This window comes from Podarcis melisellensis (genome assembly GCF_964234715.1).
Source record: "Podarcis melisellensis genome assembly, chromosome: 2".
NCBI lineage: Eukaryota > Metazoa > Chordata > Lepidosauria > Squamata > Lacertidae > Podarcis > Podarcis melisellensis.
In genome coordinates this window covers 59,851,529-59,995,707 of record NC_138529.1, presented here as the reverse complement: position 1 = coordinate 59,995,707, position 144,179 = coordinate 59,851,529, and the positions used below count along the sequence as shown (strand labels likewise).

Genomic DNA, 144,179 nt, shown 5'->3' with positions numbered 1-144,179 from the left:
CTTAAACAGTTTGACTGCATTCCCCTTGGTCCAGTAGTTTTCTGTATTTGTGTGCACATGAAGGTGCCAACCATCATACCAATGGTGAAGGAAGGTCCCCACCCACAAAGGACTGCCCAGTGAATAGGATTAATGAGTAGTCAAGAAGGCTATTTCCATACTCCAACTGACAGAGGGAGGAGCCGCTAGCACCTAACATAGTAGGAAGGAGCCAAATCGTGCCACTGTGAACCATTGTGCCATACCGCCCTTCATCCAAAAATCACAGGGCGGATTACAAGTTTTATAAAATTATATGTTTATTAAATTTATTGCTGGCACTAAAAAGGTCCTAGAGCAATTTACGACCAAAGTGAAAAAGAAGCAATAATAAACACCATTAACACAGATTTAACAATACAGTGGTACCTCGGGTTACATACGCTTCAGGTTACAGACTCCGCTAACCCAGAAATAGTGCTTCAGGTTAAGAACTTTGCTTCAGGATGAGAACAGAAATTGTGCACGGCAGCAGCTTTGAGGAGTGGCACTAATGGGGAAAATACTACAGTGGTAGCTCTGGTTACATGCGCTTCAGGTTACAGACTCCGCTAACCCAGAAATAGTACCTCGGGTTAAGAACTTTGCTTCAGGATGAGAACAGAAATTGTGCACGGCAGCAGCTTGAGGCCCCATTAGCTAAAGTGGTGCTTCAGGTTAAGAACAGTTTCAGGTTAAGTACGGACCTCCGGAACGAATTAAGTACTTAACCCGAGGTACCACTGTATAATATGTTGTGCCGGAGCACAAGAAAACAAAAACGACTTTGGTGCTGAAACAATGACAAGGCTGGTGTCAGGCAAGTCTCTGTGGAGAAAGCATTCCTTCTGCTGCCACCCTTTGGACTTCTCTTGAAGGTGACATGTAGAGAAGAGCCGTAGGTGATCTCAGGGTTCAGGCAAGTTAGTGTGGGAAAGGCTGTCTTAAGTACAGTAGTCTTGTTAATGGACCGCATGGAGGGTGGCACCAGGAGGACTCCATCTCAACCTGCCTTGTCCATCCTTACCCCTCCTTGGTGCTCCTCTGCTTTCCTCACCTGGGCCCAGTGCTAGGCAGGGACTTGTCAAGCTGGTTCCTGTCCCTTCTATCCCCTCACATCTGAGGCTGTTTTCCAATGTGGTTCTGTTGCAGTCAAAACAGCAGAGAGTGTTGTAGAACCCTAAGGGCGAACATATTTATTACAAAATATAAAGTTATGCGGACAGCATTCCACTATTTGTTTATGTCTGCCATGAAGACACCAGAAGAGCCCGGCTGGCTCAGGCCAAAGACCCATCTTGTCTGTCACCCTGGCCAATCAGATGCCTCCGAGAAGCCCACGAGGATGATCTCTCCCACCCTTGTTCCCACTGACAGATATTGTCTCTGATCCCGGACTTGAAGGCAGTGAATATTTAATAACCAGCATGATTAGGAGCCACAGAAAGCCTCACCCTCTAGGAATTTGTTTAATCCCATATTAAACCCATCTAGGTTGTGGTCCTAACTTATCTGCTTTCCTTCCCCAGCCATTACTGAGTGCATGAATTGAATGTTGCTATTGATACCAAACACAGATCTCCAAATCCCATATTATCCAGGTGTGTGGCGGGGTGGGGGGGGAAGGCACAGGGCAACACCATAACTCATACAATTGCAGCCTGGAATGGCACAGTCCAAGAAAAGCTTTTAAACAGAACAAACTTTTTTTTTAGGCATAGAGAGGACTGAAGTTAATCATAAATGGGCATGAAATTAATAAACTCAATTAATAAACCCGAGTTCGCAGCTCAACCTACTGAATGCAGGGTGATACAGTAACACTAAATAAAGAGTCAAAGACTTTGTCTCCACTTTGTTTGCCTGCAAAGGTATTCCTTCCACTTTCAAAAGAAGCCTTTTTACACCTAGCCCTCTGAAAAAGTTAAGGCATTGAATGACCCCATGATAATTCTGTAGACATTTGGAACCCATATGGGGCGTATAGACTGAAGACCTGTTGGCATGTGGACTCTGATTATCAGGGATCGCCTTGCCCAGGAAATATACCATACCCATAGCTGATGGCCAAAGTCTTTATTTGCCCAATACGCATACTCCTAGGCCAAGGTAGATGCTTGCCAGTGTGTACCTGGCTTCAGTTAAGCAAATAGCTTGCCTGGTGTAGAGATGGGGGGAGCACTAAGCTTAGTTGGGACCATAGCATGGGAGGAATGGGTTTTTAACCCTTTGCTGCCCACATGGTCCCAGTCGGAATCCTGCCCCCCACCATGCCATGCCTCTTATTCACAAAGGGAGAGAAGTTCCCGTTCATGCCATGTTTTTTCTAGACCAGTGTGTACTCCTTTTCCAGCTAATAAGATTACCCTTCTGTTACAGCAACACATATAAATTATGACCACACACACACTTAAATCCCCTCCCCCCTTTACCCCAAGCCATCTGTACAGTGTTAGGGGAGGTGGGAAGAGAGAGGGAACGAAAAAAATGGAAATAATACTGAATAGACTCTTTCAGAAGTCTTGAAATCCAGAAAAATGCTTCTGGCAGAGAGGTGCCGAAGAGATGCAAGAGAAATTTACGAGGCTGATGATGATTCTTTTTGAACACAAACTAGACATGTCCTTGTACAAACACAAACTAATAGAGAGTTTGTCTCATTTTCTCAGGCACATAATGATTTTTTTACAGGCTGCCAACTACTTAACATTGGCGTGTCCTGCCACCCAGTTGATTTTTCTTATCATGTCATGAATGTATTAAAATGTTTTTCCAGCCTCAGTGGAAGGGATGGCTTGGAGGCGCTTAGCCAAGATCCACTTTCCTTGACTGACCAAACACAGACAAACCACTTGGTGTTATAAAAATATTTGTGTCCTTTACTGCAGTCTATATGAAACCCTGTTAAAAAGGGGAATAACTTCGCATCTGTAGATAATGAGTTGGCACCCAAGTGCTAAAGGATTGTATCAGCTAGAATATTTGTGTGTGAGAGTGAGAGGGTAGTACCACATCTCTGCAAGGTCAGCAGCTCTGCTTTATGTTTTAGGTGCGCCATATATAATTATACTAGTTGCTGTTGTATAATTTAATATTACTGATGGGTTATAGTAACCTGATATGAGTTGTCCCGTGAGTTCTGCCATTTAACGTGTCAAACTTGAATAAAAGAGAAAGGAAAAAGGCTCAAAGCAAAATCTTAGGAGCATACAAAGAGCCTGTTGGATCAGGCCAATGGCCCATCTAATCTATCATCCTTTTCTCACAGTGGCCAACCAGGTGCCTGTGGGAAACCCGCAAGCAAGACCTGAGCACAGCACCTTCTCCTTTCCTGTGGTTCCCAAGTACTAGTATTCAGAAGCATTTCTGCCTCCAACTGGGGTGGCAGAGCATAGCTTCATGTCTACTAGTCATCAATAGCCCTTGCCTTCGCAAATGTGTCTAATCTGCTTTTAAAGCCATCACTGCCTCCTGTGGAAGCGAGTTCTATAGTTTACGCTCTACATAAAGAAATACTTTCTTTTATCCATCCCAAATCTTCTAACATTCAGCTTCATTGGATGTCCACAAGTTATCTTATCATGCTGAGCTATCGGCTCTTTTTTATTTTATGAGATTCCCCATAAACTGACATGGTTTTCAAGGCTTTAATCCTATGCATCCTTGGATTAAATGCTGCTCACGAGACAGAAATTGGTCTGTGCTTTGTATCCAGGGAAACATTTGACTCACACACTCAAAAGTTCAGGAGTGGAAGGAAGCAGAAGGGGCAGGGCAACCATGTTCCCCCTCTTGCCCTGCCAGCCCTCTTCTGTGTCACTTCGTTTGTGCTTATGCCAACTTTTTCCAAAAGGTCAGGTGGGCCCTTGGGCATCATTGAAGAAAAGGAACTGCATTGCTCAAAGCAGGGCAAAGGGGAGCTCATATCTGCATGCAACAAGTCCATATGGGGAGATGCACATTTATAAATAATTACTATAATTTAGATAGAAATACAGTACATCACACCACCTTGGGGAAGACAGGCCAGGTGAGCTGTGTACCTGCTTAGTCTGCTGCTGATGGGCTCAAAGCCCTGCTTTCCCCCTTTTATTGGTTCTTTATCAGATATCCAGCCTCCCTAATAGATGACTGTCCTCTGAGAAGTGAGTCACATGGTCACCCTATGAGAGCCTAGGAAAGGGGAGAGAAATGGGTGGCAAAATAGGAAACAAAATCGTCAGGGTGGTACCCCTCTCTCCCCCCACCCCTGTCCCTATTTCTGCTTTCATCTAGTTCACTCAAGGCTTGCGTTACTGTTGTTTTCCTTTGGAGACTATGGATAGAGAGAGATACCGGTAAACCCTGGATAAGTGGATGAGAAGGCCCAAATGCCACACTTGGAATTGTACTGCTTAGTATTAAGGGGAGAATATTACAACAGTTCTGATAGTGTCTCTAGTCCTATTACAGAAGGGTCCTTTTTGTAGTGGCACCCCAGTTATGAAACAGGCTTCCTAGAAAGGTTCATCTGGCATGATCTTTATGGCCTGTTCACTGATCATTCTATTCACCCAGGTCTTTTAAATAACTTTTAGGTTTTTATACTCTGGGCATTCATTTTTAGCTGTGTTTCAATTTTGTAGTTTTTTACAGCTTTTTTTGTACTGTATGTTAATTTTGTGTGTGTGTGTTTGCTTTGTGAGACACCCAAAAAACTCTTGTTAGTGGCTGCATAAATTTTGAAAATAAATGTATAAAACAACCTATTCCAACGTTCTCTTATTGTCTTGAATTTGCAATGAAAATGGAATATAATATCGTAACTCTCTTGGTTTTAAAAATTGTAAAATATGTTTTTGCTTGTTTTAAAAAATGGAACTTAGTGAGACTTACTTCTGAGTAACCATTCATAGCTTTGGCCTATGAGTGTGTTCGTTATTAATACATTGGTTTTAATATCATGTATCTCCATAGTAGCCTGGCCTTTGACACTATTCGATTGTTTTTAACTGATTTCCATATTCTGTGTTGTAAATGACCCTGGGACTTTATGGTGTTTGAAAAATGAAAATAAGAACAACTATTATTACAGTATATCCCTACCATGCCACTTGAAACTATTGCCGCTGCAGAGCTGGAATTCGGTGCTAAGGTTTCTTATGTTATTGATTAAGGTTTATGAAAAATGTAATTATCTTGTCTAAACAACAATTCTAAGTCGAAAGGCAAATAGAGAGCTAAAGGCAAATATTTCACTATTTGTGGATTCCATATTGTTCTATTTTAAAAGAATGCAAAGGGACATTTTGTGCTCAGTTGGGAAAGGAATTGTGTGCAAAGAGGCCAAGAGATATTCGATGCCAAAAAGGGGCTGAATTTTACATTTTGATTTGAATTAAATATACTGTACAGTTCTTGGGCTGCAGGTCTCTAATTTGTTCTTTGGGGCACATCAGCCTCATGCGCTAGGTTTTCCCTGTCTCAATTTCGCCCTGGAACAAGGAGAACCCCAGTTGGAGTGGGGGTGACCTCAAGTGGAGCAAACCTCAGAACGTGGGCAGCACTTCAGATGTTGTAGACTACAATCCCCATCAACCTCAGCCAGCAGGGCTACTGGTCAGGGGTGGTGGGAGTTGTAGTCCATGACCCCTGGAAGGCATCACCTTGGCAACCCCTGCCTTAGATGAAGAAGAAACTTCCCAGCCACAAAGGTAGCAGCAGAGAAGGAGAGCACAATACTGCTAGTGCTACAGCTCCAAAATATTCATTCAGCCAGGAGCTGAAGCAACAGCCGACTTGTGAGTAAGAGTGCAGTTGTGGCTATGAATGGGAGAATAGGAAACAGTGTGGCTTGACCTATAAGAAGCAGAAGAGGCCATGGGATTTCTGGGATTTCTCTTGGCCACAGGTAGCCTGGAGAGCAGAAGGAGAATGTGTGAGAAGCAACCACCTTCTTCTGCTGATGGCTGCTGGTTGGGGAAATCACCAAGGAGGGACCTACCTCGGTATTTCAGTGGTATGAGTTTTGTGAAATGAGTATAAAGAGGAACTCTAAAAGAACATGCTGAGATGACAGGATTCCAAACAGAATTAATATGGGATGTAGTTAATTGTGGAAGGAAAATTGGATTCTGAGTATATAGCGACAGTGGAAACGCAATTTTGATTTCAAAATGTATTCTAAGATCCATTGCCAAGCATGTGTCCTTAGTCACATTACGAGAAGCAATGGGTGTTTCTTCTTTCAAAAAGGAACAAATTCCCTCATTATAAATTGCTGGCTGTCAGAAAGACGCATCTGGCTCATATTACCGAGTTTGCGTTCACTGTTGACTTCGCAGAGGTACCTCTTGCAGCATGAACCATTCACTGCCTGGTCTAAATAACACAAAGCATCAAGGGCCAGGGCCCACATTGACCCAACAAATGCCGTTTTTATAAGCTATAGAATTTTGAGGGTTATGATGACAGAACCTTATTTTTGCTGCTCACCTTAAATATAGGAGCACTCTTGTTATATATTGCAAGTTTGTGCCCCCCCTTCCTTTAAGGTTCTCAAATTCTCCCTTCACCCCATTTTCCCTCTTAAAATCCTTGTGAGGGAGCTTAAGCCAACAGATATTGATTGGCCCAAGGCCACCCAGTGAACACAGTGGCTGAGTGAGGCTTTGAACCTAAGCCTGTCCTCTCTTGGTCCGACAACTTACTCAATATGCCACACTACATGTAAATCACTTTGAGAAACACCGGCTTTCCGAAGTAAACTGTAAAATAAATAGGGAGCACAATCCACAGCTAGTGCATTGTTCACCGAGAGCGATCCATGGCAATTGCAAAATAAGTGGCTAAAAGATTGTGGGATTTCCAGGGCAGTTAGTGATTTTAAAGAAATCTTTGCTGGCTTTTATCCCCAGAGCCTCACAAACAAGAACATAACATTAGAAAGTAAGAAAAGCCTGCTGGATCAGGCCAATGGCCCATCTACGCCAGCATCCTGGCCAAACAGATGCCTGTGATTAACTCACAAGCAGGATCCGAGCACAAGAGCCCTCTCCCTTCCTGAGGTTTACAGCAACCGGTCGGTATTCAGATATATAAATACCTCCAAATGTGGAGGCAGAGCCTAACCACCAAAGCTAGTAGTCATTGAGAGCCTTATCCCCTGCGAATTTGTCCTCTTTCATAGCCATGCACTGCCTCCTGTGGAAGTGAGTTCCATAGTTTAACTATGCACTGTGTAAAGAAGTACAGTAGTACTTTCTTTTATCCATCCTGAATCTTCCAACATTCAGCTCCAGTGGATGTTCCTGTGTTATAAGAGAGGGAGGAAAACTTTTCTCAGGCAACTTCCTTCACATCATGCATAGTTTTATAAACTTATATCATGCCGCCTCTTCCTCACATTTCCCCAAGTGCTGCAATCCCCAAGTGCTGCAACCTTTCCTCATAGGGGAGCTCTTCCATCCCCTTGACCATTTAGATTGCCCTTTTCTGAATCTGTTCCAACTCTACAATATCCAAGATGCTGAATTTTTGTAGAGCTATACAACCCTGAAACAAGGTCCTCCTCATAACACAAAATAACCTACACAGGCATCTGCTGACAGATAACATTCAGAGGAACAGAATCAGAAAAAAACTCTACTGAAAAAACCCCTTGCCTAAATATTTTTCCATGGCAGTTTTCCTGATATTTCAGCTGCTTGCGAGAGGAGTGCTGCTGCTTAAAACACATCGTAGTTCCATGGGGTCTCTATCCTCATGCTGACCATTCATGGAAAGGGGTGGGGTGGCCTTGGCAGAGTGGGGGGGGGGGGAGGCATTTCAAAAAATAAAAAATGAGATCCTCACAGTTCAGTAATTATTTATATGTCCTTAAAGTTGTTAGCTGTACCAGACACCAGAGTAGCAGGCCAAACAGATGAGTATGATTTCTCCTCCCCTCAAACTGGATTGGTTAAAAAACCATTTCATTCACAGATGGAATTTATCTGTGGAGACCGAGATGGCGACTTTGCCTGCGTAAATTGTGTGCTCTTTTGGGACTTAAGTCTGCAGGCCACTGGAGTTCATTCGAATCTGCCGTGTTTAAGCCTAGTGGGCCATAGATCAAACTCTAAATGGAGGAGTTTCTGTCATGACGTGAAGTAAGTTTCAGTGTCCTTGGCACAGACCCTCCTGCCTTGTATGTTTCTTGGCTTAGTTTAAGCAGACAAGTGTGTATGAAACATGAGTAAGAGCTACTGACAGCTCTCGCTAGAGAATTATCCTTCCTTGCCTTCACCCCACCCAATGTCTCCTTTCAGCACATCCATGTAACTCAGTTCCTTTTCTGTGGAGTCTTTCGCAACTCTGTAATAAAAGCAGAACCTGGTTCTTTTTTGTCATCCTTCTCATATAAAAATATTATTTACACATAAAGCAGAAAGGAAAGGGTAAAAATCATTTATTAGATTTATATGCCACGCTTCTTCCCTCATGGAACTTAATATATAGGATTCTCAAGTGAAAATGGCTTCTTAACGTTTGCTCCAGTGATCTAGTGGTAGTCATCTGAAAGTGACCAGCGGTCCTGGGGAGATTTATTTAAATCAAAGCACAGAAATGAGGAAGTTATACAAACCCAGCAGTAACTGAAATATAAGATTAAAAAGGATGTACGAATCAATTTCTAAATGAAAACAATATTGCACTGGTAGATAAAAATAACTGAATAGCTACCAATTAACCATGTATGTTACTAAGCTCCAGATTGAATCTTCTGAAAACTTCCACCAGTTCAAACTAGTTAAATAGGTTCAGGTAAAAGTAGAGAGGAATGGAAATTAAAATAGGAATCATGAATCCTAAGCCTCACAAGGGAAATAAAAAAAATGTAGACATAATACTGTTTTAGGGTAAAGAAACCCCTGTAAAAACTGTGTCTGTTCAAAACTGTGCACGAGCCAAACATCCAGACCACAAAAGGCTCCGTGCAAATGGAGAAGAGTGAAAACTGAAGGAAGGACATGTTCAAAGCAAGAAATCCCTTCTCTGAAGAAGGCGGCAATAATGCTCCAAAGACCTTAGAACAAACAAAACTCAAAATCCTATTATGAGTGCAGTTGTTGGTTTGGTTTTGACTTTGGTTTTATTATGTTCTCATTTTATATTTTTATGGTCTTCAGAGGAAGGTCAGTATGCAATTTTAATAATAATAATAATAATAATAATAATAATAATAATAATAATAATTTTTACGTTCTTTTTTTTTATTCTTCTGCGCATCTGCTCTAGCCAGTGCTTGGCTTTTATCATCTATTTTGTCCATCAATTCCAGGGACAGGGAACTGCCAGGATTTGTGCCAGAACCAGCCTTTGGCCTGTGGTCTGAGTTCCCACCTTCTCTTCCCAGCTCCACCCCCTCACCAACCTTAAAAACCTCTCCATTCTGGTGCTTGTGCTGCTGACTGGAGCTCCCCCTGCCCCTTCCTGCCTTGATTATCGGGTGCCTATTCCAACACTTATGCTTGGTTTTAGCACTGTGCTCCACCCCGAATAATCTCTGTTTCACTGATGTCTCCACAGTTTCTATGTATACATTGGAACCTGAGATTCTCTGGATTCCTGAGTTCCACACTGCACCTGACCTCCCTTTGGTGCCAGCAGCCATACACAGATTCTAGCCCGGAGACAATAACTTTCTGCAAAAGTTAGAATGGAACAAAATTTAGCACTCGGTAGTCCTGGATTTGAAAGCAGGTCCTGCAACACTTCCCATAAAATCTTTTTTTGCATAAAACAAGTGTTCTCTGCCATGCACTATGAGCCACAATTGTTCGTGCTTGTGGTTGATTCTTCCTTTCAAGCAATGCCTCAAGAATGCAGACTGAAGAGGGGAAGAAGGGTGTATGCGTTAACGTCTTTCCCATGTGGTTTTGTTTCTGTGCTTCACACCTACTGAGCTTTGTTTGGTTCCTCGCTCATAGACCCTTTAAAATGGAACATGCAGCCAACATGGCAGAGATGCATTTAAACAGTATAAGCTACAAACCATGACTACTAAGGCGGGATGGAATGTGTGTGATGTGAGGCCTCCTGGTTTCCAAAACAAGTGCTTTGCTGCCAGCCATTCATAACACGCCAGCTAAGCTGCTAAGAGTGCTTACCTAAAGTGGCGGTGGAGTTACGAGCACACTTGATGACACAGCCTTTAGTCAACCATTTGAACCAGCCATGCCTATTTACTCATGTAGCATAATGTCTTGGTCTAGTCTTTTATATCACCACATCCAAAATCAAACATACAACGCAATATTTTCAGTTGCACAGCCACCTGTTTATGTCCTGTTATCGGCTCCTTGCTGCAGATGTATTAGATGCACAACAGCTTTTTAAAAGAAACTTTGAATCCCAGATGACTTAAGCCAACTACTAATACCAGGAAGAACACTGGAGCCAGAAGTTGACATAAGACAAGACCTGCTTCGCCTGAACCAATATGGTGAGAACCAGTGTGGTGTAGTGGTTAAGAGCGGTAGACTCGTAATCTGGGGAACCGGGTTCGCGTCTCCGCTCCTCCACATGCAGCTGCTGAGTGACCTTGGGCTAGTCACACTTCTTTGAAGTCTCTCAGCCCCACTCACCTCACAGAGTGTTTGTTGTGGGGGAGGAAGGGAAAGGAGAATGTTAGCCGCTTTGAGACTCCTTGGGGTAGTGATAAAGCGGGATATCAAATCCAAACTCTTCTTCTTCATGGCAAAATTAAATATTTAAATGAAATGGCAAACAGGTCTATTATGGCAAACTATTATTTTTAGTTAACCGTTTTGGTATCTGTATGGACCTTCCAGTAACTTCCATGCACCCCAACGCACTCTGATAGCCCTGGCTTTACACTCTGTAATGTGTTGGGTTTTGTGGCCATCTTTGATAGTTTTTGATTATTTCCTTTGAGCTATTTAAATGGGGCAGCGGACCCCCTAGGCTTACATCTTGATCTTCTTCATAGATCCAGTGAAGTAAAATGGGTTTAGTAATGTCCTTGTTCAAACATAGTCTGCGACTGTTTGTAATGGTCTGTGATTATGGTCAGACATTTCTTTCTGAGCAATTTCAAAGTGTGTGAGACAGAGTGAAAGAGAGAGAAGGGGAGGGCTCCAGGAAGTTCAGCATCTGGAAGCAATTGGCCTCTCATTATGCAGTCATTCTATACTGATCTGGAATCTGAAGACAAAAGGGGGTGGGAATCGGAGTGAGCTACCAGAATTTTGTTTATTATTATTCCTCTTTCGAAGCTTCTCTGAAAAAAGAACCTTACAGCCACAAGTCACATCCTTCAGCATAAAATGTCAATTGACCACAGTGATGCAAGCACTGGCTTTGTGGGCCTTTGAAAATAGATTTGAGAAAATGTAAATGAAGTTGTTCTAGGGCACGTAGACCAACCTCCTGCTCAATACAGGATCCGCAAGGCAGGGTGAGGATACAGCATCTCTATCTGGACACCTCCAGAAAAGAAGAGCCCACCACTTTTCAAGACAGGCTGCTCCACTGTTCGACAGCTCTTACCAATCAGAAAGCTCTTTTAATATGTAGCTGAAATCTGCTTTACTGCAATCCCCCTTATTGGTTCTAATTCTGCCTTTGGAGCTAAGTCTACTATTGCATCTTATGCATGATAGTTCTTCTGAGGAGGGCAAGAGGAGAGAAAGATGGTGCTTCACCTTTCCCTGACACTAATATTCCTTCTTACAAGGGCCCGCTCAAGGTCAAAAAGATATGAGCACAAGCCATTAATGATATTGTTTGTTTGTTGACCTCATTTGGTGTAAGCACCCAGAGAAAGGCTTCCAAAGATGATCTTAAAGTAGGAAAAGGCATTCCTTTAAATAAAGTCCTCCAGACAAAACAGACAAAAAATGAACGGGGGCGATTGCAGTGTGTTTCAACTGCACTCTTTGGTTCACAATTTTTAGCCACCCGAAGTTTAATTTGGGGCATTATGTGGATCTTGCAAAAACCTGGACTGCTTGCACTCCTGATGCAGTATGTAAGGTGGAGAGGCTGCCCTTTATATGATACGCTGGATTCCTGTATATCAGCACACTGAGCTCTGCAAACCCTGCTTCAGATGTTGCAATATATTGGCTCCTGGACTGTTCCTTGTTTGTTTTTCTTTCTAAGCATCATACATTTATGTGTGCCCAAGATAATGATCATGAACAAGAATTTGCATAGTCTCAAATGCTAAGATGGCGTGGAATCAAAATAAGAGCCCCCAGTGAACTAGAGTCCTTTCCCACTTGCTGCTGTTTTCAGTTAACCCCTTCACTCTGAGAGCGAGTGTGGTTAAGAGCGGAAGACTCATATTCTGGGGAACCGGGTTCGCATCTCTGCTCCTCCACATGCAGCTGCTGGGTGACCTTGGGCTAGTCACACTTCTTTGAAGTCTCTCAGCCTCACTCCCCTCACAGAGTGTTTGTTGTGGGGGAGGAAGGGAAAGGAGAATGTTAGCCACTTTGAGACTCCTTCGAGTAGTGATAAAGCGGGATAGCAAATCCAAACTCCTCCTCCTCTTCTTCTTCTTCTTCTTCTTCTTCTTCTTCTTCTTCTTCACCACAGTGTACACAAATAAAAACACTGAAGTGAGTTATGGATTTGTTGTTTCAGGATGATGGATTCCGTAAACAAGCCCTGCCTGGTGAATGGGTTTTAAAATACTGTATGAATGAAGAAACACCTTAGAGGTGGAAACTTTTTTTAAAGTGTCACTTATCCCAGGGCCTTTTCACCCATCAAATGAGAAATGTCTTCACTATATGTTTTCCTGGAAGAAGAAAATTATCCATTAACAGCAGGCAAGGAGGGTTTGTGGCACTTACCTGGCCTCCTGTAACAGTTGTCACCGTGACTCACCACACGTGAGAGGTGGAAGGAGATAAGTCCTGCTGCCTCTCCCTTTCAGAAGTTTTTGTGATTATCTGGAACAGTGGTTCCAAATTGGTGGTCCACGGACCAAAAGGGTTATGTGCAACCCACCCAGGGGGTCCATGGCACATACCCATCAATGTCCGGGAGATCCCATCTTAGGGGGCTGTGCTCTTGAATGAAAGCATGGTACACAAAAGCATGTTATATTGATGCGTTTCTTATGTGAGACAGCAACACCCAAAAACATGTGTTTGGGGGCACTGTGCTTTTGCATGAATCACATGCCTCGTGGAGGAGTGCAGCCTGGAAGACTCCTGTCCCAGTTCTGTTTTGAGACATGTTGCCACCATTCCCATCACAAAAACTACCGCGGATATATCAACATTTTCAAAAGTAGAGCTTGGCTTTTGAAAAACAGGGGGTTCCGCAGTACTTAGCTAACTGGGAACCACTGATCTAGAGAGTTGTTACTCTAGCTTCAGACCTGTTACCAGACAGGAAAGGCCTTGGTAGATGGCTTCTGTCGGGAGGTGGAATAAGAAGATCAAGAAGATCAAACGCATCCATTCTGAAGGAAATCAGCCCTGAGTGCTCACTGGAAGGACAGATCGAGAAGCTGAGGCTCTAGTACTTTGGCCACCTCATGAGAAGAGAAGACTCCCTGGAAAAGACCCTGATGCTGGGAAAGATTGAGGGCACAAGAAGAAGGGGACGACAGAGGACGAGATGGTTGGACGGTGTTCTCGAAGCTACAAACATGAGTCTGACCAAACTGCGGGAGGCAGTGGAAGACAGGACTGCCTGGCATGCTCTGGTCCATGGGGTCACGAAGAGTCGGACACGAATAAATGACTAAACAACAACACCCTACTGGGTCTCCTTGGTCTCCCAGTGGTTTTCTGGGCTGCCTTGCTGGACACGCTCTGGGAGTGAGGCGCTTTAGCTCCAAGCATTCCTGAAGCACAGGTCCCAGAAAGTTTTACTAGGAGCCTGTGGACCTGCCCCTTGGCTTTTTGGCACGGGTTGTTCCACAGTTTCATCTTGTATCCTATGCCATTTGCAGCTACACAACACTTTTGGGTGAGGTTGTCCAGAGATTTGGGTGGAGATATCATCAGAAATGCTGATGATTTCATGATAGCCATGTCTTTCCATCTGATGCCAAGGAGCAGGCAATGGAAGTTCTGAACCAGTGTCTGAGGCCAGTGATGGACTGGATGTAAGTGAACAAGCTGAAGCTTGATCCAGACATGACAGAGGTACTGTTGGCTGGGGGGTTCCTTTGATTTGGGACTGGGAGTGAAACCCCATCTGACTTATAGCATAGGGATGCTTCCAGACCCGTAACTGTAAAAGTAGCAGTAATGACACAATCTCATCAAGTAAGTTAAGAAGAAATGACCAGTTGGACTCCTATAGCAACATACGTTAAAAGCAAGCTGGGTATTGCTAATATAGGATCACACTGCATGCTTCTATGTAATGTTAATATTCTGAAATGTAAAATAGAGATTATGTATTTGAAATTTAAACATTTTTTTCTTGACATATGTATTGTCTATTACTATCGTGTCTCATATCTGATCTTGATATATAATTAATGTTTGACTGTACACTGAAGATTGTGATCATTGTGATAATGGAAGCTTATAAATAAAAATTAAATTAAAAAAAATGTAAATGCAAATAACAGTAACCAAAATTAAAATCAGACGAGAAAATATGATGCACTCGCTCCAGCTGTTTTTACTCTGCTCCATCTACTTTCATCCTTTACCACACCTCTCACTTTTAGAGTCCTTTTCCATCCCCCATTCAGTCTTCTTCCCAATCTTTGATATTCCAAGCTGAACATACTATATTTTAAAATGTAAACTGGGGAGGGAAGGTGTTTCAGAAATTTACATTTTTAATAAAGCCATCAACTAGTTGTGATATGCTATATCTACAACAACTAGATTTGATATATCCAAGGGTTAATGTGGTGTGACTAAAAGCAATTTAAATGGAATCAATTTGTTTCCATGAGCTGACATAGTTTTCAGCTGAAAATGGGTGTATCTCAGTATAAGATTTTCACCCTTGATACACGAACATGTCTGCTAGTTTTAGGCACAGGGATAAATTGGAATAATCCAGGTCTCACGAAAGATGAGAGCAATGTGTGACTTCTAAATCATACAAACAGGGATGGGGGTTAAAGGTAAAGGTACCCCTGCCCGTACGGGCCAGTCTTGACAGACTCTGGGGTTGTGCGCCCATCTCACTTAAGAGGCCAGGGGCAGCGCTGTCCGGAGACACTTCCGGGTCACGTGGCCAGCGTGACATCGCTGCTCTGGCGAGCCAGAGCCGCACACGGAAACGCCGTTTACCTTCCCGCTGGTAAGCGGTCCCTATTTATCTACTTGCACCTGGAGGTGCTTTCGAACTGCTAGGTTGGCAGGCGCTGGGACCGAGCAGCGGAAGCGCACCCCGCCGCAGGGATTCGAACCGCCGACCTTTCGATCGGCAAGTCCTAGGCGCTGAGGCTTTAACCCACAGCGCCACCTGCGTCCCTCGGGATGGGGGTTAGGGTTATGCTAATTTTAAAAAATAGTAATAATTAAGAATGATACAGCTCTAAAAAAAGAGATGATTAACTAAAGGTTACCACTGTCCTTCACACATCACATTATTTCATGCTGTCTTATCAGCCTATGGGGAAAGTGTCTTGGGGAAAACTACTTCCCTTTCTATGGAATCTTGTTTTTATGATGTATGTTGGATATGTGATTGAAAAACTTTAAAAACCAGATAAATAAATCTACAAAAAGGTGCCCATCCAATCTTTGCTTAGAAACTCCTAATGAAGCACAACCCACCACCTTCTGAGACAGTAGTAATAATTAATAATAATAATTTTATTATTTATACCCCGCCCATCTGGCTGGGTTTCCCCAGCCACTCTGGGTGGCTTACAGCTTATGTTGAAATATAATAAAACATCAAACATCAAAAACTTCATGATACAGGGCTGCCTTTAGATGTATTCAAGTTCTCTCTTGTGTCAAACACCTTGTACCAAAGTTCTGTATGTGCTTGGGTCATGGACCTGAGATCTTCTGCAGCATATTTTAAGTCCTCTCCTTACCCTAACATCCAACTGGCGGCAAATAAATTGGAACAGACTGGAGGGATTTTTACCAGGTAGCTAGCTGCTTTTGCAGCAGCAGATTATTTTAGGCCCATTGTTCAGCAATGCATTTTAGTTTAACTGTTGGAATTTGGTTGTTGTTTTTTTAATTGTTAAACCATATGGTTGAAACCAAACAAAAAGGGTAACTTACTTAAAGTGACACACTATTGGAGGTTCTTAATCAGATTTTAGCATTTGTCTAGTTCCCTTTGTTGAAATGCTGGAGAATATTGAGCAATGTCAAACCACATGGAAACTTGCCACATCATCCTAGGATGAGCAAGTGTGGCTTTTGTGTGTGCGTGTGGCTGTGACTCTGTTCCGGTCTATCAAATCTGCTGAGTCTTAATTTGCAACTTCTGCAGCTCCAGTGCAAAGATGTTTGGGCAGCCATAGTCAAGTATTTTTCCATTCCAGCAGAACACATGGTAGGGGATAGAGAGGAAATCCTGTCTGTAACCCTGGAGAGCTACTGCCAGTCAGCATTGAGAGCCAGTGTGGTGTAGTGGTTAAGAGCAGTAGTCTCGTAATCTGGTGAACCGGGTTCGCGTCCCCACTCCTCCACATGCAGCTGCTGGGTGACCTTGGGCCAGTCACACTTATTTGAAGTCTCTCAGCCCCACTCACCTCACAGTGTTTGTTGTGGGGGAGAAAGGGAAAAGAGAATGTTAGCCGCTTTGAGACTCCTTAAAGGGAATGAAAGGCGGGATATCAAATCCAAACTCTTCTTCTTCTCTTCAAAGATCTAGAGAGAGCCATGGCCTAAGGCAGCTTCCTATGTTCCTTTGGCCACTAATTTAAATAAATGAAGCTAGTCATTCATGTAAAATTATACTGAATAAGCCAGGCATGGCTAAACTTGGCCCTCCAGATGTTTTGGGACTACAGTTTCCATCATCCTTGACCACTAGTCCTGTTAGTTAGGGATGATGGGAGTTGTAGTTCCAAAACATCTGGAGGGACAAGTTTGGCCATGCCTGGAATAAGTAAACTTCTGCTCAAGGACCCTGTTATGTCACACGTCTGCTTTGCAGACACTAGCTAAGCCAATATTCACTCTCCTTCCAGTATATTTTTCACCCCTGAAAGCAGCTGTGCATACATTAGTACTAATCTAAAAGCATTCTCATTTCCCAACCAATCTGAATCATTTAATTTCTTAACCCAAAGAGTTCCTCACTCGGCCTGTCCCTCGTCTGCATACTGAAGAACATCTTACTAGTGAACATTGAGACCTTCTACAACTCTTGCCTGTAATTAAAACCACACTGGAGCAGAGTCCTTGAGGCTGTCAGGAGTTCAGCCTACACTCGAGTAGGACCCAACTGGCATGTTCCCTCCCTCCTGGTCAATCGTTGGGAGCTTCAAAAGCTTTCTTCTGCCCGAACATCACAGTGACCAATGCCAACCGACACCGGGACACTTAGGGATCCGCAGAGTATGCGCAACTTGCGTGACAGACCTCAGCAACTCAGCATTTTGGCTAATCTACTTTATTTACATATAAACACACATGGAGCACTGCAACATGGCTCCCTCTCTCTCTAGCATCAGACAGCAAAGAGAAAAAGAACAAAGGACAATAGTCCCACTTCATGGAACACAGTAACACAAACATCCTGTCTTCGTCACTTCCCACCCTGTGGAGTCAAAACATACACCGTCATGTGATAGACAACAATCCAATGACTGCAACCATGGAGCAGGAATTCTAACAGAGGCTGGGGAAGGGGTATACATTGGCACAAGAAACCAGGATGACCTCAGCAAGTCATGTTAAGGGTGAAATCGCAAAGCTGTCTTTCTTGAACGAAGGCCAAAGGCTCAGAAACCCCGTTCGGCCAAAAAAGAATAAGAAAGGGTTCTCTTCTTGCTTCTTTGCCTAGGAGAAACAGACAGGGAACAAGCAGAACAAAAATAAAACCCCCTCATTATCCTCAGGTTGTAAGGGTGTGTGTTTTGTGTTGTGCTTTTGCGGTAGGAAGGGAATATTATGAGGATGTGTGGCAATGTGGCTGAAAACCCAGCTTCGCTAAGTCCTGAGCATACTAACTACCAGCATCTCTGTGGGACTTGCTTTCAAATTAAACATGCCTTTGGATTGGCCCGCAAGGCTTGGAGCCTGCAACCTGACAGGAAACTCATCCGAGTGCTTGCGTCAGACTTTGGGACTTGTAACAACAGCGTTGCTGAAAGGAATAGAATTAGGTTTGTAGGGAGAAGGGGGGAAATAGAAGGGGGGAGGGTCAGCAGTAATTATGGGTCTGCAAACGTTCAATTTGCCCTTGACGTGGGAAGAACAGCTCTTTTTGCTGCCATGTACAAGAACTATGAAAAATGTTAACCAAGACAAAGCTGAACAACTAAAGATGAAGTGAGAGCCATATTGTGTGGGAGTAAAAATTGCTGGAAGGACTTTAAAATGAATTAGCCGTTCCGATAACTTTTTCTTTGTTAGTGGTTCACTAGGCAGTTAGAATGCAGGCAGGACGTTTCTGGTTGGCTGATGCCAAATTATGCTATTTTTATTCATTTCACAAAATTTATGTACTTCAAAGCACTTTAATAAAAGAATAAAACAATACAATTATGGGGGGGGACGAGTTAAAAGCAACTATTTGTTTTTACGCTAGTGGTGGAAAGAAACAGGGACTCCTCTTCAACTAGATTTTGCCAAGGGCAAGTTTACATGCTCGTTTTGACACAGAAGTATCACAATTTTTCCTTCTGGCTACTCATGGCTGCACACAGTTCCTATTAAATACAGCACCACATGGCGAAATCAAATCAAGGTCCAACCACATCAAAGGCAAACTTTTGACCTTTCCATTTCACACAACTGAATGATTACCCTTGCGCTTTATGATCCAGTGGCTCAGTCCCAAAGTAGACCTTCAAGCGTACAGGGCTCTCCGTCCTGTGGCACCAAGCAAGTGGATGTTATGTGAAATGCATTCAGCATGTAGCTGCCATTCCCTCTAATAGCACACTTGGTTGGTGAAGTGCCTAGCTGCTTAGAATGATGATGATGATAGCACCTGTCTGTCTTGAGAGACAATGGAGTGTGCCTCCAGGGGTGAAGCCAAACCATTGTGTTAGCAGCACTGAAGGTGACCTCCCTGGGCACAAGCCTGGGCAGTGTGCCTGGAGGTCCTGGGCTACCCAGACAAGACCCCTCTCTCTGCCTCGCTGATGTTGTGCAAAGGAAAGCAGGAGTTGCCGGAAGGAGGCATATAAGGCGCCATCCAACCATCTTAGAGACTCTACTCTGGATTTGTGGAGGGCTTATCCCTTAGCTTTTTCTTCTCCTGAAAATATCCTACAAGGCAGTAGAGGTTCCACAGCCTATGGTCAGCATGCGGCCCCTGACAGATTACTCTGAGGGAATGTGGCACTTGAAACTCACCCCCCCCAAAAAAAAGGTTCTTTCTGAATTTTGACCTCCAGCAAGAACCGGAACCACAGTCCCCCAAATCCCCATTCCAGCAAGACAACCAAGAAGACAAGCAAGAAGACTACTATGGTCAATACTATCAAAAGCTGCTGTGAGGGCCAGCAGAATTGACCAGGGCCCCCTCCCCTGCCTGCTTCCCAGATCAAGACCATCAGTTAAGTTTAGAGCAACCAAGGCCATTTCTGTCTAAAAATTGTGGCAGAACTCAGCCACTGCTGCAGTTGCCATACAGCAGGCATGGGGAACCCATGGCCTTCCAGATGATGCTAGACTAGACTCCAGTTCTCCTAATCCCTGAATATTGGCTGTGCCGTCTGAGGTTGATGGAGTCCATATGGAGGACCACAGCTTAGGCTCCACTGCTAAGTTATTGGGTGCAACTCAGAAACTCCTGAGGGTGGGAGGACAGATTGTGGCCTTGCCGCAGCAGCATCAACTCCTTCCCATTCTGTATACAAATTGGTTTGGTCCACTATTGAAAGCTGCCTCTGGTTTATTGCTAAGCTCCGGTTTATTGCTAAAGCCTCCATCCCTTCCCAATTCCAGACCTCAGCATTTCTGACTCATTTGCAGAAGGAAAGCTTCACTTCAAGAGACGCTGGTTTATGTTTGTGGGATTTTGCTTTAAAGGAGAGCTCTGGCATGGTTGCTTTTCCTATTGTGAAATCTGACTCATCTTTCTGAATCCATGGATATTTTTTTATTGCCCCTGATTGCACATAACATGAGATTGTACATTCCCTAGAAATAGTAAACAACTGAGGTAACCACACAGCTACTAGCAATTAAGAGACACTGCAAAGTGGTCAATCAATGCTTTAAAAAAATACTGAAGGATTTCCTAACCAAAATGCATTATGGCTAGCTACATTATTCAACGGTAAGCTCCCGTTGTTCGGTCCCAGCTCCTGCCAACCTAGCAGTTCGAAAGCACGTCAAAGTGCAAGTAGATAAATAGGTACCGCGCCAGTGGAAAGGTAAATGGCGTTTCCGTGCGTTGCTCTAGTTCGGCAGAAGCGGCTTAGTCATGCTGGCCACATGACCTGGAAGCTGTCTACAGACAAACGCCAGCTTCCTCGGCCTATAGAGCGAAATGAGCGCTGCAACTCCAGAGTCGTCCGCAACTGGACCTAATGGTCAGGGGTACCTTTACCTTTACATTATTCAGAACATACCAATGTCTCTCACAATATAGATTGTGTCTTCTTGGCTTCTTTGGGAATAAAATATTATTTTAATCATCATCCTTAAATCAATTACCTGTGAGTAAGTCCCTTTGAACTCAGTGAGACTTACTTCTTAGCAGACATGTCAAGGATTGTCCTGCTAATGGCTGAACTGCACAGCACTAACCATGTTACCAGGGGCTTCATCTGTTACTAATGCATCATAGAAATGAACTGCCATGCCACAGCAGTAACGCAGGAAATAGGTTTATTTATTCAGCTATTTGTCAATTCATAATCTGCCCTTTCATGAAGTATAACAAGGCAGTTTACAACATATAAAATATTATAAGATCTGTCTATAAAGCATAATTCAAAACATCGATAGAAAGTATGAATTGGTTTAAAGAAAAATGCATATTGTGAAGGCCTGTCTGAAGAGCACAGTTTTCAGAAGTCGTCTGAAGGCGAGGATGATTCCTGCCAAACTTCTACAGGTAGGAAGTTCCACAGGGCAGGGCCTGCCACACTAAAGACTCAGTCCCTAGTGAAGGGCAACAGGACTTCAGGAGAGTGAGGAACCACCAGAAGTGCCCCATCAGATGATCTCAGTGACTGAGGAAAAGTATAAAGGATTGGGTGGTCCTTAAGGGCCCAACTTGCCAGTTAATACAAGAACCTTGAACCTGGTGTAGTAGCAAATCAGCAAACAGTGCAACTCTCTCAGCAGGGGAGTAACCTGTTGTGAGTAATCTGTTCCTGTGACCAGTTTGAATGCTGTAATCTGCTGTAGATGCAGCTTCTGGACCAGATACAAGGGCAGCCCCACATAAAGCGTGCTGAAGTAATCAAGTTTTGAGGTTACCAAAGCATGGACCACTGTGGTCAGGCTGTCACAATTTAGCAACCATCATAGTTGGCATACCAGACCCAGCTGGTAAAAACACTTCTGTCCACAGATGTCACTTGGGCAGAGATGGCAGAGAGAGATCAAGGAGTGCCCCCAACAGCAATGTGTCAGCAGCTTAAATTTAAGACAAGGAAGAGAACATATTTTATTTATGTGAAATTCCCACCCACTATTTAGGGAGACTTGCAGCACTTTAAAATCGCAATACAGTGAACTACAATAAAAAAACAAACAACAGTAAAAATGCACTTAAAACTAAAGCAGATAAAAATGACCATCAGATATAAAATGTAGCAGCCAAAAGCTTGCTGGAATAAAAACTAGCACTGAGCCAAATCCATAAAGGCACATGCCAAGATCCTTATCACGATAATCTGTGGTTGTATTGAAACTTGTCAGGTTCCAGCATATCTCCCTCTACTTCCTCCTGCTGTAAAATTCTCACTTGAATGGCAAAATGTATTGCATTCCATAGCAGGTGGTAGCACTGCACTTCTCCAACATTTTCACACAGGTTTTTGTGCTGAAATGAACAGAATTATAACTGAAGAATGACAGGAAAAATGCAAATTAGAAAATACCTGTATTGTGGAACTTAGTTTGGAATTTCATCACACTAAAGATTCTACTATATATCTGATCAGGATGACATAAAGATCTCTGGAAAGCACTTCACCAATGCTCTAGCCTGGCATCAGGACTTGGCATGGTGAGAAGGGTTGCTGTACGTCCACAATTTCCCAGACATATCTGGAATACTGCTGTCTCTAGCAGTGTCCAGGTGGAAATCGGTAAAATCCATAAACAGCATTGCCAAATAAAACCTCAACAGCTTTTCTGTTCGGATTTTTACTGTTTGAAATATGGCAACCCTAATGGTGAGGCAAATGATGGGGACCATAGGCATGCTTTGTTTGATAAAATATGGTTTAATAAATGATGGTTTAACTTTAGCTTAGCACAGTGTGCAAAACAGGCCAAGGGTAGGTGGGGCAGCAGGGAATGGAGTAGTGAAAAAAAAGATGGATAAAGGCAAAGCCTACTACAGTATTTCCAAAACCAGTGCTTGACGGGGATAGAAAGCTTTTTATTCCAGTCCAGTAGCAAAGATGCATGGTGAACCCCCCCTTTTTTTTGCTACGTCTGCCTTCATCTTCACTTGAAAATTGTACCCAGCATTTGTTATCATTGTATTAATCAAAGAGCAAAGTGGAGGGGTGCTATCAATAGGCAGGGAATTACTAGAATAATCATTTCTGGGGGGTGGTTGTTTGGTAAAAAATAAATGCTGATGTACATCATGTTGGAGCATGGCATTTCCACAGTGGGGCTAAAAGCAGCTGAACAGCTGCACGAAGCATAAAGACCAGAGAGAAGAGAGGGGTGGACAAGATGTGTCTACTTACATCTTTAATTCAGAGCAGCACCAAGGAGCTTAATGATCACAAGAGTTCCTTCTCCCGCCTTCTGATGTTTATGCTTGGATGGCAATTTTCGCTTCAGCTTGAAAGAAGACGTCTTTCTGCCCCAAATGAGCTGTCAGTAGAAAACACAGCAGCAGTAATGAGTAATTTGAGTTGCAGCTCTTGTTATTGGAAGTTAAGGAGTCAATAACATCAGGGCTTTTTTTCAGCCAGAACTCAATTCTGGCACCTCTCAGGTGGGCGCCATTGCCATTCTAAGAGAATGGGGGGTGTTGTTGGCGAGTTCCGGTACCTATTTTTCTAGAAAAATAGCACGGGGTATATAACATATTAAAATACAATATAATGCAACCAAAATGATCAGTGACTAGTAAAAACAGCAGCAGTAAAAACACATCCTGAGAACTAAAATAGCATACGTAGAAGACAGGAGTGGCTGGCGTGCTCTGGTCCATGGGGTCACAAAGAGTCAGACACGACTAAACAACAACAACAATGATAAATAGCAGTGAATTCAAACAAGATGAGATGAAACATCAAGATGGAGAAATGCGTCTACTTTAAAAAGAGAGATAGAGAGAATTTCAGTGTGGAATTTTAAATTAAAATCATATTCATATTGTAGGAATACAAATGGTGGCTTATAAGTCCAAGACATGTAAGAGCACACGATGTGAGTTCTTCAAAATTTGTGGAGCTGCATGAGTTTCAGTATTCATGGAAATATTTCTAGGGTTGCATATCTAGCATACAGTCACAGTTCTGCTCCTTGAGTATGTTTTCATTTATTAAAACATTCCATTTTTGCTGCCAAGAAATGCTTGTCCTACATGCAGAAAGACACGCAAAGAGAAAACATAAAAGCATTGTTCCATTTGCAGCATGAGGAAGTGTAGATCCATCACTGCAAGGCTCATAGTGAGATTGCCACGCATTGTGAGACTGGCGATGGGAGGAGCCTCTATTCATTCATGGGCTAGTTCCCTCCTTTTAGCATATTATATCAATAAATGTTCATTTTTGTTGGCGCTCATTCTAAGGAGCAAACTTCTTAATTAGCACTAACACAAAGCATCAACTAAATTTAGTCAGTTAAATTAGTAATGCCAGGTTTATTTAACTTGTTTAAATGGCACACCTTCTAGGGAAAGTTCACTGCCATAGTTTTGCCAGTTCAATATAGAAGAAAAATGATCTCATACACATTCCGGTTCATTTGCTTCACTATTACGACGCTGGTTGGGTTTTATATATATACTCTAGTCTGTGCGTTATAAATTGTGTAAACATAATCACAATTCTGTCCATATTTTGCTGCCCTTTCTGCAGCTGGGCTCCGCTTGCAGCCTAACCTTCAGAGAATGCAGCTGGATGTACAGTTCAGAAATCTGGAATTCATCAGTGCGAATTTGCAGATCTCTCCCCCCTCCTTAGGCTTAGTTACAAGAAGTCAAAGCAAACAGGACTGGAATCTCCAAGTGTGGAGGAGTTGCAGAGTTTTCATTTACTGAAAATGAACACGCAGAAAAATAAAGGTCGTTTTTACTCTCTGATAAGCCTTTCCCCTATAAATTATTTCCAAATGCTAGAGGTTTAGGCTGTGTACACCATCCTGTTTACTCTGCATCCAGTTCGCTCTTACTACTGGTTTAGGAAGTGGTAGACTTAAGATGTTTGTCACAAGAATCCATATCTACCCTGTTGTTTCTTGTGAAATACTTCATTTTGATGCATTTCCTCCCAAACCAGTTTCTATCTGAATTGAGAAAAGGGATGTCCTAGCTGCATATTAAGCCAGTGATGTGTGCAGAGCAAGAGAAAAGCTCCTGCTACAGTCCATTTTGAGCTAGGTGTGGACTAGACATTAGCATTAATGCGGAGAATTTCTGCAAGAGGAAAAGTCATTCAGATGTCATGACATTTGTGTTTTCCAGTGGGATTGCAATAGGAACACAACTTTCTGGACAAGCTTTTTTAGGTGTGTAGCTTGACATTTAGTTTTCATAACAAATGCCCAATAGATGCTGAGCTGATTAATCATTCTGAATTAGATTATGTCACTTGGCTACCATAGTTGGATAGCATTCATTTTTTAATACTAACTGCGAAAATAGAGGGGGAAAAATTAAAAAATTAATTTGTGATTTATTTTTTTATTTATTTGCTTTAAAAGACCTGCAAGAGTAACAGTAGAATATATGTGGGAGATTCCACTCCCAGCTTTCTTTCTATCAAAATCTTCCTCACATGAGAAGCTTGTACCTTAAGGATCATGCATTTAACCTGACACAAATGTGTCCCATACACAGAGAGATTTTGACAATGGGTTGGTTGGCCACGTGGATTCTGGGTAAACCAGACCAAAGGAGTGTGAGTACTACAGCTGGCCTGCAATTTGCATGCATTCAGCTTTACATGTAGAGCAAAACATTATATATATATATATATATATATATATATATATATATATATATATATATATGGAAATATATATGGAAATATGGATCCATATATATATATATATATATGGAAAGGAAGTTGAGTTTTGAGAAAAATAAATAAATCTGGCTGGTCCAGCGCTACTTTACAAAGTGTGGTTGCATGGCCAGTTTAGCCATTAAAAGGTAAAGGTAAAGGTCTCCTGACAGTCGCGAACGACTCTGGGGTTGCGGTGCTCATCTCGCTTTACTGGCCGAGGGAGCCAACACAGTTTTTCCATGTCATGTGGCCAGCATGACTAAGCCACTTCTGGTGAAGCAGAGCAGTGCACAGAAACGCCGTTTACCTTCTTGCCAGAGTGGTATCTATTTATCTACTTGCACTTTGACGTGCTTTCGAACTGCTATGTGGGTAGGAGCTGGGACCGAGCAACGGGAGCTCACCTCGTCGCAGGGATTCAAATTGCGACCTTTTGATCGGCAAGCCCAAGGCTCAGTGGTTTAGACCACAGGGCCACTCACATCCCCTTGTTAAGCCATTAGACGGGACAAATGATAGAATTTTTTTCTAAGGATAGGAAGAGCCGACTGTTTTTCTGAGACTGAAGGCAGTTATGATAGAGCTCTTGTCAAAAGTCCACATGCTCGTTTTGAAAACATCCCACTATTGTAGGTTATGCAGGTATCAGAATCACTGCAACAACCTGCAATGTTTCTCTGACCAAATGCCACAGTGGGAGAGAGAAAAATGAATGCCAGGCGTTGGAAGTTTAGCTTTCTGTCTAGTTGTAAACATAATTATTGCTTATCACCTTCACGTTTCTCAAAAACTCAAGAGCTCCATCCCCATGATGAGGGAATTGGACACAACAGAGAACAGGGGAAGAATGTGTGATTAATGCAATTAGCTATACTTAGGCTTCGACATGGGAAATGAGAGTTTGTGCCAAAGGCTTCAAGGTAAGTTTTCTGGATGGATTTGAAGAGAGAGGCAACATTGTGCAAGTGATCTGGGTGGCAGTTCCAAGCAGACAGGAAAGCAAGGAGAAAGGACAGGGTCTTTGGAAAGAACAGAAGACCTTTGGCGTGCTGAAGGTTTTGATTCATTTTGGCAAAGAGTTCTTAAAATACGCTAGACCTCAACGTCAAGGATGCTGGAATAATTGATACAACATTCAAATGCTTGCTGGCTGTTATGGTTGAGTGCTGCCTCTGAGGGGAAAATGCATTTGCCATAAACTAGTATTAAAAAAAAACCAACCATATCAAACCAGCAGCAAGGTCCTATTTCTCATGAAGTTGGTCTGAAATAGCTGTTTACATTTGTTCTTTAACAGCACATTATTTGTTCATTGTATATAAATTGTGACACGTCCAAATTTACCAGTCTAAAGAATCTAATTAAGGTGCAGTGTGGGAGAAGCAATTTCTGGTGTGCGTCTTCTCTTGGTATCCCTAGGCTGGATTTGGATTCTGCTGAAGCAAAATCTGGATTGAAAAATGGCTCCCTGGAGTGTCCCTAGAGTTGCACAAAACCAAATCCGTTACCAAGGGACATGGTGTGTGGGTGTGTGGAATTAATGCAGAACGGTGCCATGATCAGGATGGCCACGCAAGGAAAACCATATAAGGTCCTTAATAGTTAATATTTTCATCTGATGCTGAGATAAACTAGTGCTTTTGTGAGTCAGCATGCTCCATCTGGTTTATGGCTACTTTATTCACATCCGGCTTGGAAGTTGCTTTGGGAGGAATTACAGTTTTTTTAAAAAAATAGTCAAAAAGCTATTCATACCATATTACCGTAGTTTCAGACTTCATCTTCACAGTAGCAGATGCAGTAAAAAGAGTCTTTCAGAGAGAGGAAGAGAGACATGTGCATACATTGTCTTTAAATAGTGAATAGGCAGGATTAAACAATCAGTTGTCATGTCTGTCTACCAAAGTTAGCTTTAAATTAAGGTCATGTTTATATAAACAGGCACAACTTTCAATATTAGATATATCCTTCTCTTCCTATGTGAATGAAGGTAAAACGAACAATTACTTCAATACCAGAACCATTTGCCAAGATCAAAAACCACAAAGAAGCAATTTCAATAAGATTATGGGTAGGGAGACTAGATTTGTGAGGTGCTGTAGATTTTCAGAAATCCAAAGGACATTCTCTAACTGCTAAATGTTGACTGGGGAATGAAGTCCTTCTGATTCCCTTATTCCTGCACCTCTGCATGAAGGCCCATCTCTAATCAGATTAAAAGAAGTCAAACCAAGAGCTGGCAACACACATTTCTTTAGAGCAGCCAGGTTGCAGTCTACTGCCTAATCACAATCTCTCTTGTTCCGGTCACCTAGACCCCTTAGTTTTGTTTCTCTGCTCCCTTGGAATAGCACTGGGGTGGAATGTTCACAGGAGGGAAAGTGGCTTCTGATGTATTGTTTGATGATTCAATTGGATGCAGCCTATTTTGCTTATTAACCCAAGCCAGGCACAAGCCAGGCAAATGTCTAAGCCACCCCTTCCCTCCTCTCTTCTCAGCATGCCACAGCTGAAGACCTCCAGGGTTCATTAACAATAGTTTCCTGTTCTGTCAGGAAACCTTGGTACAGAACAAACCAGAATCTGAAACCAACTTTAAACCATCGTTTCTGATCCCGGTTTGTTCTGAGATAACATTACAGTGGTACCTCGGGTTAAGAACTTAATTCGTTCTGGAGGTCCGTTCTTAACCTGAAGGTGTTCTAAACCTGAAGCACCTCTTTAGCTAATGGGGCCACTGCTGCACAATTTCTGTTCTCATCCTGAAGCAAAGTTCTTAACCCCAGGTAATATTTCTGGGTTAGCAGAGTCTGTAACCTGAAGCGTCTATAACCCGAGGTACTACTGTACATGTAAACTAGACCACAGTCTCTGGTTCAGGGCTGGCCCGTCCATGAGGCAGACTGAGGCAGCTGCTTCAGGCGGTGGAATCCAAAGGGTGTCATCATGGGCTCCACTGCCAGAACTGCCACACTAGTGAGGAAAAGCAGCAGGGGATTCCAAGATCTGGTGAGACCTTGCCAGAGCCCTGTGAAATATCATGAGAGCCCGTGAGATCTCATGTAACTCACAAGTTTTTGCAGATTTGCAAGATCTCGCCAGAACCTGGAAGACCACCACATTGCAACCCTGGTATGCATAGCTTCCTTGGCACAGGGAGGCACTTTCACATTTCCCCTCAGGTGGTGAAATGGGAGGGTCTGTTCCTGCTCTGTTTACTATTTTATTATAAATGATATGGGTGTTGTGTAATTTTATTGAGTTGTTGATTTTTCAATTGTACTTAATTAAGCCACTGTGAGAGCAACAGGAATGGTGGGAAAGTGGTGTGTAAATGCATTAATATTAACAACAATAATATTGTGTTTTGATCGCTGAGATTTTCAGCAGTATAAAGCCTGGATTCAAGATTCTAGGTCTGGGTTTCCAAAACTGATAAACCTCTGAACTCTGTAGTATCTGGTGACAGTGGCAGTTCTTCAACAGCTGCTGAGGTATTAAATTCAGTGATAATCTCTAGTTTTCCTTTAAAGCCTCGCATAGCAATTCAGTGAAGTTTAAACTTATTAAGTATATACAGAGCTGCAGCTGAAATATAGACCTGTCTGTATAAAGCATTCAGTGAAAAGGTCCTGGTCATAAAAAGGGTTCATATCAACATTGGTGACTGCTATGTAAGGATTATACAGATAGTTTTGGGATTGTAAATGTTTATCAAACCAGTCAGTAGATTCAGTGGAGGCTGGTCCATTAAGGGAAAGGAGGCACTGCCCCAGCAACCTCAGGAAATCCTCAGTCTGAGGCCAATTACCTGCCTTCTTAACTTACAGGCAGATCAAAGGGTGACACTTGACTGTCAGCTCCCTCCGTCTTAGCATTCCTAGCTCCCTTGGCCTTCTAAAACTCAGCAAGGATGGGGAGGGGGACAAAACTAGAATTTGTTGGTTCTGCCTGTCATTGGCTCTGCCCAATGTTAGGAGCCCTGCCTTCTGCCCTACTAGTCCCAGTGGGCACCGGCCACCATTGAGTGGGCCAGTGAATCGACTGTTTGATCATTAAAAGATTGTCATTGATGCACAGCAAAGCATGATGTGTATTTAAGTACAGAAAGTCTGTTTCCAACCATTGGCACAATCGAGTCAAAGCTAATCGCTTTTGCAGCCCATTAGTTCAATGGGAGAAACAGGCATGCGTTAAATGTACTCCACTGAAATTGAGGCCGTTTTAAATGTGCTCCGCTCTGGCTGAATTATTCCCATTGTTTTGGAGCTGCTTCTTACAGTACATTTTGTACTCCAGTTCTGATACTCCAACACAAAACTCATGTGTCCTTTGTCTCGGTCTTCGAAGTGTACACACACACGCACCAATAATAGCTTCTCCAATCTGAATACCTGCGAGCGGTGGCTGGAGGACTGGGTTCCTGCTTCTGCAGTTTGGGAAACAGAAGTATGGTTTATATATACGGGCATCATATAAATTATGTGAGGTAGGTATGTGTGTATGCTTATGCTAGGTCAGGCTTCCTCAGCCTCGGCCCTCCAGATGTTTTTGGCCTACAACTCCCATGATCTCCCATGCCTTCTAACCAACCACTTTGACAGTCCTTCCTCCCTGACACCTGACCAATCCCCCTCCTTTTACCTCACCCGCCCTCTCGCCTATCCCTTGACCCCTCACCCCACCCCTCTCCTCACAGTTCACCCCTGTCCACCCCACACAACCCACCAAGTCTCCACTCACAGCTCACTCCAACTCCCAACCCCTTTTGAAGGAAAGGCACTTCACAGAGCAGCTTGCTAAACTGCTGTATGAAGTGCCTCCCCCACTGTTAAGCCCCGCTGCAACCACATTTAACAGTGGGGAGTGTACTTCACAGAGTGGCTAGCTAACTGCTAAGTCAAGAACCTCTACCCCCCCCCCCATTAAACAGTTCCCTTGGGCTGCTTGCCACCAGTACTGCTTCCTGTCTCACCTGCCTGCTGTTTGTCACCCTGCAGTGGACATGGTCGTCTATTGGTTGCCACATGACAGTAGCTTTATATTTTAATCTTCAAACGGTGCAAGATTCCAGGGGTTCCAGGCATGCTTCTCCCAGGATTCCTGTTTCCTTTTGGGAACGTGGCCCAGTGGAGACTGTGGTGTCTTTATGACCTACAGTTTATTTACACATATATACAACCTGAGCCTGCACCCCATAAGCATCTTGCTTCTCCCATAGCAGTAACCTTGGATTCAGACAGATACCAACTACTCCTCTCAGATGCTGCTCTTGAATCTCCTACTCACTGTTTGCTTTCTTCGTCATATTACTCATACTCCCTATTCTAAGCTTCTAGCTCACAGTGCTTCTAACTCTCTAAGCTCTGGCTTTATCTGTTGAGGGAGGGGTCCTACTCATTTGCCATGTCACACCAGGTCCCTTTGATCCTCTGTTCTCTTAATGGTCCATCACCCCAGGCAATTACCTCATCAGGAAACTAGCCTGGCTTTATTGGCTTTTAACACTTATTGATCTGAGGATTAGAGAGGTCTATCACACAGTTTAGCACCCCAAACCTTTTTTTTTTTAAAATATTTTTATTAGTTTTTACACATATTAATGACAATACAAGACAAACACAAACATCAAAAACAAACAACAAAAATTGACTTCCCCATGCCTTCCCTTCGCCACATCCTTGTTTTACCATTTTTCGAGCAACTCATCTAGCACCCCAAACCTTAATTAGATTTTAACAATTTTGCTGGCTCTGGGGATTATAGCGGTCTGGCTATTTCCCATAATTAGAAGCCTTTGATTAAATTCTAACACTTACTGGTTCCAGGAGTATAAAAGTGTCTAGCACCCACAAGCTCATAACAGTACATGGCAATACATACACCCACACACATACAGGAATAGGGACACAAGGAAAATTCCCCATAAGAAGTAGCCTATGATGCGGAGATGATCACAAAATTTCTTTAACAACAATTTTTGAAAAATGCATGTATAAAAAAAAGTTTCATTGATTTCAGAAAGAAGAATGGATAGTTAATAGGGACAGGTTTAAAAATGCCTAAAACAAAGAAAGCACAGGATAAACAAACACATGTTTGACATTTTGGAAGGGCAAAATTTGGAGCAGATATTTCCTCATTTCCCCCACCATCTCCACCCTCTTCTCTCATCTGCCTTTCCCATTCCCTTGTGTATATTGACCAATATCAGTGGCAGAAATCCCACAAAAACACCAAGGAATATCTATGCAACATCTGTAACTTCTGAAGCAGACTGATGTTTGGCTGCATTGTTAGTAAAGGAAGGGAAACATTTAATTATCTATCTTGACTATGTAAGAAAGAAAAGCTTCATGCAGACTGAATATTTAGGAATATGAGGTCAACAGTAATTCCATCAGTATTTTACTCAATTGTTGTTAGCTAGCTAATTAGCAACATGGTTTGAGCTGGAAAAGGCTTGTTCTTGATCCACCCCATGTCTCATAAAATAAACAACTATATAATCCATGATAGAAGGGTGTCAAGCATAGTCTTGAATAGTGTTAATGATAAAAAGTCACTGTTGGCAGTTTGTGCCATTACCTAACTTTTTCTAGGAATTTTCCTGATATTTAGCGTAAATTGAGGCTTCAAGAGTTGACGCCCATTCCTGTTTGTTTTGTCCTTTTTGCTCATATCCTGGCTAGTATGTACAAAAGTGCTATCATGTGCAAAAAAGAAGAAGTGTGAATTCACATGTGTACTTTTGGAGGGTGGGGATGAGGCCTGCTTTCATCAACAATATGCTCCTACTCTTTTCTGCATTGAATATAAGTTTTGCCCATGGTCTTTAACCTAAACACTTCAACACATAGCCACAGTCTACTGCTCCCACATCAGATCCCTGGGTGGCAGCAAGCAACCTAAGATGCTTGGCTCTCTTTCCCCCTGGAGGTCCAAGAGAAATGCTTTACCATATGAAAACACAGTGAAGGATGTACTCTTGGCTATTACATTTACATAACCCCTTGTGTATTCTGTAGGGAAATACAGGTAAATGATCAAAAGTGTCAAGTGAGAAGAAGGATGAACAGTTGGCCACTGGTGTCCTCAAGCTCTCTTCCAAATAGCTTCCTTTCATCTGGTGCCTTCTTACTACATTACTGGTACAACTATAAATTGGCATGATAAAATAATGGTTTACTAATGAGAAGTAGTTGTTGCATTTCTTTCCCAAGTAAAGGAATTTGAGCTTTCTATCAACATTCATTGGTAAACAAACCTTCATTCCCATCCTCATTCTATTTAGAAGGCTTTCAGAGATAAGGGATCAAAGTTTCTTTAAAGAGTAGATAACATTGGGTTCTGTCAGTGACGAGCCACAGGTCTCTTACTTCATTATACAAGTAGTGCTAATTATCTAAAGAACAACAACTATTTGCCTGTCACAGAAATATACGTAGTTTAAAACATGGAACAGATGGCTCTTGGATTTATGGATCTATGAATCCATGGATGACTCATTCCAGATGCTAAATAATTTCATGAAATGAAAGTATGTATTAGGCAAAGAGAGTGTGTATTCAGTAAAGCATAGAATTGGTTTATTATGCTTGTTTTCAAAAAGCTATTTACATGTACAACATGAGTGTAATGGACAGTAGTAATGGAAGAATTACAAAACTGAACAATTATTATAAGGGTGTTTATACATGAGCATATGATTCTCTGTAACATTTGGTGCAATCTTCAGCAGAGGGACTGGCTAAAAAGATCAGATTATCAGGTCTGTGGTTAATGGAGGAGACATTCACAGGATATTTTCTGACAGCAGGATAGAGCGTTTTAAGTGCTAGTTGAATGGTGTTTGAAGTGGTGGCGATTTAGCTGCAAGCAATCTCAAAGGGAACTGATTATACGGGCTCATTTCAATCTAGGTTCAGGCCTGGTTTTGGGACAGATTTGGCCTTGATAATCCTAATGGATGAAAGATGAGGAATGTAACTTTGTTAAACTTGCTGAATCTCTCCCAGCAACTTTTGATCCAGTTGAGCACAGTATTCTCCTAGATAGTCTCTCTGGCATGAAATGTGTACTACCAACTTTGGTTGGTATGGCAGCTCTGGTAATTCATGGGCAGGGATAGTCTGTCCACACTGGTTACTATGATCCAATGTATGTAGGGCTGCCCTGGTGCTCGGTTTGGAAGTCACGCCTAGTGCAGAATGATGTGGATAGTGCATTGAGTGATACATCTAGCCATGCATATATTACAACAGTGCTTAAGGATTTGCGCCTGTTGCCTAGCTGCTACCGAACCAAGTTCAAGATTTTATGATTGATATATAAAGCCCTAAACAGGGCTTTATTCAGGACCAGCAGACCTAGAAGACTGCTTCCCCTACTATAGGCCAATGAAACCTTTATGATCAACCGAGAACATGTGGACCACAGAGCAGCCAGCAGATTGCCACCTGGAAGCCTCTCAGAAATGGATCTTTTCAGTTGTAGCACTGACCCTCTAAATATTCTTTCAGAAGAGATTTAGGAAGTGCCATTTGTTGGATGCTTCAAATGTTTCCTAAAAGCTAAGATGTTTACTCTGGGCTATTTGGATGGCTGAGAGTGTTATCCTGTTCAGTTGCTGACTGTTTAAAATTATGAATTTCTTACAATATGTTTATCACATTCTGATTGTTACTTCTATTTTATAATACATTATTTGCTGTAGTTTAGGTATGTATATTTTGTAAACTACTTAGGAATTTTTGTCAAAAATGCTAGGCGGTTACATAAATCTCTAAATAAATAAATGAAAACCAGAGTTGAAGCATATCTGTCTCCTGGCTTTGCTTCTTCTCCCTGTGCTTTTGGAAGCCCCTGGTGGCTGAACTCTCCGGTTTTGTCCCTTTCTCCATGCTGTGTGATATACTAGGTTAAAATCCTACCTCCATGTAATTAGCACTAATTTGATACATTTTGCATAAAGCTTGTGCGGCACCTCCCGGAGCTTTTGTATTTGATGAAGTTTCTGTAAGGAGTTGTTTTCTTTTCTTTTACATATTTATGAAATTACAAAATTATGCTGAATTTATTGATCTAAATAAAAGCAAAACACCAAGTGAGGGAATATCTGAGCGAAAGCTCTGGTGCTCCTGTTTCCTCATACAGTGGCTAGTTGGGATAGTTTTGCACGAGTATTTCTGGAAGAGTCATTCCATGCATGCTTACTCATTTCTGAGGAAACAGCTCCACTGTGTCAAGTGGCACTTACTCCCAATAAGTGGCTGGGAAAACCCAACCAGATGGGTGGGGTATAAATTTATTTTAATTTTATTTATTTATTTTAGTATCCAGAGGACTGAAGCCTCAATAAGGCAATCTGCATACTGGTGAAGTCAGTGGCAAAGTTACTATTGACTGTAAACATTTTGTTTTCTCCAGCTTTTCTGGCATAGTACAAACAATTTTCTAAAGATTTCTCTATACAAGTCAAAAGCACAAATAAGTTTAGTGGCAACAGGTACTGTAAGTACAAGTTAAGATATGGACTTGAGGCAAGTCAAATACGATGGCAAGCAAAGAAGAGGGATTCCAGAACTCATTGGCCAGAACTGAATCTTTTAATCTATTCCATTGAGGGCCTGCCCACACAGGAGTTTACTGTGTGTTTGAGCAATCCAGATTATCTTGCCTTCAAACAAGACCAGTCTCAATGCTTTGCTCTGTAAATTTGGATTTACCTGATGAGGGGATAATCTGATAAAATGGGTGAAAATAGGTTCCACTCAGGGTCTCAGGCAATTTATTTCAGTGCTTTAGGGTGGGTAGATAAAATGTCACTTTCTGCAATGGACCTTCCCACATCTACTTCTACCTCAATACACGGGCATCAGGAGTTTAGTCCTTTATATTTTTTTGATCCCTCAGATCTACACAAAACTAGAAAATCACACAAGCAAATTTACAATTGCCCAGCTCTATGTTTTTGCACACTTTTGGTGTGTGTGAGAGAGTTAAAAGAAAAACCCAAGGTTTCTCTGTGCACATACCCTGTTGGTACTTAAATGGCATAATGGAATCAAGAGATTAGAAGGCAAGGACAAACACAAAAGAGAACAAAAAAGAATTAATGGGAAAGACAAAAGTTGCTCCTCAAATACAGTGGTACCTCAGGTTAAGTACTTAATTCGTTCCGGAGGTCCGTTCTTAACCTAAAGCACCACTTTAGCTAATGGGGCCTCCCGCTGCTGCCGCGCCACCAGAGCCTGATTTCTGTTCTTATCCTGAAGCAAAGTTCTTAACCTGAAGCACTATTTATGGGTTAGCGGAGTCTGTAACCTGAAGCGTATGTAACCTGAAGCGTATGTAACCCGAGGCACCACTGTACATATTCAAATATGTGCGGGTGTGCACTATTCCGGTCTAATTCAAATGGGGGAAATGTGGATTAACAGCTAAGTAATGCTCAAACATGGACAAGCTCTGAGATAGTGAAAAGGAATTAGATACTGTGTATTCAGATAGACAGTGAAGTGAAAAAGATATGAACTACAAGGAACACAAAAATATGAAAATAAAGCAGATATATTCAGGAAGCAATAGCTTTTATTACATCAAAAAAGGTTAAACAAGAATATGGCTTCCAGCATCAGTTGGTTAACACATTATGCCTCATTTGATCTATTTTTATTCTATCAGACCAATATAGCTACCAAAGACTTTAATTAAGCCTTTAACTACATGCAATTAATGTTTTGTAGGGAAAGCTCTTAAAATAATTTGCATGGTTTTGTATTTTAAGCCATTATGATTCCTTCAAAGTAGGAGGCAGGCAGCTGGAGGGGTGAGATGAGGAAGGCCCATGTTTCTTAAGAAATCAAGGATGTGCAATCCCATATTTGGGTAATTAATTAATAAGTGCCATACTGATGTCTATTCAGGCCAGGAGTGGGAATGTCAGGTTATACATTGTGACATGGAGATTACTCTGTAATCCTTCAGTGCCAGGTGCATGAGAGTTTGTTAAGATGAAGCACAGTCAGTTTCTTTATTATTACCTCATAGATTAAGGCTGAAGCCTTTTATGAAAAACACTGGCACTGATGATTGCCTGATTAGCTCCAACGCAATAAATGATAAGAGCAACTGAGAGAGAACTAGATAAGAACATAACCTGAGTCCAATTAGCTTCATCTAGTCCAGCACTTAATCCAGGGGTCAGCAACCTTTTCCAGCTGTGGGCTGGTCCACCGTCCCTCAGACCATGTGGGGGGGGGGCCGGACTACATTTTGGGGTGGGAAATGAACGGATTCCTGTGCCCCACAAATAACCCAGAGATGCATTTTAAATAAAAGCACACATTCTGCTCATGTAAAAACACCAGGCAGGCCCCCAAAATAACCCAGAGATGCATTTTAAATAAAAGGACACATTCTACTCATGTAAAAACAAGCTGATTCCTGGACCATTTGCGGGCCAGATTGAGAAGGCAATCTGGCCCCCAGGCCTTAGGTTGCCTAGCCCTGACTTAATATTAACAGTGGTCCAGGCAGGGAGCCACATACCTCAGGGAATGATCTAATAGCCACTGCTTGTTGTTTACCCCAAGAATCCAGAAATCGTAAGTACACTGCCTCACTTCATGGATGCTCTATTTGGCTTGGCTTGGCTCACAGCAATCAGTGAACCTGATTTATTTATTTGTGTCTAACCTTATTTAAAAGCAATCAAGGGTAGCAGCCACCACTGTTATAGAATCATAGAATCATAGAGTTGGAAGAGACCACAAGGGCCATCGAGTCCAACCCCCTGCCAAGCAGGAAACACCATCAGAGCACTCCTGATGGTTGTCAAGCCTCTGCTTAAAAACCTCCAAAGAAGGAGACTCCACCACACTCCTTGGCAGCAAATTCCACTGTCAAACAGCTCTTACTGTCAGGAAGTTCTTCCTAATGTTTAGGTGGAATCTTCTTTCTTGTAGTTTGGATCCATTGCTCCGTGTCCGCTTCTCTGGAGCAGCAGAAGACAACCTTTCTCCCTCCTCTATGTGACACCCTTTTATATGTTGCAGTACTGAATTCCTTGTTGGTTATATAATTATTTGCACATTATATAATTATCTGTAAGTTATATAATTACCCATGAGCAAATAAATCTATACTCAGACCAATGGCTAGTGTGATGAAGTCGGTGGTACTTACAGTCTTCGTGGTTTTATGCCCTGAATCCCACCTGATGGGAATGTATACTATGCAGTTTAAAATGTGGCAAGCTGCATTTTGGGCTCCCCTACTCATTTGGCTGAGTGGGGCCCTGGGCTTTTGCCCCATAGTCCTGCCCTGACTTGTACCTGCTGGATGAAGCCCACAGAATGACCCTGGACAAATCAGGGAAAAGACAAGATAATTTGAATGGAACTGGTCTGAATACACATTTAGTGCCCTGAACAACAAATGAATCTGAATGCAATGGATATACTTCTGCCTCAATTTTGAATGCCTGTAGTTTTTTCTTCAGACCAAATGGGTATGGGGGGGGATCAGGACAAACGGGCTGAGCATTCACACCCCACCAACCTAAGAATACTGCCTGCAATCTAAACAGACTCTGTGTACAAACATGCAAATGGTCTGTTGTGACAGCAGACCAAACATGGCTAAGTCAGAAGAGAGGCCTGACACTGTGATTCTGGCTTTTTCTTCTCCTTTGGCATTGGCAATCACTTTTTTTAAGATTTGCCTTGAGAGAGTCTTTAAATCTCTTTTGTTGACCATTTTTGCTCTCCATTTTAAAGTTCTGGCTATGTCCACCCTCACCACCAGATTTAACACATGGAAAGTTTCATCTGCCTTCTATATTACTCTCTACAAATGGCGGACCATAGCTTAATCTTTGCATGCAGGGAGCCTCAATCTCAGTTCTTGGCTTCTCCAGACAGAAGTGGGAAATCCAGTTCTGTCACTCAATCTGTCACTGAAATCCAGATCCATGGATAGTCAGGACAGACCAGAGGGGAGGCAGAATGTTGATCAGGATGCAAAATGTAGGTCTCTGGGTGATTTGCTGCAGAACAGCACAGGCTTTTGACACCCAAGTGTTGAACAGCAGCAGCAACCAAACAACTTTTTCATGCCTAAATTAGGCAGCTGAAATGAAGAAATCACATCAGGTGTGGCCTGTTGTGTGAAAGGACTGTGTCCCCTGTTCATTCTGGCACTGGAAACAAAACCCCTAGGCAGAAAATGTGCTCAAAAGATCAACCCTGCTCCTTAATCCTTTGTCTTTTGCACTCGGCATTGCTTCGTAAATCTTGGGGTTCTACTCAGAGAACAAAATGGGCCCAAGAAGACTGACTGTGTTAAAGAGCACGGATGAGGCCTCAGCTCAGCTTCCTATGCATAGCTGTCAACGATTGCCTTTCTTTAAAGGGAAATTCCCTTATTCCGAATAGGATTCCTCGCAAGAAATGGGGGAAGTTGACAGCTATGCTCCTATGCTTCTTTCTCAGCCTCACGTATTTTACGGGGTTGTTGTTGTGAGACGAAGACACCCCGGAAGAGACCTGCGTTGTCTATGAAACCCACTAGCAGCGAGTAAGAGGCACGCCCGCCTCCCTCCATCGCTACCGGGCGCCTTCGGCTCACTGCAGAGTCGCCACGCCGGTTGAAGGTGCCCTGAGGCTGCTGCAAGCCGGGAGGGAAGCGCCGAGGCCGCGAAGGGTCCGCGCCTGCGCCTCTCGCCCCGTCTGCGCTCGGCCCCACAGGAGAGGGCGACGGCCAGAAGCGGGGACCCCCCGCCTCCCGCCCCCCACACGGCGCTGAACTCCCTTCTTGCGCGTTCAGCCAATGAACCCGCCGAGGGGGCTGGTCCAAGGCACGTTATAAAAGGGGCCGGCGGAGGAGCGAGGCGTTGCTGCGCTCGGCGTGCTTTGCTGGTACCCGACGGGAGACGGCGAGAGGAAAGGAGGGTTTCTTGCGCGAGCGCGGGCGGACGAGCGAGCACCGGCCATGTGCGGTGAGTGAGGGAGCGAGCCCCGGAGGCTGCTTTGTTGCGCCTCTAGATGCGGAGCGCGAGGGAGCCCAGGCATCATGGAAAAGGGCTGCGGGCAGATCCACTCGGAGAGATGGGGGGGACACTTTGCAAAGGGAGACTTGGCATGCCTTGCTGCTGTTCCAACCATACAGAGGGGCCCTTCCATTTTTGCGGGGAGGGGGACCTGTGTAGATTTTGTGGAAGCAGAACCGTATTATTTTCTAGGGAGTCGGAAAGGGGAATGAACTGAAAACCTGACCCCGCCTCCCCCCAGAAAGAGATGCTTAGCGCTTCCTTTCCCAGTCAAGTCCCCCCACCCCCGCCATCCGGATGCTTTTATTGCTGTGCCCTCTGCTTCCTCCGGGTAGCCATTGAGCTGCAAGGCGACCGTAGTAGCAGTATGCTCTGCCCTGGCTTCCCTCCTCCGGAGGTTTTGTTTGTTTGCTTATGGAGGAGTTTAACGCTCCCATGCTCTTTATGAGAGCAAAGCCGAGCTGTTAAACTTAGCTCTCTCAGCAAAGGGGGACAAGAGGAACTTTCTCTCTCCCTCCCTCCCTCTCCCCCAATCTTGGTCCTTTAAATGCTCCAGGTACAGTAACTGAAATTCCAGATAGACTTACAAAATGTATTTTTAATTGACATTAATGTCCTTTCGTGCAAATGTTTCTGAACAATAGTTTCCCTTGCATTGGTAAGTTAGTGTCTCCTTCCTACTTGGAAGAAAATCTGAACAAGTCATAAAAAGAGGTTTTCTGGTCGAAGATGCTGAGCTCTCCTACATGGTTAAAATGTATTTTGAGGGCTTTCTTTCAATGGGACACTGGCAGACGGCAACATTTGAAATGTTCAGTTCATGCCCCCCTGTAACAAGCAAGTAAAGACGTGGGGAGATCTTGGCGCCACAAAGCAAAGACCAAAGGATTGCCATTTAAAGGCTCATGAAATCACATGGCCAGGAACTTTCCCTTCCTGGATTGCCCTGTGTTCATGGTAAATGGGTCATCTGACTCTGTACAGCTTGGGCACAAGTCACTTTTGTGCATCACGGTTTAACCAGTGCTAGGAAACATGGAATTGCACCTTTCAGACAATAGCCTTCCTTAGTCAAATGTTTTTAAAAAGAATGTTCATTGTTTGTGCATGGGTGGTAGCACACGGCCCCTGTTTACAAGAACAGAGACCTCTGCACATATGGTCTCTTGTATTCATTTAGCCTGGGAGGGAGGAGGAGCAGCCTGCTACCATTATGCTCCCCCCCCCCATCATGCGCATTCATCGAATACACTTTTGAACATCTGAAAATGGCTAAACTGTTGGTGTGATAGCAGCATAATCCTGATAAAAGGGCCTAGCCATATGCAGAATGGCTATATATGAGCAGATCTCTAAAACTGTGCCTGCAATTCCTTATGATATAATTGCTGTTTCAGAACATCTGAGCAAATGAGAATTGCTTTGGGGTAATTACCCTTAAAAGAAACAAAATCTAAGGATGCTGAAGCAGTGGCGTAGCGTGGGTTGTCAGCACCCGGGGCAAGGCAAGTAATTTGCGCCCCCTAACCCTAACCGCCAGATGTTGCGCCAGGTGCGGCTGGGCCCCCCTGTACCCCCCACGCTACGCCACTGTGCTGAAGATATGTTAAGTAAAAAGGAATGGAATACATCAATAGGTATGGAATAAAAACCCAAGCCTATGTCTGAGAATTGGATTGGACATTATTAATTCCAAAGCTGAAAGGAGATGGCCTGTTTGAGATTTGTACATTCAGAACAGGAAATCACCCACCGTTGCAGTCAAAGCAATGTGTTATCTTTGAAAGGTGGACAAGAAGTGCCTTATTTTATCAGTATAAGAAGATTCTGTTGCACCTGAATTTCATTTAGCGACCCTTCTGCGCTAAAGAAGGTCTTATCAGGAATGACCAATATTACCCGTGGTTAACAATTCAAGATTTTGTAACCAGAAATTGAAATAATACTAAATACTAAAAGCAACACATCTGTGGTTGTAGAGCAGGAAACGGGGATATTACACTGTTCAACTAAGTTTTAACTAAGGAGTGGTATAGCTGACTCAGTGTGAAGTAACAACAAGTATGTGATTTCAGTGCACTCAGCCTTTCTAACACCCTTCACTGCTGCCATAGCAACCAGGCAATTTTGGTGATGCAAAATGAATATGTAAATAAGAACACTGTTCCAAAAATGTCACTGGAAGTGGGGAGTGAAAGATTCCTGCTTGTAGCTGAAACTCCTTTAAAATACTCTTGGCGAAACAAGCATGGTTATATAAGAAGTTTTAAAAGCATAATTATTTTTCAAAAGAAAAATTCAAAACATATAATACATTAAAATGCCATATATTTTTAAAACTTTTAGCAGAGGTTGACAACCTTGTTCAGTCCTGAGAACACAGCTGTAGCTTGTTTGCTTTTGGCGATGTTGCTTCTTCCATTGTATATTATTTATTATTTATTATTATATATACTGCCCTAAACCCACAGGTCTCAGGGCGGTTCATGGGATAAAATCACAATATAAAAAACACAAATTATATAATCAAAATAAAAACAAGAACAACCCAATACCGCCCCTCCCCCCAAAAAAATAATAATCAGAGAGGTAAAATAGAATTTTAAACAGAGAAAATAAGCACCCATCAGGTATCATCTAGGAGTAGATTAAAATATCAGTTTAACTGTCTTTCAAATAAAAACATTTTAGTCATTGCAACCATTCATAGAAGCTCTTTTAGTACCAAGCCAGATTGGACATGGCGGATTTTTGTGACAATCTCTTGTGGAAGACTTAAACATGAGCTCCATGAAATAAAGGGGAAATGAGAAAAAAATCTGACTGTGGATCCCCTTTTTAAAAGTCTTACCTGCAGATTTCCTAAACCAGTGTTTTTACAGGTGGTTCTTTCAAGGCTGACCTTTGCCAAGCTTTTGCCATGCTGGCTGGGGCTGATAGGGATAGTAGTCCAAAACATGTGGAGGGCACCAGGTTGGTGAAACCTGATCTTGGAAGATGTTTCTGTGAAGTTTTCAAATGGGGGTTGAAGGCAGCAGCCTACCCCTTTGGCTTGCCCTCCAGCATCTGAAATCCAAGCAGATATGAGAAACCTATGAATGTCCAGGTGTGGGACTCCCAACTTTTGCCAGCAGGACCAGTAATTAGGGAACATGGGAGTGGGCTTCAGTGTCATCTGGAGGGCTATGGGTTTCACATCTCTGTTCTGAAGGTACTGCCTCTGAACATGAGGGTTCTCTGTAGCAGTAATACTAATGACTGTCGAGAGAATGTGAGTAATGACTTTTTAAAAGCTATTTAACTGGATTAAAGCTTAGGGTTCAGTAACATGCCTGGAAATGGTGCACAGCTGCAACTGAAGTATTGGGGACTAATCAGTTTGTCAAATTAACTCCATGATAATACAAAACTGGAAGGGATGCGGGTGGCGCTGTGGGTTAAACCACAGAGCCTAGGACTTGCCAGTCAGAAGGTCAGCGGTTCAAATCCCCGCGACGGGGTGAGCTCCCGTTGCTCGGACCCTGCTCCTGCCAACCTAGCAGTTTGAAAGCACGTCAAAGTGCAAGAAGATAAATAGGTACCGCTCCGGCGGGAAGGTAACCGGCGTTTCTGTGCGCTACTGTGGTTCGCCAGAAGCAGCTTAGTCATGTTGGCCACATGACCTGGAAGCTGTAGGCCGGCTCCCTCGGCCTATAGAGCGAGATGAGCACCGCAACCCCAGACTGGACCTAATGGTCAGGGGTCCCTTTACCTTTACTAATACAAAACTGCAGTTCTGAGATTATAGAATGGCAGGAATACATCAGTACACTTGAAGATGGACTATTTTCTAGGAACCACAGAGATACAAAGTAGCTAGAGTGGGAGCGTAATCAAATAGAATTACTGCTGCAGAATACCATTTCCAGTGAAGAAGATAAATGGTAGGTCTATAATGCTCTAAGGCAGTACATAGTTAAAAGCTGAAGGAGTGGAGTGTTGACTCATTTGTCTTCAACTATGAGACACCCCTATCTTGATCCTGGTAAACTTACAAGTACTGACGTTTCTTGAGGAATTTCCCCACTGGAAAACTCTCAATGACCCTTTCTTTACCCACCAGTTGCATTCCTCAAAGAGGAAGCAAGAATTTCAAAGCCTTGATGAGAGATAAAGGGAGCCGTTTTAAACAAAGATGAGCTTGTGCAACTTCTAGCTGACTCTGCTTGAAGAAGTGTGCATGCACATAAAAGCTCATAACAGTAACTAACTTAGTTGGTCTCTAAGGTGCTACTGGAAGGAATTTTTATTTTATTTTATTTTATTTTATTTTTTGCTTGAACTTCAGTTTTTTAAGTGCCAGCACAAAGCATGAAGTCTCTTTCCCTCAACCACCATTGTAACTTGAGTCTTTTCCTGTACAGAATTCCTTCTGTGCGACCCTTTAAAAGCAACCCGATTCTTTTCAGTTTTTCTTCAATCAAACCAAATGATTAAGTCAGCTGTAAGTAGGAGTACTTAATGTCATCTGTTATCTCCTGCGTGATAAAGACAACAGCATGCTGAAGGCTGTAACTTGAAGCTGTGCTTTTGGGAGCTTTGGCTGGGAAGTAGGGTCTAAGAAGAAAATAAGTGAGGATAATGAGGTCAAAAGGGAAATGGTCTAGTTAACAATAACAGGTTTATTGTACAACTCAGTAAAACTCAAAACATTGTTCATTCTGTGGCTGTTTTCTATAGCTCTGTCCACATAAGCTTGTGCCACGTTTTGTTTGTCTCCAAGTTTTTGCTATCACCGACGTATACTTGAAAAAAATAATCATTCAGTTTCAAGCTCCCCCCCCCCCCCCGCTAATGCTGCCACTCATAAAAGGTAATGGCATTAGCAATAAATGAAACTTAAAACTGTATTTGCAATTTGTGCTAGAAGCGAAGGCAAAAACGAACTTACATTTTGTTTTATTTTAAAAATAATTATGATGGAGCAACAACAGATTCTTCAGTTTCAGGAAAGGAAGAGGTCTGGTTCAGATTTTGTAACGTTTGTGACACATTGTAGCAATACTTGTTTTTAAAAAGGCAAATACAGTGGTACCTCGGGTTAAGTACTTAATTCGTTCCGGTACCTCGGGTTAAGTACTTAATTCGTTCCGAAGTAATTCGTACTTAACCTGAAACTGTTCTTAACCTGAAGCACCACTTTAGCCAATGGGGTCTCCTGCTGCTGCCACGCCGCTGCTGCACGATTTCTGTTCTTATCCTGAAGCAAAGTTCTTAACCCGAGGTATTATTTCTGGGTTAGCGGAGTCTGTAACCTGAAGCATCTGTAACCTGAAGCGTATGTAATCCGAGGTACCTCAGTACTTATTTTTGCTTCTCTAAAAACTCTGTATCAGCTACTGAAGTTCAGGTTCCTGCCTGATCACTACCAAATTCATACTGACTTGCTCTAAAATATAGGCTATTTCTAAACAGCTCCTAATGCCCTCACAGTGTCCAGCTGAGCAGCACAAAAACCCAATTAGAAGAGAGAGGACAATCTGTTTGTGGAAGGAAGTATGTGAGAAGGGGAATGAGTTTAACAAGCAGTAGAGGGTTTGGCCACAGTCTAGCATGGAGTTAAGAATATGCAAGCCCATTGACATTTAATGGTATTAACTCTGTGCTGGGAATTTTTGGCCTCCTTGTGTGTGAAAGTGAGCAGTTAATAAGTTAATAGAAGGCACAATAGAATGTGTGTGCTTGAAAGGAAAATCTTTCCCATGACCCAAAGAATCTGTAATATATTCCTTGGCAGCCCAGGCTCTGTATCATTTTCAGTGAAGTCTCTAGGGGCTTCGGAGTCTCCTGGTATGCATGAATAGTAGCAGTGCTAGAGTTCAGTATAAACAAGGAACCTTTACCAAACACAGGACACTGGCTGCATTGTGGACAGATCTCTCAAAAGAGGCCTTCCCTGAAGTGATAATACACATAAGGACATGATGCCTTAATGCAGGAAATCTGACAGGTCTTGAAATATACATGTTGTAAAGCACTGGTTCAGAAAGCAGCAAAAGGGTCATTTCTTTTTTTAAAAATGAGGATATGCAGAAATGTTTAAAACACTTCTCTGGAAAAGTAGCAGAGAATTTGAGTTGAGCACATGGAAAAAATGTTAATAGCCATAAATTTAACAGACTTTCTTGCTGCCTCGGGGCAACTTTTTAATGTTACTATTTGCAGGCAAGAGTTATAACTGAGATGTTTTAACAGAAAACCAGACAAAAACACAAGTCTTCAATACATTGGGCTGGGGGTTGTTATGTAACAGGCTTTGTGAAATCCCAGTTATATTCTAAAACGTTTTCCTTTTCAGGTCTGTTGTAAAAATATCTGCTTTGCACATCTTCTTTTGAGAAGTGGGAAATTGCTGACTAACTTTTGCTCCAAAAGTATAAATCCTTCTTGGTGTCAGATAATACATGTTTGACATGAAGTGTGTAGTTTCAGATGTGGATACTAAATAATACACAGTTTCTCATTTATACTCATTTGTTTATTTATAATTTCATTTTATGTACAGTACCAAAGGGGGGGGGGAATAAACCATAAAAACTAATTACAAACAAGGGAGTATACAGACGTTTTCAGGTACATAATCAATTATATGCTTGCCCAGATCTGTTGTAGCCAATCTGTAAGATATCTCCAAAGGAGTACCAACATTGGAAAGATTGCATACCAGGGATGAAGAATAAAAATGGAAAAGAAAAGTGGGAAAAGATCAGTATAACTAACATTCTGAAGGGATGTTTGAATAAATTAGGGCTGGGAATTCAGACCAGTTGAAATTATTTTGTCAACTGACTGGTCAGATATTGTCAAATAATTGCCAACTGTTTGTAAAGCATTAATTTTATTTGGCCAAGAAAAAAGGTACAAAGCTGTCGCTTAAGGGAATTCTGTAGGGAAGGGAAATTGGCTTTTAGTTACAGCACCTACCAATCTGAAGTAGCAAAGAGCAGCAAAAAAGGATCCAGCTTTGACCCCCACCTGTCCCCAAAATGCTGCTGGCTATTGGCTATTACCTGTTTACCAACAAAGGTCCGTATAGTTAAAGCCATGGTTTTCCCAGTAGTGATGTATGGAAGCGAGAGCTGGACCATAAAGAAGGCTGATCGCCGAAGAATTGATGCTTTTGAATTATGGTGCTGGAGGAGACTCTTGAGAGTCCCATGGACTGCAAGAAGATCAAACGTATCCATTCTTAAGGAAATCAGCCCTGAGTGCTCACTGGAAGGACAGATTGTGAAGCTGAGGCTCCAATACTTTGGCCACCTCATTGGAAGAGAAGACTCCCTGGAAAAGACCCTGATGTTGGGAAAGATTGAGAGCACAAGGAGAAGGGGACGACAGAGGATGAGATGGTTGGACAGTGTTCTCGAAGCTACAAACATGAGTCTGACCAAACTGCGGGAGGCAGTGGAAGACAGGAGTGCCTGGCGTGCTCTGGTCCATGGGGTCACGAAGAGTCGGACACGACTAAACGACTAAACAACATTGGCAGTAGGGTGCTGTTGGTGGTTTCTTCTACCTACCCACTGTTTGAGTAGGTGGGCACCTCATCCAAACCCTCTCCGGCATGGCTTATTTGAGGATTGGGATTGTCTGTTAAGCATCAACCTGTTTAATATGATGCTAATTACAAAACAAATTAGTTTAACTGTTAAGCATGAAACTGTTCCCTGGCCATGGTAACAAATGACAATACACTATAATATGCAGTAAGTGTTCTTGACTTCATGAAATATTTGACCATGATCAAATAGTGGTTGGTCAATTTATTGATCAGTCAGTTGACTAGTGTGCCAATCATAAAGCAACCCGTTAATTGGTGTCCTAACCTGGGAATGTCACTCAGATAAATTAAATCCTTGATATTGACTAAAATTGTGCAACACTTGATGAATTATTGGATTGGGTTGCCCCATTGTAAAGGTTGTTGCTTAACTACATAACAAACTTCATCTGAGTAACAAAACAAAGCCCCAAACCTCTATAGCGACAGGATTAAGCCTTGTAGGATTTGTTGTAAAATGTAGCACTTCGTGTTTATAAGACTTTATATTTGCTTCTGACTATGTTGTGTAAACATATTAAAGTACCCGCTTATCATTCTTCTTTTCAATACCCAATAGGAATCTTCGCATATCTGAACTACAGGGTGCCTCGAACCAGGAAGGAGATATTTGAAACTCTGATAAAAGGGCTACAGAGACTAGAATACAGGGGATATGACTCTGCAGGTATGTGAACAATCCTGTTGTGCAAAATTTCCACAGCAGTGGTCAAGTTGTTTTCATACTGTAAGAAGAACAAAAGAATCTTGTGGCACTTTAAATGCTAATAAATTTATTATGGCATAAGCTTTTGTGGACTCTGGTTCAGTTCATCAGATGCATAAAATGACATCTTAGCTGGAGAAGATTTTAAGGTGGGAGTTGAATGGCAATGAGATGCAGATATAGCCATTGGATTGGCAGAACAATCCAAACATCCTTACATTGGGCTGCTTATTTTATTTTAGCAGCTACAGGTATTCCGCCACCCAGTGCCCTCATGAAATTTTGCTGCTTTTAAATCATTTGGGGCTTGTCTAAAGTACGATGAGCAATACAAATGCTTTACCTCAACACCAGTTGCCTAAACATTCATCTGGCTTTGTAAGCAATTGTATGTGTTAACTAAGACTGTACAATAAGTTGTGTTCTGTATTTCAGGTGTTGCAATTGATGGGAATGATAATGAAGATAAGGAAAGGTACATTAAATTGGTCAAGAAAAGAGGGAAAGTGAAGGCTCTCGATGAGGAGCTGCAAAGTGAGTAGAAAGGGAGGGATTCAACTAACAAACCCACTAACAACCAGCACAAGGGTGAGGTTCCCCACCTCTAAGCTAGCATATCAATTGTTCTTCTTTGTGGACTGTGGTGGTTTGTGTATCAGGCATGTCTAAAGTCCATTTCGGGGAACTAACCCGGCCCACCAGTTGATTTAATCCGGCCCCCGTGGCAGTACAGTGGTATCAAGGGTTACGAACTTAATTTGTTCTCGAGGTCCGTTTTTTAACTGCTCTTAACCTGAGGTACCACTTTAGCTAATAGTGCTAATAGAAATTTCTGTTCTCATCTTGAGGTGAAGTTCTTAACCTGAGGTGTCTGTAACCCGAGGTACCTTCATATGTCCTGGGGTAAAATCCTAAGAAAAGCTCAGCAACTTTAATCAATCCTAAAAAAAGCTCAACAACTTTGGTCGGTCGGCCCTCATGCATCAAATCTGGCCCTCTTTGAAAAAAGTTGGGGCACCCATGTATATGATGTCATCAGAACTCTCCTATTGGGAAAGATTCATCATCAGCTACAGTGGAGGAATGGATTTAGCTGAGATGGTGAAATCGACATTTTTAATCCGGGGAATATCATTGCCAGCATTTACTAAAGATTGGAAACTTCTTACAGGCTTTATGCATGAAAAAGAAAAAGAACTTAATGATATCAGGGTTTGAGGATTGAAGATAATAATGTTGGTTTATAGAAGGTGGATTTTCTAGGTGTTATCTTGGAGTGGATATGTTGAATAATTCTCCCAAATAGCTGACATATTAAGAATTGGAAGTTGTCTTTTTTATTGTTTTATTTTTCTTTCCCTCTTTTTCCTCCCTTCATCTCTCCCCCCCCCCCAATTCTTCTCTCTAGTTCTGTTGGGTATTTTTATTTAGATTAGCTTTTTAGGCTTGATGAAAAGGTAGCCAATATTAATCTTTGTATTTTTGTGTGCAAATTTCAAGAAAATTAATTCATTTAAAAAAAGAACACTCTCTCTCCTGTTGGTACTGATTAAATAAATGCAGCCAATATAATATGGACAGCCCAGTTTCAAGTGGTTTATTGAAGGTATAGAAGCAAATACTTTCCACACAGTTTAGAATTTACAAATTGTCTCTCTTCTATAATTAAATAGAAAGTTAAGACTCTGTTAGTTACATAATTTTGTGACTATAATTTGAGTTAAAAGTTGTTGGGATTGATTTGTGTGTGTATGGGTTTGATTTTGTATACAGAACAAGATGGTCTAGACTTAAAGGCTGACTTCGAGACACATTTTGGTATTGCTCACACTCGCTGGGCAACCCATGGAGCACCAAATGCAGTGAACAGTCACCCACAACGATCAGATAAAAGTAACGGTAGGTATCCTCTAAAAAAATCTGGAGTTGCACCAGAGTAGAAATTCCCAGAAACAACTTTTGAAACCAGTAGACTGAAATGAATTGTTTGTACATATTAGATAAGGTTGGTGATTACATCAGATATTTTTTCTTCTTACACAAAGGAATGTTGTGGTTTTGCAAAGGTGCAACTCCAAGGAGTCATGAAATTAGGGAATCTGAAGCAGTTGAGGCTAGAATGCCAGGATTTCATTCACAAATCAGATTGGAATTCCTACAAAACCCCTTAACACACTGTGTTTTCATTACCAAAAATCTAGTGGGAGCAGCCCGACACAGTCACTGAAAGAGGAAAATAACGTAAAGCACTTTGCTGATTTAAAATGCTATTGAGAAAAGATTCCAACTTTAAATCTTTGATTGAATTATGGATTAGCTCATCTCTTTTTTGTGTGTTTTCCTATTTCTTTCAGAATTTGTCGTTATCCATAATGGGATCATTACAAATTACAAAGACCTAAGGAAGTTTTTGGTAAGCTGAAAACAACTGGATGTCTCAAAATGTGTGTGTGCCATTTCAGCTCTGTGGCCTGGTTAGCTTTTGCTCTATGGCCTGGTTCTCACGATGCACTAAGCCAAACCTTGGCTTAATGAAACCATTTGTACCTAATTTAGTGGGGCTTATGATCAGGCAAGTATTTATAGGATTGCAGTCTAAATGAAGTTTCTCTGTGTGATTTTTGATAGGTGGTAGGAATGATGATAATTAGGGTTGAAACCGTAGATGACACTTGATTATGTTGTATGCAGTCTTAAAATCCTGATGGTAACTCACAGATCTAAACATTTTCTTTAAAAAACAACACCCTATTCCAGGAGACCAAAGGTTACGAGTTTGAATCTGAAACAGATACTGAAACCATTCCAAAGCTGATCAAATATGTGTATGACAACCGGGAGTCTGAAGACATAAGTTTTTCTGTCTTGGTTGAGAGAGTCATTCATCAGCTGGTGAGTGGGAAATTTTCTCTATTTCCTATAATAAATAATGTTTAAGACAATATGAAACTACTTTTCACATATGAAGTTAAAATGTGGAAATAACTACTCAGTTTTGTTCCGTTGGGAAAACTTTAAAGAATTCTTTCAATTCCATGTTTTATTTTGCTTTTGTTTTTAATAAAAATACCATCTTGTTACATACCTGCCCTGTGCCTGCTGGTTAAGAGTGAGGTGCAAACCCAGAGGAAATAGAGGAAACTGTAGTATTTCTGAGCACAATGATTTTCTTTTCCTTCAGAAATATCAAACTGCAATAACCAGAGCACAATCTTGCCATTTACCATCTCTTGTCTTCCTCCTCTATAGTTCTCAGATGAAAAGTTGCATTGCACCAGTTAAAAGATTTCTAAACTTCCTTGTTAGTTTAATAGCCCTGGGACCATAGATCCCAAAGCTGAATGTGTAGAGTGAAGGTACATTTTCTTCCATAATTGTCTGGGACAGTTCATTCCTTCCTCTCTGTTTACTCAATATTTACTCTAACCTTACTAAATTTAATGGGGATTAGCCCCACACGTGTGTTTAGCATTGCTGACTTGTGCATTTTTGACCTCCTCATTTTGTGATAATCTTTTGTGTGATAATCTTTTGTTTTTGACAGCAGAATGACCAAAGATTCATTTTTTCTCAAAGGGTCATTAGAGATAATAAGACAAGATCTTACTCTGTGTGTAACTATCATCCATGTCATCCTTTCCCCTCCCACACCTACTAATGTTTAATTTCCCCCCTCCCAGGAAGGAGCTTTTGCACTGGTTTTCAAAAGTATCCACTACCCAGGGGAAGCTATTGCTACCAGGTTAGTAAAAGTATTTAGTGTCCATTACTGTGTAATAGAAGCCGAGGATATATGTAAAGCTCTGTGGTTTATTATACTTGATAGTTTTTAGAGGTTTTTTGCATTTGGTGGGGTCCATATTAATAGACAAGCACACAGGAAAGGTTTCTAGTAGATATTTTTTTGTTTGAAACATTCAGTTTATCCTTATTAAGTGTAATATAACTAATTTACCTGTTGTTTCATTATTTGACAGGAGGGGGAGTCCACTACTTATTGGAGTTCGAAGTGAATCTAAGCTTTCCACTGAACAAATCCCTGTCCTATACAGAACCTGTAAGTTATTAAAGCATTATAACCATACAGATCTTGCTTTTGTTACAGAATTGTTGAGGAAATGAGTTCATTAAACACACACAGAAATGCTCATGTTACTAGAAACCCCACAGGTAGACATTTAGGGCAGTGAAATATTTGGATTAGCATCCCCAAATCTATTCTGAAGCATTGAGTAGAAACCCAGGCCATATTTAGGGGGCAGATTGTGGGGAAGAGGGAGGAAGAACCTTGCTAAACCTGTTTTAAAATCATGTAACCATGTATTTCAACTTGATCTCGATAATGAATCAATCTTCACAGTTGTGTGTGTGTTTTTTAATTGGCAGGCAACATTGAAAATGTAAAGAATCGATGCAAAACACGAATGAAAAGACTAGATAGTTCTACCTGCCTTCATGCTGTTGGAGATAAAGCGGTTGAGTTTTTCTTTGCTTCAGATGCAAGGTAACTGAAAAATATGTGTGATCTATGTTAGCAGGATCAGTTTAGTTATTTACCCTACCTTTGTAATTCAATGGAGAAATGTAAATCGGTGGGACAGGCTGCTGCTGGCTGCAGTTTCTAATCCAGGCATGGCTAACCTGTAACCCTTCAGACATTGCTTCTTGAATACACTTCCCACCATCTCTGGCATTGGCCATGCTGGCCGGAGCTGACATTGTGAATGTGAGAGCCTTTCTAGAATTTGGCTACCAAATACTCATTTGGTGTTGCAACTTTCCCATCTTTGTGTTGTGACCAAGACGTGGGGAGTGCATAATCCAAGCTCCTTTTTACTTGCACATGCAAGTAGAACAAATTTAAATTACATTGGAGATTCTGTAACTTAGCTGATTTTGCATTCTTGTTTGTAGCGCTATAATTGAACACACCAACAGAGTAATCTTTCTAGAAGACGATGACATTGCAGCAGTGGCTGAAGGGAAGCTTTCTATTCATCGGCTAGAACGTTGTGCTAGCGATGACCCATCTCGGATCATACAGACTTTGCAGATGGAACTGCAGCAAATCATGAAAGGTAAGGGCGGCTGAACAATCTTGCTGGTCCAAGGGCATATGAAGAAAACATTTATCCATTAGAAACCAGGTGCCTTTCTGGTCAAACCTTAGCCACAGGAACAGTGCTGGAGATGGGCAGGGAGGAAAAAAGAAAGACATTTTAAAAATAATGACAATAATGATACTTCAGTATCATTTCTAGAAGCTGGTGTTTCCCCAGAACAGTAAACTGGTCCTGCTGATATTTGAGGCATCAAGTGTACTTCTATAAACAAAATTTCTCAGTTTAACGGTTAAGCATCTGAGCAATGAACAGTAAATAAACATAGGCAGAAAAGTCAGTAGCTGGCAGATGTGAGTGTGAACAAGGTGGCTTTTTAATAGGCAGCAAGTTGCACTTGCACCTAGCAGATGTGCCTAAGGAAACACATTCCACAACCTGGGTGATTAGAATGACATGACAGAGATGTGCTACGTCACCAAAGAAGTTAAAGCTTCTGTTAATATTTCCATTTGTGCTTGCGACATCTCCTTCACAAGGGCTAGAAATCTGGAGACGCAGAGCTCTGCCCCCACCCCCAGTCTGCTGGCAGGAGCACAGTTTAGGAGGAGAGGAAGTAGAAAAGCCAGTGGAGTCTTAGCACAGTGCATAGAGGCATTTCCACTGGTGTCTTGTTCGTGGAGGCAGTTGATCCATAGCCCTCTGCCTCACCCTAATGTCCTTCAGCCACCAAACCAGAAGAACTTCACCTTTAATTAAGCTTAGTTATTGTTTAAGAGAATTTAATATTTATAATGAAGTGAATTCCCATAACCCAATCTGCATTCTTTGCCCAATCTTTCGCTAGCAACAGTTTTGACTTTTGTTGAAATTGCTGTTCTGCGCTTGGTTACTCTTGCTGCAAATTCAAGTCTCATTTGAACAGTAATAAGAAAGGCAGTCTGAAACTTAACTAGTCATGTTTTATAAAAACAGGGAACTTCAGTGCTTTCATGCAAAAGGAAATATTTGAACAACCGGAGTCTGTTTTCAATACCATGAGAGGAAGGGTGAACTTTGAGAGCAACACAGGTAACATGGGGGAAATTTTAATTCCACTCAACATTGTCACTACTCTCCCCCCCCCCCCCGCAACCTACTCTGAACTAAAGATATCTCCTTGTTTCTGTTTCATGGAAACTACAGTTCTTTTAGGTGGCTTGAAGGACCATTCGAAAGAAATCAGAAGATGCAGACGATTAATAATCATTGGTTGTGGAACCAGTTTTCATGCTGCAGTGGCTGTAAGTTCAGTATACTCTTGAACATGTAAGAAAGATAATGAAAACGTATGGCTACAGGGATTTTGCTTTTCTATTCTTATTTTGCTTTTATTTATAAAAGGTTTATTCATCAATTTTCACAAAGTGGTGCTCAATAAAAATACATTGGACCTGCATAAATATACCATAATAAACCCAGTTGTGTTTGGTGAGGTTGGGTGCAGAGCTCACCTGACCTCGTGTTCTCTGTATTGCTGCTGCATACCAGGGCAGAAGCTGTGAAAGACACTTAGGGGTGGCCTTGCTGTACCCTGTGTTTCCTGCCTGGTTAGATATCTCTAACAGAATACAGCCTCCAGTCAACAAGACTTGCTGGTAGAGGATGGCTGGGTAAAGAGTCTGTGGGCAGACAACACAGATCGCTTCCCCTCCCTGCCAAGTGACTTGATAAGGCATATCAGAAACAGCTGGGATGAGGGACAGCCTTGAGGCCTCAGAACTCCTTATTACTCAGGAAGAAGACATAGCGGATAGAGTGGTGGGTGGGGTCCTAGCTAAGACAAGCAGGGAGAAAATGCTTGGTGGTGGGCAGTGTGAGAGAGGTGTAGGGCTGCAGGCTAAGCTTAACTGATGTCCTGGCTGAGAAGCTGACTGAAAAGAGGCTGAAAGGACCCCGGGAGCTTCAAACAGTGCCTGAAGTGCACTGACATGGACCTCATAGATTAGCAGGGATGGGCTTTGATAATATGGCACCCTGAGCGAGGACAAAATTTGGCCTCTCTCCCATCCCCCCAAATTATTTCTTATTTTCACAATAATTCCTTTTGGTACAGTTGCTTTTTTAATGGATCTTCTTGGTAGGTACCTGGATAAATATAGTTGTTGTTGTTGTTTGTTGTTTTTTTGCTCTCCCTCGCCTCATGGGAAACTGCCCACACAACCTTAAATCCAGCACTGGAGTACACCCTCCTGCGTCAGCCCACAGGGAGGTGGGATGGTTCTGGAAGAGCAATAAGTTATTCCCCCCCCCCCCATTCTGCTGCTCTACCCCACTGCCTGCTTGCTACTTTAAAAAATAATAGACAGGTTAACATGGCAGAAAAAGAGAGAGTGTTCAGTAGATGCCTTGGTAAGAAAGAATGCCTTTAATTGCTGACAGAAGCATGCCACCAAAGATGCTCACCATATCTTTAAATAAATATAAATACATACATAAATAAAATAATAACCATCCATTATCTAACATACCCTACAAAAATAAGAAGAGTTTGCTATAAGAAGAGTTTGCTTACAGTGGTCAGCATTTACCACAAGTGGGATGTAAATGCAACAGCACTCTCCTCACTTGTGATCTCGGCAAATATAGTTTATTTCTGCACAAGAAATGCATTGTGCATATGCTGTATAACCTTACAGAATAGCTATTCATTTTAGAAATATGAGAAATAATCCATTGATCTAAAGCTACTTTAAGGATAATTTTAAGTGTGCTTTATTTTGTTAAGACTGAAGTTTGCTCTACTATCTTTATGTTGGTTACAGACCCGTCAAGTTTTGGAGGAACTAACTGAGTTACCTGTGATGGTGGAACTTGCCAGTGATTTTCTGGATCGGAATACCCCTGTCTTTAGAGACGATGTGTGCTTTTTCATCAGTCAGTCCGGTGAGCTTTAATCTATGCTGTATGTTAATCTTGGCAAAGTTTTTTATTTGGTTTTCAGATCTATCATGAGCTGGTGACAGCTTCATAGCCAGTCTGGAGTAGGTTTTTTACACTCTCAAGTGAGATCAGGCATACTTGATTTCATCCTGAGTCTATGGCCCAGCCGCTTTCTCCATACCTAGGTGATAGATTCTTGGCTACATTTTTGAATGCTTGAGCTTTGTATGTCAATTGCTACAAGCATATCACAGTAGAAATATAAAATAACATTTTATGACTATTCTAATTCGCTTTATGTGTTAAAAGGGAAATAGCATTCCTATGTCAAGGCTGTAAGATTTCTCTGTTGATCATGTACTGCAAAGGAAAAAGTAGGCTTTTCAGAGTTTGTAAAGGATGTAATAAGCAAAGTGTATCTGGTGAGGCAATTAGATAACAGTGTAGATAAGTTAGGCCAGAACTCTCCTTTATTAACTGAAGAACCACTTGGCAGCAGAGTGACACTATACCCTTAACAGTGAGAGGTAAAAGAACTGGTGCCAAATAGAGAGAGAAACCTTAAATGCTTCTTTTGGAGAGCATAGAGCAGAGGTGGGGAATGTGTAGCCCTCCCATTGTTGCTGGGCTTCATTACCCTAATAACAGTAATAATAAGAATAAGAATTAAAAAAATATTTGTACCCTGCCCCTCTGATTGGGTTGCCTCTTTGGCCATACCGGCTGGGGCTGGCGGGAATAGTAGTCCCACAACATCTGGAGGGTCACAGGTTTTCCACCAGAGAGGAATGCTGCTTCTGAAGAAGAAAAACACTAGGCTTTCTCAGTCCAGTGAGTTTTCCATTTGGCACAAACTTCAGGTTTGCCTCTTTTTGCCCCTGTGCTATTTTTGCTATGGTGTTTTTCTTTTTGTTGCTGCTAACAATGGACAATGGGGCTTACACAATGATAATATTCCAGGAAATAGAAGATACAGTATAAGCAAACGTTAGTCACTCCCAATTACTCCATTATTTTTATTTCAGTTTACATTTTAAGTATCTCATCAACCTAATTAGAACAAAGTTGTCCTAAAGGATGCACATTTTCTGTCAGGCAACACTCAGGTTGAGGTCAAAGGGAGAACGTGTAAATTGGTACCAGTGTTTTCAGGATAGAGGAACAAAGGCTGATGTGTAGACTTCAAGGCTCTTCTGTCAAGATGGGCACAACATAAGTATGAAATAGCTAAATTAGACCTAATAATGAAGCTTCGTTTTAATATAGTAAATCTGGGCATGAATAAGGATAATGGTTTTCGGTTCGCTACAGGTGCCAGTTAGCAATTGCTTGGATCACCAATTACTGTTGCTGTGAATAATAATGGTGATAATTTAAGATTGAATTGAATTTTCACAGTCTGTGTGTCTTCATTTCCTTGCTGCTTGACTCCCCTTTTTACAATTTCCTGCCATTATCTTCCTGCCAATTTAAGATAATTATGCATCTGATAAAGTGGACTCTGGTCCACAAGGGCTTATGCGAAATGAAAATGTGTTCATTTCCTTTAAGGTACTACAAGTCTCTTTGTTGCAATCTAAGCATGTCATCTGCAAAATTTTGTAGATGAAACCTAAAGGGTACCATGAACCAGTCTGAAAGGGTCAAGGAGGACTAAAGTACATTCTCATTCTATCGTCTGATCTGGTGCATTTGATTTGGACAATTAATCCAAATGGCTATTGATACATTTTTTTAAAACCCTCTTTTCTTCCAAGTAGCTCAGCTTGGTATACACTGTTCTACCCCCAGCCCAAATTTATCCTCAAAAGATGATGTAGGATGTGTTAGCAGACTGACAGTGACTGTTCCAAAGTCACTCAGGGTGGGGATTTGAATTTCAGTCTTCCTAGTATGACATTCCAGCTTACTACACTACTATCTTTCCTATGGCTCCAGAGCTTAGATTCCTGGTGTCGGAGGGATTTTCCTCTGGCTTTCAACAGTGCACCAACAGCTGGGTGGATGGGCGGGAGAAGTTCTTAAAAAGCAAGCTGGAGGAGAGCCTGAGGATCATAGTGCTCAGCTTGTATTTAAAACATTGCTTCATATTCTGAACCAAGAAACTACAAATTGTGTCAATATCACCAACTCAGAAGGGGTGAAACAGTGTGGAAATGCCAGTCCACCAGGATCTTCTATGAATGGGTTACACATTTCTAGCCATACAACCTTTTCATGTCAATCTCTTCTGACTTTATATGATAGGCTAATAATTCTGCTGCAATTCTGAATGTCAATATGTTCTTTTATTGAAGGGGAAACTGCTGATACATTGATGGCTTTGCGGTACTGTAAGGATCGCCGAGCTTTGACAGTTGGAATTACGAATACTGTTGGAAGCTCAATATCCAGGGACACAGACTGTGGTGTGCATATCAATGCCGGGCCTGAGATTGGGGTGGCAAGCACAAAGGTAACTGATATGTACTGTCATTGGTGGGTTTTGTTCTTTGACCAAATCATAGGCCTAGACATTTTTGCATAGATTGCCAGAATAATAGCCTTGCAAGGTGCTAGAGCACCAGGTTTTATGACACTGTGGGATGCTGCCATGTCAGACCACTGATGGGTTCATCTATCTCAGTATTGTCAGCACTGATTGGAAGTGGTTCTCCAGGGTTTCAGGCAGAGTATTTTGCAGCTCTACTTAGAGATGTCAGGAATTGAACCTGGCATCTTCTCAGTGTAAAACATGTGATCTGCCACTGACCTGTAGCCCTTCCCACTCCTCGTAATGTAAGAAATTATTTTGCTGTGGCAGGTAGTTTAGGGAGCAAACATGAAGTAAGCCAAATTAATGTCTTTTTAAAAATCTTCAGGCATATACCAGCCAGTTCATCTCTCTTGTAATGTTTGGTCTGATGATGTCAGAAGACAGAATTTCCTTGCAAAACAGAAGACAAGAAATCATAAGCGGTCTGAAGTCATTACCTGGTATGCATGTTTTTACTGTTCAAAATATATATAGATATCTATAGATATATGGGAATGCTAAAATTCAAGAATATGTGGGCCATTTCAAAGGGGATATGTAGAACATATTTCAGATTATTATGTGAGTAAGGAATATCCATGGCTTTTATTTTTTTTTAAATTAAGTTAACCATTTTTAATCCAACTTTATATTTTGATGTGTTCATATTTTACTGTCATAGCTCCAGTTTGTACTGTATTGAGTTCAGAACCTTCAGGGAAAAAATAACAATTGAGAAAACAGTTTAGAGGTAAAATGGAATAGCCTCTTGTTTAATGTCTCAAATCAAACCCCAAATTGATTTTTAAATCATCCTCTGTATTCGCAGATGTGTTTAAAAGCTATTGAGTGTTCAGCATAGGGACTGACTGAAAATAATTTTCCATATCTTTATTCAAAATGGCCCTGTGTATCTTTTTTTTTTCTTTTAAAGGAGCAAAACACTGTGCATTGCTAGTAAATAAAATTAAAGTTGATCAATCTGAATTCATGCAATCCTGGCCACATCTTCTGTTTTACTACTTTTGAAATGGTGGGCTTTGTAATACCGTAAATAATTATTGGTTTTAACCTGTTGGCAGAGATGATCAAGGAAGTACTAACTTTGGATGAGAAGATACATGATCTGGCACTTGAACTATATAAACAGCGATCACTTTTGGTTATGGGTCGTGGCTACAACTATGCCACTTGCTTGGAAGGTGCATTGGTATGAATTCTTAATCTCAGTTTTATTTGTGATATTTTTCCTGTTCTTTGTTTGGCATAATTGGATGTTGTTTGTTTTTATTGTTTTACCTGGAATACTTGCCGGTATTTTACCCCAACCCAAGATCAGCAGATGGGCAATTTAGGAATATGTTAAATAAGTACATAATTAAATATGGTTACATCTGTAAGTAAAACATTTTTGCATACATTAGGTTTTTGCATATATAAAGCCTTCCATGGACAGAAAGAGTCCTTCCTCCCATGGAAGGCAAAGTCTGGATCCAACCGATTAAAATGTCTTCTTTTCAGGGGGCGGGGGATTGCGTATCTGATGGGTTTTGTTTCAAAAAACTCTTAAGAGCTGTGTTACTGGACAAAGAGGTGTAGATGTTTCACTTTTTTCTCATTTTGAGCTCAGTACATCAGCTATTGCTGCCTTGCAGCTTCCTTTAATTAAATCAAGACTTGTGTGCAGAAACCTCAAACAACATACTTTGAACTGAATGATGGTGGCGTTTATGATCTTATATTTAAGGCATCTCTGATCTTCCTGTTTTGCATATGGGCATGGGAGCCATACGTGTACATAGGTCAGGATCCAAAGAACCACATAACTTGTGAAACGTTGCCTGTGGGACTTTGGGCATAATGAAAGTGTCTTTTGGATTCCAACATCTGTCAGTTTTGCCTACTTGCACTTAATTATTTTTGAACGTAATAAATGCTTTTTTATTATCCCAGTGCTTTGGTTGTGATCTTGTTCCATTTGCTTTGCAGAAAATCAAGGAGATTACATATATGCACTCTGAAGGCATTCTGGCTGGGGAATTGAAGCATGGGCCCTTGGCTCTTATAGATAAGCAGATGCCAGTTATCATGATCATTATGAAAGATCCCTGTTTCACAAAGTGCCAGAATGCTCTACAGCAGGTCACTGCTCGCCAGGTAAATTGCCTAGTAAGCATGTCACTTTTAGGACTAGATCGCTTGTGCATTTCCTGCAAGAATATCATTATGAAGGGTAGTCATAGGCAAGAGAAAGTAGAACTGTGAGGTCAGAAAGGGCAACCAAAATAGCCATAGGGATGGAGCCTTCCCATTCACAATAAACTTAATCTGTCATGGATGCTTTAGCTGAGATTCATGCATTGCAGGAGACTGGACAATATGACCCTTGGGGTCCCTTCCAACTATATGATTCTATATGTATGGTTTGGAGGACATGGAAAGAGATTTCCTTTCCCCCCTTATCTCAGTAACTCTAGAACTTGGAATCATTTAATGAAATAGATTGGGTACAGAGATTAAGGAAAGACAAAAGCAACCAGTCTTCACACTATTCACAAATTATGGAATTGCTGTCAAATGATACAGCGATAACCACTACATAAAAAGGTAAAGGATCCCTGACAGTTAAGTCCAGTCGCAGGCGGCTCTGGGGTTGCGGCGCTCATCTCGCTTTACAGGCCGAGGGAGGCAGCGTTTGTCCGCAGGCAGCTTTCCGGGTCATGTGGCCAGCATGACTAAGCCGCTTCTGGCGAAACCAGAGCAGCGCATGGAAACGCCGTTTACCTTCCCACCGAAGCGGTACCTATTTACCTACTTGCACTTTGACGTGCTTTCAAACTGCTGGGTTGGCAGGAACTGGGACCGAACAATGGGAGCTCACCCCGTTGCGGGGATTCAAGCTGCCGACCTTCTGATTGGCAAGCCCAAGAGGTTCAGTGGTTTAGACCACAGTGCCACCCACATCCCATAACCACTACATTAGGTATCTTTAATTGGCCATTAGAACTATAGTGAAGAAAGTTTTGGATATAAGATGAGGTGGAAACTGTCTCTCAGCAGCTGTTGCTCCTCTGGACATTTTCAGCCTAGGGAAGCATGTGCTCAGAAGACACTGCTGCAAGCATATTATGCTGGAACTAGGAAAATACATTTCATGTTCTTAGATTGTACATAACATTTGGTTTGGTTTGATTAACATTTGGTTTGGTTTGCACACATTTCAATTTTCCCAAGGCCTTTTATTTATTTATTTAGTATTTTTCTGGAAAGAAAGGGAGAAAGTAGGGATTTTTTTTAATGGCCCATCCCATGGGTTTGGAAATGTTGCATCATCAGTAAACCTATGGAATGTTTTTTTTCCCAGTAGAGGTTTGGCACTTGTATTCCATACTAACTTGTCTGCATAAGCTTCAAGGCATAACAATTAAAATACACGGAGTGGGTAATAGTTAGCAGGTGTTCTGCGATGTTAGTTCTTACATGGTTTTTATTGTGTATATATAATTATTGTGAAAGACTTCAGTATTTTTTATGAAATTTGTTTATTTAATTTATAAAAATATTTATATACCGTTGTATTATAAAATATATACCACCGTGGTTTACAGAGATATGCAAAATGGCTTTCAACTTAAAATTTAGCTCAGTTGACATTAATTGCTGCATGTTGGCAAAATGTCTGGAATGCGCAGCAAAATATAGATGAAATGAAAATGTAACCTTGAATCAACTTTGATTTCTTGCTTTGCAGGGCCGCCCTATTATATTGTGTTCTAGAGAAGACACAGAGAGCTCAAAATTTGCTTACAAAACTATTGAGCTTCCACAGACCGTTGATTGCCTGCAAGGAGTTTTGAGTGTTATCCCTCTACAGCTGCTTTCATTCCACCTGGCTGTTCTCAGAGGATATGATGTAAGTTACTTCTATATTTAGGCACTCCAATTAAAGCACTTATACAAACACACTTGGACACTTCCCCTGTTTCTTCAGACTTGAAACAAGAATGATTACATAGAATTTAAACAAAGACCTAGTTGTGCTCTCTTAAGATGGAAATTCAGTGCAAATCAAATTTAATTTACTTTTTACCCTGCAACATAAGCTCCAAATACTGAAAGCGTAGAAAACAAGTTTACACAATTACAAAAATAGTTTTGGAGTGCATGCCATTTTTCTTGACATGCACATTCCCATTATCCAAGCTATAAGGAGCGGTTTGCAGCAGATGCCTGTGCAACATGCCAACCTCCCCTTTGCCTTGCCCCACCCCTCTCAATGAGTGGCAGTGAGCAACTCAGCAGCTGGGAAGCAAGCATTCTGGCTCTGCCCCCTAGGTGAGCTGCTGCTGCTACACAACAGTGATGCCAGTCACTGATAGGATACAAAGGTGCTCCACCTTCAGAGTTTAGGTGGATGCTAAATGAAGAAAGGATCCTGTCAGTTTTGTTGCTCTGACCATGGGATGTCATACCCAAGGATTGTCTGGTGCCAAAACTCCATTGCCAGTGAATACTTTCATTTTATGCATAATGCATAATCTGTTTTAATTGCTGTTGCTGGCTTGTTTTTTAACCTTCTATTGTTTCTCTAACATTTGTTTTAATTTTTTTTTTCGTGCCTTGGGAGTTTTACAACTGGGGCATATTTGCTTTTAAATCACAGGTTAACAGTGTACACGATCAATTACACTACACAGTTTCAATGTAATCTCTGTTTTCATACATTTCCTCACATTTTGATGATTTTGCTAGATTATCTATAGGGACGATCCATACTGGAAAGGTCAGAAGGAAAGTAGGGAAAGAAGCAGAGACCCAGGGTTATGGTTCAAATACGGCAGTAGAGAGAATACAGAAGGGAGAAGTGGTCAAGGGAAAGTGGTCAGGCAAAGCCAGCTGGGAAGGGATGCAGCTATCTGTGGTTGTATTTCCATATACATTCTCAGAATTTGGGGAGGAATACAGCTAGTATGGTGATTATTATTTTTAGTCTGTTTTACTGAGTGATGCACATGAATTTCTTAAATGAAAAAGCCTCCTATAAATTGAATTGAGGATAATTTCCTTTTCTTTTCCCCAGGTGGATTTCCCGAGGAATTTGGCAAAATCTGTGACTGTGGAATAAGCATTGCACAGTAGAATATTTGTTACCCATAATCCAAAATTGAATTTCTGTCAGTGAGACTTTAGCAGACTGTTTTGATGATGCTGATTCTACAAAGCAAAGTAAACATAATTCTGTTTACTTCAGTGGGCTTTGGGGCTGTGGAAACCACAAACCAGTACAATGGATCTGTTGCTAACTGGAAAGTATTTGGGAATGTTTTGTTATTTTTTAATGTGATCTTTAATGTGCCTTTAAATATTTGTTACTTGCCTTGCACCTAAGTGCTCTTGCCACATCGCTGAAATAATAAAATTGCCAAAGAAAGGAAGAAAAAGCATTGTTTACAAATGATTAATGAACAGTTTTTCTATTTCTACGACTGTGCAATATATGTATATAACTTTTGAGTTACTGTGAATAAGTCAACACTATACATGCAGCCTGAATCCATACATGTTTACTCAGAAGTAAGTCCCTCTGAAATCAGTAGGATTTATTCCTTGGTATATATGCATAGGAGTGCTGCTTTAGTTCTAAATACAAAGTATTTATATATACACAAATGTATAGCATTTAAGTTATTTTTAGTATGTTGGTTGCCTGTAGTAGTGGGCTGATTTTACTAATTGTGTACAAGTTCTTTTACTGTTTCTGCTTTGTATTTTTAACTGGAATTCTCTTTCCTATTATATTAACCTTTCCTATTTACTGTTATGGGATTGTATCTGTATTTCCACAGATCCTTTCATCTATCTACACTTTACAACTTCTGCACTATTGTGAATTAAAGTTTCTTAAACATCATTCAGATTTAGTTGTGTTTTGCTGAAAATTTCCTTTTGACAAAATACCAGTTTACTTGAGCCAAATTATCTTCATGTTCTTGAATAGTATTGTTTAACCATAGTAAGCTATTGGCTGTTGTGTGAGCTCAGTATGTTTATATTTAACTATTGTACAACCAAACGCTATGCAATTAAAGAGACTATTGACTGCAAAATGTTCTTGACTGGGTTTTCTGATTCTTTTCTACAACCTTTATTTATAAAAGCCAGTCTCCAACATTCCATCACTCTCTCAAAATTTTGTAATACTCTTAAGAGAACTCAATCCCATAACCCAGAATGTGGAGCTCTGTAGAGAGGACAGGGCCTGATATTCAGTGGTAGGGTGTAGGTTATGGTGTGAGGGGGAAAGAAATGATTTATTTGAGGATATTGTGCTGGTCCTCCAATGAAATTGACTGGTAGCTTTAGAACAGATGAAAGGAAGTATTTCTTCACACAATGAAAAATTAATTTATGGAATTCACTGGCACTAGAGGAGATAATAGCTACTAGTTTTCATAGCTTTAAAAGTATATTAGACACATCTCACAGAGGACAAGTCTATCTATGGATATTAGTTATGATGAATGTATGAAACTTGCAGTTCCAGGAGGTCAACAACAGGAGAGGATTACTTTTTCATGTCCTGATTGCAAGCCTTCCAGAGGCAGTGGTCCACTGTGACTGCTCTTATGTTCTTAATTAGCCTGTGCTCTGCTGTGATTTGATGCCTCTTCAACCTTTTGGCCTGGCATTGTGGACACTGTCGGATCCACTGGTATAATTAGTTAATTTTATATCCTGGACTTAATGGTGGATAAGGTATAAGTAATAAATTCTTATTCTTAGGGAGACCAGGTTAGGGATGTGGGCTCTTTAGATGGTAATGTGTATTACTTCAGAATATAGTACGCTAGTCTTGCTTTGTTGGGGGGCCCTTTTTCTCATTTTGTTGTGTTCTGCTGCATATTTCGGCCCTGGTGGTGCCTCTGGATGAAGCTCACAGTATAGTCTTGGACAAATCAGGGTGAAGAAAAAAATTCTAACTACAGTATGGGGATGTTTCAAAATTTCTGATTACTATGACTGACACAAAGTATCAGTGCCACTGACAATGCAGACAGGTAATCATATTGTGCACTTAACTGGTGTACCTTCAAGCTTCATGGAACTTTCCAAAGTAAGAAAATGACTGCCTATATTTCTAGCAACTGTGTTGCTGAAGTTCTATCACTTCTTCACTTCCCAGAGAAATAAATTTTGCCACAAAGGTAATTTCTCAATATGTTCCCATACTGCAGTTTTCAAAGTAGCAATTTTTACGCTACAGCTCACTGAAGAGAATAAGCAGTCTGTACAATAATGTCCCTTTTTGGATAAAATTCCTTTAACTTTGAGAGGCTGCACATGAGATGTAGATTCTCTGCTACTTAGTGACTTCAATTTATTTAACTAGTTCAAGCTCACTGGCAGCCTCAAAAGCCTTGGGATTTGGGATAAAGTGAGCTTACATTCTTTGTTCCCCTGCAAAACCTTTTTTTCCCTTTAATTAAAACATCCTGTTCTTCTGATGTTTCTTCCTCTACCCCACTACTATTATTTTTATCTCATAGTCGGTAGTGTTCAGTTTTTGCTGGTTCCTCAGGTAAACATCCTTAGAGGTGCCCGTGGATTCATTGCTGTGCCGGGAGACACATGTTGGCAAGAGCACTTTGCATTGGCTGTACCCATTTTTGTCTTATCTCCTGAAGGGCTGTCCCATAGAAGAGATTAAGGGTCAATCTGCAGACCTATTTTTTTATATTCACATATAGTTAACATGTTCTGAATCATTTTGAAGATGATTTTCCAGAGTTTTATTATCTGAAAACAGTTTCACAAAACAGATTTTTTCATGTGAGTAAAGCAGCCAGAAGTGTGCTATGAAAGACGACCCAAATTCCTCTATCCCCCACCCGCTAAAGTTTGGTTAAAAACCTCTTCAATAAAACAGAATAGGTTAGTGACCCTTTATGGTACTGATAGTTCTGCTTTCTCATTTGGTAAACAAAATAAACTTTGTTTGGACTAAAGGAGCTGTGGGACACAGGTGGTGCTGTGGTCTAAACCACAGAGCCTAGGGCTTGCCAATCAGAAGGTTGCTGGTTCAAATCTCCGTGACGGGGTGAGCTCCTGTTGCTTGGTCCCAGCTCCTGCCCATCTAGCTGTTCGAAAGCACGTCAAAGTGCAAGTAAATAAATAGGTACCGCTCTGGCAGGAAGGAAAATGGCGTTTCCATGTGCTGCTCTGGTTTGCCAGAAGCGGCTTAGTCATGCTGGCCACATGACCTGGAAGCTGTCTGCAGACAAATGCCGGCTCCCTCGGCTTGTAGAGCGAGATGAGCACGCAACCTCAGAGTCGGCCACGACTGGACCTAGCAGTCAGGGGTACCTTTACTTTTAAAGGAGCTGTAAAATATGATTGGTCAAGCCCCACTCTTACCTGTATGACATCAGGATTAGGGTGGCTGGCTATGGCTTGCCCAAAATAACCTCATGGGCCAAATGGGGAAGTCTGGCATGCCAAGACTGGCCCATAGGCAAGAGGTTCCCCACACCTGATCTAGAGATAAAAAAATTAACCTCAGGAGCTGAAGCTCTCTTGCCTTGCCTCAGGGAACAGTAAAAAGGTAAAGGTAAAGGATCCCTGACAGTTAAGTCCAGTTGTGAACAACTGTAAATGGTTGAAGGCAGTATTTAACACAAAGCGTAAATGAATTTTAACATAATATAAAATAAACACCACAAACGGGGGGAATAATGACACTATGGGAAGTGTGAATATCCTGAAAGAAAATGCAGAAAGAAAGAAGCAGAAACAGCTACTGAAGTACTGTTGTCAGTTGGCAACTTTGTTGAGTTTGAAAACAAAATTTATTGACCATGTGATGCAACATAATATTCATCCTCTTTGTAAAAAGAGGGATTTCTGTGACATTTGTTTTCCTCACAAATTGTATCTGTTCAGTTGCAAAGGAACAAATTATTAGGGTGTTGCCACAGCTAAGTGCAAATTCCCATGGGCATTACAGCATCACACATGGGCTTGATGCTGACCTACAACTTGTGAATTCATAGTTAACCTCATATGCACACTTGCTTTTCGTCTTGCTTTGCAGACATTTATTTGAGGAAGTCTATCAATGAATTGTCTCAGTTAGATTGTTCATGTAACACTGGTCACAGGTCATTTGCCAGAAAATATTTCTTTCCACAGTCTCCAATGATCATTACAATAAGTTGGGCACTTATTGAAGCATTAGATGTTTATTGGCAAGGATAGGGAAAAAACAATTCATACTTTTAGCAATAACACTTGTTTGTAAGGTTGCAAAATTGTTACATTGGTCAGAGTTTTTAAAACATAGTAGAAAGTAAGCATTTAAATTAGCAGCGGTATACTTACTGATTAATTTGAATTAAGAGGATCAAGTCAGCTAATGAACAAATGGTTTAATGTTAATTGGAGTTCAAATAATATTAGCTAATACACATAATGTCATATGAAGAAACTTACAAATCTTACATTCCATACAGTACATTCCATACAGTATTGAATTACCCTAAAGAGTTGCTATCTTTTGCCCCCAAAGGCTTAAGTTACAGAAGGATAAATTATGTGGGTTCCTCTTATGTGCTGCTGCCCTTTTTGAAACCTTGCAGTGTTTTACACCAGTGATGTAAGTTGTATAGTGTATAATTATGTTTTGGATCTTTATTGTTAAATGCATACCCACGCCCATATAGAAAAAACTGTAGAAAAAACTTAAAGAAGCAGCCTTCTCTTTCCTGCTGATTTCTATTGTGTCAAATGAACAGGATGAACATCTGCTTAGTGTTCTTTTGTTGCCAGATGAATCTCATGCTTGGTGAGGATAAAATTATCAGATGCCATTTTTCATAGAGGTGTCTCATTGTAATGGAAACAATGTAGATTAATTTCACAGTTGGGTGTGCATTCCTCTATCAGTGGATGGCGATGTTCAAACTCCTTTCCCCATATTTGATATACCAGCACGAGATTCAAATGTCACTGTCACTGACCCTTGTATGCCACACTTTTCCAATATCCTATTGTGGTAAATAGCAGGTTACCCGACGGCTCCAGCCCTTTGCTGGGATTGCAAAGTCCAGGGCATTTATGCATATGAATACATTTCAAAAGCAAACACGTCGCACTTAATCCGTTCTCCTAGCGTTTTGATATATGAAAATGACGTTTCCACTGCTGTGCGGAGTGGGGCAACTAGCTGTGTGTGTCGAGTGCTTCATTCATGCTTCATTCATGCTTAACGTCATTTCACAAATGAAAAACAAAATTATGTGGAAGCCTAACATCAGCCATGCGATCATTTGCTGGTTTGTCTTCTTCATCTAATACAGTATTATACTAGGGAAACGGCCTTCCATATGTGTCACCCTATACGAATATTGGAACCGCTCACTTTCGCACAGGCAGGTGACGTTACCTCAAAGCACACACCCCTCCCCCCCTCTCCCGCCCAGTCACCGAGGAAGGCGCTTGTCACTCCTTACCTTATATAGTGGCCTTTAACACCCGCCTCCGAAAGACTGGTTGGCCGACCCTCGAAGAATGTCGGCGTGGATTGGCCGCGGCGGCTGCCTGTCATCACGCTCGGGGCCTGGTGCGGCCTGTGAGGGACCGAGGGAGGCCATTGCGGCTGGAGCGTCTCCGAGAGCTTGGTCAGGAATCGAAGCGGCAGAGTGGCTCCCCCGAGGGCTTCCGAGGAGGTGAGGCGGGCGCCGGAGCGGGCATGCTTGGGGCCGGGCGAGCTGTGGGTGCGGCCGAGGGATACCGGCGGGGCTGGCGCCGGGAGGAGGCGCCAGGGGGTTGTGGGTGGGTGCGGGGAGCGTGGCGGCGGCGACCCCCGCAGACGGCTGCGTGATGACTTCAGCCCCCCTCCCCCACCCGGAGCTGCGGCTGGAAAGTTTCCCCGCCACCTTGGCAGCCCCCCTTCCTCCTCCTCCTGCCCCTGGCGAGGGGGCGGCGGAGGCTCCCGCTTTAGGCCCTGGCCGGGTTCAGCCCCCCCTGTTCCCACCCCGCGAGCGCCCTCCGTTCCCACGTCTCCTGAGCAGCCGCCCGGGGAAAAGCGGTCTGGTGCCGCCCGGGGAGGGGGGTCGTCGCTCAGGGGTCGCGAAACACGCAGGAGGTCCTTCCCGCCCCGCTCCCGGGGCATCTCCTCGCCTGACAGCATTGGGCTGACCCGGCTTGGCTGGTACCTGCGCCTCTCTCGCCTCCCTCCTGCCGCTCACCCCCTTCTGCTGCCGCAGTGGTTCTCGTCCTTTGCGGTTTGTGAGCAGGAGATGCCAGGGATGGACCAGCCTCTTGGTGCTCTGACGCAGGGGTCGGACTGGAGGGTCCCAGTGGTGGTGGTGGTTTGCTCTAAGCTGCCACCCTCTAAAGGGAAGTTTAAACACTGGCCTGGGAGCAAATCCCATTGAATCCAGCGGAGCTTGCTTTTACTAAGCAGGCCCGCATAGGATTGCGTTGATGGAAAACCAAGCCCCCCAGGTCCTGCCCTCGCTAAGCTTTCAGATGGGCGTTTTGCAACAGTCCTGGTACACATTTTCAATGCCAGAACAGAGCTATCTAATCTGTGCTATGGAAGGTGGAGGTTAACAACCCAGCTCTGCACGTTTACTTGGAAGTAGAAGCCATTGATTTCTGTAGGATGTACTTTCAAGGAAATGTGTTTTGGATTTCTGCCCAAGCTTTCTTTGAATATCCCCTGTCCCATCTCGAAGGCACAGTAAACTGTTCTATTCTTAAATTATTGCCAAAGGAGAGAGGAGGATCAACAATTCAAGCAGCACAAAAAAAATTCCTTCCAGTAACACCTTAAAGACCAACTAAGTTAGTTCTTGGTATGAGCTTTCGTGTGCATGCACACTTCTTCAGATACCATCTTCAGATACTATCTGAAGAAGTGTGCATGCACACGAAAGCTCATACCAAGAACTAACTTAGTTGGTCTTTAAGGTGTTACTGGAAGGAATTTTTTTTGTTTTGACTATGGCAGACCAACACGGCTACCTATCTGTAATTCAAGCAGCAGTTATTGTTTAATGTAATTGAATAGCACATCTTGGTTGCCACTAGTGCTCCTCTTGATGTCATACTTCTCTGGATAAGAATGACTGTGCTTTAAAATTAGTATGGTGTACTGTCCGCTTGTCAAATTGTTGAGTTTGAGTTGTGTTGGATTGTGTAATTATATCCCTCACATAGAGAAATTACCTTTTAAGAGAAGTCTGCTTGTTAGATCACTTTTCCGTTTCATGTGCCAACACATAACTGAAATTATTAAGAATGCTAGCTAAAAGTTGCATTCTAACTTACATGATACTTGTTGGTAGCTTATTTTGTTAAGAGCATTTTTTTGGTCACATATAGGGAACATGTTTTTCTTCTGCTTCTTTTTTCCCTATTGCCCTTTATACATCCCTTCTTACATTTGAAAGTGCTTTTTTATCGATCTTGTATTCATGTTCTTGTGAGAAGGGTCTCTGTTTAGTCATTTTTTAATAGGAGGGGAAGGTGATTCTGGAGTATTTTTTACTTGTTCAAGAGTGCTCAATAAATGCATGACTGAGTGGTCATCAGAATCATGGATATTCAAATCCAATACATTTTCTGTTAGATATATCTTGGAGATAGTTTTAATGTGAACTATTGTTTTGGTACTGTGACATATACTGAGTTCCTCTGAAAGTAGGTAGGATGTAAGTTTTAAAAAGAAATGTTCATAGTAAAGTCTAAGCAGCTGATATACACACTGGAACTGCACCTCTAACCTAAGAACGTAAGATCAAACTAGAGGCCTGTCTTGTTCAGCATTTTATTCTCCCAGAGGTCAACCAAATGCCTATGAGAAGCTTACAAGAAAGATATGAGCACATTAGCACTCTCTTACTTGTGATTCCAAACAAAAGATATTCAAAGGCATACTGCCTCTGATACTGGAGGTAATGTCATGATCATATCTAGGAGCCATTGCTCACCTCCTGGAATTTGTCTAAATACTTTTTAAAGCCATCCAAATTGATGGCCATCACTACATCTTGTGATAACATTTCCCACAGTTTAACTATGTGCTAGCCTGATTGTACATCACACTAAGCAAAATCATTGCTTAGCACAAATGTGTGAGTGTGCAGACTTTCAAAGAGGAGATTGAAGCTGCTGTGTTCCTCACTGGTCATTCAACTGCTGTGCTAAGCTAAGCCTTGGTCATCCTCCAGACTCATGGCTTAGCTCTCCCAAACAAATCTTGAACTGTTAATCGCAGGACAAACATTGGTTACAGCTCATGGTTACTGTGGAGAGAGCTAAAGCATGAGCCTAGGTTCACATGACACACTAAGTCAAGCCATACTTTAACTCAACACAGCAGATTTACTTAGAGAGGGGCAAAGTGGCTGTAATGTCTTGAGAGTCCACACACTCGTGCATTCATGCTAAGCCATAGATTGACATAGTGTGGTATTTGTACCAGATCAATTCATTGCTTTGACCGTCCCAACATTTAGCTTCATTTGATGAAATTTTTCTAAGAACTATGAGATGTGCAACTCTGTCTTATGCAAGTTCACTCAGAAGTCCCACTGAGTTCACTGAGAATTATACTGAAGTGTGCATAGGATTGAAGCCATTTTGTTTGTTAATGTTTAGTTTAGAGCCACTTCGTAAGTTAAGTTTATACACAAGTACAGTGGTACCTCTGGTTACAAACTTAATTTGTTCCGGAGGTCCGTTCTTAACCTGAAACCATTCTTAACCTGAGGTACCACTTTAGCTAATGGAGCCTCCTGCTGCCGCTGCACGATTTCTGTTCTCATCCTGAGGTAAAGTTCTTAACCCGAGGTACTACTTCCCGGTTAGCGGAGTCTGTAACCCGAAGTGTTCGTAGCTCAAGGAGTTTGTAACCCGAGGTACCACTGTACTGAACATGGATAATAATATTTAGTGTTGTTGCTTTCCAGTATATTAATCATGGCAAAATTACAAATGATAATTTATAAATGAGTTGCATGTTAGTCCTACAGACAGAAGTCGATTTCATCTAAGAGAAACATAATTAATAAGGTAGCCCTTACTTAAGAGTGCATGTAAAACCACAGCCTATGGAACTGCTAATATATCTGTGGCAAATAACCACACTCTTTTTCTGTACATGCAGTTATGAAGACAAAATGTGCATCATGCTTCAGGGAGTAGTAGAATTAAACTGATGAATTCTAAACTGGAGCATTCCCTATTCATATATACAGTAAATCAGATTTATTCAGGCATTTAAATATTTTTTGGAAAGTGTTGCTCTCCTAATTTCCTAGCCACACTGACAATGTGAATTAAATAAATCTGAATTGGGTAATATTGGGAGCCTCTATGTGCAGATTTTCATCATGTGCAAAACATTTTACAGTGACTAAAGTTAATTTTTGAACTATCTAAAATCGAATTTACTTCAGAAAATTTCAGTTGCATTATGAGTTTTTATTTCCCTTGCAATATAAGCCCTTTTAGTGTTATTGCAGGGATGCATCAAAGTGCCCAATCCCCTAGTATTTCCTCAGTCATCAAATGAAAGACACTTTGTACCTACAGCTATATGTGTGAAAGCTGTGTTGATATAGATAGTTGTTCTGTTTGCATAGATGGTAGCAGGTGAAGCTACTTGATGCACCCCCATTCCTGTAATGTTCAATGTAGGAGCAATAATGCTTGAATAGGGCAATGGTAAGATATACCATATATTGGTTGCACTTAATTATTCTAGATGACAGAAAAGGCCTTCAAATATGTACAGGAAGTTACAACAGAGTAGATGGAGGGAGAGGGGAGAATGAGGAAGGAAAACAAAAGAAAAAATAAGAGTATTGTGCCACCTTTAAGACTAATATTTGTATGATACAAACTTTTGTTCACTAGAACCTACTTCAGCATACAGAAAATGCCTATATAAGACCAGAAAAGCAGCTAGCCAGAAATCCTGTTTTTATGAGCCTACTAAGAGACTAATAGAAAAAGAAAAAGGCTTCTATCAGGTGGACTGGCAGATGAGAAGGAGGACTCTCAACCCTTCCTTTGCCAGGTCTCTGTGCTGGGCAAGGTGAAAGGCCTTGCATTCCTTGGTAGCCAGAAAAAAACCCAAGGTGAGCTGGAGAAGGGAGAAGGATGGAGTGACCCTTCTCTCTTTTGCTTACCTCCCTGTATGAAATTGCCTGCCCATGCCTGCATGAAAATTCTGCTTGCCTGTGGTAGCCAGACAAGACAGAAAGATAAGTCTCACTTTTAAAAGATTTGTTTTTTCACTCTTATAATCTCTCCATATGCTGTCAGATTCTTTCTCTGTACTTCTACAGCTGCCTAATTCAGTTTTAGACACTAGGGCCAAATTCAACTAACCTGATGCCCTACTGGCACACTAACCGCAAATTTGTTCTGTAGGGTCAGGAACACCCCCCCCTTTGAACTGTGGGTGGGTGGAGGGGGTTGTTGTTCTGGCAAGCAGAAATGCTTGTGCTGATGGAAGGATCCGGAAGAGAAAGGCACTGAATTCCTCCCACAGAAATTACTTTGACATGCATGAGACATTTTGGGTCCACCTCTTAAGAGATGGAGGAAAAGAAAAGATAAGGTGGCAAGCATGGTCTTGGCCAGTATTCTGTCTCAGTCAGCTGGTGGATGAATGATTCTCCATGTCAAAATGTTACCATCACATAGAAAACTAGATTTGGTGAGAAGTGTTCAACTCTAGTCTTCTCCTTGATGTGCTAGTTTTCTTTGTGCAGGATGAAGAGCTTTTAGTCATTTATGTCTGCTTCTGCAGCTTGGAATGATCAGGGGTGAGTGTCCATGCCACCTCTGACTGATGTGACAAACTCTTCCTCCTGAGCTTGGAGCTAGGGGGGGGGGGGAACTGTCCCTACAGTTGCAGCATGCTTTGGAGACATAATGTGAATATTATCTCTCCTGTATTCAGCTCCAAGTTTGAGGGGACTGTTGAGCCTCATTTGTATTGTTCTGTATTTTGGGGCTCTCCAAACACCTTGGAAGCACAACATGGTGAGTTCCAGCCCCCTCCTGAACTTGGATCTGGGGGCTGGGGTTTGTTCCTTGTCGTGGGCTGTATTTTGTAGGTGTTCGGGGTACCTCAGAAGTTCAGTGCTACATCAGAGCAAGACTTGCTAACCACTGCAAATGGAACAGTCCACAAAACTTAATATCAGACACACTGATTATGATAACTGCCACCATTTTGTAAATATTCCCTGTTTAATAAAGTACCATGCATCTGTTGGCCTTTTGGTCAAATCTTCATCAGAGAAGGGCTGAACAACTTTAACAGTTGTAGAGACTGAATGACCACCACAGCAAAGGGGAAGTACTTTGTAATGTGCATAAATGCGATTCCTCTTTCTCTTTCCCTCACCAGTTTGTTTAACTTGGTGGTCTTCTACAGTGGAATCTATGCTTAAAACAGTGGTGTTCCACCCTGCTTGCAGATACCTAGCCCTTGAAGCTAATAAGTCTGGATAAATCCCTAGACTCAGAAGTAAGCCCCAATGGGATTTATTAATGGGCAAAATAGGATTTCAGCTTTAAGTATACAGTTAATATGAAGACTGGTGCAGCTTTGTAAAAGCTTGAGATTATCCCCAGGTTGCTACCAAAGCATAGCCTTTGGTAACTGCCAGTGTGTGCTGTAACTTCCAGTCAGGTACGCAGCAAATAATGTGTGGGTAAGATGGCACTGGGTTGAAAGTATTATGAGTGTTTATTGCTGCTGGTTGTACTGGTGTGTGTGTGCAGGGTACACCACTAAGATCTGACTGTTTAAATTATAATGCCCAGTTTTTACACTGGCTCTGTATTTAGTGAGCTTTTTTCTCTGTCTTTTCTATTCTATATTGCACGTATTCTGCAATGAAATTCTGACAAGAACCTTTGGTAGCAGTTGTCATTTTATATTCCACTGTGCCTTATTAGTTGTACTTTTTATTGACACTCTTTTTTGCATTAGCAGTTTGTGTGACTCTTTTGGTGATCCAGAGCAGATAAGGAATGTTAGATATGTGCCTGGCTGACTGTATTGCGGAGAGAAGGGATCAACAGAATCCCAGGCAGGGTAATATTGACTCCCTAGAATACACTGGGGGAGGGATGATGTTAGGGAAAGTAGGCAGCAGGCACTTGACCACACACACTTACCTGTCAGTAGAATCTAGGTAGTCATGCCAACCCTCCCAGCTTGAAGTGCTATTGCTGAATGCCAGGTAGGTGCATAATAAAACATCTTAAGGTGCTAACCAGGTATGCATTACATAGAGCTGGGTGAGCCTGACTGTCCCAGCTGTGCCTACCTGGTACTTAATATGACAGTAACAAGGATTGCAAATTCTTTCATTAGTAATCCAGTGTCCTTGGGTACCAGGGTCAAGGGAATGCACCTAGTGTTGGGTCATGGATACAGAACAGGGATCCTCACTCCACTGCCCAACAGCTTCCTTAGCAGAGCTAGCTGGAACCATCTTAGTGGTGATGCTGGGCACCCAGCTCTGTATGTCCATACCATCAGAACCACATGTAGCTGGATCAGTGCTGAACTGGTGCCTAGAAGTGATAATAGGCTGGATGAGGATCAACAAGCTGAATCTGAATTTTGGCAAGACAGAGGTACTGCTAGTAAGTTGTTCTATGGTCTAGGGTTTTTTTTTTTTTAAGAAGAAGGAAAAAGGCGATCATTGGACTACTTTGAAAATACAAATTTCCTTCCCCCTGAAAAAAGTTGATTTTCAAAGGATATAAAATCCACACATCACCACGATGAGACTGACCCCTTTTTTTGTACGCATTAAACCTGCAGAGGAAATAGATTGATATGTCCGTCTCTACAAATGGCTACCTCTTTGGTGTTTCTGTTCTCCTAGACTTATGCTTGATTTGATTAACATGATCTAAGTCAGAGGTTTGTGTTGTTGCTGTGCTGTTTATTGTGCCTGTTTATTAAACTTTCATTTTTACATTTGCTGTTTGGTTTTAAATATGATAATTATTTTGGCTGATAGATTGTTTTTATTTATTGCTGTATAAACTGCTTTGGGAGTTTGTATGGTGAAAAATGGTCTACAAATGTTGGAAACAAGTAACGTAAATAAAATGGGGACTCCAAAGTTTTTATACCTCCTGAGACCTCAGTGTAACAATATGTTGACAGCTAATTTAAGCAAATTCTGTTATATCTAATGTACAGTGCTTTACAAGTCCGTGCATAAAAATCAGTGATTTTTATGGGAGTTTTATTAATCCCAGATTTAAGGACACTCCCTCAGTTCCGAGGAAAGGTTCTGTTACACAAAGTGAACACTCTTCCCCAATTCCTGGAATATAGGGAGTAGCCAGGAGAGCCAGCTGTCCTCTATATTGTGATGCTTCTCCACAGTGTGGTGTTAGTGGCAGCTGTTCTCTTTCTTTTCCCTCAACTTGGAGCTAGAATTTAAGACTAGGTGTGGTAAAAGAAACTCTACTTGCAGGTAGCCTCCATATCATTACAGCAGAGACTGAGCACAGACTAGTACTCTTTCTTTCCTACCAGAGAGGGAATAGTCAGTCATTATGTGGGTGAGGTTTTTAATGAATGGGGTTGAATTAATTGATCCTCTTTTTGTTTCTCTTGAATTATTTGTTGTTGTTGTTGTTGTTGTTGTCCATTCTCATCCCACCTGACTCTTGAGAAGGACAAAAAAAAGAGGAAAAATAAATTAGCACCCAGGTCTAGTATATTTGCCTGGCTTGGCAAATAGCACAGCTAGGCTATGTAAACACCACAGTTTAAAGTGGATTAGATGTGTGCAAGTTCTTTGTGTCTTCACATGGTATTGTCCTTATCCAAGTGGCAACCTCCACTTCCCCACTTTAATAAAAAAAAATTATTCAGAAGTTACAATACAGTTACAGTACAATAATTTCAAGCCTGCATTCATGCTACAATTGCTACCTAGTGTATGTAGTGATTTTAAAGCAACTTTGCAGTGGTTTGAAGGGGAAAATATCTATAGCATGCTGAAGCCTGGGCCACACAGGTATTTTGCAAGATTGATTAACTGATTTAATGTAATTCATAAAATTTATACACAACTTGAGTGTTTAAAAAACTCCTCAAAGCAGTTTATAAAGATAATAAAACAATATAATTATCAATAAAAGCAATAAAAACAACTTTAAAACTTTCAAAAGATAAAATCAGTAATAAACTAAAAACAGATTAAAGCATATATGTCTGCGTAGGCTTATATATACAACAATGTTTTGGTTCTTAGGGTACTTAATGGGTTTTTTTTTTGAAAGACATATGGGCTGCAATTTCAAAAGCAATGTGAGCCTTGTCACCCCACATTTTTGAAGCTGATGCCCTGCCTCCAATATATTCAGCTGCTTCTAGTAAGCATCTATCATCTGAAGGAGAGCTGAAATACACTTGTTTGGCTTTGAGCACCTTTTTCTTTGAACTTGGTGTGCTTTGTGTGGCTCACAGACCATATGTTGCCCACCTGAAGATTGGAGGTTATGTTTTACTTTTTACACCTAGACATGAATGGACTTGCTTTTACTGAACGTGCCCAGTTCTGAACAGAGAAACATCTATGTTGGCTAGGGTATATATATGTGTGTATTATGCACACAGATGTAAACACTCAGAAACTGACTTATTGGTATCTATGCCTGGCAACGGAAACTGAATGTATATCACTGTCAAAAATACATTTTTCCAGTTCTGTAGTGGAATGTAATAAAACAATTTTGAACATTTCAACAGAAAGATTTTACTTGTTTAAATTGTATTTTGAATAAATAGTGAAATGTAATCTAAACTCTTTAGTGAGGCTGTTTTTTTTTATTAAACTTGTAAATAGTTTCCATTTTGGTTATTTTACTATAGTATAAGCCAACTAGGTTAAAGCTCTGCTACTTACACAAGTGCAATATTTAATAAACACTAATCAAATTTACCAAAAGTTTTGGTCATATGTATTAATGATTTATAAGAGAGGCTGATTTGGCATCAGATTAAAGTTTTGAAGTTTCAATCTCCTATTCCTTTCTTACTTTCTTTTTCAGGCAAACCGCAGTTTACCTGTAGATCCAACTATGCTAATTGTGGTTTGTCTTTCCTTCCACACCAGAACTTTAAATCCACCAATTCTGCATTGGAGGGCAAGCACAATCCATAACCTGCCAATTTGGATGTTGCGGCAAACTATAGCTGGCTTTGACCTGATAACCATACCATGGTTTGCTATGTGTGAAACAGCTGCAAACGTATAATCATTTGGAAATGTGAGTTACTGGTACTTTGTTGCATGTTCTTTTTTTTCTCCGTACCCTATAACTTTTCTTGAACAGACAGTTGAATCTAGTTCATATTAATGATACTTCACATAATATGTTGAGATTGGTGGAGGAAGGGGAAGAAGTGATGATGATGGGACCAGAAAGGCTAAAGAAGGAAAGTTTAACACAAATATTTCCATGAAATTCAGTTATGACAGGAGTATTTTGAGGTGGTATACAGTTGGGCAGGTTTCTTGAAGTAATCTAGGCCTTATTGCCAACTTAAAACATTGTTTTGACATAGTATAGTCTGGTGGTGTTCACCAGCTTCTGCAATTAATTTTATTTTCCAGTCCTTCTGTATTATGCATGTTGTGGATATATAATTAACTTGAAACACTGTCAAGTTTCTTGAGATGTTTGTTCACATAAATGCAGTCTCTCGTGTAATTCACATTAACATTAGATATAGCTTGTCATCTTATTTTAAAAAGCAATTTTAAGCCCCTGCTGCCTGGATTTGTTTTGAAATTTTGCAGCACATTCCCCTAGCAGACAGTGAAATTCTGTAGTTGGCAGAGTGATCCAAACAAAACAGTCCGTTTGGCTGAGGATAACTTCTTTTTTGTTTGCTTCTAGTGCTGTAACTAGGGACACAGGTGGCGCTGTGGGTTAAAGCCTCAGCGCCTAGGACTTGCTGATCGAAAGGTCGGCGGTTCGAATCCCTGCTGCGGGGTGCGCTCCCGCTGCTCGGTCCCAGCGCCTGCCAACCTAGCAGTTCGAAAGCACCTCCGGGTACAAGTAGATAAATAGGGACCGCTTACCAGCGGGAAGGTAAACGGCGTTTCTGTGTGCAGCTCTGGCTCGCCAGAGCAGCGATGTCACGTTGGCCACGTGACCCGGAAGTGTCTCCGGACAGCGCTGGCCCCTGGCCTCTTAAGTGAGATGGGCGCACAACCCCAGAGTCTGTCAAGACTGGCCCGTACGGGCAGGGGTACCTTTACCTTTACCTAGTGCTGTAACTTAATTCTCTCCTCCCCACACAGATACTTATTTTACAATATTTGTCATATTCCCACAAGCACAATCTAGGAGTTCAAACATTTTCTGCTCACCAAATGTCCCACCAAGGAGTACAAAACAACTGCTGTGGAAGCAGAAATTTCTCTACCTCCTGCATCTGAACCAGGGTGTGGGAAGGAAGATGTGTTTTCATGCATCTCTTACAACATGAAAGCACTGGCAAACAGATCAGTCCTGCCTGAACTGACTGTGCTGATCATCTTCTTAGTCTTCTGCACAAAAATGTATCTGGATTTGGGACCATTGGTAATAATAAAGTAGGAGTGCAAACAAACATCATACATGACATTGTTTGACTTAACATATTTACTGAAAAGTAAGTCCCATTAAAATAAATGGGCCTTATACTCCCAGATACATGGGTTCAAAACTGAAGAATTGTGGGTTAAGAATTTCATTCAAAAAATGTACAGCTTGATAGCAGAGGTGGCTGACATTGGTTTGCAGCTCTTTTGGGGGCTGTATGCCAACCTGAGCCAATTTAACTCATGCACACAAGCTTGCACATGCATGCACACTCACACAGGACACACAAACTCAGAAGGAGGAGGAATAGACTTAGTTCAGGGAGTTGGACTTGATGACCCTTGGGATTCCTTTAAACTTTACAATTATCTGAAATAAGTACAGTGGTACCTCAGGTTAAGAACTTTGCTTCAGGATGAGAACAGAAATCGTGCTCTGGCGGCGTGGCGGCAGTGGGAGTCCCCATTAGCTAAAGTGGTGCTTCAGGTTAAGAACAGTTTCAGGTTAAGAACGGACCTCCGGAATGAATTAAGTACTTAACCCGAGTGTCAGGGAACTGCCATCAGAGCCAGAGGGAGAGGGATGGGTCCAGAGGGGTTCAGGAGAGCGTCCCGGGAGGGAGAGAAGCAGCCCATCTGCTGGGGAAGGAATTCAGTGTAGCACCAGTGGAGAAGGGGGGCAGATGGGGGAATCGGCGAGGTGGCTCCATGACTCCTCGTCGGAGACCAGTCGGGAGAGCACGGGTCCTCCGCTGCCCACACCCTCCCTGCGCAGAAGGCTTCCGCGCAGGGAGAGTAGGCGGCGACTAGGCATCAAAGAGCTTCTTTGCTGGAAGAAGTTCAAGAAATGCCCACTGACGGATTCTGCCAGCGATTGAGACAGCCACGGGTGAGAGGCTGTCCAGACAGAAAGGGTTCACCCAGGTAAACTAGCCAGGTGTGGTGTCGATTTACGCACGAGCAACCCCTAGAACCATTACACCGAGGTACCACTGAACTGAACATAAGTGAAGCGGGGACGGGCAACATACACATAAAGAAAGAGAGGACAGACAGTGACACAAACTTAGCAGTGTATTTGCTGTCTTGGACAGCTTTGGTGTATGAGGGTCATCGGTTGCTTCAGTTCTTCCTTGGGGGGGGGGGGGAAATGTTAAGGATTAATGTTAATGGGTTAATTCTCTATGAATCAGCAGAGATAACTCATTCCCCACCATGCACCTGCAGGCATCGTGTGACTCTCTTATCTGTGCTAGTGGGCAGATTTGGCAAGTGACTTTGTGTATAAAAGGGCTCAAGGTTACAGCATACTGTGTGGGTCATGGTAGGAGAATTGCTGAAGGCTGTCTGTTGGAACTATGGATTCAAGTGAAAACTTTTTGAAAAGATCGTCTGAGGAAGAAGTTGGAAAATTTGTGGACTTCAGAAGTTAGAGAACTCTTATCACAGGCATCCCCAAACTCCGCCCTCCAGCTGTTTTGGGACTACAACTCCCATCATCCCTGACTACTGGTTCTGTTAGCTAGGGATGATGGGAGTTGTAGTCCCAAAACAGCTGGAGGGCTGAGTTTGGGGATGCCTGTCTTATCAGCTGCAGGACTTTGAAAGCAACTGACCTTAGGACTTGACTGTGGACTTTAACACAACAAGGACTTTGAAGCAAAGAACCCTCTCTGGGCTCAGAGAGAGAATACTACTTGTAATGTTTGTAAATGGTGTGTGTTCGTATAGTCGTGTATGTCAGTATTAGCCTAGTAAAAACAACTCTCCTAAATGGCTGTTTTCTGCAGTGAGCTTAAACGGCTTAACTGGAGCTTTTTCAGCGCCAACACACAACACCCTGTTGTATTCTCCTACTTCATCATTGCCATGGGAAGGAGTAAGAAAGCCTCCTATGTTTGAAAAGGCACCCTTCTCTATCTGGTGTGGCACCACTGCTAGAAGATTTTAGATAAGAAATGGAACAGAATGCTTCTTCCTCTGTTCCAAGGCACTTGAAGACATTCTACCCATGGAACTGACTGGAAAAGAATGGTGCTGTGCCAAAAGGAGAAGAGGTAGACTTCTGGACTCCATGGGGCAGCCACTAGCCTATTGTTGCCTGTTACTTGGGACAGGGCAGGAAACCCACACAGAATAGGACATGTGTGCACAGGAAATGCTATCTCAGCTAAGATAGCATTGCACTGATCAGTCATTCTGCTAAAATCACTTTTGGATCATCCATTATGCTAGTCAAGTCTCTTAAGTTAGTCATCTAAATGCACATCGTGCTTTGTTCTCTCAGTGGTTGTCTAATTTCTAAAGAGAAATGCTGTTGGCAGCTTTGGGTACATATTTATAAAAAGTTTCACTTTTTTTGGTTCTCTTTCTACAGATCTTGAAAACTGCCAAATTCTGGGAGGAAAACTACATGACACTACATCATGAGCGAGAGTAAATGTGACAGTCAGTTTTACAGTGTTCAAGTCTCAGACTCGACATTCACTGTACTAAAACGTTACCAACAATTGAAACCTATTGGCTCTGGGGCTCAAGGCATTGTATGGTGAGTAGCTACTTTTGGACAAAACTAGTATAAGCATCAAACTGTAATATCTCCAAAATTTTGATCAAGGACTCAAAGTATTATTATTATTATTATTAGCCGCCCATCTGACTGGGTTGCTCCAGCCACTCTGGGTGGCTTCCAACAAATTAAAATACAAAACACAGTAAAACATTAATCATTAAAATCTTCCTTATATAGGCGTGCCTTCAGATGTCTTCTAAAAGTGAGGTAGTTTTTTATTTGCTTGACATCTCATGGCACATACCTTAATTCCACACATACATAGAAACAACAGAATCTAAATATTATTTTGAAGTACTGTACTATTCTGTGATGAAGTTGAAAATGAACAGAACCTTTAAAAAGTCCTATGTCAGAATAAGAGCTCAACTAAAACAACAAGTTGATTAAAGAAATTATGTAATCGTAACGCCTGTTCTAGAGAAGAATTGTCTCTTAGTTTTTGACTGAGATATAAATGCATCTGCCTTTTATGAAATTTCTAACTATACTTTGACTAATGGAACAGGATGAAATGCTTCATGCATGGAGGTGTTAAAATTAGTCTAGTAATAAGATCTGATTTATTTTTGGTTGAATAAACTAAAACTTGAGAGGGTTTTCATTTGTGCACTTTGCCCTTCACCTAAAACAAGAAGTAGTTTCCTTGGGGTGAGCTTGTCTGTCATATACCCTGACACCCATGGCTCTGATTTTAAAAAGCTGCAATTAAGATGTTTCTGTTTTAACTTTTCAGTGCTGCATTTGATACAGTTCTTGGAATAAATGTTGCTGTAAAGAAATTGAGTCGCCCTTTTCAAAACCAAACACATGCAAAACGAGCTTACAGGGAACTTGTGCTTTTAAAATGTGTCAATCACAAAAATGTGAGTAATGTTAATTTATATTAGAAACAAGTAAATGTAAAATAATAATTGAATGAATGTCAGATGAATCAACTGGAACGAAAGCCATTATTCTGTGATTCAAATACAGTGGTGCCTCGCAAGACGAAATTAATTCGTTCCGCAAGTCTTTTCGTCTTGCGAGTTTTTCGTCTTGCGAAGCATGGTTTCCCATAGGAATGCATTAAAAATCAATTAATGCGTTCCTATGGAAACCGAACCGCCTTCAGACCGGGTCTGGGGACAGTCTGTCCCCCGACCTCTTCTGAAGGCTGGCGGGGGCGAAAGTCTTTGCTTCCCCCCCCCCGCCTGCCTTCCCGGGACAGTCCCGGGGGCTTTTAAAATGCTGGTGGGCGGCAGCGAAGCCTTCGCTGCCGCCCGCCAGCATTTTAAGATCGCCCAGGGACAGCGGAAAAGTCCTTTGCTGTCCCTGGGCGATCTTAAAATGCTGGCGGGCGGCAGCGAAGGTTTCGCTGCCGCCCGCCAGCATTTTAAGATCGCCCCGGACAGCGGAAAAGTCTTCCCCCCCGCCTGCCTTCAAAAGCCGTCCAGGGGCTTTTAAATCGCTCTCCCGGAAAGGCAGGCAGGGGGGAGCAAAGTCTTTTGCCCTCCGCCCGCCTTAAATCGCTCTCCCGGAAAGGCAGGCAGGGGGGAGCAAAGACTTTTGCCCTCCGCCCGCCTTCGGAAGAGGTCCAGGACCTCTTCCCAAGGCGGGCGGGGGGCAAAAGTCTTTGCTCCCCCCGCCTGACTTCAAAAGCCGTCCGGGATAGCGGGAAGCGGTTCCCTGCTATCCCGGACCGCTTTTAAAATGCTGGCGGTGGGGAGCAAAGCCTTTCGCCCCCGCCGGCCTTCCTGGACCTCTTCTGAAGTCCGGAGGGGGGGAAAAGGCTTTGCTCCCCACCGCCAGCATTTAAAAAAAGGTCCCCGAGATTTCCCTATGGGCTTTCGTCTTGCGATGCAAGCCCATAGGGAAAATTGTCTAGCGAAGCGTCGCAAAAACCGAAAAACCCTTTCGTCTTGCGGGTTTTTCGTCTTGCGAGGCATTCGTCTTGTGGGGCACCACTGTAATTAAATAATTGAGAGAGAGATCAATTTTTGCTCTCTCCTGTACCTCCTGTAATGAAACACTGTAGTTGTTTTAGGACTATTTCCTAATTGCAATGTAGAAGACTAGTTATTCATGTCATATTTCTTTGAAAAGCTAACTAAATTTGGGTTTTTTCATGCAGGTCTCTTTGTGGTCTTTTTGTTGTCTGTAGTTGGCTTTAGGTAACAGTTCTTCGGATAGGAATGATCTATGGCTTACACCACAGATTGGCAACCAATATTTCTAGAAACGTATTAAAAAACAGTCCAGTATGTTTCTCTTTATGACCATTAAAATGACGCTCGTCCCTTCCAATTCTACGATTCTATTATTATTAGCAGGCTTATAATGTATATTTAGTAGCATGTATACTTCTTAGTAACTATTATGTTTTTCTTCAAAAAGCAGTAAAAAAACCCCTTATCGATAGGGTATTGATCTCTTTCCACTGAATATTTGAACAGGCAATGTGGAAATGTATTTTCTAGGCCTTCTAGCAAAAGAATATATCACTGAGATGCAACTGTGCTACTCCCATAATCTAAGAAGTGTCATACTTCAAAACTCTGGTTATTAATTTATCCATGGATTTATTATAAATAAAGCTATTCAATCCATTAAACAAATATACTTGATTTATCTCATTTATGTTGAAATATTGATTGTCCCTTATGGAACTTGACAAAAAAAATAGCATTATGCAAACTGAATGAGGATCATGAGTTAGTTCTAAAATATTTGTGAATCACTATGTTAATCTCATTTTTCTTGCTACAAAGCTTCAGGTAAAAAGTTATTAAATAATCTGATCTATATGCTGACATTGCCATGTACTGTTTGATATTTTTTTGGCAAATGATTGTGATGGTGATTATAATTCTTTTATTTTGGTTTTACAGATAATTAGTCTATTAAATGTATTCACACCACAGAAGTCACTAGAAGAATTTCAAGATGTGTGAGTTTACTTTATTGTGTTTTCTTGATAAATATCCATTTAAGATTTTAAGACCAGATTCTTGATGTTCTCTGCCTGGAAGCAGTTGGCCTATAAATGATTTTTAAAATATATTGTGCTTTTTGGAGAAAAATGCTGAAGCCTTCTTGTAAGCATTGAGACTTATGAACAAAACATGACACTCCCCCCAAGTGTTCATTTCATCATTAGGAGATGGGTTATTGTTTTGTTTTTGTTTTATTATGTGTTCTCATTTTGTATTTTTATGTTGTGACCCGCCCTGTGATCTTCGGATAAAGGAAGGTATCCAAATTAAATAAATAAAATAAAAAAATAAATTTTACTGGCCACATAACTGACATTGGGGAGAGGGAGTTGCTTTCTTTATTTTCCTTTGCTGAAAGAGCAGTCAAACCAGTATCTGACAATATTTTCAAACTGAGATGTGAACTAATGTCAGTTGAAGTTTTGCCAATTAACTTCAGTGGGAGATTTGTACCCAAAGTAATAAAATAATAGATTATTTGAGTCTGGATTGCTAAAAAATATTTCTGCTAAGAAAACATAATTGTATAATTGCGTCCACTGTAATTTCCATTTTGCATTCCCACAACATGTTAAGCTATGACTTACTGGGGCTGTGCAAACTTGTGGGCTCCTAGACCACCCATATCCTTTTTATGCTCTCACCCATGTTGAGCTAAGCTGAGGTCTGGCTTAGTTTGTTGTCTGTACCTGAGCTTGTGGTTACTATCTCTCATTGCTAACCGCAAGCTGTAGTCAACGTTTGCTCTTGTAAAAAAATACTTTTTTAAATGTTTCAGGTATTTAGTTATGGAACTAATGGATGCTAACTTGTGCCAAGTAATTCATATGGAGTTGGATCATGAAAGAATGTCCTACCTTTTGTACCAGATGCTGTGTGGTATCAAACATCTCCATTCAGCTGGTATCATCCATAGAGTACGTAGTGCTATTACAATTGTATCGATAACTGACTTTCATTAATTAACCTCATTAAGAATATTCAGCTATATTTGAAAGGGTTTATTTTATAATGACATGACAATTAGGACTTGCCATGTTCGATCAATCCCTTTTATATTCTCATACAAGAGGGAAACAAACGATATCCTGTGGTTGTGAATTCTGAAGCTTAACCAGATTTGTCGTTCAGTGCCCAGAACTTTTGGGTTTCCACTCCTCACGTTCTACTTTAGCTCATTGCCCTTGCTGAAAAGCCTAGGTTGTCATCCTATACCCACCTAGCTAGGTGTAAGGCTCATTAAACACATAGAAACCCAGCTCTGAGTAGCCATGTAAACAGTTGTACTATAACTATACAGTGAATTCTTAATGAGTGACTGGACAGCAGGAGCCTATACCCATTAGTAAAGTTTCCACACTTGCCTTTTGGGGGGCAAGGAGGGATTCTTTAATATTTACTCATACATATTGTGTAGTATTATTTGCATTAAAACAACTTCTAGGGACTGCCTAATCTCAGATGACCCCACTACAGGAAAGATGCATCCTGGTTCCTAGTGAAAAATGAAGGACAAACTATGGACATTCCAAAGACTAGAAAACAAGACAAAAGCAGGAGAGGGGAAAGCAACAGCTCTTTATGGTTGACTGAAACACTGACAGATGGGAGTAGCTAGGCTGGCTCATTTCACAGAAATCACTTAGATGGTACCTGCTTATCTTGCTTTGTAACTTTCTAGGAGTGTGAAAGACTTGCTTTTTATTTTATTCTGAGGAAACTCAAAAGTTTGGGCCCACTGCTTGCAGATGCCAGTGAAGGCATTTGCAGATGCCAGGTTGGCAATCCCTGTCATATGTCTCTCTGTGTGTAATTGGCAGAAATTGGCAACCTCCCCTCTCCTATAAAACAGCAGCCAACTGTTGGGTGGGGCAAGAGCTAAGGATAGAGCTCCCACAAACTTGGTTATTCCCTCCTTCCGATAGTAGATGAATTTCACTCTAGAGTCTCTTCCAGCCCCAATGTATTAACTGGGGGGGGGGGAGGGGAAAGGTACCAAGACTCCCCATCCCAGAAACGCTTAATCATGCAGATCCTGCCTCACCCCAAACACAGCACCACCCTATATATTTTTTAACATTTAATTGAATGTATTTTTTCTTAGGATTTAAAACCCAGCAATATAGTAGTAAAATCAGATTGTACTCTCAAAATCCTTGACTTTGGACTTGCAAGGACGGCATGTACTAATTTCATGATGACCCCATATGTAGTAACACGATATTACAGAGCACCAGAGGTTATTCTTGGCATGGGATACAAAGAAAATGGTAAGTTGCAGAACAGAATTGCGTCTTGTTGGGTACTTGACCAGTTGTTAGATTTCTCTGTTTCTTGAATGTATTCTTATCATTTGAGAACTGTGTGTAGTAGGGTAAGCATCATGGGGTAATTGCCTAAAGAACTAGTTTTACCTTCTTATCTTTTAAAATCTCCCTATGCAAAGAGAGATGCTGCTGGTGAGGTAGTGGAGGAGGCACCACTCAGCTACCACCAGCACTAAGCATCCTCTGAGGGAGAGGGTCTCTGAAGCAGGAGGCACTGCTGGCTAGTCAGCCTCCTTCATCCAACACCACCTCTCAGTATACAGTATGTTGATAAGGCTGTGGAGATTACCTCATCTCCTAACTCACTGGCTACAGTAGCAGAGTTAACTAAACTGATTATCTAGGTTGCCAATCTGGCAATAAAAGGCAATGGTGCATGGTGCTGAGTTTTTCTCTTGGTAGACCAGAAATGTGTAATGTGTAAGCTCCCTTTTAATGTTGCCTCCCAGATATGCCACTATAAAAATTAAACTCCAAAGGCTTATGGAGGTTTTACTAAAAAATACGCAGTCAGGAAGGAGACTATGCGTATGTAAGTACCTCAATCTAGGAAACGCTAGTTCTGTTTAACACTCTTTCAAACCAGGGACTAGTTGGCTATTATTTCAGTTTAAAGAATACTGTATAAAATAGTCTGTGGTGAATTTTTTGTTTGGGTTATTCTGAATAGCTGCCATGAATGTTTAGTGTATACTGAAAATGTGTTTGTAGATTTGTAACTTTTGTCCCTATTACACCTAACATTTAATAGTGGATATCTGGTCTGTTGGGTGCATAATGGCAGAAATGGTCCTCCATAAGGTCCTGTTTCCAGGAAGAGATTGTATCCTTTATAAGACTTTCAATGTGAACAGTTGAAAATAAGACTGAAGCGATTTTTGAGGAATTGCCAGACCCGCCGTAATATGGTGGCGTTATATTTTTAATGCAAAATGTTTCTTCGTCAAAAGTTAAAATTTGCATTTAGATTAAATGTCCTTGTCCATGTTGTTCAACAACACGTTAGCAGTTTCATTTTTTTTGCATTGTTGTGTTTTTAATGTAAAAATGTTTTTGTTTTCCACTTTAGTTCACGACACTTCATAATTTTGTCATTTCACTTTTACTTTCAGTTGATATCTGGTCAGTTGGTTGCATCATGGGAGAATTGGTGAAAGGTTGTGTGATATTCCAAGGCACTGATCGTATCCTTCCCTAATAATTTTGAATCTTAATCCACATTTACCAAAGAGTTATTTCACTCACTTATGGATGCAAAAGATGCTAATCCCCTGCCCTCATCTTTTTACTGAATGGATCTGCCACGCATGTTCAAAATTTGTGATATTAACCAAGCACTTAAACTTTTATTCTCTTCTTTGTCCACATTTAACTTCGGTGTTTGAACATTAATCATTCTTGTTTGGAATTTCATTTTTGCAGTTTTAATGGTGCTGCAAATTTCCTTGATGTTATTGGCACTGTTTAAACTGAAAATTCCACAAAATTACTGCTCAAAATTTATTGTTTTCTCTTTTTTGCATTTCTCTGCACAATGGAAATAGCCTCACAACAGTGGTTTTGTCTTGTCAGTTCTTATCTGTTCTCTTCAAAAGGATAGTGAAGGCATGCAGGTTAGAAAAATATAATTCCGAATGCTTAATTTCATGAGATTTTAATGGTTGATCATGTGTTAACCTAATAACACAATTAAATAGAAGAAGCTTGAATTTTCATTTTCTCAATTTTCTCCCATATATATTATTTTATTCTCTAAAGCCTTATGACCAACCTAACACAATTCTTCATGTATGCTGTGTCTCTTTTAAGTTGCATGTTAACACTAGTTTTCATATTTGCTGTCTTCATATATCTGTGTTTCATGCTTAACAAATTTCTGTGCAGAAAATGCATCTTACTTGTTTGAGCTCCACCAATCTAGTATCTGTTTCTCTGATCATTACTTTATATTATTGCTTAAAAGTGTTGTTTACTTGAAAGTCAATCTCAGGTAAAATCACAGTCTCTTCAGAAAACACATAATTTAATATATTTCAACAGATACTGGTACTTTTCATGACTAAGCAGAGAATTGAGAAGGGTCTTAGTGTTGACATCTTAATGCTTTCTTTCCCTCTTTATACCCATATTGTTTTCCATCTTTGTGATTTACATGGAAGCCATGTAAATGGCTATTGTCCCTATTGAAATAAGCATTTGGTTGTTAGTTTATAATTTGGGTTTGCAATCTGTGACCTAGAAGAAAGTCAAGGAGAACCTTACTACTTGAATCTTGCTTTAAAATAATCAGCCAGTTGTTTTGTCACAGTTGTTAGCAAGTGAATGTTCAAATGGCAAATTCCAGTAGGTCTCTGAATGAACAACTCACAAAGTACAGAGGTAGTATTTAGAGGCAGAACAAATTTGCACAAAAACTTACTCACAAATTGACTTTTGCTATTTGGAGCTTTTCATTTCTCTCTCTCTCTCTCTCTCTCTCTCTCTCTCTCTCTCTCTCTCTCTCCCTCACACACACACACACACAAAATGTATTGTCACACTTTACTTCCAGAAGTACGTACAGTGTGTGCAAGTTTCTCCTCTGTGCTTTGGGATATTAAAAAGACTACGGTGTTCTCTGTTTGCAATATACAGTATAGATCTTAGGCACACCAAGCTATCTGTAGTACCTTATGCACATCCTTTTTAATAATTATTAGGACCATGCAGCTCCAATTTGGGATTCTGAAGGTGTGTGAGGGATGAGAATGATTTCTTCCATTTTAAATTTCATTTGCTGCAGTTTAACAACTTGAGGGACTTTATAGAAGGCCACATTTAAAGGGACTGCCTCATTAATATCTACTAGCAAGTACTATCTAATAATTATATTTGCATGTGGCCTCTTTGTTCCTAGATGAGAGGCACATTTTAGTAATTTGGATTGTAATTATTGATACTTCTGGTGTGTGCTGTTGAAGATTTACGGTGATGCCCAAAAAACCTCACTTGATATCTATTTCTGATTAAGCATTTGTCAGCCATGTGGAACTTGATTGTTTTCACCTACGGAGTTATTCCAAAAAGATTTATTTCATGTAGACTAGACTACTGAATGCACCAGAGAGCAGAAACTGCACAAAATTGTTGTTTTAAAATATTCTGGAATTCAGTAATGAAATACATGAAATGAAATACGTGGTGTGTACACAGTTTTCGAAGGCTGCAGTTTTATGTCCCTGAAAGTACATCCTATTTAATTAAGTAGTACTAACCTCTGAGTAGACATGTTTTAGGACTGCGTAGTGAATGAAGGTTCCTTTAACTCTAGATTGGGGGAGTTCTTTAGTAAAATCCATTTATCTATGCAGATCAAGAAGCTGTCTTTATTTGTGCAATTTAGCATGTGATGTTTTAACCTTTTATAGTACTTGGTATCAAAATTCCATCTAAATGCATTTGAGCAAGGAAGGAAAAACTGAGCAATTAGCATGTTCATCTGTACAGAACACAGATTCTTTTAAAAGATACCTTAATGGCAGCAGTGATGTGGCTTTTATATTTGGAAAACTGTACTGTAATATATATATTCAAGCTAGAAGTATTTTTTTCTGATGCTTTAGAGAGCTAGCTAATTTAGCATATTTTGCTTGCATTTAGTAAACAAGGCTTAACACTTTGAAATTGCCAAGCCTGTAGTTGCAGTTGGCATCCATTGATTGTTACTAAAGAATTTATGAAATTGATTTTCTTTTGCCAGCATACTAAATTTAAGCTATTGTAGTAACTAACATAGAGAATCTTATAATGGGATTTAAAATATGTTTTTCACTGTGTCCTCGGTTTAAACGTACATCTGGATTTGCCTTTATGAAGCCTACAGAAGTACGATAAGACATGATGTTGGACATGTCTTCTCCTCCCAAAAAGAGAAGTATAGCTAGCCTTATATAGCCCCATAGACTGGTACTGTCATTCCAGTGCTGTGCTCACTCAAGTTAAGCAGAAAATATTGTGGGTAATGTCTACCATATTGGAAGAACTCATCTATTCCATTGAATTCTAGTGAGTTCTTTAAAGAAGGGGCAGGGAATTGAGAGGGCAAAATTCTGCCAAACACTTCCATTCTATAAAAGTCGGTGGAGAAAAGTTGTTGAGGATCAAAAATACTATTAAAAGCATGATCTTGCCAGTTAAAATGTACAGCTCCCCAGAAATAAATATTTGTTGGGGAGGAAGCTGCCCCAGTGGGACATGTTATTTTAGGGGTTGAAACTTGATTTTTGGAGATTTCTTCAGTGAAGGGTCTTTAAAGTATGTTTTTGGGTGTGAGGAATTCAAATCTGCTATTATTTTTCTGACTGGACAACATTTAGGTTGGTAAGTCTATATCTGAGGAAGAAGCACATAAACTGCTTTCGGAAAACCAAAGAATTATAATTTTACCTTCTGAATATGTCAGCTAATGCTAAGCAACAGCAACATAACTGCAAGTTCTTGGCAATCGTTTTTAATGATTACAGTACAATTCTACACACATTTTACTTACCAAGCACAGCTAAGTTATATTAATTTAATTTAACCAAAATATCTTTTGAAATTCCTAATGAGCACTCCTAATTTTTGTAAGTTGAAAAATCCAACACACCCTGTGGAACTGAAGTATTTTGATTTGGGATTTGGTTTTGTGCAGGGAAGAGGGATGTAACTGAAGAAGATACTACTTTCAAGTTGATTCTGAAATTTTGTCTCCATGTACCTTTTAAATGCTTAAGTTCAGAATCCACTTGGAGTACATCCTGTGACTACCTGCTAGGCAGTTATCCACATAGGTGACAAGCAGAAGCGTTTCGAAATTCTACCAGCCCTGAGTAGAAATATGCCAACAAAGTTTGGATCTAACTTGTCTCTCAAGCCATTCCCAACATGCTTCACCACCTTTTGTGAAGAGCCAGTGTGGGATTGTTCTTAGAGTGTTGGACTAGGACCTGGGAGGCCAGGTTTCAAATCCCTGCTCAGCTGTGAAGCTCACTGAGTGACCTTGGGCCAGTTACAGTCTCTCAGCCTAACCTACCTCACAGAGTTGTCATGGGGATTAAATGAAGAGGGGAAGAGCCATGTATGGCACTTTGAGCTCTTCGGAGAAAAAGGTAGGATATAAATGCAATAAATTAAATACGGTAGCTAATTCTTGTACTATACATGCTTTTTGGTGGGAAAGGGGGAACACTTTTATTTTCCTAAATGAAACTGTTGCAGATATTGACCAGTGGAATAAAGTTATTGAACAACTAGGTACACCATCAGCAGATTTTATGAAAAAACTGCAGCCTACTGTGCGGAACTATGTAGAAAATAGGCCAAAATATCCAGGTATCAAATTTGAAGAGTTGTTCCCAGACTGGATATTTCCATCGGAATCTGATCGGGACAAACTAAAAAGTAAGATTTCATGTGTGCATTATTGTTGTATTTTCATTTTTCTCAAGGTTGTGAAACAGACATCATTATTTTTTTGTACAGGCTTCTAATACTTCAAGTTGCATTATAGAGTTTAGGTTACCAGACTGGTTGCTGAAGACAGGAATTACTTAATTTTTTTATTTGGGACAGTATAACTGTATGCCATAGCCTATCAATATATATTTCTTTGTTTTGGCATTGTTAATTCGTGTTTTATTTTGCAATTGAATCATACTACAGTGGAAACTTGAGTTACAAATGCTTCAGGTTACAAATTCCGCTAACCTGGAAGAGTTACCTCGAGTTGAGAACTTTGCCCCAGGATGAGAATAGAAATCGTGTGCCGGCAACGCAGCTGCAGCAAGAGTCCCCATTAGCGAAAGCACACCTAGTTAAGAACAGTTTCAGGTTAAGAACGGACCTCCGGAATGAATTAAGTTTGTAACTAGAGGTACCACTGTACTGTCCTGGCAAAAGCCCCATTGTAAGAAACAGCATTCTGTGCTAGTAGAGCAGTAGGAACTGTCAAATTTAAAAATCAAACTAACAAATTTCAGGGATCTTAACCAGAATGCTATGGTAATTGTTTGGGGTGGGGTGGATACTTTTTTCTAGTTGATAAAACAGCATATTCCTGTTGTCTGTCACTTAGCAAAATGCAGATTATCATTTTTTTAATCCACGGTTTACATTAAGCATGTTTATTGTATTGAGTGAATTCCAACATCCTTACCGTCTCTTGTCAAAATATCCAAGACTAAAAAATACCTTATGGTATGTCCTTGTTAGGAATATGTATTTTGTACCTTACCTTTATGCTTCAGATCTTCAGCTAACGGTCACCCCCCTTTCCATTTTCTAGCTGGTCAAGCTAGAGATTTACTATCAAAAATGCTAGTAGTAGATCCAGACAAACGAATTTCGGTAGATGAAGCTTTGCGTCATCCATATATCACTGTTTGGTATGACCCAGCTGAAGCTGAAGCGGTAAGTTTACCTTTAAAGTTTATTCAAAAGAAATTATAGGGTTGATGTCACTATGGCAGTGCTACTTACCTTGGTGAAAATCTGAGAGCATATTTAGATTTCTCCTTACACTAGAAAAAGTGTTATACATGCTATGTATGTTATATATGCCACAGTAATTGCAGTGCAGTTCCATAATAAATCCCAAAAGTCACATTTCCCAGTCTTTAAGCCATCCTGTATTTTGCAGCTCTGTGGCAAGACAAAAGTCAGTATGAGAGAGTGAAGAATTTGTATTTATTTGATTCTTAAGAACTGGATAAAAGAAGAAGGGTAGAGGAGGCAGGGGGGAGAATAAACTTGCAATTCAAAAGGTTGCAGAGGCTGCCAACATCCAGTCTCCTTTCATAGGCGCCGACTCCATGGGGCCTGAGGGGGCCCGAGCCCCCTCAAAAATTCGTTTGGGGGGGCTCCGCCCCCCAATAATTTAAGAAAATTATTACCGTATTTTTCCCTCAAAAAGAGGAAGCGGCTGCTTTCCTGCATTCTGCCTCAGGGTCTTACTGCCCACCCTCCTCTGTTTCCTTGCTGTGTTTGCTCAAACGGAACAAAGAGCAGGGAAAGCCCCTCCCCTCCAGGCAAGGAGAGGGCTGAAAACATGCAGGAGAGAGAGAGAGAGAGATAGAGAGAGAGAGAGAGAGAGCGTGCGAGCTGGCTGGCTTGGGTGGGTAGGTGAGGGAAAACTTTTGCCTTCCTTTCCTCCCTGCCGTTATACCCCTCCCCTGCATTCTTAGCCAGCTGCTTCTCTGCACACCCCTCTCGTGCTCCTTGTCCGTTTTTCCTTCCCTCCCCACTTAAAATGTGGTTTAAAAGCATGGATCCACATGGATCCTCAGGATCTTTGCATTGGGTCACCCCAAATTCACCAACAGATCACATAGCATGTCCATGGCTACAGCCTGCCCCCAAAAATCACGCACCCACTGTTGCCTGGGGCTGCAATGGTGCAAAAACGTGGTTACAAAACATGGATCCACAGGGATCCTCAGGATCTTTGCATTGGGTCACCCCAAATTCACCATCAGATCACATAGCATGTCCATGGCTACAGCCTGCCCCCCAAAAATCACACACCCACTGTTGCCTGGGGCTGCAATGGTGCAAAAACGTGGTTACAAAACATGGATCCACAGGGATCCTCAGGATCTTTGCATTGGGTCACCCCAAATTCACCATCAGAGCACATAGCATGTCCATGGCTACAGCCTGCCCCCCCAAAATCACACACCCACTGTTGCCTGGGGCTGCAATGGTGCAAAAACGTGGTTACAAAGCATGGATCCACAGGGATTCTCAGGATTTTTGCATTGGGTCACCCCAAATTCACCATCAGATCACATGTCTGTGGCCACAGCATGAAGCACAAAAATGATACATCATTAATATTCACCGCCCACGGCGGCAGCCAATCGGCTGCCGCAAAGGGCGGGCCCTCACAGGTTCACTTAAGGTCGGGGCAGCCCGGGGCTCGCCCATTTCGTTCCCCCAGCAGCAGCGGTTTGGAGGTCTTGGGCCCCCCCAATATTTTTTATAAGTCGGTATGGGCCCCCCCAATATTTTTTATAAGTCGGCGCCCCTGTCTCCTTTAGACCATTTTTCCCTTCTAGGGTGAGCATGAGAGCTGCCCATAAAAAAGGGAGGAAAACCTGCATTTTAGAATAATTGTGACTTGGCATCAGCATGTCTAGCAAAGAAAAAAAAAGGTAGCAGGAAATATGGAAGTCCCTGCATCCTTTAACTAGGTGGGGTTTTTGGATATGAAAAACCATATGGTATATTTGAAGTGGGGGTGGGGCTTAATATTTAGAACTGCAGAATGTTTTCATGTAGAGTTAATGGAGTACAAGGATTCTGCATGCATCCATTAACTCTACATGAAAACATTCTGCAGTTCTAAATATTAAGCCCCACCCCCACTTCAAATATACCATATGGTTTTTCATATCCAAAAAACCCCACCTAGTTAAAGGATGCAGGGCTTGAAATGGGAGGATGTTCACGAAAAATGATTCCAAATAAGACCTGAGTTGGAGCATGAGCTTCTGTCTTTGCGTATAGATTGGCATACTGCTGCTAATCTCATATATGCTAAAATTGCGGGCTTCTCTGTTGTTTCCTATGGGCAGCTCCAAATTTTATCTAGGGGAGGAAAACGGTCTAAAGGAATTTAGAAGTTCTGTGATAGTAGTGTCCATGGGAGGGAGAGAACCAGCTCTGTGACTAAAAATTCAGCAGCCTATTAAGATCATGTTGGGGATGAGGTAGGGCCACTGAAATATTGCTGAGACTAAATAAGCCTGTTAACTCATGCTAGGTAGCTATAATGCCTTTTCATTAAATGAAATAAAAAGCACAGACCTCCTTTGTGGGGATTTTTACTGGAAAATTTGACTAAATTGAGTAAAAGTTTTAAAATTGCTTATTCTGTTGAAAATTTGATCATATTCCTGTGCAAATTTTATTGCTAGATAAATTGATTTGTCAACTACGTACAATGATTGATTGACTAAAACTCCTTTATTTGGCTGCTACCCTATTAATTGTAGCATTTACTAATCCTTGTATTCAAAAAAGCAAATTATGCGATAACAGTAGAAACTAGCTTTGATGAAAAGTTTATAAAGAGCCTTTTAAACAGAAACATTCTCTTATGCAGCTTATGTTTGTTTCAATGGAAATAACACATGAGAACTTCCCAGCTCAATAAACGATCGTTTCTTTTTTACACTTGTATTTCATCTTGGGAATTAATCTATGTTTTATTGAATTCAAAGACTTTTATTTTTAACCTTTTTTTTGTAGCCTCCTCCTCAAATCTACGATGCACAGTTGGAAGAAAGAGAACATGCCATTGAAGAATGGAAAGGTAACCATGATTTATTATATGCTATGATGCTAGAGAACCTTTTGTCACAGGGCAACCTATAGATGCTTTATAAACAAAAATTAAACATAAGTATGCTTTTACAGTGACTGGGTGGTTATTTGCGATGGAGGGGTTTGCATGAGAGTGTTGTGTCAGATCATAGTAACTGTTTCAAGATTTTAAAAAGTACTCTTGTAATTTTTCTTCTCTTTCTCCTTCCTCTGTCATTTCTTTTAAATGTAGAACTAATATATAAAGAAGTAATGGATTGGGAAGAAAGGAATAAGAATGGTTTGGTAAAAGAACAACCTTCAGGTTAGTCATTGATGCAATAGTCTATTTTGTCTTCAGGAGCTCTTTGTGCTGTGTTATAAATCTGTTGTCATTAACAACGGAAGTTTCCAAGTAAGTTATGTTGTTCAAATTCTTGTTCCAATGCAACCTGTTTCAGAATGTGCACAAACACCTAGTAATAAAATAATTGAGCTACATGGAATTATAATATTAATTTCTAGCTGTGGGGAAAGATGATAGAAGAAGTTGAGAGCTGTGGATGGGATGCCTTTTCCCCCTGAAGCACAGGTGAGGAGCCTCTGACCCTCCAGGTGACAATGGACTACATCACACACCATCCCTCACCACTGAGGAATAAAAGTGTTCTCTGTAGCTTTAAGGTTTCAGGAGAGAATAGGAAGTCTTCCCTCATTGCTCTGAGTGACATTTGTATCACTTGTATTCTCTCCCAGCAGCAGGCAGATCCATCATGATGAGAAACAAAAATGGTGTGATCACATTCCATAGAACTGTTCGGGAGCAAGAGCCAGTGTGGTGTAGTGGTTAAGAGCAGTAGTCTCGTAATCTGGGGAACCGGGTTCGCGTCTCCGCTCCTCCACATGCAGTTGCTGGGTGACCTTGGGCCAGTCACACTTCTTTGAAGTCTCTCAGCCCCACTCACCTCACAGAGTGTTAGTTGTGGGGGAGGAAGGGAAAGGAGAATGTTAGTCGCTTTGAGACTCCTTCGGGTAGTGATAAAGCGGGATATCAAATCCAAACTCTTCTTCTTCTTCTTCTTTTTGAAAGGAAATTTATGGGGAACAACACCCCTCTCCTTTTTATTTTAAAGTTGTCTAGCAGTCCTGTAACAATGATGAATGGAAGCACTGTCTAGCTTGGCTTGCGGTCCCAAGGAATGTAATGGGGAACGCTGTAGGGGCTCATACCTACTTGACCTTGAAATTTAAATTTTACAAACATGTTTTCTTCATATCAGTGGTGAATGCAGGCAAGATAGCAACCTGGCAGTCTCTTTGGACATATGCCTGGCATTCTGCTATAGTATAGACAGTGATGCCACAAAATAGGGTGATGCTGGTGGAGATGCACTAATGAATATTTTTAGCTGACACAATTTCTACATCCTTCTCCAGGTAAGAACTTCTCACTGTTGTCATAGGGGACTGCACAGAGACCACAAAAAAGGAAGCAGAATTTCTCTTTCCTGTAACTGCTGTTCTAGGAGACAATACAGTCACATAGCCTTTACCTGCTCTACAGACTGCAAATATGAAATGAATGAGTGAGGTGCTGTCCCTACATCTTGACTGACATGCTTGGTAGCAAAAAGCTTGTCCAGGGAACAAGAAAGTGCAACTAAAGTACCAGAACTCTGGAAGATTTCTCTGGAAGATGTGGCTCATGCACACATCCAATGGCCCAATTCACATATAATGCTTTATTTACTTACTTATTTCATAAAATGTATGCATCACTTGATTGTAAATTAATGTCAAATATTGCACATGTTTGTACACAATGCCAGGCCTACTCAGGTGTGAGTAGCAGCAATATTGATTTCATTTCAGTAGCAACCAAACTTGGCAAAAGCAAAGACACACTTGACAGAAATCTGCTTCCCAACCATGTGGGAGCAGAAGAATGGCAGGGAGTATGCAAGCCCAGCTTCCTCTTGCTCATGGAAGCTAGTTCCCCATGGCCTGGCATTACGAGCACTATCTGAGATTAATTTTCTGTGCAAAATTACAGATAAGTACAGCACTGGTTCTGTTGTGAAAATTAAGTGCACACAGCGCTGCTTCTAACACTGGCCTAGCCCAGCCTCACAAAAACAGAGTAGGAAGCAAGCATGAAATGCCCATCACTGATAAGTCAAAGCAAGGTTTGGTAGTTAGTAGGCAGACTACAGCAGTTTGCTTTCATCAAGTAAAAAGGAAATGTCTGCATTTGGTAGGTAGAAAGCAAATCTTCATACAGTGGTGCCCCGCAAGACGAATGCCTCGCAAGACGAAAAACCCGCAAGACGAAAGGGTTTTTCGGGTTTTGCGACGTTTCGCTAGACGATTTTCCCTATGGGCTTGCATCGCAAGACGAAAGCCCATAGGGAAATCTCGGGGACCTTTTTTTAAATGCTGGCGGGGGGAGCAAAGCCTTTTCCCCCCCTCCGGACTTCAGAAGAGGTCCAAGAAGGCCAGCGGGGGCCAAAGGCTTTGCTCCCCACCGCCAGCATTTTAAAAGCGGTCCGGGATAGCAGGGAATCGCTTCCCGCTATCCCGGACGGCTTTTGAAGGCAGGCGGGGGGAGCAAAGTCTTTGCTCCCCCCTGCCTGCCTTTCCGGGAGAGCGGAAAAGGCAGCGCTGCCTTCCCGCTCTCCCGGAGAGGCAGGCAGGGGGGAGCAAAGACTTTTGCCCCCCGCCCGCCTTGGGAAGAGGTCCTGGACCTCTTCCCAAGGCGGGCGGGGGGCAAAAGTCTTTGCCCCTCCTGCCTGCCTAACCGGGGGCTTTTAAATCGCCCCGGGACTGTCCGGGGCGATTTAAAAGCCCCCGGACGGCTTTTGAAGGCAGGCGGGGGGGAGCAAAGACTTTTCCCCCCCGCCCGCAAAAGTCTTTGTCCCCCTGCCTGCCTTCCCGGGGGCTTTTAAATCGCCCCGGGACAGCTGAGAATTCCTCCGCTGTTCCGGGGCGATTTTAAAATGCTGGCGGGCAGCAGCGAAGGCTTCGCTGCCGCCCGCCAGCATTTTAAAAGTCCCCGGGACTGTCCCGGGAAGGCAGGCGGGGGGGAAGCAAAGACTTTCGCCCCCACCAGCCTTCAGAAGAGGTCGGGGGACAGACTGTCCCCAGACCTGGTCTGAAGGCGGTTCGGTTTCCATAGGAACGCATTAATTGATTTTTAATGCATTCCTATGGGAAACCGTGCTTCGCAAGACGAAAAACTCGCAAGACGAAAAGACTTGCGGAACGAATTAATTTCGTCTTGCGAGGCACCACTGTATTTGAGAAATGATCACATAGGTTCTTCATTTACCCTTTTCTCAGTGCATTTAATAGAGGCATTGATTCAATGTAGATATTAATTTGGGGGCCAACACATTTGTATTTAGATTATTTATTTCTAATTCTTTGTTTCTAATTTACAGTTTTGGGATTACTATTTTTAGAAATTGATTTTTATTCACCCTGACCAGATGGTTATGAATCCTCTGGAGCAGTATAGTGGCCTAGAATTGCAAACCATGTCCCCCTTTTCCCTAGCAGGAACCTCCAGTGGATCTGCCTCTTTTACAAATGGAAGGGGCTCTTCCATTTATAGAGGGGCACACTAGATCCAGTCTATTGTGGAGTAATGGGTGCTATATTTTTTTTAGAAAACAAAGATTTCAAAAATATCCGAAGGAAGAAACTGAAATTTCATTTTCATAAGTGTGTACGCTCTCATTCCCAGCATACTGACTACATGTTTTCATTTGTTCAAAAGCACAGGGCTTTTGTTTCCTATAAAATATTTGATGCCTTTGAGTAGAAAGCTTGCAGTATTGCATATACATACTCCTTTAAGAAATACCGCGGTAAGCCATTTGTGTTTGGAGAAAGAATACTATAAATCCTAAAATATCAATTTGTTTGATTTGATACAATATTTGTATTCCGCTTTTTCGATGACAAGCGTTGAGTTAAAAGCAGCTCACAATAATCCCAAGAGGATGGGGCGGGGGAGATGGACCATTGTAAACACTATAATATCAAACACAAAAGCACATAAATAAAGCACATAAATTCACCAGAACAATGAATACAGTTCTGTAAAATCTATGGTTCCAGCCATGTCTTGCCTCAGATTTTCTTATGCTTGGTTTACTTAGCACAGATGCAGCAGTGAATAGCAACACCAGCCCTTCCCAGTCATCATCTATCAATGACATTTCATCCATGTCGACAGAACAAACATTGGCTTCAGACACAGACAGCAGCCTTGATGCTTTGACAGGAACACTTGAAGGATGCCGGTGATCAGCTTTGCAGATTTAACATTGGCAAAGAACTTTTGCTTCTGTTGGGCCTGAAATGCTTGTAAGTTTATGGAACCAAGTCAAGAAACTCCATGTTCTGCATGTTTTTTTTCTAAAGTAATGCCTGTGATTTTACTCAGTTGAAATAAGACTATCTGCTTAATAGTGTAAAATGAAAGCAACTTCATATCTCGGGTTGAAACAAATGTTACTATACCTATTCTGTTTTAACCTACATCAGGTGAGCAGTTAGAGTAACTCAAAGCTCTAATGAGTTTATGGGCATTCTGTCAGACATCTGAAACATAATCAGTATAAATTTCAAAGAAAAAGAAGAAAGCCATTGTAAGTGGCGTTGAATGTATATCTTTACAATTACATGCATTTGCTATATTAGTGTATTTTGCTGGCATTTTCAGTACTGTAAAATATAGAGGCAGTTGTTTACCTACATAGCATTCTTTTCTCGGGGCCTTTTCCTCTCCACCTCCTAATTTCTGTACTTTTCTATAGAAGAAGCAAACTTGTGAATTCTTGCTTCATCTTTACATCTGAATGTAACTCTGCTTCTCTGAATGTGCTCTTTCAGTGCTTTCATTTCAAGGGGTAAGGTGGAATAAGCAAAACGTGCCATGTGGGAATTTTTCTTAATTCTTGCATGCATTTATGCATTAGTGTGTCTTTTAAAGCAGTTCATAAAACACTCTTAGAAATCCTGACCCCTTTTTTCATACTCTGGCATTTCCATGGAAAACTTGATTAAAAATGGGGGCATTCAAAGGGGTTGGAGGCCTACCTTGACCCTTTGAATAGACATTAAAATATCTGCTTTTATGGTCTGTATATTAAAAGGGATCTTTACTCCCTATGTATAAATAACTACATCCAGAATTAATAGAAACTTCTAAAAGAAAGTGAAAGGGGCTATTTTAAACACCGAACTGTATGAAAAGGACTGCATTTATTATACATAATTGTGTGTCCCCCGCCCTCTTTCTTTGGCATATTCCAAAGGCAAACACCAGTTTGACATGATTCAGTTTCTTTCTAGCTCTAAAAAATTGTAATTCGTCACACCTTGAGCTTGAGTTAAAACTATTCACCTAGGGTTTAAAATGAAAATGTTTATGTGAATGTGTAGGTGGGTTGCCAGACTAACACTTTGTATTAGATATGGTGGGAGGAACAAAGTTATGAGACAATCCCAGGTGGTGCAACAGGCTTATTGGCAAGCTCTAAACAATGCAGATTTCTGGCTTGGTGATGGACATCTGTTTGTTCCACTGAAAACCAAAGTCAGACTATATATGCCATTGTTCTGCTCTGCCACCAGCACTTTACTAACATCAAAATCTGATGCAAGATTACTTGGAAGTATGTCCTAAGGAATTCAGTGAGGTCTACTCCCAGGTGAGTGAATATAGGATTGCAGCCTAAATAGATGTTTGTAGGATAAGCACTCTCAGGCAATGGTCCACAAATACATTTTAGAGTAGCTCTATCATGTTGCTGCATTTGCTGCTACAGACTTCTCTTTGAATTTGCTCTTAGGGTTTTCCAGATGTGCATGTAAATTTATTGCTATCTTTTCACTTGAGACTTGCGGCTGAACATGGGAACTGCCTCCCTTAAATATTGTGCTTGAGATGCGAGGTGGTATGAAATTTGTTTGTGGTAGCTATTTATTATGTGCAGCTGCCAGCAGCTGATGAATTTGTGATACATTTGTGTGATACATTTGTGATACATTTGTGTATGAATTGATTTTTGGATGAATGGATTGCCCCGATCCAGAGTGCTTATTCAGGTATGTCATTCATTTCAGTAGAACTTAATTTCAGGTATGTTATTAAAAATAAAACTTACATCTTTAAAGAGCCCCTGTAAAACTGTTGGCCAGGATCCTAAGAACCACATTATGCCCCCCCCCCTTGCAATGCATTGGTCGTCAGGGTACCTGACTTTCAGGAGTGATTTTTCTAAGGTTCAGTCCCAGTGCACAATTAAAACTAGGTGTGTAAACCTTTGGAACCTGGACGTAATTTATAATTAATACAGGCACCTCCCCCCCCCACTTACTTGTGTTCTACTCATGTGCGACTGCTTGAATGCATAGTGCTGGTGAATGAATGAATGAATGAATGAATGAATGAATAAATAAATAAATAAATAGAATAATACCAGGAAATGGTGGAAGAAAGCTGTAAAGTCCTTGTGACACATGAGGAGTCCGAAGAAGATGTCAGTGAGGGTGGAGGAAGCCCCGAAGAGACCTGATGCGCAGCAGGGTTTTGTTAGGCTGCTCAGCCTCCCCATCTAACAGCTGGTAGCGCAGCCACAGCTACATCCGTGTGTGGCCTTCAGCCTCCAACCAGCCCCAGAGCTTTAACTCTAGTTGAAGAGAGAGTCATGTGGAGAGTGGGAGAGAGAGCTAGAGAGCAAGGGGAAATATGCATTTAGAGTTTTTTCAGAGGGTGCTTCCCACTTTATGTGATTTCACTTATGAATGTGGGGGCCCAGAATAAGCCCCATGTAAGTGGGGGGACGCCTGTACTTGTATAGCAGGATCCGTATGGATGGCACTTAGGACAGGTTGGTGTCCCAAATTAACACTCAGCATTGGGAAAACAGCAGAGGAACATGAGGGAAGAAAGAGATGATTAGCAGAGAACAAGTGAAGGAATAAGTTCTAGACTAAAAGTTCAAGTTGTTTGACATCTTGGCCGCCCAATCTTGATTCATAATGTTGTCTGACATTCTACTGGCTGTGAATGTTGAAATGACTTCCTACTAAATCTCTATACCTAAAGATGTAAAGTATGCAAAGAATCCTTCTTGACTGCTTTTGCTAAAGCTGAACACAGACAGAAAGAAAATTACTCCTTTTAAAAAACTATCAATGCATAATTATGGCACTATTTTTCATTCTATAGTGTAATTCTATAGTACATCTGCAGGGTGAGGGATGCAGCCTTCCTCCCATTGGGTTTGATACAACTCAATGTATTTAACAAAAAGTTGTATAAGGAGGTGTTGCAGAGCAACTCTGACTTGCTTAAAGTAGCATTTTTATTAAGCTGTTCTTTGAAGAGAGTCTAAATTATCGATTATACCTACAAATAGAAAAATAGAAATCTATGTTTTAACTAAGAATATATGCTTCAATGTGTGCTTAATAAAAAAGAGGTTTCCCATTCATATGCAGATTTATCCCAGTATAACTTAATTAAGTGATGACAAACTAGTCCTAAAAATTAACGTCACTGTAAATAGTGTTAATGTATATTAGTTTTATAGGATTTAAATCTTTCAAAATGTACATTGTACTTCCAGAACCACTATGAAAATATTTTCATAAATGTTTGTAAATGTGGGGCATTCAAGGATTATGTATGTATACTTTGTATAAAATATCTAGTAATTGGAGCATTCTTTTCTGAATGTGCTGTACTGCAACAGAGACTGGGCTCTGTTTCATGCTTCAGCGTTACCTTAGGATTATCACACAAAGTTTTCCCAGGTGGGGAAGGGGAAGGCAGAAGTACACAAGGACTCTAGTGAGTTGTGTGAAGGCTGTGTCACTGGAGCTATTAGAGCAACCAGAGGCTTGTGCTTCAACAGTGTGAGGAGCAACTAGTTCAAATCACAGGAATTCAGCTGTCCTGATTTGGTTGGGACGGCTTGTTTTCTGGAGTCTGCCCTGCCAAAATGTCTAGTCATCAACCTTGCAGTTTTTAAAGAAGCAGCCCTGGGTTGAACTGCTCTTGAATGCTAAGTGTGTGGAGGAGGGAGACTGCTGTTGTTCAGTGGTGACAGAAAGGCACTCTGCACATGCTAACAAATACTTTTAATATCGTATTCTAAGACTCATCTCTAATATTGGAAAAAGGAATCATGGGCTGAGCTCTAGTGACTCTTTGCATCAGTTTGGTGACAAGGGAGAGCTTGCCTATAACAAGAAATGGAGTGTGGGGGGGACACACACGGTTGTGGGGAAAACATTTGTGAAGAACTTGTTGCTGAAAGGAAAGTGAAGAGGAAAATTACTGGATTGAAGTGTGGAGGAGAATGGAATGTAAATGTGTTCTGGTTATAGCTTACTGGCAGCAAAAGTGAAGTTTGTGCTTAATTTTTATATAGTGTTGGGTGAGATATGTCATGTTCATTATAAAGCAGCCTTGCATCACTGTCTAAACACATACTCTTAAGTTTGGAAATAAATAAGATGGCCACTTTTAAAAGCTCTTGTAACATTTTTCTTCAATATAATGCTTTTATAAGGCTTAGTTCTCTCAAGTGGCAAACCTGGGCTGGACCACTTCAGACCAGAGCTGGGAGCTTACATGACTGGGTGGCCCTTCATAATTTATAATAAGCCTTCACATGGAATGTCAAAGAAATATAGTTAACACGCGCACACACGTCTCTGCTCAGGTAATATTTTCACCAACTTAGAAGTACTGTCACCTTGTCACCTAGCATCTCCACTTTTTCCAGTTCTTATTTTAAAATATCTTAATTGTAATATTTCATTCTCTTGTAAACTGCCTATGTCAAAGGGACGAGACGCGGTAAATCAGTGGTGGAGAACCCCACCACCAGGTCCCAGATGCAGCCCCTCCTGCCTCACTGCCTGCCCTGTGCAATTCTTCCTGGGTCAGGCCCCATCCCAGGCCAGGCCTCTCATTGGCCCTGCTCAGTCCTGCCTTGAGCGCTTTTGCTTGGCTAGAATGTTTCCTTGAACTGTGACAGTGCCTCTTGCTTGCCTGGATGGAGCAATGTGGGGGTGCAGAAGCCTCTGACCTTTGCAGGGTCGGAATGTAACTTACTGTACAAAGATAAGAATTGCTCCTCTTGTGCCACCCACTTTTGCCCATCCACCACTGTCTTATAGCCTCTGGAAGGTTATGCATGAAGGAATGCACCCCGGCCGTAAATGAGTGAGATACATATTTGCAAACTTCTTCTAGTATAGGAAATGTTATTCTAGTAAATCAAGTGATAAGGTTATTTTTTTGACCAGTTTCATTACCGAAAGGTAGAACTAACATAAGTATGGGGCAGACAGTGGGAAAACATGACCCAGTGGGCCGCTTCCATAACTTTACTAGTTAGTGCTGTGGGTTAAACCACAGAGCCTAGGGCTTGCTGATCGGAAGCTCGGCGGTTCGAATCCCTGCAACAGGGTGAGCTCCTGTTGCTCGGTCCCTGCTCCTGCCAACCTAGCAGTTCGAAAGCACGTCAAAGTGCAAGTAGATAAATAGGTACCACTCCGGTGGGAAGGTAATGGCATTTGTGTGTGCTGCTCTGGTTCGCCAGAAGCGGCTTAGTCATGCTGGCCCCATGACCTGGAAGCTGTACGCCGGCTCCCTCAGCCAGTAAAGTGAGATGAGTGCTGCAACGCCAGAGTTGTCTGCGATTGGACCTAACAGTCAGGGGTTCCTTTACCTTTACCTTTATCATTATCTTGTATCTACAGCAGCTTCAAAATAGGTAATTCTAGCACTTACTCATTTAAGAATCCAGAATCTATATCTATTAATTATGTATTAGGACTAAACCTGAAACCTAAATTTGCACATTGGTCTTGTTGCCACAAAAGAATGTAAGTATTATATAACATTGATTCAAACTTATACATGCTATTTTTGAAGTTGTAGCAGTGGAGGCTAATTGAGTTAGGTCATTTCTTCCTACAATTTAGATCAAGTTTATTCCTTTAAATATTTTCTGTCTTCTGTAGTTTGGTGTGTTTGAGCCACTTAAATGTTCACCTTTTTAAAAGCTCTTTATGTGTATATATAATCAAGTATGGCTGTCTTTCAATAACAAAATCCCATCATGAGACTACTATAGCATGCTCTGGCAATACTGTGAAATATTTAAACCGCCATTCTTTGTCAGTAGTTCTACTTAACTGCTCACCTGAAAGGGAGAATGAAGAAAATTGGCTATTAAATGTTGAGATTTTATATTCTACATATTTCTTTAAACATAATACTGAGTAGCTGAATGGCATTGCAGAGATGGAGTAGATGTAAAAACTGTTTTTGCATGTACCCTTGTCATTTGTTCAGAACATTACGGAAATTAGAAGCAACCCGTTCTCAGTCTGAATTGTTTGTAGAAAGTGTTTTGAAGAAATGATTTTGTGTGAACATGCATATTTATGATTAATTATATAAAGAGAGGCACGTATCTGCACAGATCATACCAAATAGATAACAGCTGCTTTGGTACGTTTGGGGAAGTGGCAAAAAAGGAAATTAAGAGAGGGTTCTGCATACCTTAAATGTCCATAATATTACAATGTAAGTATGCAAAGAGAGTCAAGTCACTAGTGCTTTTTGCTGCTTCCTGTAATGTGTGGAAGAGTGCTTCCTGCGTGCTTAGGTTTATACACAGCCTCTGAAATAGTGTCATTTTCTATTCAGTAAAACTAAATTTATCAAATAGTTCAGGCTGGTTAAATCTAATAACAAGGGTTTGTTTATGTACCCCAATGTTTACTTTTGGGCTAACCTAGGCATCTGCATGTGTTCTATTTGGTGTTGGGTTTAAAAACAACACAGCTGTACCCTCACGGATCCATCCTTTCAAGTCCTGTGTTTCAGCATGAGCTGCTTAATTTTAAACTCATTTTGTTACTGTTACAGGTTTACATGATTTTCCGTGGAATGTATGAACTTCTGAGTAGATATGGGGAGCCCACGGCTCTCCATATGTTGTTGGATTGCAAGTCCCATCCCTGCCCCTTGGCCATACTGTCTGGGGTGGCGGGAGTCCAACAACATCTGAGGGCCACCAGTTCCTCATTCTTTGCTTTTGAAGGAGGGTCTAGGATCCAGATTTCTAAGTTAGGTGAGCCCAGTAGACCTTTTTACTCTTATTTTCCTTTGAACACCACACCATGGGCTATATCACAAACTGGTTTTGAAACTCTCTTCAGTTTCAAGAGAGACATGCCATGTGCTGTGGGAGGGGGCTGCTCTGAAGCTCCCTGGGGCATGTGGAACTAGGTATATGGTTCTTTGAATTAAGGGTAATTAATTAAGATGTAGGAAGAATGGATCTGTAGTTCTAGGCTACAGCTTAACACCCCAGGAGTTAAGCGGGAAGATAAGTATGCAGTTTGCAAATTTGTGCTAGGTTGCACTAAAAGCTGCAGGATCTAAATTGAGATCGGTTTTTCGAAACAGAATTGGTGGCCATAATAATGTGCAAGATGCATGCTGGATAGCATTCCTTATAAATATCTGGAATTTATTCCTCAAGTGCAGAGGCATCCTTCTGGACCGTGCCTCAGAGAATACTGGTCCAGTCTTGGCAGCAATCCAGTCATACCTTGGGTTGCGAACGCTGCGAGTTGCACGTTTTCGGGTTATAGACCGCACCAAACCTGGAAGTACTGGAATGGGTTACTTCTGGGTTTCGGCGCTCGCGCATGTGCAAAAACACTAAATTGTGCTTTGCACATGCGCAGAAGTGCTGAATCGCATCACGCGCGTGCACAGACATGGCACTGCAGGTTGCGAATGCTGCGGGTTGCGAGCATGTCTCCTGCACGGATCACGTTCGCAACCCAAGGTTCCACTGTACAGTTTATGTAGGGAACTGGATTGTTAAACTGAGGTGCAGAACTGCAAGCTTAAGAAAGGCTGGTCAACATTTTGTAAATTCAGTATGAACGTTGTCTGTTAAAATTCTGCACACAGATGAAGTCAGTGTATGTAGTATGGAATTGATCAGGGCTTGATGCTACATTTAGTGATACTGTTGGAGCTAAATGTTTTCCTGGACATGTGTGTACTTGGATAACATACTTGAAGTTAATGTGATGTGCACATCTGCTTCCAGAGACAGTACTTGGAGTCAGGTTAAATTCCCTCAGCTGACTTGCCTGATCTTTAATTTCATAACTTCACCATCAATGTTGCTGAGATCACTTTTTATATGTTGCGTTATGAAAAACAGTGAACCAAAATGATAAGATAATTTGTTTAGATTCTACTTTTAATACCTTTATGTAATTTTTTTAAATTTTATTTTATGCTTGGTATGCATGTTGAGAATCACTTGTGCTAAAGAATTACAAGCCATCTTCTCATATGAACAAAGCAAAAGGAAAACACATGTTCTCATTTTTAAACTATAAAACAATTGTATTTTATTTTTATAATTGTAATTCTGATTGTGGATTTCACTGCCATTAACTCATTGTGCATATTGTAGATAAGTCTGGGTCCTATATTTCAATACGTATATGAATTTGTAAAAATAAAGTAGAAATATACTGCTTGGAAGTAGTAAATTAATTGGTTCCTTAATTCATTTGATTCTAATGGTTCCAAAATTGAAAAGAAAATGTACTTAAGGTTCAAATTGTGTATTTAAGATTTTAATTTTTACTTTGTCATGCTGCTGCTTAATTTTTCTGAAAGAGTGCCTGCATTTTTGCACAGCAATCTGTTTTGTTAATTGTGTTTTTTAAAGCACTTTAGGGCTCATCTAAACACAACCATGCCTCCTCTCTCATCACACAATCTTTATTTATTAAAAGTGTTTGGAGTTGATGCAGTCCAGCACGAACGCAGTAGCTGCTTACGTAGGGCTCTCCATAATGCATATGAGGGAAATTTTCTTCCTCTCCCCTCTGGTGCTCATCTATGGGTGCATATATGGCTCTGCACTAGTGCGTAATGGGAGATTGGTGCTTTAACATCATCCCTTATGATCATCTAATGTATTCCCTCTGCTCAGTCAAAAAAATGAAAGCTTGGAGCCAGATACTCTTGCCCAAGTAAAGCAGGAGGGCTAGATGGGATGTGGAAGGTGTGTGTTTCTGTGCACCCACGTATCCCAGTTCCCTGTAACAGCCTTGCCTGCCGACTGTCCATAATCTTTTACACGTGCTGTGGAAAGGTTGGGAGAAACAGGCTCATATGTCAACAGGGATCACGCTGTGTGTTGCTGCGCCTGATGTGGACTGAATTAATATCATTGTAGTTAGGGTTTCTGGGGAGGAGACTAATTTAAACCAAGATATTGATTTTTTTTAAAATAAAACTATTTTTAAACATTTTGGATGTGCATTTTTTTTTTTTTTTGCTTAAAAGTTAGTGTACTTTAATGTCAGGTGGAAATAACCCTGAAATAGAAAGCTGAGTTTCAAAATCCATAGCTAAGTGCTTTTGCAAACTGTCCAAGATCTGTGTACACTTGGCTGTGAGCTTGTTAAAGTAATGGGACTTAAGTGCATTATGTCTTTCTGGATTCGAAATTACTGCTAGCAATCAGGTTCTTCATTAGATTTTTTTTTTAAAAAAAATCTTTGGCTATGCATCATAAATTAGCTTTCCAGTATTTATACTATGAAAGTACCCAGATAAGCTTGCAGGAATCAACCCTTGTGCATGCTAGACAGGCAATTTATATAAAATGTACACAAAGATGGGATCCCATCTCAGTGACAAGCCCTGGTTCTGTCCATAGTATTTCTCTCACAAGTACGCATCCTTTTTTTTTGCAGATATAGGGCTTTAGTGCTGCACTATGTGCCTTAGACTGAAACACAGAGGACAGCTTAATCATCTTTCTCCCATTCATAATGAAGGTGAATTATGTATGTTAATGATGGCCATATTTGATTGCTGTAGAAGTGCACATGAGAAAGGAAGCTGTACCCTGCCCACTTTTTCATAGCAGATGCTACTGTGAGGTGCTATCATCTTTTAGGGGAAACAGTGGTGACTGAAACAAAAAAGAAATGTGCACAATTTTGTAATGAATTTTTGATGCCTACATGAATTTTTTCAACAAGAATTGGCATAGCAATATGGTTGACATTTTTATATGCATACATTTTTAAATGGTTGTTGGTTTATGTTTAGCTATTGTCCTTTTCCAGAGTGTTTGGGTTTTCTTTACAAAAAGTTATTGTGGAATACTGAAGGAAATGTAGATTTCTACCAAAAAAAAATGCTGTTTCCTCTTCTGGGTCTTTTACTGGGTAATGCATGAAACATATTTTCAAGGGCCAAATGTAACTGTTAAATTCAAAAGTCAATGAAGTATTTAATTAAAGGCAATACACAAAGCATATCAGTCTAGCCAAACTTTTGAATAAAAACCTTAGGTGAACTTTTGAGCATTTTTCAAGTATCCCTCCTCTTAAAACTAAAATATTATATTGTGGTAGATCCTCATTTTTCGAGAATGACTCCAGTGATTTCCAGAGGTTGATTCACACAACCTTAAGACTGTTTGTGCTGATTACATTTTTCAAGTGTTTGCAGTGCTATGCTAAACCAGGAGTTGCTTCACTATGGGTGTGTTATCGCACTGTAGTAACTTGGCCACATCACTGTGGTTTGAAAGCCCCAAAAGCTGATGTGTGAATCAGCCTGAAGACTTGTGTTGCCACTGAAGTTAAACTGTAGCCACACTGGTTGAATTTGGCAGTCCTGTGCTAACAGATGTTATAGTTAGCTGTTCCCCTAGTTTCCAGTAACTTTAAACAATCCAGCTAGATTTTGGCTTAGGGCAGAATGTTTTGGAACTTCCATTGTACAAGCCCAGTCAAAATGAGTAAGCTGTTGGTGGCCTTCATTGATTTAAATGGCGCTTACATTGAAGGTCCCAGTACATTATGCCTGTAACATACGTAGGTGAACTATTGGAGAGCTCTCCATTAAAATATTGTTTTTAACAAACAGCCTTAAATTGTTTCCTCATATCTGCATTTTTATCTTTCAGATTTCCCCCATAAGCCTTTGTTTTTACAATATTGTTTATTCCCTGTAAAACATGTGCTGCGATGTATGTGCCTGTATTCAAGTGATTTATATATACAAATTATCACAGAAAAATGGCATCGAGTCCTAATATCCTCACCATATTTGGAGTCTCGGGTCATTTATTGTGTCAGTTTGAAATGTGCTTTCAGACTAAACCTTTGAAATCTCAGTGTATTGATACATCAAATGACCTGTTCTGTGTACTAAATGAGGCTCTTGACACATTTCATTCTTGATGCTTGTGCAATGTTCTGTGGAAAATGGAAGTGAATTATTTTATACCATGGCTACTTCAACAAGATTAGATGCCTCCCCCCTCAGAACTCGACTTTTGAAAATAATGTTATTAATAGTGAATTATTAAGTGTTAGCTTTTAGTCTTATTTTAATTTGGGTTTCCATTTCTCCCCAATAGTCTTGTCTTTCAACATCTATATTAAAGCCACTGTAAAAATGAAATAAATGTGGACAAAATGTATATAAGAATTCTGGCTTGCTGGTTTTTGTGTCTCAACATGAGTATTTCTATACTTCTTTGGAATGGTGGAGGGAAATATGGATAATCTTGGAAGAGCAATTTTAAGTTGAATAAAAAGATAAGAGCAAAATATTTTTTTAAACCACTAGTTGGGTGGAGGGGAAACCTCAGAGGTGGTGTAGATGATTATTAGAATACTCCAGGATCATGTGAAACAGGAAAACTACAAATGCCATAATAATGCCACTGTGGATATTTAGAGACATGGCCGGTATCATCTACATGTAATGTTCTTTCAGGCCCTTGTTGCTTATTTTGCATTTAAAGCAAGCAAAATTATTGACAACAGGGGGAGCAGCTAATCTGTGCTATCCAGATAATCTGTGAACTCCCAACGTCAGCCAGCATGGCCAATAGTCAGGTTTTATGGGAATCATAGTCCAGCAACATCTCGAGGACACAGGGGTCAGCTGCCCTACCTACAAAAATTAAAATCCACTTCTAGAAACCTTTTCCTTGACTATCCTTGCTTGAAATATAAAACAGGAAAGCAACATTTTGTTTCTGGGGCAAGGTTTCCCATTACACACAGGTTTTTAAAGTTAACAGAATTGGTTACAAATGGATAATATTAAGGTATTGGGTAGCATAGGCCAGTACACTTAAAAACTCAGTAGGGAATTGCAGATCTTTGAAATGACAATAATGGTTTTTACCGTATTTTTTGCCCTATGGGACACATTTTTCCCCTCCAAAAATGAAGGGGAAATGTGTGTGCGTCCTATGGGGCAAATGCAGGCTTTCACTGAAGCTCTCCAGGCTTCAGGCAGCTCTCCGCAAGCCGTGGGAGCCCGCATGAAGTCGCACAGCTCTCCCACGGCTTGCGGAGAGCTGCCTGAAGGCTTCGGGCTTCACGCAGCTCTCAGCAAGCCGTGGGAGAGCTGTGTGAAGTCGTGCAGCTCTCCCAAGGCTTGCGGAGAGCTGCCTGCATCCTGAAGCCTGGGGCGCGCTGAGCTCAGTGCGCCCCAGGCTTCAAGCTTCGCGCAGCTCTTGGCAAGCTGTGGGAGAGCTGCGGGACTTCGGGCAGATATCCACAAGCCTGGGGAGACCGGCGCGACTTCCCGCCGGGCTCCCTAGGCTTGCGGATAGCAGCCTGTTCTGTGGGCTGGGGTCGCGGGAAGCTCGGGCTTCCCCCACCCCAGCCCCGTGCCTGGGGGGGAATAAAAATTTTATTTATTGAACCTCTACATTCCCCAATTTTATTGTAATTTATTGAACCCCTACATTCCCCAATAATTTTTTATGATGCAAAATTTGTACCCAGTTGGATTTCATAGTTGCATTTTGTATAATTTTTGGAGGGGGTAGGGGGGACAACCCTCTTCTGTATTATAACTAAAAGAACTTTTTGCTATATGAGTTCTGTTGTGGAAAATATTTTTTTTCGTTCCAGTGTGGTTCTCTGCATGAGAGGTAGCTTTACTGGATATATAGCATTCCACCATCCCCAATCTTCGTAATCAAGAAGGCCGTGTACCTCCTTTGTTGTGTTAGTAGCCAATCCTGGGGACCGGGAATGCCACATGGAACATTCATTTTTATTTTACTTTGTTAAATTTATCCCACTTTTCCCCATCCTTGAACCCAAAGTATACATGTGGTTCCCACTTAGCCAGTCACTGAAGGAACCTAGAACTTCTTAGCTTCAGCAAGGTGGTGGCCTCATGTGCCTTCAAACTATGCCTTGTGCTTACCTTTAGGTCCCTGAATATATCCCCTCCACCACTGTTCTACCTGACTTCCTTCTTGGCAATGGCAGCTAGTAACCACTGGAGCTGGTAGGACAGTCAAGTGGGTCAATGGAGGCATGGCTAATTTATTCCGGTTTTCTCCCCATCCTCCTTTGCAAAGATACTGTGAACAGGTAAGCAGCTTTCCTCCTGAGTTTGCCTGCCTGCTTGCCTCCTCCTCTTTTTGTCTTTATTTCCATATTATAATTAATCTAAGGGATGAGAAGTGGTGAGATAAGAGGATCTGTCTTCTCTTTCAGTATACACCTCTAAATCAGTGTTTCCCAACCTTTTTTGGGCAAAGGCACACTTGTTTCATGAAAAAAATCTCGAGGCACACCACCATGCCAGATGGGGAAAGGTCACTTTTTACTTATGTAAAAAAAAAATAAAAAAATAGTAACAGCATAGAAGGTAATGGTTATCTCTTTGATGTCTGATGGGAGGGCATTCCACAGGGCGGGCGCCACTACTGAGAAGGCCCTCTGCCTGGTTCCCTGTAACCTCACTTTTCACAGTGAGGGAATTGCCAGAAGGCCCTTGGCACTGGATCTCAGTGTCTGGGCTGAACGATGGTGGCGGAGACGCTACTTCAGGTATACTGGACCGAAACCGCTTAGGGCTTTAAAGGTCAGCACCAACACTTTGAATTGTGCTCGGAAAGGTACTGGGAGCCAATGTAGGTCTTTCAAGACTGTCGTTACGTGGTCTCGGCGGCAGGTAGCAGCGCTCACAGCTTACGGACTGCACCGTGTAACAGGTGTCTGGCCCAGCAGCCTAAGGCGGACAAGCCACTGAAACAGGCATTCAGAATCCATTCATTTCATAAAACCTGCAGGGCTCAATCTCTGTGTTTGTGTATGTGTGTGTTTCTGTTTTGCCCAAGGGTCTGGGGGTGGGAGAGAGCTCTTTAGCATGATGCTTTTAAAACAATTAAATTATCAACAAACAAACCTGATGATATGAATAGCAACGTCAGGTGCTACCGGGGGGGGGGGCCCTACTCGGAAGTAAATACTGCGTCCAGGCGCAATTAGCGCTGATTTAAGGTGCACCAAGACTGCCTAAAAACCTCACCAAAGATATGCAACAAAGCGCTTCGTTGCAGAGGGGAGAGTTTGTGCACCGTGGAGGCTGGAGGGCTTCTATTCTACATGCGGGGGTTGGGGGGGCGAGGAAAATGTGCTCCGTGGGGGGGGGCGGGGAAGGCAAGAAAAGGAGCTGAGCTCTAACTATAGGCTCCCACGCTTGAGCACGCCCGACTCGGTGGGGCGGACCACCCTCTCTCCTGGAGGAGGAGGAGGAAGAGGAGGAGGAGATTCCCATCCACGGCGTGGCCTCCCGCGCTCCTGAACGGGAAATCTCTGCAGCCCAAGACTCTCTGCGAGGCAGCTCCTCCCTTCCTGCCTTGAGCCGCCGCCAGCCGCGCCCCCCTCCCCAGTTATCTGCTGCCTGCCAAGCCCCGCCCCTCTTCATTGTCCTCCCCTTCTGTTTATTCCCCTTCCTCCATCCCTCGCTTTTTTCCCTCTCTTTCCTTTTTTTAAAAAAAATATTTTCTCTTCCCCTTCTTTTTTCCACCCTTTCTTTTTTCTCTTTCTCCCCCCCCCCCCCGCCCTCCTGGGTTAAAGGATTTGAGCAATGGGTCTGGAGGTGGAGCTCGTCAGAGGATTAGCCTGACTCGCCCGCCTCCCTCCCACGGCACACTAGGCAACGTCCGGCGGCACACTAGTGTGCCGCGGAACACCGGTTGGGAAACACTGCTCTAAATGATTGCCACACAGTTTGGTGAATGGGTCTTCATTCTCTTTATCCATGTTGCCCATCATTGCAGTAAGATAGATAGCAGACTATACCCCATGATAGGGGATTGTCCCCTGGAAAGAAAAAAAAAGACCTCCAAAATTTAAAATCTCCAGAATTTAAACTCTCAAAGGATTGTTTTTTAATTAAAAGTTGGAAGTTATATTGAGAAGCAATCAGGGTTCAAAAGCTTTCATGCATCTGAAACTCAGTAGGGCTGGTGCCTGTCTTAACTTCCTGGGGGAAGGAGTGCCATAGAGTTGGACTCTTGAAAGCATAACTCCTCTTTGACATGAGTCATGCTTCTGGCCCATAGTCATGTTCTCCTGGATGACCTCAGTGGTTAACTTGGGATGCATAGGGTAAGGAGATCCCTAAGGTATCATGGGCCTCAGTTATTCAGGGCTTTGTACACGAGTGCAAGAACTGTGAACCTGAAAATGGAAAGTCAGTGCAGGTCTCTTAGTAATCAGGGCTCAATTGTTACCAAAGCATGAACTACAGTGTTCACATTACCCCTATCCAGGAATGGCTGTAGCTGACATATCAGCTGAAGCTGATAAAAGGCACTAATAGCCACAAAGGCCACCTGAGATTTAAGTGACAATGGTGGTTCAAGCAGCATACTCAAACTATGTACCTGCTCCTTCAGAGGGAGTGCAACCCCATCCAGGGCAGGTAATTGGGCCTGCATCCCAGATCAAAGAACTACCTACCCATAAGTCCTCTGTCTTCCCATAGTTCAGACTCAGCCCATCACTGCATCCAGGCACTAGTCCCAGTCTTTCACTGCTGCTCCTAAATCACATGCGATGGAAAAACCGAGCTGAGTATCATCAGCATATGAACGGCACCTTGTTCCAAAACGCCAAATGCCTGCTCTCATCGGCTTCATTTAGTGTTGAATAGCATTGGGGATAAAAGAGTGCCTTATGGGATCCTGTAACGTAACTGCCGTGGGCCCGAGGAACATTTTCTCAATGCTACTTTCTGGGCAAAATGTCGCAACTAGAACCAATGCCGCCCCCCACACTAAATTCATGCCACGGAGCCAATCCAGCAGCCTGCCATGGTCAATGGTATCATAGGGTGTAACCCTGAATTCTCATTAACTGTTTGAATTAAGCATTGCACAACATACTTTACAACATATAGAAATATTTTAAAATATAAGCAAGAAGAATCCTATATAATCATAGTATGTTATATTGCTCTGAAAAGTCCAGGATTTCCACCTTTTACATTTGGATGTTGTAAGAAAATGGGAGTGGCGGCAGCAGGGGAGCCAGAATCAAGGCCAGTCACTCCCTAGAAGCTCTGGCTAATTTGCTCTGTTATCTTTCCTTCATGTGTTAATTCTCCAAAAGTATCAAAAAACTCTTCCATTTCCCTCTGAAGTGCTTCATTCCTTCTCTCCGCATCTTTGTGTGCCCTCTCTGTGTTGCGCATTTTAATTTCCACCAAGCAATGCCACTTCCGTTGCTGACCCAGTTTCGAACGCAGATCTTTAATCTCTAACTGCAATTCTTTGTTCCGTTGCTCCAGGCTGTTGGCATAAACACACACACTGTAGTTTAGCATTTCGCAGCCCACCTTTCTCCTGTCTTTTGACATAGTGATTTTTAAAGCATAGCACTTTTCAAGCGCTTCATTCTTGGCCCTATAAATAAGACACAATTCAAAGAAGGATACTGTTGCTCTTCTCACATGCCCTGATACAAAATTATTAAAACCATCACATCTATGACCAGATCAATCTCTCTATTATGCCTGTTGCTGTTTGGAATCACAATCTTCACGCATTCATCACTTACAGAACCACACTGACTACAGGGGGCCCGTGGAGGGCAGGGGGAAGGGATATTATCCCCAGGAGCTCAAGTCTCATTGCAAGATGCAGTAAGATTGTGGTAGAAAAAGAGGGAGGGTGAAAAGCACACACTCCTATCTTTTTTCTATTGAAAACCACCATCACCCAACAAACGTGCATTCAGACAGCCACCCACAGACAGCCACCCAATACATGCCAGTCATACAGTCATATTTTTCTGTTGGCCTTTCTGGAAGAAAATACTGTTCTGGCAAAGCACAGTTATGTTCATTACTCCTTTAAAGGTCATAGCTAAAACTACAGCACCAGTTCAAAGTTTGCAGCATGTGATTATTTTTATTTTTAGTGCATTCTATATGTAAATCATTCCAACTTATTCTGGCAAAAACCAATAGGTGTTGCTAGTATCTAGAAACCAACACAACTCCTTGTCTTTTCGTAGTAGGAGCCCCTGAGAAACCCAAAGGAAAATGCATTAGAAATTTCAGGGACGGAGCTCTTACCTTGAAATCTTAGTCTCGTACTCTGCCTTCTGCCTGGCCATCTGCTGCTTTAGACTGACAAAGTGGTCCTGCCAGGAACTCTGACTTGTTGAGCTGTCATTGCTCGAGTGGGGATATTCGCTACAGTTGCTCATTTGGACTTGGTCCAAGCTGTCTCGAAGCCCCGAAATATTTGATGTGCCCTCGTTAGTTTCTGCAAAATCTTCTGTGCACTTGGGTCTGCTAAAAAGCCTCGAAACTAGGTTTTCTTCAAGCATCGTGTCATCTGGGCAGCTCTTCCAAGAGACCTCGGCAATATTGTTTATATCCTTTAGGCTCATCGGAAAAGGGCATTCGGCTCAGTTCTAGGTAATAAGCAGTTTTGATTTTGTCCCTGTTCTTCTTTCACCCTGGACTGTGAGACTTCTCATCCTAGCTGCAGCTGTCTGAAGCTTCTCAAATGCTTGGAAATAATCCACTTTATTGGAGCCTGGGTCTTGTTTCAGCTCCAGAGCCTGTTCTTGATTTGGAATGGGAAACGCCTCAAGTTGCCGTGCTTCACATGTCCTCTTGCAGTGAGGGCTTGTTTCTGTCTGGCAGAGACAGTGCCCTTTTATTGCCCTCCTTTCTTTGCCCTATGCAGTTTGATTGACGTGGGTGCATGGAACATTGACTGGCCCACGCACTGCTACTTGCTCCCTTCTGTTAAAATTTCTCCAGAACTGGCAGCAGAGAGGAAAGAAAACTTGGATTGCCTTCATGCAAGTACAAGGTCCTCTATGTCTTTTGTGAAGACAATAGAAGAAGTGTTTTAAATCTGATTTTGGATTTACTGGTGTCACAAGGGAGCTGAAGGAACGAAAACCAGCTTCTGCTTGGCTGGGTGGCGGTGCACCTCACTGTACTTCTACAGTGGTAAATTCTGTGTCTCACTAAATTGGTTAAGTTTTTGTCAACAGTGCATTTATACAAAGCAATCATAACATCTTAAGTTAAAAACCAGAAAACAGTTTACATGTACAGATAAAATACTTCGATGTGCATTTGCTGGTGCACAAGAACGAACCTTTCTGTAACAGTCTTGTACCTGCCTCCTAGGAAACATTATAGATTTTGGTGACCTGCTCAAAGGAGGGGATCCGTGTATTTCCTTGCCAATGAAGAATGAAATGAACAATGCTGCAAATTCTCTACAACTCCTTCCTCTTCATAGGAGAGGAGTTATCCAAGTTTGTGAATGTTTCTGGTGACCAGAAAAAGTGCCAAACCTCCCTTTAATATTTCAAGAGGCCTTTATATGTAACCTTCAAGTGATGGGTAAATCTTACTGGCTTCCCTCCAAATGAGGATGAATATTTGTTCATATATTGCTTTTCCTGGTAAGCAGACCCTGTCCAGTCTGCAACTCAGAGGCTTAGAGCAGCCTTCATGTGCCAAGATGAGATTATACCTATACACTGTTCAGTTTGCTTTGGTGTTATACTCTAGCTGTCGCTGGTGGCAAACCTCTGCTAAAATAAAAGGGAAATCATACATCTGAAAAAAATGTCCCGTCTTTTGAAGCCAACAATACTCGTTTAAGATACTTTTCACCTGTGGGCTTTTTCCTAGCTGTGTGACAGAATGCCTTTTATTATTTCCCTCCTCTTTTTTCCAATGCAGTTTGAATGCCTGGTGGTTCTAATCTTGGTGACTTTCATCAACTGAATTTTGAAGCCAGTCATTTAAAATGAAAAGATGAAGGTTCCTCCTCCAACCCAATACACATCAAGATATGCTGTAAGCTGTCATTTCCCTCCCCTGCTCCCAACCAGTTATGGATGTGTGTCTTGATAAAACTGCCCTCCCCCCAAAAGGCAGTGTTGATGAAACTGTACATACAGTGTATCAAGAGCATCTTTCTTTGGCCTTTTCCCAAAATGCAGGAGCACCACCTACAAAAAGAACCATGACGATGGCAAACATATGTACAATCCCTGCATTTTTGGCGGTGTTTTATCAATGCAGTTGTATGAATTGGGATATAAGCAGTGGGTGGGTGGAGAGGTAAATGACCCAAGAGAGACTGAAAGTGCATGCCTCCAGGACTGGAAGTCATTTTAGTTAAAACCAGAATCTGTTAAGAGTGGAAAGTAGGGAAGCACAAGCCCATGGAAAGGGGGATGACACAGAGGGGAGGGGAGCAAACATCTCCATGCCTACTTTTATACTCTGGCTTCGTAAGCAGTCTTGGGAGGTGTGTGAAGGCAGAGTGAAATTAGATTCTGTCCTTCTAACAAATCAGTTCCCAAGTGCTATGTAGGCACCACTGCAAAGATCACCAGCAAGAGCCTGCACGTAGGAGAGATTCTTTTCTCTCTCTGGTGCACCGCTTCCTGCCAGACAATATTTTCCAGAAGCCTTGGCAAAAACAGCCTTTTTCTAACATGGAGTCTGCTACTGGGTCCAAAATAGCTTGCTGCTTGGAATGATATAAATATCACTTCAGTCTCATGATATGCAAAACAAATTTAAGCTGGATTGAAAGTTAAAAGGGTGGGTTGGGGTGAATGTTTGAAAGAAGATGTACTTTGAAAGATGCAGTTCTTGTGACTTTCCCAAAGGTAGCTTTGCTGAGAAATGGTAGCTTATGCATTAAGGAGCATGGCAGGGTGAAGGAGGAGGTGTAATAACCTCCTACATAAGGCACTGGCAAATGGTCTCTATATTTGGGTAGGATTCAGCATATATTGGCAAATTCAGGCCAAGTTGATTTAGAGCTCTTGTGCAACAAACCTGCTTTCCAAAAAGGTGAGACATTTTGAGATAAGGAAATGATAACACAACATTTTCTAACCTCCCCACAAACTAATCAGGATGAATGCTCACAAAATAGCAGACATTGTCTAACCTCCTTGCAAAGAAATCAGGATGGATGCTCAACAAACAGGTAGTTTAGTAACTCAGGGTACCTACTTCCAAAGAGAAAATGTGCCTAGGTTTGTGCTGGGTGTGCAGTGTTCCAGACACCTCCCTTGATACAAATGGATCATCAGCAACATGGATCATCAGTCAAAGGCTGGAACACGTGGCTTAATAGAGGATAAGCCTGCACCCCTCAGTTCCCATTGCTTGCTTGGAGAATATATCTAATTCTCTGACAATGTGTGTAGAGTCGCCTGCTGCTGCATCAGATCAGGACCCTTTTCACAACATGTAGTTAAATCTGAGCCAATAGATTCAAAAGGCAACTTTAAAATAAATTGCAAAACTTAGATGAATTTGAAGAGGAAGCGCCACAACCACCTGCAATTCAGCTTTTTGTAGTTCTGCAGAACATGAAATCTGCCCAATACAAACTGAGCTGCTGGTAAAAGCTTTGTCGCACAAGGCAATAGGTCATCAGAAAGGCAGAAGAGCAAAGAAGGAAACACACTTTAACAAAAGTGAAAGTTACATTTCACTATCCGTCCTGGAAAGTGAACTAGCAAGCCACTTGTGTAAAATCACCTTGTGTAAAACCCTTAAAATCCTAAGGTCTCTATTGCATTATTAAGACGTGATCACTAGATGTCACTGTTGCATTTTATTTTCTCAATACAGGTGGAGAAATGAGAAGCTTTCACTGTTCAGTACTTAGCAGCCCTAATAAGAATGGTGTGAAGCCGTTTGCTCCATTGCTTCCTAAATGAGGACATGTAGGAATGATTGTGTTGATTACCCACATGATCCTCTCATCCCAACTAGCAGGGACCAGGGCCTCAACAAGATCCCTCATAGGAAACTCTTCCCACACCAGCCCATAAGAAATCCATCTGAACCAGAGTCAAGCCAAGGTGGACCTCCAAAGCTCTTGAGCAGCCCTGAAAGGAAACCTGACTAGATAGCAACTGGAGTCATATCTGGTTCCCCCAGCTTCTGAATATGTTCCCTCATAACTGTGCAGAAAACCAGACCTAAAATTTGCCCTGCGACATGTGTTGGGCCCTGATATTTCTGAAACGGACCCATGGTTAACTTGGTGACCAGGACGACTCCTCAGGTACCTTAGACAAGGTAGTCACAGCATGTTTGCTGAAGCACCCCCCCATGCCACACTCAAGACCACCTCCGTCAGCTTGAGTAAGAGGACTGTTTGGGTGGTTGACGCACTAGCAAAATCCCTATCTGCCTCTGGAGTACAAGACCATGTATAGACCCTCAAAGATGTACTGGATATCTGGCTATGAAGATGCTATCCGTAGGTCTACCCCACCTTCCCACCTCTCCAGCTGAGCCTGGTGCTGCACATAAAAACGTGATGGGCACATCCATATGAAATTTACCCCTGCCCCCTTGCCCAGTAAGGTTTTTGAAATACATGCCACGTGAGCATGTTGTTCTAGCAGCAGTTCTGATCTTAAGCACACTTTGCCACCTGCTGACTTCAAATTAAGGAGCTGGAGAGAAGCCCCTTAAGGTATTCACCTTCTGCCAGCAGCTCTCCTTTCTACAGATGGAAGCTAATGGAGAGTAGGGATGGGGGAGAGATTTGATTTAATCCATATTTAATGCATACAAAAAGTGCACATACTGGGGTAAAATGTACATCAAAACTGTATGCATTGGTGAAAAGAGCATATAAACATGCATTATCTTAGGTTGGTGGTTCTCAAAGGGCGTGGTGTGCCACACGGGTGTGGTAGGAAGATTAAAGCACAATCAAAGAAACATTTAAACATTTCAGTACAGTATAGTATCAACGTAATTTTTCGTATTTGCCGATAGATTTTCGAAATGAGAGGAAGAACATCAAGCGATACTGAGGATATACCTCTCTTCTAGAACATTGGTTATTCTTCTATAGTTCCCCACGACGTATTGTTGTGAACAGGGATTTTCAAACTCTGACCAATATGAAAGATCAGAAATGTTGATGAGGAGATGAGAGTTTGCTTGTCTTAAATTAGACCTAACATAAACTACCTGGCAAAAGCAAGCTTGCCCCCTGAAGATTGTACAACAGGCTTCACATATGAAAAAGAACTCCATGCCTAAGGAAGAGCGAGGCAACAAGCTGCATGGCAACATGAAACGGCGGTTGTCTCACGGCCTCAGCAATTAACTTCCAGTCATTCTGCCTGCTTTCAAATCCAGCTTTCTCCAAACCTATTCGTTCTTTTCCATTGCAGCTTCTGAGAAAATCTACCATAATGGCATCAGGATTCTATTTCTCTGGCTTATTTCCACTCCCAGCAAAGTCTGATTGCAAAATTCAAAGGGGGGGGGGGAGGAACAGCCCTAGATTTCACATCCATATTTCATACTTCTGAGTTGTTGGTTTTTCTGAACAAATGGTCAACATCCCCAGGCTCTACAGACCCGCCCCCGCCCCGGTCTGTTTGCCTGGTTTTTTGCTTTTTTCCAATAAGGTGCATATGTTAGCATCTCTCTTTCTTCACACTAAGTAGGCTATGCATTAACATTACGACTCATGCTTATTCTTCCTGTGCAACAGTATTGGCAATTGCCGTGGTGCCAGACTCCTCGCAGCTGTTGTGAGAGACAGCGACTTTATGTCCAGACAATGGCTCATTGTAACAATCCAATTTCATTTCTGAATGTGAAAGAAAGCAGAGTATGTTGTTGCAATTGCTGTCTTGAACAATCAATGGATGATTCATAAAATTAGACGATATCTATCTATCTATATATATACAGTATCTGATGCCTGCATGCCAGCAAATGGAAAACCATCCTGGTTATATTCATTTATTCTGAAACAGAATATGCAAAGCATGCTAGGTGTCACCCTAGTCATTTGTTAAATGGGTTTAATTTCATGCAATCATTCTAATGTTAATTTTTTGGGCATTGATTCATACTTATACATGGGGAGAGATTTGAGAAATGAAATGTAAGCATGACTGCATGCATATATATTTTGATCCTGCTATGGTATGACATCCTATGATACAACAGCACTAGGCAGAAACACTTTTAAAATATTTTCTCTGACCTTTTAAATGTGAAAGTTTAGTCTCTGGCTTTTATGCTGCTGCTGCTGCTGCTTTTTAATCTGCAGCATTTAGGTTTTCTTGTATTGTGTTTTATCTATTTGTAAGGCATCCTGCAAAAGATTTTTGTATGTAAAAGGTAGAGTATAAATATTTTTAAATGCATTGTTTTAAAAATCAAACAAATAGCTGATTGCCTGGAATTATGCCAATTCCTATAGAACTGCCTGGCTATGCTCTTTTTCATTATTATTTTATTGTTATTGTAGCTTTTTATGAACAGGATAATCTTCTATAAAGGGTTATACTAAAAAGGCACAAATGTTTATAAATATAATAATGAAACCATCCTTACCCTAGTGACCATCCTTAACAATTGCAGCAGAAGTACCGCTTCTATTGCATCCCCTTCACCACTCTCAGCGATGGTATAAAATAACTTAGGAAACATCCAAGGACCCAAAGATGTGGCTCACTACTATGGCAACACCTGTTCCCTATTTTCCTTATGGACAGCCTCTGTGTCTAGTGCAGCCTTTTGGACAGAGTCTGTGAAAGATGCCAGCTGTCCCTACGCACAAGAGCTTCTCTTATGGGAGATGACAAGATGAAAAGGAATCTTATTGCCCATTCTGGAAAAGAAAAACCTACTTTTGTTACTGGAATGTTGTTGCCAGCAGCACTTTAAATTTTGCTGCATGGCCCAACCTAGGCACCTGTGATGGTCACTGGAATGATAGAACAGTTGTTCTTCATGCAAGTTCAGTTTTGTTTTAGAGCTCAAGTTCTCTTGCCTGTGCTGCATAACTTACACATCTTCTACCCCCATCTCCACTCCTGAAACATTACATAACTGTGAAACAGGTGAAAGCCCCAAGTTGTTTTCCTCCTTTGACATTTGTTCAATGCTTCTGCAAGGGAACCAGTGGCGCAAATGATGACTAATGCTTAAGCCTTGATTTCCATACTTTTACAGAGCATTTCCTGTGTATACCAATTCAAGCAGTAGAATGGCCACAATATTAGGCCAGGAGGGGAGGAGACAAAACACAGCAAGGAAATACAGAAGCAGCAGACACATTGGTCCTGGAAATGCTGACAAAACCCACCAATCAGGGACAGTGACCGCAATGAGGAAGGGAAGGAACAATGAAATGTGCTTGTGGCAGGGAGGACATGCATTGAGAATACATACAACTTTGCACCGCCACAACCACAACACAATAAATGTCACCCTGGTGGCACATGACCAGCCTTCCTGGTTTTATCCTTGATAGCCCTGCTATGGCCAGACGTCCCTACCAGCAGGGCTTAGAGTTCCCTTATGCTGCTTTAAATCTGTTTTTCGGGAGCACAGCACACAAGCAGAAAGGAAGAGAATGCAATGCCCAACACAACACCCACACCTTCAGAGAACACAAGCAGCCCCCCAGAATTAAGGGCTCAAGACCTAACCAGAGCCAGTAAGGGGAGCCACAATCCACACTGGCTCCAGAAGCTTATTCCTTGGACCATGAGACTGGAAAGCGAGAGATGATACCTTGAGCCCCAGCAGGGCTAATACTGTGTGTGTGTGTGTGTGTGTGTGTGATATGTCAAGGGCAAAAGAGAGGGTATCCTGGGACTCAAATGGGACTCAGGTTTGATAGCCATCTATTATGAATACTTTAGTTGAGATTCCTGCATTGCAGGAGGTTGAACTAGATGACCCTCAGCATCCCTTCTACCTCTACAATTCCATGATTCTATGAAATGCACACTGCTGCTCCCACTGCAGCTCCCTAGCCATTCAGTCACAGCAGCAAACAACTAATGCAAGATGGAGCATTTGGCTTCCCTTGCCCCCGGGCACAAGATTTCATCATAGATGGCAGGAGCCCGGGGACTGTATGAACTCCCGTATCTGTGGAAGAGTACTCTGTGGAGAGAAAGGGGAAGCAATGAGCACCAGCAGCTGGATGGGTTATTTTTTTACTTGTTCGATTATCTGAACTAAGTGGAAATCCAGAGTCAGTGTACAGAAAGCATGCCCTGGCATTTTGATGACGATAGTACTGTGGGGACACTGCAAAAGGCTTGTGTGCATGAACAGTGCTTGATTCCACAATAAACGGCAATCTGAAAGTGTCCTTCAACATGACAGTAGTTTATACTGTAACAGTTTGCATTTTCTATGCCTTACTGTGGACAACTGTTTATCCTTTTGCTACACCCACCCCCACAGAGACACATATAGACACCTGCTGTCTTGCAGTTGATAAACTACCAAACCGCTGCCGCAAAAATTACCAGCATATAAGATTAGCAAGTATTTTGTGGGATGAATTCTCTAAGACTAAGACATATTTTGTGGCATGAATTTTGTAGGCTGATGCCTGCTATATAGAAGTCTAAGACAGGCACCCCCAACCTTCGACCCTCCAGATGTTTTGGACTACCATTCCCATCATCCCTGACCACTGGTCCTATTAGCTAGGGATCATGGGAGTTGTAGGCCAAAACATCTGGAGGGCCACAGGTTGGGGATGCCTGGTCTAAGATATCCTGCTCAAGGTCTTCTTGTTGACTTTTAAAGCCCTGAACAACTTGGGCCCAGGTGAAAGACTTCCTCCCCAGACCCATACAATCACTCAGGGGCAAACCTGTTGGTGGCACTGTGCTTTGTGGACTGTTGTAGGGCAGTAAGTCAGAAGGAGGCAATTCCCATGTTTAGTCTTATAGCCTGAAATGCCCTCTGTGATTCATGAGGAACTCTCATTTATCCATTTTAGACAACTCCTTTAAGCATAGTTTTTTGCCCAGGCTGTTTCTGACCTCTGAGGTTAGACTATGTACCTTGTTTATTTATATTTCTGTTGCTTACGCTTTTATGGCGCACATGATGATTTTATATTATGTTACATATTTTGTTTCTGTTGTATTTTGCACACCCTTTAGATGATTCTAATTTAGGTGGTTTAGGATTTTTAAATACATAACACCACCACACATGCTTCATAACAAGCCAACACAGAGGCTTCCTGTCTTATTCTGGTCCCCTTCTGTTCCCATCTGACCTCTCCACAAAAGGAACCCATAAAACCCATTTTCTTATGTCACGGTGGAGGAAACAAGCCTCCTTTGCCAAGGGCCTCTTTCCATGCTATTGATTCAAAAGGCCTTCACTAAACTGATATTATAAGGGAGCTGCCAAGCAGAAGCGCCCTTAGGCAGCTTGTCACATTAACCAACATAAAAGTGATCATTGTTCTCCCATAGGACATGTTGATAATTCTTCTATTAGTCTTCTGGGAGACAGTGCTGTATTTCTTTCAAGATAACAGCCTTTTCTGTCAGCAGCCTAAGTTTTCCCTTCTCTCTGACAATGCTGGATGGTGGGGGTGGGGTGGGGTGCATGAGACACTGGGAAATCCTGATCACTGGATTAAATTGCACCTTCTCAAATGCCACCCGAATAGAGCAGTCATAATGTGGAGCCATTACCATCCATTTGCATGTGAAATAGCAGCAGTGAGAGAGAAAGAAAGAAGATACCCAATCAATAGTAAAATCAATAGTGTGTTCATAGCTTTAGGTCTTCTGCCCACAGCTTATCAAGCACCAGCAGCTGGAAGTGCCAACAACTATTAATTAAAGGAAGCATTTGCTATTCAGGAGGAACGGCTGGCAAATTCAGAAAGCTCCCCAGGTTTTCATTCGTTGTGAAAGTTGACGGAGGGGGAGGTAAATAAAAAGTGTTATTGTGGAAACACATTTTGGTTCATTTGCATTCAGTCTGGATTGATGTTGCACTGATGATCTTAAATGTAGAAAGAATTTGAGATCTGCACTATGCACACCCCCGCCTTCCATTGTACATCATTGTGGCAGCAGCCCCTCGGCTTGGCACCCAGTGAGGGCAAACCAGTGATGCTCCCCCTCAATACACCTCTGGAGGGACAGTGCCCTGTTTCCCCTAATGGACAATGGGCAGGAACAGCAAGGAAGGGAGAGCAGTAGAATTGCCACCCTCATCACAAGCTCCATCTCCATTCCAGTGAAACAGGAGCACGAGGAGCTCAATTAATGGCCTGCCGAGTAAGTTCTAAAACTTACTAAACCTCTGCAATATGAAGAGCAAATAAACACAGGGTGACTCCTGAGAAACACACACACACACATGCAACAGTTCGTAAGAAATTTGCTAGTTTCTCAGGCAAAAATGAGAGAGCAATTGTTAATAGTTTTAACGGTAGGAGGAAAGGCTAGCATGGAGGCATCCTCAAACTTCAATTCTACTTTTATATCCTTTCAAAACAATAATTACCAGTCTTAGACACTCATGGTAATATTCTATTATAGGACCTAAAGCTGTAAATAGTACCACAGACGATTCTTATAATCCGAATTGGATTATTTTAAATCTGTCACTACCCAAATTCAACATTTTTTTAAGAATGACAGTATGTCCAAGTCAATTTAGCCAAACCTTTCCGTATCAAAATATTTTCAAATTCTCATGTTGTTAATTGGATAAATTCGGTCACACGGCATTTCTGTACTTTCTGCAACAGGCTCTCAACAGGATGCTCTCAGGAATCCTGATGGAAGCTGTGGACAGGCCCTGATGACATATTCCACAATCTCTCCATTCTGACAAGTAGGGGGTGAGGGAATGAGCAGCATGGAGTTGGAAGGCTTTTAGCTAAACAGTAATGAGGCAGAGAAGCTTTTAAACTCTGTATTAATAGGCACTTAGCTTTCTGTTTAAACCACCAGCTTGCTCTTGTAAATCAGGGCTCTTAATAACTACATGCCACACTCTGCCATTTGCAAACCTTTGGATCTTGGCCAAAGCATGAAATACTTTCGTTAAATCAAATGAACATCAGAGCTGAAGCCATACAAGCAGAACAGTGATGTTTAATCAAATGGGTTTGTTCCTCATGGTGATAATATTTGGCCTTCTAAATCTTGTTGGACCACAATACCTGTAGCAGGTAGTGGCTGGTGAGGCAGAACAGGTAGGGCACTATTGCTTTTCCAGCTTCCCAACACAGTGGATTGCTGGTGCTTACTGAGAGGGGGGCAGGAGGTGTTGTGGGATGTAATCCATTGGAACATTCAAGTACAACATTTCCTATTTCCCTAGAGTGGGCACAGGCAGGGGGATGTTACTCCAGTCAGTGTAACTTCCTGTTACACTGGTCCGGAGCTTCCTCATCCTGCATGTGATCTGGGAGATGGGCGTGGCCCTGGCTGACTCCATAAAAGAGCCAAGTCACGCAGCCATTTTCTCTCTCTTGCTGAGCTCTTTCTTGCTGCTCTCTTGTTGCCATGCTGCTCTCCTGCAGCCATTTTGTTCTCTTAATGTAATTTTGCTGTCTGCTGGCTGAGAGCACATGAGCTCAATCTCCATGTGGGATAAATGCACAGTTTGTTTTGTAACTACTAAGTAAAGCTTGCCTTTCAGGGATCTAATCGTGAACTGAATGTTAGTAAATTTCTTGTTACTTTTAAGGAAATACCCTTGGGTCTTTCCTTATAAGGACACCAGAAATAATCCATATGGGCAAACCAGATTGAATTTCTTTAGTTAAATGAATCTGCAAACTAGCTTCCTGCTATATTGAGGGGAATCTGCTGTGCTACATCACTCACTAGTGTGAATGAAGGAAGGATAATACTTATTCAATATAGCCTTTCCTACTATCCTTAACATTCCCACAAAGGGTTATGGGGCCCAGAGTTACGTATTTTTGAGTAGTTTTGGTAGATGGCACTGGATTTAGATCCTGAGTTGCCAGAGGCAAAACTGAATGGAGGAACAGGTGTGAGCCTTAACTTCTAACTCACATTCCAGCTACACAAAAACAAGACGTTTCTACATGCTCACACCACCATACACATGCCTAAGGCATTGTCACAGCTGAAGGGCACATTCCAGCTAGACAAAAGCACTTGAGGAGGGGACAGAGCTGACAAGGGGAAGTGGCCTGAGAAGAGTCATGAAGGTTGGAGGACCACACTTGGCTCCCACCCTTAGTCTTTAGTTCCTACCCCTAGCTTAGATAATGTATGAGACCACACAAAAAATATACCACATTACTTCAGGACTGTACTTACGTTCCATAAAGAACTAGTGCAAAAGGATCTGATCTATTATTTCCCTATAATGGAAATTTGGGATAACCAGCCTCATATAACCAACATACTTAAGTCTAATTAATGCATGAAGGGGTTAATACCATAAAGTAAGCTGTCCTGCCAGGCTTAACTCACCGAGGGGAGGGCTAGGTAATCAAGACTTTGTTTTCCCTCCGTCTACCTAAGAAGGTCAGCATGTGAAAAGGCTAAGCTGGTTGCTCCATCCTAGCCTAGCTTCTCTTCCATTCCTGTATCAATAATTTATGAACCTTCACCACTTTAACACTAAGTCATGTTTTAATGCCTGTGCAACTTTTCTGACTGATGTATGGAAAAACACATTAACCTGACCTTTGAAGAGTTGGTAAGTAAACCAGTTTTTAATTTACCAAACATGGTCTTTTCCTATCCTGGGGGAAGAGGGAAGTTCTGGAATGCAGAAGGGCATATTTGCTGCATATATTATTCAACAAAGAGTACCTGCCCAAAACTTGGATCTTGGTATCCAGGAATTATCCTTTTTATACCTATTTCCCCCCTTGCACCAACAGAAAAGTGTATATGTCCTGAACCCCTGGCCTACCTGGCAGCAAGTCAGTCAAGTCCAAAGTCCAAGTCTAGGTGGGTCAAGTCAGACAAGCAAAGTCCAAAGGTCAGGAAATACAATCCAGGGTCAATCCAAGTAGCCAAGTCTGAAATCCAGCAGTCAGAATACAGTCCAGTCTCAAACCCAAAGAACAGTACCATGGAGGTCCAGGAGCATCCAAGCCAAGGCTGAGCAGACACAGCACCTAACCTCTGCTTCCCTTTTGTACTTTCCATGCCAACTGCATCATCTGGGCTTGATGAGGCATGTAACCCTGTTTCAACCCTACTCCAGCTGAGGAATCGCACCCCTCCTCCCAGAGCAAGCGAGCCCCACCTAGTCAACTAGGGAGGTGGGCTGTGGGCCCTTGCCTGCCTCAGCCTCCTAGAGTGCCCCTCCTGCTGCTCCCTAAGCCTCAGATCCTACTGTGTTCATGGGGACAGGGACCCCACTGGCCCTGGTTATGGATCCTGCTGTTCTGGTTCCTGTTCACCTCCACCCCCTTGCCATCCTCTGTCACCCTATGAGTACTTCCTTCCCCATTGCCTGTTTGCCCCAGTGTGTTCCAGACCCAGCTACACCCCTCTTAGGATCCTCTTCCTCCTCCCTGTTGTCCTGCCAGTTTGTTACAGTATTTAAGCGCTCATATTTGGATTCATCTAATGCAGGCATGTCCAACAGATCGATCACAGGGGTGTCCCAGGGTGATCATGGTATGGACAATGGGTAGATCAGAGCCAGTTTTTTAATACTTGGAGTAAATCGCAGTCTCTTGGGAGTTGGACATGCCTGATCTAGTGCTTCACATAAGTGGTGCCTCCATGTAAACACAACTCTGTATGCTACTGAGCTGATAACAGGGGTTGCATCATATGTGAACCAATGCCAACCATTCGCCATATTTCGATCCAGGAAAGCATTTCTTCCCCAGGTCATCTTTGGCTATGGACTCCAGGAATGTGGTTGCCTTCTCCTTTAGTGTATGCCTTGAGTCTGGCAGTCTTCTGGAGCCTGTGCGAGTTGATTAGAAGATGGTGAGTACAGTATATGAAAGAACATTGTGTAAACATTTGAGAACATTTGCAGGTTTGATTTAAAAGATTTTGTAATGATAATTTTTGAAGCTGGTTTACAAATACTAAAGTAATTTTTTGTAAGTATAGTAAGAAGGTAAATAGGGTGATATAGAAATGCTAAGATGATTGTGATTGGTTAAGAAAGCCAGGGAGTGGGGTGGGGGAGTCAATGCTCAGTACGAGCAAAGTTTTATGCGATGATATGATTTGATATGAATGTGACAAAGGAAAAATATGAAAATTTAATAAAAAATATATTAAAGGAAGAAGAAGAAGATGGTGAGTCCCAACTAACAACAGGAGGATTGGACCAGATGGCTTTTGGTTCCTTCTAGTTCTTTGATGTTGTCATTCACCATTTAGCAAAGACAGATGCAAAACATACTTTTTAAAAAAGTCATGCCTGAATACCCAGCGTTTCTTTCTGTCCTTGACTCTTGTTATTGTTCTGTTTATTAAGCTGAGAAAAGCTGCTCAGGGAAGTCAGTGTGCGCTTTTGCCATCCCTAAGCACAGAGAATAACTAAAAGGAATAACCAATTCCAGAACCAACATTTTCTTAGATGCCACTCGTTTTGTTTTCAGAGGACCATCAGCAGCTGTTTCATTCATTATTTAGGGCTGAATGCACAGACTCGCCAGGTTCTATATAAAAAGCACTGATCTCATTCCAAACTCCAGCATAGCATATTCCTGGATGTGCTTAATACTCACTTTCTCAGCTAAACATGAAATTTAAAGAAATGCTTCCTTGTAAGATGTGGCAGTTTGTGTTGAACTGCATAATAGTTTACGATCCCAAATCTACTTTCCCTAAGTTTTGACAGGCTTAAAACAGCAAGCGAGTCCTGCAGCTCTAGTTTCTTACGGGAGCAGAGGGAAATAAGTGTTATCTGTATAAAGGTTTTGCAGCATGGTTGATAAATAAGCTGCCTTTCTGGATGCTTCTCATTAGATGAACATATTTGTCCTGCAAATAACACAACTCACAAATTCTTCCCACTCCCTGTAATCCCTTTACATCTATTGTATGCGCATGCATTATGGTTTGAGAAGGAAGTCTGTAGCATTTGCTATTTCTTAACATTCAGGCATTCAGAAGAAGTGTGTGGCTAGTCAGGCTTAAATCTTTATCATTGCTATTCTCCGCTTGTATCCCATGTAATTATTTTTAGTGGCGAGAGAGAAAAATCACCACAAACCACCCCTGAGACGTAAGCTCAATAGCAAGCATTGAACAGAGTTTATCTCCGCTATCTAGTTAATATATTTTAAGGTATATTGGGCTTAGGGACTCTCAAAAGGCAAATCTTATCTGTTTGCTGTCGATTCATATTGGTTAGGATATCTGCAGGAACCCTTTCCTTTTCTCCACAAAGACTACCCTGCAGCTCAGTCTTGTAGTTCTAGGTTTAATAGATGTTGGGAGTTTCAGGAGAGACACGTGATGTCACACCTGTTGGGACCAGGGCACAAGGCCCAGGGAGGCCTGCCGCCACCGCGGGTAAGCCCAATGAAGCCCTCCACCACCGTGAGGAGGCCTCAAGATTTGGGGGAGGGGGCTCAGTCCTGTCCCTACATACTTATGGGCTGGAGTGTTTGAGAGTCCCATATTCAATTAGTGAAATTATCTTGGCATTTCTGCTAGGCTTCAAGTTAATATATAATTGTAGGGAGATATTTATTCAGCTGGAGAAAAATTGTTTACATGAAGTGGATCCATGCATCACTGACATTTTATAAAGCAAGCCTACATTTGATTAAATAAATTGATCATCTACACCAGGCATTGGCAAGCTTTCCTTGCTTCGGGCTGGTGTCTCCAGTGATGATTGTGTGGAGGGTGGGGGAGCCGCGCCCATACGTGTGCACACATGCTATTTCTGGTGCACTTCCGGGTCAGAGGAGCACCAGAAGTAGCATTTGCGCATGCGCACAAGCTATTTCTGGTGCTCCTTTAAACCCAGAAGTGGGGCACCACGCCAAGCCAGTAAGAGCGGGCAGCGGGCAGCAGGGGTTGCCACGGGCTGGATAAATGATCTGGCCCATGGGCCTTAGGTTGCTGATCCCTGATCTACACCTCTTCCTTTTGTCTATAAGATACATGTCAGCTGGAGCCCAGCAGCTACATGGATACAGTTTTTATTTTACACAATACCTACGCATGCAGCCATTATTTGTAAGTGTATGTGAATTGCAATCTGCCAGTTGTCTCAAAGGAATGGGAGGTAGGAGCAAACATTGTGATAGTCAACACTGTGATGGCTGACAGATTCCCTGGACTCTCTAGTCAAAGCAAACTGCAAATAAAGTGGTGTTGGTAAAGGGAACTTGAGCATTCTAGATGGCACCTTTGCTGCAGCATAGGTAGAAAGATGGTGTTGACAGTGGGTAACCCCCAGTCCCACTGCAAGACCCATCACTGTTCCTATGGGTCAACCACAGCCTCTGTTCAATTGATTACAACTGCCAAATACTGATTCAAGGCTGAGATTCTGCCCTTCTGCCTATGGAGCTGATAATGGCAAGAATGAGCAGTGTGTGAATGAAACCCTGGGACTCTGCCAACGACACGCACTCAACAGAATGGAAGCTGGATCACACTGGCAAGTGGAAGCCCACCAGAATATTATTCCAAGCAGATGCAGATTGAAATGAAAATATGATTTATCTTACAAAGAGACAGCAGTATGTAAATTCACAATCGCAAACCTGGAAAGCAGGGTGATGCTTCCAAAAAATAAATGGTAAACTAAACCTTGCAGGTGGCTGCACAAAATCATGCAGACCTCTGGCTTCAGTTGCCTGCTGAATAGCTAGTGAAATTTAGGTTTGACAAAACCCACTCTGTATATTTTGAAAGGAACCAGAACAATGTGCTTGAATTTGCTATGCATAAATGAATGTGAGCAGTGCAACCTAAAACCAAAGAGATTATTAACTTCAGCTCTGCTGTCTCTCCACTGCATTTGAGTGATTTGCTTTATGAAAATTTACCTATATATACAAAAAGGGGAATATATGAAAGGGATGTTTCAGTCATGGCTTTTCCCCCAGGGGGAACTCACCGGAACTCAGTCCCGGCACCTCTCAGGTGGGCATTATTGCCTTTCTAAGAAAAAGAGAGAGATGTTCGTGATGAGTTCCAGCACCTTTTTTCCTAGAAAAATAGCACTGGTTTCAGTTATTCTAAAACAACCTCAGACAGCATGGCCAGCGGTCAGGAATGATGGGAGTTGGAGTTCAGTGACAACACCTGGAGGCCCACAAGTTCCCATCCCTCTCCTAAAAGTTGTGTCACATGACATTTCCTGAAATAGTTTCACTTACTAAAAAAGAAAAGAGAATCCTATCATTTGTGAAGCTTAAATGTTTATTTTGCCTTGAGTACATGTGTATGAAGAGGTCATAAACCAAGATAAACCCTGCAGAAGCATTCCATTAAAAATAGAAGTATTTCAAAGAGAAATATCTCACAGCATGACTTTGGATTATGTATACTTTCTGCTTCTGCTAATTTGGTACTTAAATATCTTTTACTTGACAGATTTTTCTTGTGTTGCAAAATGCCAACTATAGAGGAAAAATAGATGCAAGCCTGACTGGAAATAGTCAAGAAATGAGTTAGAGCTTGTCTCTACTGATTATTATTATTATTATTATTATTGAGGTGAAGTCAAACTGCTGGAAAGTTACAGCACCTGCTGTGGCTGTAGAGACTGATATGGGAGAGACATGCTTTGTTGTAGCTAGGGCAGAGGAAGGTGTCTAGTTGTGCTGATGCAGGCATACCATGACATTCCTTCTTTCTGCCTTCCTCCCAGTGGTCATTGCTGTGGATATACAACCTGACTGGTTGTCTCTATACTACATTTAAATCTCACCTTAATTCCATGACTGAACTCAAGGCAGAGATCAGTGGGGTTCCTTACTGGTCTCTCAACCCAGACCTGCTTAGCTTCAGTAAGGGGAGCAAATCATGTGCTCCCAGAACACTGCAACAATTGTGTGGCTAAGAAGTACTGTGTGGGTTTGCTTTTTTCCTCCTGTCTCCCAATCGCTTTCCCTTTTGTGTTGCATCTTTAAGACGGTAAGCCTGAGAAAAGGGGCTGTTTTATTGTTAACATTTGTCAGTCACTCTGGGGATCCTTTTTGCCTGAAGAATGGACTTTAAATACTTTAGGATGGAACAATGCCCAGAAAGACAGAATGAATTTGTAAAGTTTTTGATAAGATAGGTAAAGATATAGGTTACAATTAAGCAAAACTTTCTCTCAAACAACAGACATTCAAGCAATTAAGTCCGCACTCCTGTACTCAATCTGGGAATGTCCCATTGAACTGAAGGAACGTCTCCACCCCCATCGTTCCACCCAGACACTGAGGTCCAGTGCCGAGGGCCTTCTGGCGGTTCTCTCACTGTGAGAAGCCAAGTTACAGGAAACCAGGCAGAGGGCCTTCTCAGTAGTGGCACCTGCCCTGTGGAACGCCCTCCCACCAGATGTCAAAGAGAACAACTACTACCAGACTTTCAGAAAACATCTGAAGGCAGCCCTATTTAGAGAAGCTTTTAATGTTTGATGCATTACTGTATTTTAATATTTTGTTGAAAGCCGCCCAGAGTGGCTGGGGAAGCCCAGCCAGATGGGTTCGGGTATAAATAAATCATCATCATCATCATCATCATCATCATCATCAATAGGAGTTACTTCTGGTTTATAAAAGCTTGCTGCAAATCTGTGAGACTTGTCAGTGATAAACAGAAGCCTACACATCAAGGGTAGTCAAAGTGGTGTGCCTGCAGATGGCGTTCGACTATAACTCATGTCATCCTTCATGACCGTTGGTCTTCCTGGCTGGGGATGATGGGAAGTGGGGTTGGAAGACATCCCTCTGGATATTCCTTGTGGACACAACCATCTTGACACAATATATTGTCCCCATAGCAAGCCAGTTTAGTTAGTGTTCACCATCAAGGAACGGACATTAAGGAAAGCAATTAACAATGAGGAAGAAAGAAAAACGTCAAAGGAAAGAAAGCTATGACTTTGGTAATAAATTTTGTTCGATCATTCAGTTTCCCTTCATGAAACTTAAGCATGCACAATCCTTTATCTTCCTTCTGGGCTAGTGGGGTTAATTAATTTGGACAGAGAGTATTGAACTTCTTCTGATGTTGTTACAGAGGAGCTCTCAGTGATACTGAAACACAACCTGATATTCCTAATGCCAGGGAGAGGCTAGGGTAAGGTGAAGATGTTAATTACTTTTATAGACTTACCAAACATTAACAAAGTGTTTTCTTTTATCAGTAATTAGGGTGGCTCTTGTTCCACCCATGCATGGGAGTATGTGGAATAATTAACAGTCCAGACAATGCACAGCCTGGGTATCTTGCTGACACTGAAAGGAAGTATCAAACACATATGAAAAAGGAAAGAATAGCTGATTAAAGTGTCAATCACTTGAGGAAAATATGCATTTGACCTTCCATCACGTTCCTGCAACAGACAGAAGAATAAAGCTCAAAGATGACTTCTTATACTGGGAATAAAAAGTGAGAAAATCATGGTATTATTTTATTATCATTTTGGAACAGCAGTGTGCATTGCGCTATCTAAGCAAATGCTGAAATAGCAGAGGCAGTGGGGGAAAGGGATTTGGCTGAGAGGTCTCCCTGATTTAGCAACTTAAAGAAATGGAGGGGAGGCGGGGGGGGGGAGAGATCTGGTGGCAGAAGAGCTGCCACTTCATGAGATCTTCCAGCTCCCCTTTGATGTCAGCAAGACAGAAATTCAGGACATGTTCTTGTAGTATTTTGATTTTTTTTTCTTTACTGTTTTTGATATTCCATTGTAACTTTTGCTTTGCAAACCACTTTGAGCTCCCATTGAAAAAGAGAAAGTTGGGTATCTAAGTAATGATAAGAAATACAATGGGTGGGGAACCCTATGTATGTTTTTTTATTGTAGTATTCTTCTGCTCTTCTACCTGTTTTACAGTAGGACAGATTTGCTAAACTGTTGACCCACCAAGCTGAATGTAGCCTGCCAGCCAGGTGATGGCAGTTCAAAAGGGGATTGATCAAGCTTCTGTTTTTGCTGCCTGCATGAGGTTGCAATAATAGGAGGTGATCAAGCATTTGACAGACCATAAAACATGGCTAGGAAGCTGTGTTTGTTTGGCTTGGTATAGCACAAGTTGTGTAGTCAGACACCAGTAGTCCAGATAAGCTGCCAATTATGATACATGGTACATCTCAAGAACACAAGATGTTTCACAAAGAGTAAACTATACAAGGGAGCTAAATCATGTAAACAAATCTGTTATGTGTCAACTCAGAAATAAGACACATGGTTTTCTATGGAGCTTTCTCCCAGGTAGAACTGCAGCTGAAATGAAATATATCTCAGTATCACTGAGACTCAGTGCAAGGATTCCTTTGTCCACAGTGTTGTCTATACAAATTTAATAATAAATAATAATATTGTCCATTTTAATGAATATTCCACACCTGTCTCTGATGCTGTTTTAATCCCCCAGTGCTCCAGCAGTAACATGGCACAGATGTTTGATACCAGACCTTTGGAATTAGCTGTCGGATGCTAGTGACTCAAAGCCACTCAGTGGGCATCTGATCATTTCTGAAGCCCAAATAGATAATCCTTAAACACTCTCTCTCTCTCTCTCTCTCTCTCTCTCTCTCTCTCTCTCTCTCTCTCTCTCTCTCTCTCTCTCCTTGGAGCTGATATAATTGCTTCCTTTTAATAATGATTTCAAATGTAAAATCTTCCTTAGGATAGACAGATTTGATCACAACAAAAGGAGATTAAACTAATGAAACAGGCTGTCATTTTATTTGCAATTTGGAGACTGCTAAAAAGGTTTCTCCTTTGGTAAGGTATTAATATGTCTTTTCAGCCATGATGCATAAACTGAGCACCTGCTCTGGCAATCAGAGTGCATTTGTTGTTATCAACCCCAGATATTCATACTTTGATTCAGAAGATAGTTTTAAAAATGTGTTTCCCTTAATGAGGATTGCAGGCATATGCTTACACAAAGCTTTCTAAAAATGATGCAAACAGCAGGAAAAGCAATATATACCCTTGCCAAAAAATAGCATGCCACATGTCTGGTTCGAAATCAAATCCAGAGAAATATGCTCAAGTGGCTTTCATTTAAAAATATTGTTTTTGAATTCTCATTTAACTAGCTGTTAAATATATTGAATGATGGCTGTGTGAATGATGAACCTCTCTTAGAAATGGATTATTTTTTAAAAAGGAAACTTGACAGTAATAAAATGGCATCATGTACTATGGCACATTAGAAAGGGATGGTGGCTGAGGGTCACCATCTTTCAATAAGCAGATTTCTAATGGTCAGAAATGATCAGTCAGCAGTCCATCAAGGGAAGCTAACGGTTTTTGTAAAATAATACCCAGCAGGGTTTGGGAAGCTGATGCCTTCCAGCTAGTAGAAAATGGTTTGGAGTCTGCAGTTTGTATTAAAGAGAGAAAGGAGTTTCTAAGTAGAACTATCTGAAACTGGAGCACAGTCTTGAGACAATTGGGGGGCGGCTGCACAATTTGCTGTCAATGCAGATTTAGCTGTTTTGCTGCCTGTTTTTAGAAGCCTTCTTCGTACCTTTTATATCTGTGAATTAATCAAATAATCCGAAGTTGCTAAAGGATAATAAACCAGTTTTCCAAATTTCTGCAGCAATCGGCTATTTTTTATTTAGTTGAAAAATCCTCATGAAATTTATTCATTATTATAGTGGGAATTTCTCCTAATAAACACCTTTCTGTATTTAGTTTCCACTGGTGTATGCATTTTTGCAAACAATTTATTCCACTATAATGCATTGTATTACATTACAGTGGTACCTTGGTTTACGAACTTAATTGTTCCGGAAGTCCGTTCTTAAACCAAAGCCATTCTTAAACTTAGGTGCGCTTTCCCTAATGAGCCCCCCCGCTGCCACCGCCCTTCCACCATTTGGATTCCATTCTTAGACCGAGGTAAAGTTCACAAACTGGGACACTACTTCCGGTTTTGTGGAGTTCGTAAAGAGGGCTGTTCTTAAACCAAGGTACCACTGTATTTTTTAATAATATATGTAATTTTTTAGACACACTTCCTCCCAATGTAGACTTTTTTGTAAACATGGTTTCGCTGGAGAACTGCACTTCAAAAGCCAATTAGCTGCAAATTTCAAAGGATGGCTGCAATTCAGCTCTCATGCCAACCTAGCAGTTCAAAAGCATGAAGTGCAAGTAGGTAAATAGGTACAGCTCCGGCGGGAAGGTAAACGGAGTTTCTGTGTGCTGCTCTGGTTCACCATGCTGGCCACATGACCCAGAAGCTGTACACCGACTCCCTCGGCCAATAAAGCAAGATGAGTGCCGTATCCCAAGAGTTGTTTGCGACTGGACCTAATGGTCAGGGGTCCCTTTACCCTTTACCTTTATTGTTTTGGGAAGTGTGAATTTGATAAATTTGGCTTGAATCTCTCCTCCCATCCACAACCAAGACCAATATTACACATGATGAGTCTCACTAAACCTAAGAAGAAATGTTTACGTATAGTAGTTCTTCCCCCAAAACATGCCATGTACATTTTGTCCAACATTGCCCAGACAAAGCTATTTGCTTTAATAGGCCAGGACACCATTTTTCACTTAGCATTTTGTGTCTCATATAAGTAAGCAATTCTTTTCTGTAATGAGTAAACATGTTTTTCCCCCACTGGAAGCTAGGTTTATATCTCAACCTCATAATATGGTATGCAAATGTAATTTTAATAGATTCCTGTGAAATAACGATGGCAGTATGACAATTAATTTTTTTCCTTCTTAGATGAAGTATTGCTCTTCACATTTGATTTTAAGATAAAGGGAAGGAGGGGTTGGTTTTTGAACTTTAGCACATCTGGAGGATCAAATGAATATTCAGATAAGAGAGGAAATTAATCAAGCAGTGTCATTTTTCTAACTTTTCAGTATAATGATCTCTGTAAGCTGTCAAAAGCCGGGTTTAATCAATCACAGGATACAATAGGCACACTTCTGTAGCATTAAGCATGCAAGTAACATACTCTGCACAAGTCAGAAAGCACTGCAAATTTTATTCTTTTAGATACTAGACAGCATTATAGCACTTCAGAATCTTTTTATTCCTTTAGAAAGAGAAGTAGAGAGTAGGGGCCCTACCAAGATAGCAATATAAAATTCAGAAGGTCCATTTCTAAGGTGAGTTGAGCAGATAATGTGCATAATAACTGGGCACATGCACTAGTCTCATGCAGAATGTGTGTGTATTTATTTATTTATTTTATTAAATTTGTATACCACCCTGTACCTGTAGATCTCAGGGCGATTCACAACATAAATCTTCATTGAAGAGGCAATTGTGCACATTTCCTGGTTAATATGCACAATTCCCAACATGCCTCAATATCTCGGCTGATTTTTATAAATTATTTCACTATTATACATACTGACCAGAAAAAAATGTGCATATTGCGCATAGAATGTAGTGGAGATATCTACACCCCCCAAAGTCTATTGGAGATTATACAAAATGGTAGGAGAATGTACATCATTCAGTCACTATGCACAGAATTCCCAAGGTTTCGTGTATTACACATAAAGGCCAGAGAATGTACAAAATTCAGTTGAGTATAATTGTGTGGCTGCAATTATACCCAAAATGTTGTCCTGACATCATCTGAACTTTAGTGATATATTCCATCTCTCAGCTGGACCTCAGAAAAAACCTAGAACTGCTTTGCAGTTAAGCCTATTGCTTATTTCCCCTCAGTCACCAAATACTGTGAATAATGCTATTTTAGAAGCCCATTTTAACCACCAAAGGTACAAAAAGGGAAGGGGAGGGGAATGAATCTAAGGATTCAGGATTTACCTTTAACAGCCTTCCCTAACCTGGTGCCCTCCAGATGTTTTGGGACTACAATTCCCATTTGCGCCCGCCAACATTGCTGGGAAGGCACCATGTTCAGGAAGACTTCTGTTTTCAGAGTTCTGTGGCAAGTCTGCACAATTTCAGTTCTCATTTTGCTAGGTAGTTTGAACGAAGAAAACGTAAGCTCAACTTTCAAGTCAATGAAGGAAAAATACAGTTGTTTTTAAGTGTGAGGTAACTAATGCCTTCTAATTACTTATATTTGGCTAAGGGGCTGGTACAAGCATTTTATTACACTGAAAGAGCAGCAGAGTGGCATAAGGGAATAAGAGCCTCAGTTTAAATAACCATCACCACTTGGTACATGACAGATGGTTATTTTCCCTGGGATGTGAAAGCTCATTGGAAGGGTCAAATAGCTTGTATTAACATCGAATAATGAGCGAGACTCCACTAGTCTCAACACGTGCTATGAATTTCACATATTTCTGATGGCATTCCCAGCTTTCTCTGTTCTTCTCCCTACCCCCGCCTGACCCTGGGCACGGTAGATATGTTCCAAAATACATTCTGATAATTGCATCCCTCTTCCTAGCACTAAAAGGGGGGAAATATCAAACCTTTCAGCGATTGTTTCAAATAAACCCATGTTTGTAATACCCCCCTGGGCAGAATGAGCTTCCTAGTAATGCCAAGAAACACAGATCTGAATGTGCCTCTGCTTGCATGTGCCTGGCTGGCGTCCGAGAGCCAGTTATCTCTCTTCTAGGGGTGGCTGCAAAACATCACATCTGGGAAGACCAATATAAGAACAAAGAATGTACTCGCAGGGTAGACTAAGCTCCTGACTACACGGCTTGTTGTGCTCCATGTATGAATATTAAAAATTGAAGATTATTCACGCTTCTGTTGTATTTTAAGAAGGGCTAGCTGACTAATCAATCAATGACTTGAACATGTACTAAAATTAGAAAAAGGGACACGGGTGGCACTGTGGGTTAAACCACAGAGCTAGGACTTGCCAATCAGATGGTCGGCGGTTCGAATCCCTGCATCGGGGTGAGCGCTCGTTGCTTGGTCCCTGCTCCTGCCAACCTAGCAGTTCAAAAGCACATCAAAGTGCAAGTAGATAAATAGGTACCGCTCCGGCGGGAAGGTAAACAGCATTTCCGTGTGCTGCTCTGGTTCGCCAGAAGTGGCTTAGTCATGCTGGCCACATGACCTGGAACCTGTACTCCGGCTCCCTTGGCCAATAAAGTGAGATGAGTGCCGCAACCCCAGAGTCGGCCACAACTGGACCTAATGGTCAGGGGTCCCTTTACCTTTACTAAAATTAGAAATGGGCAAACCTTCCCCAGCTCAGTAGCGAAAAGGGTTGAGAATGGGCATCTGTGAATCCTTTTAAAAAATGCACCTATTTCCCCCCATATTTTGGGGTACACGTGCAGTTTCTTTCCGAGGTGTATGCACAGTCTTTAAATGGCGCTTGGATGGTAGTGGAGATGGGGGGGAAAGAACTGCATCATGAATGCAATAATGTGATACTCCCTTTCCTACGTGTCTGTTTGGAAAATTTTGCCAGTTTTGTTGGGAATTTTTAAAACCAAGTATTTTATTCACAAGGATCTCCCCCCTCAAACTCTCCAAAATATGGACTCTGAGGTGTTTTCCCCACCCTATTTCTACCAGCCATTCCTTTGAAGGTCACATCTGCACAATGCAGCCCCCTTTCCCATAACTTCATGAATTGGAAATTTCCAGCCAAATTGAT

The 144,179-nt window shown here is 41.6% G+C and overlaps 3 protein-coding genes and 1 long non-coding RNA gene across 7 annotated transcripts; 3 read left to right on the top strand and 1 right to left on the bottom strand.

The window, feature by feature from the left end:
* Positions 1 to 39,405: 39,405 nt before the first annotated feature.
* GFPT2 (glutamine-fructose-6-phosphate transaminase 2) lies at positions 39,406 to 64,482 on the top strand. The gene is made up of 19 exons (XM_081900625.1): positions 39,406 to 39,521; positions 47,732 to 47,839; positions 48,314 to 48,412; positions 49,652 to 49,777; positions 50,233 to 50,291; positions 50,636 to 50,770; positions 51,559 to 51,620; positions 51,856 to 51,935; positions 52,265 to 52,382; positions 52,793 to 52,956; positions 53,914 to 54,009; positions 54,124 to 54,221; positions 55,743 to 55,863; positions 58,158 to 58,315; positions 58,722 to 58,836; positions 59,458 to 59,585; positions 60,365 to 60,532; positions 62,127 to 62,288; positions 63,456 to 64,482. Exons 1-19 carry the CDS (start codon positions 39,515 to 39,517, stop codon positions 63,498 to 63,500), a joined length of 2,049 nt encoding a protein of 682 aa, XP_081756751.1. The 5' UTR covers positions 39,406 to 39,514; the 3' UTR covers positions 63,501 to 64,482.
* Positions 64,483 to 68,954: 4,472 nt separating this feature from the next.
* On the top strand, positions 68,955 to 101,932 carry MAPK9 (mitogen-activated protein kinase 9). Of its 4 annotated transcripts, XM_081900642.1 has the most exons (13): positions 69,020 to 69,099; positions 78,556 to 78,709; positions 82,409 to 82,579; positions 83,340 to 83,469; positions 85,474 to 85,532; positions 86,357 to 86,495; positions 87,683 to 87,848; positions 89,018 to 89,089; positions 93,144 to 93,326; positions 94,210 to 94,334; positions 97,176 to 97,239; positions 97,483 to 97,554; positions 101,398 to 101,932. In XM_081900642.1, the coding sequence occupies exons 3-13, from the start codon at positions 82,458 to 82,460 to the stop codon at positions 101,538 to 101,540; spliced, it is 1,275 nt and encodes a 424-aa protein (XP_081756768.1). In that variant the 5' UTR covers positions 69,020 to 69,099; positions 78,556 to 78,709; positions 82,409 to 82,457; the 3' UTR covers positions 101,541 to 101,932. The 4 variants fall into 4 exon arrangements, with proteins under 4 accessions (XP_081756767.1, XP_081756766.1, XP_081756769.1 ...); XM_081900641.1 differs by lacking the exons at positions 78,556 to 78,709; positions 89,018 to 89,089 and adding an exon at positions 88,657 to 88,728 and having other exon boundaries at positions 68,955 to 69,099; XM_081900640.1 differs by lacking the exon at positions 78,556 to 78,709 and having other exon boundaries at positions 68,956 to 69,099.
* Positions 101,933 to 116,384: 14,452 nt separating this feature from the next.
* LOC309364000 (rho GTPase-activating protein 24-like) lies at positions 116,385 to 119,652 on the bottom strand. Its single transcript, XM_081900649.1, has 2 exons — positions 118,738 to 119,652; positions 116,385 to 117,949 (listed from the first exon to the last, which is right to left on the bottom strand). The coding sequence occupies exons 1-2, from the start codon at positions 119,055 to 119,057 to the stop codon at positions 117,712 to 117,714; spliced, it is 558 nt and encodes a 185-aa protein (XP_081756775.1). The 5' UTR covers positions 119,058 to 119,652; the 3' UTR covers positions 116,385 to 117,711.
* Positions 119,653 to 130,813: 11,161 nt separating this feature from the next.
* On the top strand, positions 130,814 to 137,000 carry LOC309364263. The gene is made up of 3 exons (XR_014165792.1): positions 130,814 to 131,181; positions 131,369 to 132,416; positions 136,741 to 137,000. It is a non-coding gene; the product is annotated as an uncharacterized lncRNA (long non-coding RNA).
* Positions 137,001 to 144,179: the final 7,179 nt, after the last annotated feature.

Excerpts from the sequence above, each read along its gene's own strand:
- GFPT2 (XM_081900625.1), top strand. Across the intron at positions 50,292-50,635 it reads AAGACCTAAGGAAGTTTTTG|GAGACCAAAGGTTACGAGTT; the intron begins GTAAGCTGAAAA and ends ACCCTATTCCAG. Across the intron at positions 54,222-55,742 it reads GTTTTCATGCTGCAGTGGCT|ACCCGTCAAGTTTTGGAGGA; the intron begins GTAAGTTCAGTA and ends TGTTGGTTACAG.
- LOC309364000 (XM_081900649.1), bottom strand. The coding sequence starts at position 119,057 with ATGAGCCTAAAGGATATAAACAATATTGCCGAGGTCTCTTGGAAGAGC. Across the intron at positions 117,950-118,737 it reads TACGAGACTAAGATTTCAAG|CCTGGAGCAACGGAACAAAG; the intron begins GTAAGAGCTCCG and ends TTATGCCAACAG.
- MAPK9 (XM_081900641.1), top strand. The coding sequence starts at position 82,458 with ATGAGCGAGAGTAAATGTGACAGTCAGTTTTACAGTGTTCAAGTCTCA. Across the intron at positions 82,580-83,339 it reads GGGGCTCAAGGCATTGTATG|TGCTGCATTTGATACAGTTC; the intron begins GTGAGTAGCTAC and ends TTAACTTTTCAG. Across the intron at positions 85,533-86,356 it reads CTAGAAGAATTTCAAGATGT|GTATTTAGTTATGGAACTAA; the intron begins GTGAGTTTACTT and ends TAAATGTTTCAG.